The following is a 144,179-nucleotide window of genomic DNA, read 5'->3' as shown; positions in this document are numbered from 1 at the left end:
AAGCAAGCTGCCTCTCTCTCACGTGGGGCTTCTCTCTGTTCTTTGGCCGCCACCGGCCTGAGCTCTGGCGACGGCCCCGAGCTGAGCCTCCTTTCTTCGGCTGCTGTTCCAGGGGTAGGCAGGATGAGGTGTACGCCACAGTGGTATTCTGAGAGGGGCCTCAAAATTCTGCCGCCTGAAGCAGCTGCCTCACCCTGCCTCATTATAGAACCGCCCCTGCTCATCTTTGTCCACATGCTTATTCATACCTTCAAGGAATTCTAATAAATTAGTAAAGCATGATCTCCCTTTGCTAAATCTCTGCTGGCTCTTCCCCATTAATCCATGTTTATCCATTTGCTTAGTAATTTTATTCTTTGCAATAGTTTCTCCCATTTTTTTGAAAATTGGGATTACATTGGCTACCCTCCAATCCACAGGTGTAGAGGCAGAATGGAATAAGTCACAGATTACCAGTATCAGGTCTGCAATTTTATTTGAGTTCCTCTAGGCTAGAATACCATTAGGTCCAGTGATTTGTTTAGTTTGTCAACGTGTTCTTGCACCTCTTCAAGATTCAGACTGCTTCAATTCCCCTGAATCATCGCCAATAAAGAATGGTTCTGTGCTGATATACCCCCAGGATTCTCCATTTCTTACTTCTGGGAGTGAGCAACAGGGAATGGACCTGTGCAATATGACCTGCTGCACTTGCAAGTGATCTAGGTTAGCCATTGTTGGAAACAGAAAGCTGGGCTTGATGGACCATTGGTCTATTCCAGCATGGCATTTTTTATATTCTTAGCTCCATTCAGCAGAACAAAACGTGTTGTGCTGGTGAATATGGTGCTTGTATAAATGTTGCTCATGTGTGCTAAGTTGGTGTACATGATGCTAAAGTATGTTAGTATGTTATGTGTTTTACATGGTATTAATGTAAATGGTGTTAATATGGATTATTGGTATATGATATTGATGTAAATAGTGCTTGTTAATGATGTTGAGTTTGTGAATATGGTCCTTGTATAAATGCTATCATGTGCACTGAGTTGGTGTACCTGATGCTCAAGTATGTTATGTGCTTTATATGATGCATGTGAAAATGGTGTTGCTGTGTGTTATGCTGATGTACATACAGTGGTGGTTATGATGCAGACAGAGGTTTGGCTCCTCTTCAGTCCATTCAGCAGAATGAAGAACAAGGCAGGTGCCAGATAAAGGCAGTGATAGAAAGAACCTCAGTGTTAGTGTCAGGAAGCCCGGCCCATGTGCAGAGCTGCTGTGATGAGATTTCTTTCCGAGGCTCCCTCTGTGCTTCATCCACTTCCTGAGAAAGAGAAAGATGGCCAGTAGCCAGCAGACGACCCTTTTCAGATCAGGGGAAATGAATGTTTCTTTTTTCAGGCAGCTGTAGGGAGCCCCTGGCAGGAAAAGGAAGAGCTGGGCTGGAAAAAGAGCTACTGCTTATCTCCAAACACAAACAAACAAAGGCAGAAACTCCTGAAGCAGACATGATGCACCCCCTTTGCACAGAGTTAAGTCTGAGAGTCTCTGTTGTGAATGGGGGTGTCAGTTATCTCCTGCACGTGGTGAGTGACCCCCCCCCCCCTACACATCCTGCCTCTGTTCAGCTCCCTGTCATGGACTTACTAAGCTCACTCAAATGCACAATAGGTAACTTCATTAGCAGAGAAGTCAATTCAACACTCATTACTTTTCAATGGGAGTATTCTTACTGAGCACCATGATTCAAATTTGCAGATGTATCAAGTTTTACACATAGATGGTCTTGTTCTAAAGGCTTATGAACCAATGCATACACTGTTATTAGAAGAGGGAAAGCCAATAAGAGAGAGAGAGCGAGAGAGAGAGAAAGAACAGGCATCCACCCTAATCTTGAATGTGATATCTTTAAGGCAGTTACCCTCTTCCTCATATCATTAACCTCCATAGACTTAATCATATACATTAATATCAGTCAATTTAAACAATGAAATTATTTTTCTGTCCAATCTCATGCCCCTCACACCCTCTCCCCATCACCCCCCATCAACATGCACATAAAATTACAATTGCAATTGAAGTTTGAAGTTGTGAGAGGGGCAGAAGAGACTTCTGTGGGTGATGAGACGTGGCTGTGGGAAGTTAATGGGACATATGTTTTATTCTAAGGAATAAATGGATTCTTTAGAAGCTTAACAAATCACTTCAGTGATTTACAAAGGATATCTAGAAAAAAAAATCACATATGTCCACACCAAAGCAAGAGCCAGAAAATATATGCTAGTGAGCAATCTCACAAAACACAAGAGTTTTGGTAACAGAATATCTCACCTTGGTCACACATGCAAAACACAGAAAGTCCCTTATCAAATACAGAATAAGTGACCACAGACTAGAAACACAAAGATAGACAAAAACTGAACTGGAAATCCCAAAACACCGGACTTTTAGGTCAATGTAAAAAGGTGTGCTCAGCTGTGCTCATGTTAACGGATAGTTGTGTCATCAGTCGTCTGTGGCTTGCCACGGGAATGAGCAGCCTAACATCTGGAGAAGCAAATTCAGGCACTTGACCGAAAATGGTCTTCCACCTATTCCAACCACCTTCCCTTTGGGTTGAGCCCTCAGGTGCTGGTAGCAGTGAGGCATGAGAAACAGGGATAGTCCCAGTGTAGCAAGGAGGAGCAGGAGTTCCAGTGCTCCTGGGAGCCAGGCTTAAAGGAGGCACAGCAGCTTCTGTTGTTCTCCAATCCCCATGTCCGATCCACAGCCAATGATTTGCCACCAAAGCTCACCATCTGACAGTCTGCCAAGTGCCGATTGGCTGCTTTGGAAAACCAGCACAGATCACAGTGAGCTGAGCAAGCTGCTTGCATGTGTAAGCCAGACCCAGAGCAGTGCAGACCATTTCCCTAAGTCTGACCCGTGCTGTGCTGGGCTTGCTTCTCGCACTGTTTTGTGTGGTAGGTAAGATCATGATCGCATCAGTTGCGGGACAAGAAGCAAAGTATTAGGCATTAAAATGGGGGGACGGGGGGGGACACGACACCATGATCGCAAGGCTGTCTACTCCTTCCTGGTTGCCAGTGCCTGAATGATGTCACCAGCCGAAGAGGAAGAAGCAGCCCTTGCTGCAATGCCGCAATCCTCTGACTGTTTGAAGCATGGAGGGTGAGTGAGAGCTGAGAGGGGGTTGTGGCAACACCAGGATACGATGGCCACCTGTGGTAAGGGAGGGGATTATGGGGTAGTATGAGTAATAACTTAGTGAGTAGGAATGGGAGGGGGAATAAGACAAGGTCTGGGAGGGGAGAGGGGGCTGGGGGGCAAGACTGCTAGAGATTGAGGGACGAGAGAAAGGTCTGGGGAGCAATACTGGGGAGTAGGGGTCTGGGAGGGGAAAAGGGAGCAAGGCTGCTGAGGAGTGGGATATCTGGGAAGAGAGAAGGGGCTGGGGAGCAAGACTGCTGGGGATGGGTGTATGTGAGCCAGAGAGCCTGTGTGTGTGTGTGTGTGTGTGTGTGTGTGAGGGAGATAGAGGCTGTGTGTGAAATAGGGTGCGATCGGCAGACAAAGGCCTTCTGTCAATACCAACTATCAAATCAGCTAGATTGTCCCATGTAAGGGATCGTATTATTTCAATTGCAGGAACAAAACTATGGAATACCTAATACCTACAGCATTGAGATTAACAACTGAAAAAAAGCAATTTAAAGCTGATTTAAAAACTTGGCTGTTTAAATGCGCATTTGCAGAATATGAATCAGCTAACCAGCATGACCAGAAATAAGCAAACCATTCTGATGAGCTATTCCTTATATTTTAGTTTAATTGTATCTTAGTGTTTTATGATTATGCTATTTATGTAACCATGATTTTATCTTTCTTAACAGCTAATTTATTCTTTTACCTTATATAGTTTTAGCTGTTACTATTTATGATTATTGTATTTCTAATCTTTTTTATTATGTGTAAACCGATGTGAAGGCTTGTCTGATGTGTCGGTATATAAAAACCAATAAACTAAACTAAACTATGGAATATCTCCAGTATTTAGCAGCAGTTTGTGAACAGCTGTAGGTCATTACCCTGCCTTCTAATTTTATTTATTTATATGTTTTTTGTTTTTGATACATCTTGATTTTATCATTTTGGTTTTTTTTATGTTGGCTGATATTATATATGTCAATATAGTTATCTGCCGAGATTGGCTCTCCTCCACTTCCTCGGGACCTTTGAATCTAGGTTTCACAGTTGTCTGTGTTCCTCTTCCGGTCAAGGTCCTCCGTGGTCTTCTCATCTTTAGATGGCTTCGTCAGATGTTCCTGGTCTTCGGCAATGGAAGAGGAGGCAGAGGCTGGCGTCCATATACTACTTGGAAGGGTGAAGACCCAGTAGATGCAGACTGATGAGAGTTTAAGGCGAACTCGGCCCAGGGTAACAGGTCGGACCAGTCATTCTGCCGTGAGTTCACATATGCCCGAAGAAACTGCTTCAGGATTCGGTTCGTCATCTCAGTCTGCCCATTGGCCTATGGGTGATAGGCCAACGTGAGGTCCAAGGCAATATCAAATTTTTGGCATACCGATCTCCAAAACTTGGCCGTAAATTGGACTCCTCAATCAGAGCGTATATGGCTGTCGCGGGTGTTAAATGCGGTTTTCCATTCATCACCCTGGCGTATTCTGACCAAATTGTAGGCTCCCCTGAGGTCCAATTTGGTAAATATCTTAGCTCCTGGAGCCTGTCAAACAGTTCAGAGATTAATGGCAAGGGGTAATGATCCTTCTGGGTAATCTCATTGAGGCTGCGATAATCTATGCACGGCCGGAGAGAGCCATCTTTTTTTTTTACGAAAAAGAATCCTGCCCCCGCAGGAGATTTGGACAGCCGAATAAAACCTTTTGCTAGGTTTTCTTGTATATAGTCAGACATGGCTTTTGTCTCTGTTAGTGAAAGCGGGTAAACCCTTCCTCTGGGAGGCTCAGTGTCGGGCAGTGTTACGATCCCTCCCATGGCCAGAGCCGTGGGAGGCCTCTCACCTCTCACCTCTCTCTTCCTGCTTCTCTTGCGGCCTCCGTGTTCAGCGCAGCATGGAGCCATCCTCACCAGGACCCTCTTGCAGCAGGGAGTGCCGTCAATGTCTCCCTTCTCTTCTGCGGCCGGTGGGCTGCTCCGGAATTCTTCCTCGTGGCTGGGCCACCCTCTGTATTCCTTCAGCAGCAGGGGAGCCGCCTCCCATGTCGGGGCCTGTCCTGCGGCCCGTTTCTCCTTCTGCTCGGCGTCAGCAGCAGCATGTGAGCACTGAGAGGAGAGCACTGAGAGGAGAGGATCACCTTGCTGGTGGCTGAAAGGAATCAGTAAGTTTTTTGCTTGGGACATTGTCTTTTTTAAAAGTATTGGGGCAAAGTTAAATATTTGGGAATATTATTTAGTGTGTTTGTGCTTTTAATAGTCAGTAAGGCAGTGAATAAACAAGTTAGACTGTTTGTATTTTTAAATAGTCAGTCAATAAGGCAGCTAGTAAGCAGTAGGTAGTGTGTTTATTTTTAAAAGTCTGTAAGGCAGCTAGTAAGCAGAACTGAGTGTTTATATTAAAAAAAAAAAAAAAAACCCAACCCAAAAGTAGCCAGAAGCTAGAAATAAGCTAGGAGCAGTGTATACCTAAGTAAAAAGGTTGAAAATTTCAGCCCAGTTACTCACCTTGGAAAGGTGTTGAGGTAGTGTGATTTGGTTTGAATAGGTACCAACATTTGTTAATCAAGAGAGCAGTGAGTCACTGTGGCTGACTAACTGAAGTTATAGTGTTTGTATTTCCCAATCCTCCCACCCCTTCCCAACCCACCCCTAGCTCATCCTTTAATTTATAGGCAGGTACCACTTTCACTAAAAAAAAACAAAAAAACCCCAAAAAACCCAATAACAAAAACTTTATTGAGAGTTTGATCAGACCCTGGTAGGCCACTACCAGACATATAGTGAATTCACTAATACATTTAAAGGATGTTAGACACATTCCTACTCCCATAGCAACCTAAAACTTAACTAGGAACTGATCAAAATTGAGATGAAGGCAGCAGTCCAGCAGCAGGAGGGGGGCTTCCCAGTTTTTTGCATCGAGTGTCACATGTATGATTTTTTATCCACCTGTGAGAAGTTGTACATATGCAGGCAATGCAAAGAGCTCCTGGCTCTCAGAGAATGAGTCCGTTCTCTGGAGGCTAGAGTGGCAGACCTGGAGGAGATGAGGCAGACAGAGAGGTATATAGATGAGACCTTCAGGGACATAGTAGCCAAGTCCCAACTTCAGACTGGCAGCCCTGGTGCTGCCTTGGAGGAAGAAGGTCTCATGATTGGAGAGCATCAACCAGGTGCAGCAGGAAAGGATCCTGTAGCAAGGACCTGCTCTCCTTTCACACTGAGGATATCTCCCTAAGGCCTACTGCCCAGAAGGGAAGGATTAGGTCGGCCGTCATAGTTGGTGATTCGATTATTAGGAATGTAGATAGCTGGGTGGCTGGTGGGCGTGAGGATCGCCTGGTAACATCCTACCTGGTGCGAAGGTGGCGGACCTCACGTGTCACCTAGATAGGATTTTAGACAGTGCTGGGGAGGAGCCGGCTGTCTTGGTACATGTGGGCACCTACGACATAGGAAAATGTGGGAGGGAGGTTCTGGAAGCCAAATTTAGGCTCTTAGGTAGAAAGTTTAAATCCAGAACCTCCAGGGTAGCATTCTCTGAAATGCTCCCTGTTCCACGCGCAGGTCCTCAGAGGCAGGCAGAGCTCCGGAGTCTCAATGCGTGGATGAGACGATGGTGCAAGGAAGAGGGATTCAGTTTTGTTAGGAACTGAGGAACCTTTTGGGGAAGGGGGAGTCTCTTCCGAAGGGATGGGCTCCACCTTAACCAGGGTGGAACCAGACTGCTGGCACTAACCTTTAAAAAGGAGATAGAGCAGCTTTTAAACTAGAACAAAGGGGAAAGCCGACAGTCGCTCAGCAGCGCATGGTTCAGAGAGAGGTATCTTCAAAGGATACTAATGATGCATTAGAATTAGGGCATCCCGACAGTGAGGTTCCAATATTTAGAAAAATAGTCCAAGTGCCTGTAACTAAAAACTCACCTGAGCTAAAAAATTCTAACTTATGCCTATCAATTAAAAAGCAGAATGAAAATACAAACAAAAAACAAACTTTAAAATGTTTGTATGCTAATGCCAGAAGTCTAAGAAGTAAGATGGGAGAATTAGAATGTATAGCAGTGAATGATGACATAGACTTAATTGGCATCTCAGAGACATGGTGGAAAGAGGATAACCAATGGGACAGTGCTATACCGGGGTACAAATTATATCGCAATGACAGAGAGGAGCACCCGAGAGGAGGTGTGGCGCTTTATGTCCGGGATGGCATAGAGTCCAACAGGATAAACATCCTGCATGAGACTAAATACAAAATTGAACCTTTATGGGTAAAAATCCCTTGTGTGTCGGGGAAGGCTATATTGATAGGGGTATACTACCATCCACCTGGTCAAGATGGTGAGACGGACAGTGAAATGCTAAGAGAAATTAGGGAAGCTAACCAAATTGGTAGTGCAGTAATAATGGGAGACTTCAATTACCCCAATATTGACTGGGTAAATGTATCATCGGGACACGCTAGAGAGATAACGTTCCTGGATGGAATAAATGATAGCTTTATGGGGCAATTGGTTCAGGAACCGACGAGAGAGGGAGCAATTTTAGATCGAATTCTCAGTGGAGCACAGGACTTGGTGAGAGAGGTAACGGTGGTGGGGCCGCTTGGCAATAATGATCATAATATGATCAAATTTGATTTAATGACTGGAAGAGAAACTGTGCAAATCCAAGGCTCTCGTGCTAAACTTTCAAAAGGGAAACTTTGATAAAATGAGAAAAATTGTTAGAAAAAAACTGAAAGGAGCAGCTACAAAAGTAAAAAATGTCCAAGAGGCATGGTCATTGTTAAAAAAATACCATTCTAGAAGCACAGTCTAGATGTATTCCACACATTAAGAAAGGTGGAAAGAAGGCAAAACGATTACCGGCATGGTTAAAAGGGGAGGTGAAAGAAGCTATTTTAGCCAAAAGATCTTCATTCAAAAATTGGAAGAAGGATCCAACAGAAGAAAATAGGATAAAGTATAAACGTTGGCAAGTTAAATGTAAGACATTGATAAGACAGGCTAAGAGAGAATTTGAAAAGAAGTTGGCTGTAGAGGCAAAAACTCACAGTAAAAACTTTTTAAAATATATCCGAAGCAGGAAGCCTGTGAGGGAGTCAGTTGGACCGTTAGATGATCGAGGGGTTAAAGGGGCACTTAGATAAGATAAGGCCATCGCAGAAAGATTAAATGATTTCTTTGCTTCGGTGTTTACTGAAGAGGATGTTGGGGAGGTACCCGTAATGGAGAAGGTTTTCATGGGTAATGATTCAGATGGACTGAATCAAATCACGGTGAACCTAGAAGATGTGGTAGGCCTGATTGACAAACTGAAGAGAAGTAAATCCCCTGGACCGGATGGTATACACCCCAGAGTTCTGAAGGAACCTAAAAAATGAAATTTCAGACCTATTAGTAAAAATTTGTAACCTATCATTAAAATCATCCATTGTACCTGAAGACTGGAGGATAGCAAATGTAACCCCAATATTTAAAAAGGGCTCCAGGGGCGATCCGGGAAACTACAGACCGGTTAGCTTGACTTCAGTGCCAGGAAAAATAGTGGAAAGTATTCTGAACATCAAAATCACAGAACATATAGAAAGACATGGTTTAATGGAACAAAGTCAGCATGGCTTTACCCAGGGCAAGTCTTGCCTCACAAATCTGCTTCACTTTTTTGAAGGAGTTAATAAACATGTGGATAAAGGTGAACCGGTAGATGTAGTATACTTGGATTTTCAGAAGGCGTTTGACAAAGTTCCTCATGAGAGGCTTCTAGGAAAAGTAAAAAGTCATGGGATAGGTGGCGATGTCCTTTCGTGGATTGCAAACTGGCTAAAAGACAGGAAACAAAGAGTAGGATTAAATGGACAATTTTCTCAGTGGAAGGGAGTGGACAGTGGAGTGCCTCAGGGATCTGTATTGGGACCCTTACTTTTCAATACATTTATAAATGATCTGGAAAGAAATATAGCGAGTGAGATAATCACATTTGCAGATGACACAAAATTGTTCAGAGTAGTTACATCACAAGCAGATTGTGATAAATTGCAGGATGACCTGATGAGACTGGAAAATTGGGTATCCAAATGGCAGATGAAATTTAATGTGGATAAGTGCAAGGTGATGCATATAGGGAAAAATAACCCATTATGTTAGGTTCCATATTAGGTGCTGCAACCCAAGAAAGAGATCTAGGCTTCATAGTGGATAACACATTGATATCATCGGTTCAGTGTGCTGCGACAGTCAAAAAAGCAAACAGAATGTTGGGAATTATTAGAAAGGAAATGGTGAATAAAACGGAAAATGTCATAATGCCTCTGTATCGATCCATGGTGAGACTGCACCTTGAATACTGTGTACAATTCTGGTCGCCGCATCTCAAAAAAGATATAATTGCGATGGAGAAGGTACAGAGAAGGGCTACCAAAATGATAAGGGGAATGGAACAGCTCCCCTATGAGGAAACACTAAAGAGGTTAGGACTTTTCAGCTTGGAGAAGAGACGGCTGAGGGGGGATATGATAGATGTGAGAGGTCTAGAATGGGTAGATGTGAATCGGTTATTTAGTCTTTCAGATAATAGAAAGACTAGGGGGCACACCATGAAGTTAGCATGTGGCACATTTAAAACTAATCGGAGAAAGTTCTTTTTTACTCAACGCACAATTAAACTCTGGAATTTGTTGCCAGAGGATGTGGTTAGTGCAGTTAGTACAGCGGTGTTTAAAAAAGGATTGGATAAGTTCTTGGAGGAGAAGTCCATTACCTGCTATTAAGTTCACTTAGAGAATAGCCACTGCCATTAGCAATGGTAACATGGAATAGACTTAGTTTTTAGGTGCTCGCCAGGTTCTTGTGGCCTGGATTGGCCACTGTTGGAAACAGGATGCTGGGCTTGATGGACCCTTGGTCTGACCCAGTATGGCATTTTCTTATGTTCTTATGACCATTGTTAATGGTCCCAGGGAGCTCAGATGAGAGAGAGAGCAGATCAGTGATCTCTTGTGAAGATTTGATGACCTTCAGAGTGAGAAAACTCACCCCAAGATGAGATTTGTGCAAGGTTCTCTCCACCTAACTTGATGGACTCTTTACCTGGGTAACATCAAGCTAGGTGGAGAGAACCTTGCACAAATCTTATCTTGGGGTGAGTTTCCTCTCTTCGTAGGTCATCAAATCTTCACAAGAGACCACTGTTCTGTTCGTACATCTCATGTTGAATGTCAAAGTGGCCCCTAACCCCCTTCACTAATACCTAAACCTCACCTCGAGTAACTAGGTGGGCCTCCCATAGGGATACATATACCTATCTATGGAGATGACATTATGGCTAGGTGCTATCTCTCTCTCTCTCTCTCTCTCTCTCTCCCTCCCTCCCTCCCTCAGCTGCACACTACTGAAAAAGGTGTAGTTAAGTCTGTGCAATAGCATTTTGCAGATTGGCAAACCCAGCCCACTCCTGCCCCTAACTCCTCCTCTTTTTTGGATTTGCATCGCACCATACGATATGGTGCTATCGCATGCATTAACGGGGCTTAACGCATGCGAAAATGCCTTACCACATTTTGATAAATGACCCCCTTGGATTGGGCTTCTGGCTTTTGATCTCGGACCAGCTCCTGGATTTATCTCAGATTTACCTTCTGACTTTGATCTTGGCTTGGACCTTGATGCTGCTTGACCTCTGCCTGCCCCTGACCACAGTCTGCTCTCACTCCTGACTGAACTCTGCCTACCCAGACCACTGCCTAAATCACAACATCGCTTGAATGCTGCCTGCCCTCACCTCTGCCTGAACTTGACTCCTCTTGCTCTTCCGATGCTGGCCCACTGCATTCTTTATTCAATGGATCATCACCTGCCCAGAGGCCCATGCCTAAGTCCAGCCGGCCCCAGCACCCAAAGGCTCAACCTAAGGGGAACGTGGGCTGGTATTGGTGAAGCTCCAGTTGGGCCTCTTCTCTAGTCAGCTTCACTTGCCGATGGTGAGGACCTGCAGGGCTCCTCCCTGCAGGTTGCACTAACTCCCCCTTGGCCCAAAGGTCCCACTTCCACAACATATTGAACTGCAATAGTTTTAAGGCCCAACAATAAATAGAAACATAATAGATGAAGACAGAAAATGACCAATTGGCTCATCCAGTCTGCCCAGTTATCCTGTCCATAAAGAGTGTGTCCACTTGTAAGATATAATTCTTATCTAGGACCCTTTATGTTATCTTCCTAATTTGTTCTCTACTATTTTAGGCAGATGAGCATACACAATTCCCCACTTAGTTCACTCCAGGACCCCTCTTTTCCCATCTCTATCTACTGAATAATCTGCCAGACAGATAAGGAGATAGGATAAATTCTGCCAGGGCCAAAATAGTCGCATTCTTTTCACTTTTGAGATGAATAGACAGAAACATATATATATATAAATGATCTGGAAAGGAATATGATGAGTGAGGTTATCAAATTTGCGGATGATACAAAATTATTCAGAGTAGTTAAATCACAAGCGGATTGTGATACATTACAGGAGGACCTTGCAAGACTGGAAGATTGGGCATCCAAATGGCAGATTAAATTTAATGTGGACAAGTGCAAGGTGTTGCATATAGGGAAAAATAACCCTTGCTGTAGTTACATGATGTTAGGTTCTATATTAGGAGCTACCACCCAGGAAAAAGATCTAGGCATCATAGTGGATAATACTTTAAAATTGTCGGCTCAGTGTGCTGCAGCAGTCAAAAAAGCAAACAGAATGTTAGGAATTATTAGGAAGGGAATGGTTAATAAAACGGAAAATGTCATAATGCCTCTATATCGCTCCATGGTGAGACCGCACCTGGAATACTGTGCACAATTCTGGTCGCCGCATCTAAAAAAAGATATAGTTGCTATGGAGAAGGTACAAAGAAGGGCAACCAAAATGATAAAGGGGATGGAACAGCTCCCCTATGAGGAAAGGCTGAAGAGGTTAGGGCTGTTCAGCTTGGAGAAGAGACGGCTGAGGGGGGATATGATAAAGGTCTTTAAGATCATGAGAGGTCTTGAACGAGTAGATGTGACTCAGTTATTTTCACTTTTGAATAATAGAAGGACTAGGGGGCATTCCATGAAGTTAGCAGGTAGCACATTTAAGACTAATCGGAGAAAATTATTTTTCACTCAACATACAATAAAGCTCTGGAATTTGTTGCCAGAGGATGTGGTTAGTGCAATTAGTGTAGCTGGGTTCAAAAAAGGTTTGGATAAGTTCTTGGAGGAGAAGTCCATTAACAGCTATTAATCAAGTTTACTTAGGGAATAGCCATTGCTATTAATTGCATCAGTAGCATGGGATCTTCTTAGTGTTTGGGTAATTGCCAGGTTCTTGTGGCCTGGTTTGGCCTCTGTTGGAAACAGGATGCTGGGCTTGATGGACCCTTGGTCTGACCCAGCATGGCAATTTCTTATGTTCTTATGTAACATAGTGGTAAGACATGGAGGTGATTGGGCAAGGGTGGAAAATGTTCTGCAAATGTAGGTATGATAAACAGTTTACATAGTTTCCTCACTGGGGTTAAATAATGACAAATTTTCGGTTTGTTTTTTTTAATTGTGTATTTAAATGTTTGATTGGCATATAGCTTGACCAACTGGATTTGTTTCCTGTCATGTGTGCGTTACCATAATAATAGCAGCTGTTTTGTTCTGAGTTTTTCAAGAATTTTCAAGGTGGTGGGCATCCTACATTGAAGGACTTTCTAAGCTCCCTTGGCTACATTAAAGATGCCCCAGAAGCAGATATGTCGGACTTTTGAAACTTTAGCATCAAGTATTTTTGTGTGACGTTTTGGACACTTTCATCTCTTGTGAACTTTTTTCATCTGGATTGACTGTGAGACTCTTTTGCATGGACTGAATCATATGCCTTTAAGGTAAGTTGACACAAGACTTCCAGTTATGCTTTGTGGGTGCAGCTCCCGCAGGCCTTAGTTAATTTCACTAATTTCCTTTTTTTACTTTAGCAATTCTAAAGATACTGGGAAAAGATCCTTCCAGCCATGTGGGCTGTGCAATTGGCAAAGCCCAAATGGATAAGGAGTAGAAAACTACCAGAGAAACTTACACCCTTGGATAAGCATGCCTCAAGGGATGAGGAACTAGGAGAGGGTTTGCTCTCTCTAGATGCCAAGGAGACTATTTGTGCAGTCAGCCTGAATACCAAACTCCAAACAGTAGTTGAAAGGTAGCTCAGCTTTTTGCAATGGTGCATGAACAAGAAGATAGAACTGAGGAGGTGGAGACATGGGTAAGTGAATTGGAAGACTCCTTGACAGTGACCCACCAAAAAGCAGAGTTGATAGCGAGTAAATTAAAGCTTTTAAGTGACCGACACAAGGACCTTGAAATAATTTCAGAATTGTCGGTATTTCAGAGAAAGAAGAGAATGGTGACTTGGTTGGCTTTTTAGCCATGTGGTCACCTGAAATCCTGGGCCTCCTGTGCGGAAATGGCTGCTTAAAAAATAGACAGGGCGCAGAGGGTGCTGGTGCCTGTCCCGGATTAAAAGGGCAAGCCCAGAGCAATGATTCTCCGGCTGCAGAACTTCAGGGACAGAGCTAAGGTTTTGGATGCTGACTGGAAGATGGGTGTTCTTTTGTTCCGTGAGAGCTGCATGCGTATTTTCTCTGACTTCTCTCCGGAACTGCAGAAAAATCCGCAGGCATTCTTCAAGGTGAAGCGCGAGCTTAAGAAATGCAACTTGCCTTATGCTTTGCTTTACCCTGTGAAGCTGCAGGTAATGGCTAATGGTAAGCCTACATTTTTTTACTACTGTAACGCTGCCATGGAATTATCTTTTATTTAATATTTATTAGCATTTATCATATAACATGAACAAAGGGCCAGGCAAAATCGAATTAAGTGAAGAAAATAAATAGTAAGTACCAATATACCATATAATTCAAGTCTTAATGGGGAGCAATATATATATTAAAAAAAAAAGAAAATATATAAGTAAGAGACATCACCATGAAAAAAAATAATATTCAGTCCCATTACTCCCATTAAGCCCAGTTAAGAAACAGATGTTTTATCTAAAAGAAGAGATTCCAAATGCATTGGATCAAGGAAAACAAACTTGTTCCCCTGAAACATAACAATGCATTTGCAGGGAAAATGTAAATAAAAGGAAGCATCCAAATCAAGAGTACACTGCTTTAATTGTAAAAAAGATCTTCTTCTCAGCTCCTTTCTTTGGAAGCATTGGCTCTCCCCCTTTCAGGCTGATACAATACTTGTGCTCAGCCAAGCGCACTGTTTAGCACGTGTTTGGCTGCGTGTTTTTGATGCGCGTATATTACCCCTTATACTGTAAGGGGTAATAGCGCATTGAAAACGCACGGCCAACCCCCCGAAAACTAATAGTGCTCATCACATGCAAATGCATCTTAATGAGCCTATTAGTTAGTCACCCAGGATACTGAAAGTAAAATGTGCAGGCAAGTAACCCAGAAAAGTGTACAGAAAAGCAGAAAAAGTACTGCTTTTCTGTACCCCTTCCGACTTAATATCCTAGTATTATTAAGTCGGAGGAACCAAAACAAAAAAAATCTGCCCGCCGATCAGTGGTTAGCAAAACCGACGCTCAATTTTACCGGTGTCCATTTTCCTAACCTGTGTCTGTCAGCACCCGCTCTCCTGCATTTCTTACTGTATCGGCCTGTTTATACCTTGTGCTGGTGGGATTTTGCCATCCACAAAATTTTGGCACTCTAGGTGACTGCCTAATTTGCCTAATGGAAGAGTCAGCCCTGCTCCACTCTTAAATCCCTTCCTGAGCTATTCCACAAAGTTCTATCCACTCCACTCTCGTGTTTAACATCTTTCTGTCACCACTTGCTATTCTGATTCAGAATTATGTCCTTAACTGGCTATAATCAAAAAAAGAAAATAGCCGATTAAGTGTAGTAAGAATTTAAAAAAAAAAAAAAAAAAGATCTTAGGCATAGTAGCCCTTTAGTCTCTCACAAGAGGTCCAATGCTCCGCTATGCTGGGCCGTTACTGCGAAACCACCCTTCCCCCCCAAAAAACCTTCCTTTCAAATTGAAAATGTACATTCCTGCACCGGCCCAGTCTCACCCCTTGCCCCATTCCCCGCTTCCACATACAATCGACCAATCCCAAAATGTGTCATTTCCATACACCCCCTCGGACACAAACTTACAACCTCCCACCCTCTCAGTACCTTAATTTCCTTTATATTTCAGACCGGATTATGGGTTTCGCGCTATTGGCCCAGCACTGAACCTCTAGAGCCACTATGCCTAAGATCTTTTTTTTTGTCTTATTACACTTAACCGGCTATTTTCTTTTTTCGATTATAGCTGGTTAAGAGTAAAGTTGTTCCCGGATAACTTTAGACCTGCTCTCGGGGCTGGCACATCTAGAGTTATACCAAAAAGCTTATCCAGATAACTCTTAATATTGGAGTTATCCAGATAAGTTATTTGCCTAACTCTCCACGCCCCGGAATGCCCCCAACATTTCCCTTTCATATTCAGCTAAATCTTAGCTAGGTAACAGCTAACTGTTAGCCGGATAAGCAAGGGAAATATTCAAACCAGGCCATCCAGACGGATAACTTGTGAGCTTTAAATATTGACCCCAATATGCTTAAATATCTACCACTGCTTTCTACTTTTATGCAGAAATTTATTTTTTTTTCAGTTTGGGTTTCTGGGTATAATTTTTGCTGTATGGCGCCCTCCTGTGGAAAGTATCTTGCTGCTACTTATATATTTTTTTGGTGATAGCATTTATTTTCAGAGTATTTGGTCTTTTTTATTGTTCAGTGCTTTTGAATGGGGAGGAGTTAGGAGGTGGGGTGGGGGTGAATATATCTTCATTCACTTTAAGGTTTATTTTTGTGGGGGTTTTCAGGGAGTGTTACTGGGTTAGAGTTGGGTACTTTGATTTTTTATTTCTTATTTCTAACTTAGCAAAACACTAGAACAGTGACTGCACTCAAAATTAATATATCACCAAGATGAATGCAGAAAATGTTTGCATAGTCTGTTATAGTTGTTCAAATACATCTTTTTATTCATATGGCAACTCCACTGTTTTTCATTGTTAATTTCAAAGCGGTCCCCCGAAACGGACCCGTGTTTCACCAAGGCTGCCTCTGGAGGGACAAATAGTTTGTATCAACAAGTCTAAAGGCAAAACATAAAAGGACTATGTTAATCAATGGAACATACGCCGACAGCAAATTTTATAGATCAGACATTAAAACATACCTTTATGAAGCTTACAAATGTGTGGCAGGGAGCGCGTACATCAATACAACAAATGTATTTTTAAGCACTGTCAAAAAAGGCGCCAAACCACGTGGAGCAATCAGCTTGCACAGGGAGAAACAATCAATCAACAGCAGAGCAATGTAACCAATCAGAGTCAAGTGAAATACATCCACTCGAGTTCCTTATTCAGTCCTTGAGGAGTGACAGTGTTTAAAATGTATATCCATTTTTGCTCTCTATGAATCAGATATTCAGAGATGTTGCCCCCTCAACTAGGAAAAGCAACGACCTCTAAGACAAAATAAAATAAATCTGATACAGTATGTGAACACTGAAGCCAATGGTCAACAAGAGGTGCATTTTCACGCGTGTGCTTGATGTTGGACCTGTGTTCAATAATTCTAGTTTTTATCCGCCTGATAGTTTTCCCCACATACAGTTTTTGGCAAGGGCATCGAATGATATAAATAACCCCTTCAGAATTACAATCCGAGCTACACCGTACCTGGTACTTTTTCCCAGAACGAGGGTGTACAAAATGTGAAATGGTGCTTGTATGTGGGCAGATGGAACATTGCCCACAGGGTTTATGTACTCCAATAGCCTGATAACAAGTTCGTCTCAAACTTGAATCCGAGTGTGTCAACAAGTCTCGTAAATTCCTACCTCTCCGATGTGTAAACCATAAAGATCCCTGAAAAAGTTGTTGAAGGGATAGTGAATGCCAATGTTTATGTATGATCTGAGTGATGGGATTACTTAACGGAGGAAAGGGTAAAATACAGTTCAATGTCTTATCTGTACTACATACTGATGGCAAAGATAACAAATTTCTACTAACATATAGAGCCCATTTAAAGGCTTGTCTTAGCACTTTACTGGGGTACCCTCTTGATTTAAACCAGGACATCATCTCCTTAGCTTTGATGATAAAGTCAGTCTTAGATGAACAGAGCCAGCATAACCACAAGAACTGACCTGTAGGTATATTCCTTTTCAAAGCCCTAGGGTGACAACTGTCAAACCTGAGTAAGGTATTGTTTTGTAACAAGGAAATAAGAAATAATAATTATTGGGTGGTAACTTTATATGAATGGTGTAATTTCAAAACACTTATTTCCTGTTTTGATGTTCAATATAAATTGAATATGTAATAATTGAAATTATGAAAAAAAAAAAATAAAATACATCTGTTGTATTGATGTACGCGCTCCCTGCCACACATTTGTAAGCTTCATAAAGGTATGTTTTAATGTCTGATCTATAAAATTTGCTGTCGGCGTATGTTCCATTGGTTAACATAGTCCTTTTATGTTTTGCCTTTAGACTTGTTGATATAAACTGTCCCTCCCGAGGCAGCCTCGGCGAAACACGGGTCCGTGTTGGGGGACTCCTTTGAAAGTAACAATGAAAAACAGTGGAGTTGCCATATGAATAAAAAGATTTATTTGAACAACTATAATGGACTATGCAAACATTTTCTGCATTCATCTTGGTGATCTATTTCTAACTTAGGCCAGGATTTATTTATTTATTTATTTAACAGCTTTTCTATACCAAAATTAGTAGGCACATCATATCGGTTTACATCAACAAAAGATGGAAATTACATAGAACAGGGACGGGGCAGGGGATATTACAATTATAAGGCAAGGCTGAAGGGAAAGAAACAGAAGAATAACTGTGTGGTTACAGATTAAATAGGAATTTGAGTAACATTATGTAACTAATGAACCTATTAACATATTAACATATAATACATAATGACATATTATACATAAACAATCTCACCAAGCGAGTGGGAAGCAACGTGTAAGGGTTGGAGCTTAGGGTGGTGGGTTAGTAGCAGAGTGGTGTTATAAATGGGTCTAGTCTGGGTATGCGAGGTGGATGAGCCATGTTTTTAGCTTTTTTTCTGAATTTGTAGAGGCATGGCTCAAGGCGGAGTTTAGTGGGTAGCTCATTCCAACGCGCTGGGCCAGCAATAAATAGGGCGCGTTCTCTAGTAGATATGAGACAGGCATTCTTAAGAGATGGGATGTGCAGTGTGCCTTTAAGGTTTACTATGGTTGGGCGGGAGGATTGTGTGGTTTGGAAGGGCTCATTGAGCCAGATGAAGTTGTTTTTGTAGATGGATTTATGAATTATAGTGAGGGTTTTGAATAGTATGCGAGAAGGAATGGGGAGCCAATGGAGGTCTTTTAGGAGGGGGGTTATGTGGTCAAATTTGCGAGCATTCATGATGTGGTTCTAGTAGTGGCATTTTGAAGCATTTGGAGGGGCTTGATTGTGGTGAGAGGAAGGCCCAGATACAGGGAGTTGCAATAGTCCAGTTTGGATGAGAGGGTGGCTTGGATGACTGTTCTGAGATCATGGGTGTGGAATAAAGGTTTTAGTTTTTTTATAACATTGAGCTTATAGAAGCCTTGTTTTAGGACAGAGTTGATGTGTTTTTTTAGGTTCAGTTGTTGATCTATAAGAACGCCAAGGTTTCGTACTGGTTGCTGCACCGTAAAGGGTTTAGAGACTGGGTCATTGGCTGTATTTAGCTTGCGTGTTTGGTGATTGTGGATAAGAAGCAGTTCAGTCTTAGTTGTGTTAAGGGCGAGGTGGAGGTTGGTGAGTAGGGAATTGATGGAGTTAAGGCATTTCTCCCAAAATTTTAGCGTTATGGGGATGGATTCTTGTATAGGTATTATGATTTGCACATCATCTGCGTAGATGTAGAATTTTAGGCCTAGGTCAGGATTCATCATTCCGTGCAGAATGATGAACCCTGCGCTTCAGGGGGGCGGGGAGGGTGAAGCAGAGGGCGGTCAGGCAATAGCCTGCAGCCGGCCGCACCATGGCAGTGCGGTTTTGCCGATTGCAATGCGGCCGGCTGCAGGCTATCACAGGCATAGCGCCACCATAAAAGGTGGTGCTATTCCCCGTGCTACTGCCACCTCCAATTACCATAATTCCCTCCCTAATTCTACCCCAACTCCTTCCCTTCCCCTAATGCCCTAATGCAGCAGAGTTTTTTCTTTCTCAGGACTGGCAGATTATATGTTGGGTATGGCTGGGGGATAGGACATGGGGGCTCTTGGGTGATGGAGGGGATATTGAATATTATTTATTCTCATGTTTTTTTTACTCTTTTGAATTTTTTCCTTACAATTTATTTATTTTATTTTATTGTAAAGTTTTTATAAACTGCAAATTGGGCAGATGGCTGACTGTCTAAGCAGTGTTTGAGTCTGGAGTCTCTTGGACCCTGTAGGAGGATCTAGTTTGGGTCTGGTTCTTCACAGCAGTTGGGGTTTTATGAAAAATAAAACACAGCTCTTATATATGCTGTACTTGGTTATGTTGTATACTATACTGCTCATATGTTATAGTTTTCACTTTCTGGATCATGTCATCTTTTTTAATTTTGTTTTTCTTCTGTCCCCTGTGATGCTATGTACTTGTAATTGTGATCCGACTGCATTTGCTGATGATGCATGATCTCAAGATTATTTCTTTAATGTGTGGAGGATCTCTTCTCCTGTAAAGAGGGCACAAAGTTTACAATTTGTGAAAGATCAGAAGGGCCCCATTATTTTTCTGCAAGAGATGCATCTATCTCAAGCTGAGCAAACTTTTGCTGCACCATTTAACTCTCTGAGTAGAGGAACCTGTATTATAATCCACAAATCTCTACCTATAAAAATAGAAAAATCTAAACTTAACCCAGATGGTTATTTTGTTATTCTTGTCAGGTATTCTCACATAAGTTTACTTCAGCAAATATTTACAGCCCTAATATTGGACACGTTGACTTCTTTGCCAATCTTCTTCAGATTCTGGAGGATTTCTCCAGGGGCCTGTAGGATAGTTAGAGGCTACAGGTGAGTAGGTTTAACTGAGAATCTTAAAATACAAATTCAATAGTTTTAAGGGAGCAGTTGCTTACATGTTTGCGAGGTAATCAATCAGTTTTATTGTAGCAGCATAAGTATACAAGATTTAATATGGTAAATGTAGTTTTACATTTCTAAGATTTACAGAGCAAAGCAGTTATAAAACAAAAATGAGAATAACCCATGCATTAATTGCCTGGCTTTTTTTTGTTGTTACTTGTTTGCTCCCTAGCTTGCCCCTCACCTGTCCCATTTTTTTATTTTACATTTTGTAAATAGTTAAAAAAATGTTAAATTGGTTTTTAAGTTTCAATAATATTTTTGTATTTTTCAAAGACTTTGCCTGTGTGTACCTGTGTGCTGATAGTTTCCCTGAGGTCAATAATGAGCAGCCAACATTTAAATGGATAACTTAGAGTTAGATGAATAACTTGTGAGTTATCCCCCTACAATCTAGCCGGTCCGGGGACGCTGGAGGACTTCGGCAGAAGGACGCCGCTGCAACCAATCTTCCCGTGGGCGAAGAGGGAGGCACCAAAGAGGTAAGAAGGGCGGAGAGAGGGTGTCGGGAACCAATGGACACAACACCCAATCCCCAAATTCCCCCATACCCCAATCCCCCCCCAACATTCCATTCTCTAACCATAGAGCACTACAGTTTCTTCCACATGGAGCACTCCCTCCCTCCAGAAAAGACAGAAAAAGAAAAGAGAGAGCCCAAAATGGAAACATAGGAAAAATAATAGACAGGAAAGATAAAGAACAGACTGTAAGATGATGTCACCCCGTCAAAGTCCCAGCACAACGTAACAGAGCCATAGTGAAAAGTTCCTGATGAACCGGCTGCCAAAGAGCAGGGAAAAGGTCTCCCAGCATCCACCTTCCAAGGGGGGTTGTCCTTCTCATAATGCGCAACGGTGCAGCCAAAACAGGGCCATGATGATACTAGGTCATTTGTAAAGAGTATAACAGGTTGGAGGCAGTCTCGTCACCTGAGTGTAAGAGACCCACATGCATTGCCCACATCCTCGCCAAACAAATAAACCACCACCGAGTCTGTGGGCCGTCCCATCGTGGTAAGTTGCATAACGACAGGAGCTAGCTCACGGCAGAGATCATGTCCTCTGGTGACATCGAGAAATATGGCAAACGTGTGCTCTCATAAGAAAAGACCACAAAAATCAACTCTCACCAAATCCCTTAGAAAAAAAGAAAAGAAATAGGGACCATCTTCTGAGAGTCCCAAAGACAGGAACCGGGGCTCCGATCCCCCCGTATACTTGCTAAACGAAACATCCTAGGCGCGTTCGGCTCAGTCCTCAGCTGGTAAGTCGAGGGTGTTCATGAATTGCTGCGCTGCTTCAGCCTCCTCAAACAGCCGAGACTCATTTTGCCAAGTTACACGAAGCCGAGCGGGGAACTGTAACATGAAAGGCACCTAATGCTGTATCAATTTAGTGCAAATGGGGGCAAATGCCTTACATTGAGCAACCACCAGTGCTGAGTAGTCTTGAAATATTAAAATGGAATTCCCCTCATAATCCAGCATGCGTTTCTTCTTATAAGCAAGCAGGACTTCCATCTTATGCACTGAGTTTAAAAACTTTGCAATGACCGGTCGCGGCCTAAGAGAGTTAGGAAGCTTCTGCCCTAATCTATGCGCTCGCTCAATTCTTAATGAGCCATGCTTCTGTGTACGATCTAAGACTTGTTCAAGCCAGGTATCCAATACTTCTCATAGTTCATTGTCTTTAGTTGTTTCTGGGAGGCCAATGAACCGCACATTGCCCCGCTGAGACCTATTCTCTAGGTCGTCTATCTTTCTGGCCTGCTTTTCATTTTCCACCTTTAACTCGATAACCTGCTCTTCAAGGTGAGTAAACCTGGTCTTCCACCATCGAAATCCGTGTTTGTGCTTCGTAGAGTAGGTGAGAAGCTGGCTCATATCTTCAAATTTCTGATACAACTTGTCAAACTTCTCATCCAGTGCCGAAACTGTTGTGAACGGGGTGTTTAGTGTGCCCTTGGACCTCAGCCCGACCCCAGACGAATCCAGGGCCGAACCGAGGGTGGACGGTGTGTCCCAGCATGGCTAAACACGGGCTTACCCTCTGCCGGGCCTGCAAGCTCCCAGAGCCAACAACAGATGATTTATTTTTATTTATTTATTTGAGGTTCTTTATATACCGCCATTCGTTTAGTAACATCATGTCGGTTCACATTCAACAATGTTGTTGAATGTGATGTTGGTAGGGGAACGGTCCTCCGACTGTTCCGAGCCCTTTCGGACCTGCCTGAGGATGAGGGCAGGCAGAGGCCTTGACATGTAGACAGGACTATAATTGATGCGACGGCATCTCGGACGGGACTGGGTTGATGCGGCGGCATCACAAGCATGACAAGGAACTTGATCCAAACAAGACAAGACATAAGGCAGGAGGACATTGGCACTGTCTCTCAGGGCGCCCTACTCAGCCCATCCGCGGGACTGAGTCGCAGACCACTCTGTCCCACTGCGCACCCTACACAGCCCTTGGAGGCTGGTCACGGACCACGGGGAAAGCGGGACAAGCGCAAGGAAGACCCAGGCAAGGAGGAACTCCAATGACGAAGCCGGTGTCATCCGAAGCTCCACCCATGGCTGGTGGGAACAGAGGTTCAGGAGCACAGGGACGAATCCCACCTGCAGGCCACTCCATTCTCGGGCACGACATCATCCGAGAACCACAGCTCTACAGGAACAGAGGCTCAGGAGCACCAGACGAAGATACAGGGAAGAACATCCTGGACAGGCAGACACATCAGGACGTGGAAGATCATGACGGAACATCAGGACATGGTCAGGGACCTCAGGCAAGACATCAAGTCGTGGCACAAAGGCAGATGAGACGAGGAGCTCCACGAAGAATAGAAGACCTTACAATAGAGATGTGAATCGTGTGATCGATCGTCTTAACGATCGATTTCGGCTGGGAGGGGGAGGGAATCGGATCGTCGCAGTTTGGGTTTTTTAAATATCGTGTAAATCGTGTAAATCGAAAACCGGCACACTAAAACATCCCTAAAACCCACCCCGACCCTTTAAAATAAATCCCCCACCCTCCCGAACCCCCCCAAAATGCCTTAAATTACCTGGGGTCCAGTGGGGGGGGAGGGCGGGAAAACCGGCACACTAAAACAACCCTAAAACCCACCCCGACCCTTTAAAATAAATCCCCCACCCTCCCGAACCCCCCCAAAATGCCTTAAATTACCTGGGGTCCAGAGGAAGGGTCCCGGTGTGATCTTTTACTCTCGGACCTCCGTGCGTTGTAGAAATGGCGCCGGCGCTACCTTTGACCTGTCAGGTCAAAGGTAGCGCCGGCGCCATTTTGTTTTTTTGTCCCCCGACGTCAGGAGCGTAGGAGATCGCTCCCGGACCCCCGCTGGACCCCCAGGGACTTTTGGCCAGCTTGGGGGGGCCTCCTGACCCCCACAAGACTTGCCAAAAGTCCAGCGGGGGTCCGGGAACGACTTCCTGCACGCGAATCGTTTTTCCGTACGGAAAAACAATTTGCGGTAGGAGATCGCTCCCGGACCCCCGCTGGACCCCCAGGGACTTTTGGCCAGCTTGGGGGGGCCTCCTGACTCCCACAAGACTTGCCAAAAGTCCAGCGGGGGTCCGGAACGACCTCCTGCAGTCGAATCGTGTTGCCGTACGGCAACACGCAAAATGGCGCCAGCCGTACGGCAACACGATTCTACTGCAGGAGGTTGTTCCGGACCCCCGCTGGACTTTTGGCAAGTCTTGTGGGAGTCAGGAGGCCCCCCCAAGCTGGCCAAAAGTCCCTGGGGGTCCAGCGGGGGTCTGGGAGCGATCTCCTACCGCGAATCGTTTTTCCGTACGGAAAAGATTCGCGTGCAGAAAGTCATTCCGGACCCCCGCTGGACTTTTGGCAAGTCTTGTGGGGGTCAGGAGGCCCCCCCAAGCTGGCCAAAAGTCCCTGGGGGTCCAGCGGGGGTCCGGGAGCGATCTCCTACACTCCTGATGTCGGGGGACAAAAAAACAAAATGGCGCCGGCGCTATTTCTACAACGCACAGAGGTCCGAGAGTAAAAGATCACACCGGGACCCTTCCTCTGGACCCCAGGTAATTTAAGGCATTTTGGGGGGGTTCGGGAGGGTGGGGGATTTATTTTAAAGGGTCGGGGTGGGTTTTAGGGTTGTTTTAGTGTGCCGGTTTTCCCGCCCTCCCCCTTCCCCTCCCCCTTCCCCCGATTTACGATTTTTTGACGATAAATCGGGGGAATTGTTATTGTATCGCGGCTCTAACGATTTTTGACGATTTAAAATATATCGGACGATATTTTAAATCGTCAAAAAACGATTCACATCCCTACCTTACAAGGCTCTGGTAGGCAGGAGCCTCCAGAGGGATGTCACTCTGATGCAAGGCAAAGACTGACTGAAGTTGAAGTCCTTTTATAGGGCTGCAGACTGGCGACTCCCTGGGAGGAGTTTGGCAGGCCCACACCTAGCTGGCCCTATAACTATGGAGAAGTGCTGTGGGCCGGCCCCTAGGGAGAAGGGTGTGGCTCAAACCAGGAAGTCCATGCAAACACAAGCAGCCTCAGGCAGGCCCCAAGGACATCAAGGCCTCCCAGGCCCTGGAGCAAATCCTGGACAGTTCGCAGGCGAGACCCTGGCTTGGAGCGGCCTCCAGGAAGAGGTAAGGAGCCTCCCGTAGCACCGCTATAGGAGGGTTCATAACAGAAACTACGACCTCCACCATCTCTGCGACCTTCCCATCTCATTGTTCAGGGGACGACGGGGAGCCAACCACCGGCGCCATTTTAAGCTCTGTTTGGTGGTATTTGTCCGGGCCTCACTGCTGGGGTTTCGCTGCCATTTACTGCGTTTCGGGAGTGCCTCTTGATCTGGGACTTCCAAAGCAATTCCGTCAAGTTTCTCAGTCCGATGATGTCTCGGTATTGGCGAGGAAAAAGTAAGATAACACAGTAAAAAAGGAGATCTGGAGGGAGGGAGGACGGAGCTCAGCAGGTACACGTCCTACTCCTCCACCATGCTACTGGAAGTCGGCTTTTTTTTTTTAAGAATTAAAACAACTTTAAACGATTACCACACCGACGGCAAAGGCTCCTCCAGATCCTTGCTGGTGGGGGAGGGAACAGGACCACCTGCTGTCACTTCCGGTGCCCCAGCACATGGGCAATTTGGGGTCCCCAACCCCTGCTCCGTTAAAATCTGCTACCAGGGGGGATGGTCTCACCAGAATCTGGTCTGGGAGGACACTTGCTTGACAGCCAAAAGTCTTCTTTTTCCTTCTTTGTATATATATATTTATATATATTTTAATTTTTTTTTAAGATCGGTTCACAACTGCAGGTTTTGCACCACCTCCAACTGCTGGAGACAAATACTGAACAGATACAAGTTGCACATCACCTAAAGAGGAGGTACTCTCAAAGTTTTTTCTCTGTCTCCATCTGCTGGAAGGGAGGCAAAACCCAGGAGTCTGGACTGATCTGGGCACGTGCAGGGAAGCACAATATGCTTGGTGACACACACACACTTTCTCTGTACCTCCCTCTCTCTCTCTCTCTCACACACACACACTTCCTGTGTCTCTCACATACACACACGCTTCCTCCATCTTTCTCACATACACATGCTTCCTCTCTCACATGCTAACACATACACTTGCTTCCTCTGTGTCAGTCTCTCACACGCTAACACATACATATACGCTTCCTCTGTCTCTCTCACGCTAACGCACACACACATGCAGACAAAAACTGAACTGGAAACTACAAGCCAGATTTTGTATGCAGTGCAACAATGGAAAAGCAGAAAATCATTATTCCTCAAAAAATAGAATCAAGAAATATAAATCAATCAGAATAGTAAAACTATACTAAAAATATACATTGCAAAACAGCTGATGAATCTAATATTAAATAATTAGAAGGTCCTGTACAAACTTTTAAAAATTTCCTAAACATCAATAAAATATTTCAAAACAGCAGACATCAAATAACAGCCAGTAATTAAAACTAATAAGAATTTTAAAAATCCCCTGCTCTCCATACCCATCACCCTGAGATTGTCATGGCCTGGGGGTACACACACACACACAGAGACACAAACAAAATATGCTCAAGTGTATTTGTGAGGCAGACCCAAGTTTCCTCCATCTCTCTCTCACCCCTCCACTTCTTCTGTATTTCTCACACAGGATTCCTGTTTCTCACCCCCACCCAGGCACCTTCTCACACATATCACCCATAGGCACTCTCATATATATACATAGGCACACACACTCACACTTACATACATTCACCCTCTCATATACACACCCAGGCACCCTCTTATACTCTCATACACACACCCCCTCTCATATACTGTCACTTGCTCTCATAGGACCAGTCTCTCACCCTCTCACACACATTTTGGAGCTCTTCTTTGGCTGCTGGCTGCACAGCAGGGCCTCGTCTTCATCTGCTGCTGGCCTCTTATTTCGCAGGACCTCCCTTTTACTGGCGGGGAGTGGGAACCCCACCAGCACGTCACTTCTCTGCACTGCTGCAGACAGGACCGGTAGAACCACTAGGGCGCCGAGATTTAGGGTGCTCTGCCGCCGCTCGCGGCCACTTCAGGCAGCAGAATTTTGAAAGGGCAAAAAATGCCCCTTCAAAATTTTGCCCAGCCTTCCCCCGTCGTGCCACCCTCCCAACGCCCCCCTGGTGGTCCAGCGGAGGGCCCGGGAGTGATCTGCTGCAGCAGACGACGACCCGAGAGCAGCAGATCACTCCTAGGCTCTCCACTGGACCAGGTGTTTTGTGAGGGGTTTTTTTTGGGGGGGGGGGGGGTTGGGGGAGTGGCGGCATGTGGTCCCTGCCCCTGGAGTCGGGGCTACGACCGGGGGTGGGGTTGGAGCTGGGGTTGCACAAAGCTGTAGGTGCCTAGGGCGCCCAATCCCCTTGCACCAGCCCTGCAAGACCTTTCTGCTGGCTGCAATGGCACCCCAACTCCCTGTTGTTACTTGGGGTGGACTGCCCCCTCCCCTCCCCCTTAGTACTCCACTGGTTTTTCCCTTTGGAAAGAACAGTGTACTTCCTGTTATTAACCATTGGGGTGTTAATTCTGGCTGTCTGTTCAACGGATTAGGTTTTCGTGGTGAGCAAAAAGTTGGGAATTCCTTCAGGGTCAGATTCTTCTAATATGGTACTATTTTTAACCAGAATTTCTGTTTTTTTGTTACTTCAGGTAATTCTATAGTTTTGATATTTGCTTCTTCTATGTTCTGCTTCTTTGTTGTGTCCTATGAGATAACAATCTCCACAGAACTCCTGTTTCAGCTTTGGTGGGTTTGGTTTTTTTTATTTATTTGTTGAGTTTCATATATCGTCATTCGGTAGAGCCATCATAACGGTTCTGTAAAATCTTAATGTTTTTACCCAGTTTCTATAAAATTGCTTTAAGTTCTATCTGAATGTTTTATTTTGATGGCTTTCTTTTTCGTTTTCTTCATTTCTCCCCAGTTTTTAGGCTTCTGCTGCTATTTGTTTTTGAACAGTCGTCTTCCCTTAGAACCCTCAACGGTTTTCCCTTCTGCCCGGCTTTAAGATGGCGCCCCGCACGCTGCTTCTAGCTCAGAAAGGGATTTCACAGTCACACCTGTACTTGTCTCTGGCCCCACCCCAGTGCTCCAGGACTGCTCCTTAGTGTGGTGAAACCAAACAACAACCCGCAACATTACAGCAGGGCATTTCCGGTTTCATAATTCTATTTCGTTAGGAGGTGACGCCCGGAAGTGGTAGGGCTGAGGCAGAAGGAAAAAGAGGTAAACACACTTATTTTTCTTAGCTGAAAAAAAAAAAAGAGAAATGTCAGACTGGGGACACTAGCAATGGACGAAGTTGAGAAAGGAAGAGAGACCTCCACTTCCGGGAGGGATAACAGCTTTCACTTCCGGGTGGGTCTTTGCTTTGGTGGAGAAAGCTGTGTTGTCTCCGCAGTACAAGCACAGCTACTCGTTGTCGTAAGGTTTCTTTGTTCCGAGCATGTTCCTTAAATTTTTACTCCTTGGGGAATTCTGCGCTGCTGCGGAACGCAGAATCCCCCCCCCCCCCCGCGCAGAATTGCCAAATTCTGCGCAGAAAATAGTAGAGAGGCCCGGCGCGCCGTTCGCGGCGAAAAGGGAAGGCCCCCGTGTGTCGTGGGTCGCGCTCCGTTTGCGGGGAAGATGAAGGCCCCCGTGTGCCGCTCGCGGCACACGGGGGCCTTCCCTTTTCGCCGCGAATGGAGCGCGTCCCGCGGCATGTCGGGGAGGGGAGTGTGAGAGCGAATGTGTGTGAGAGAGAGGGCGGGTGACAGAAAGCATGGTTGGTAAGAGGGGGGTTGGGGAGGGTGTGAGAGAGCATGGGAGGTAAGGGGGTGGGTGGGGGGATGCTTGAATGTGGGTTTAAGAGAGAGGGAGCCTATATGAGGGGAGGGGGTGGGGGAGGGTAAGACACAGCTTGGTTGGTAAGAGGGGGAGTGGGGGGGATGCTTTGAGTGTGGGTTTCAGAGAGGGAGCCTATATGAGGGGAGGGGGAGGGTGAGAGACAGCTTGGTTGGTAAGAGGGGGAGTGGGGGGGGGGATGCTTGAGTGTGGGTTTCAGAGAGGGAGCCTATATGAGGGGAGGGGGTGGGGGAGGGCGAGAGACAGCTTGTTGGTAAGAGGGGGAGTGGGGGGGGGATGCTCGAGTGTGGGTTTCAGAGAGGGAGCCTATATGAGGGGAGGGGGTAGGGGAGGGTGAGAGACAGCTTGGTTGGTAAGAGGGGGAGTGGGGGGGGATGCTTGAGTGTGGGTTTCAGAGAGGGAGCCTATATGAGGGGAGGGGGTGGGGGAGGGCGAGAGACAGCTTGGTTGGTAAGAGGGGGAGTGGGGGGGGATGCTTGAGTGTGGGTTTCAGAGAGGGAGCCTATATGAGGGGAGGGGGTGGGGGAGGGCGAGAGACAGCTTGGTTGGTAAGAGGGGGAGTGGGGGGGGGATGCTCGAGTGTGGGTTTCAGAGAGGGAGCCTATATGAGGGGAGGGGGTAGGGGAGGGCGAGAGACAGCTTGGTTGGTAAGAGGGGGAGTGGGGGGGGGATGCTTGAGTGTGGGTTTCAGAGAGGGAGCCTATATGAGGGGAGGGTGACAGAGCCAGGAGTGTGTGAGAGAGAATTTGGGAGGTAAGAGAGGGGGATGCTCCAGTGTGGGTTTCAGAGAGGGAGCCTATATGAGGGGAGGGGGTGGGGGAGGGCGAGAGACAGCTTGGTTGGTAAGAGGGGGAGTGGGGGGGGGATGCTCGAGTGTGGGTTTCAGAGAGGGAGCCTATATGAGGGGAGGGGGTAGGGGAGGGTGAGAGACAGCTTGGTTGGTAAGAGGGGGAGGGGGGGGGGGATGCGCGAGTGTGGGTTTCAGAGAGGGAGCCTATATGAGGGGAGGGGGTAGGGGAGGGTGAGAGACAGCTTGGTTGGTAAGAGGGGGAGTGGGGGGGGGATGCTTGAGTGTGGGTTTCAGAGAGGGAGCCTATATGAGGGGAGGGTGACAGAGCCAGGAGTGTGTGAGAGAGAATTTGGGAGGTAAGAGAGGGGGATGCTCCAGTGTGGGTTTCAGAGAGGGAGCCTATATGAGGGGAGGGGGTGGGGGAGGGCGAGAGACAGCTTGGTTGGTAAGAGGGGGAGTGGGGGGGGGATGCTCGAGTGTGGGTTTCAGAGAGGGAGCCTATATGAGGGGAGGGGGTAGGGGAGGGTGAGAGACAGCTTGGTTGGTAAGAGGGGGAGTGGGGGGGGGATGCTTGAGTGTGGGTTTCAGAGAGGGAGCCTAAATGAGGGGAGGGTGACAGAGCCAGGAGTGTGTGAGAGAGAATTTGGGAGGTAAGAGAGGGGGATGCTCCAGTGTGGGTTTCAGGGAGAGGGAGCCTATATGAGGAGATTGTGAAGGAGTGTGTATGTGTGAGAGAGATTGGGAGCGCGTGTGTATGAAAAAGGGATTGTGTGTTTGTGAGGGTGCTAGCCTGTGTGAAGGGATTGTGAGCAGAGCCTGTGTGAAGGGCTGTGTGACAGAGAGACATAGGTAGCCTGTGTGAGGATGCATGTGTGAAAGAGAAAGGGAGCTTGTGTGGGTGTGTATACAAGAGAGACCGTGTATGAGAGAGTGAGGGAGACTGTATGAGGGTGTGTGTATGTGGAAGGGACACTCGTACAGTGAATTTCTAGGGAAATTCTGCTTGAAATATTTAAAATTCTGTAACTTGAAGTAATAACTTTTTTCTGTAATAATTTAAAATGTAATTACTTAAAGACTTTTATTCTTCTCGAATCCAATTAAATTATATTAAATGGCTCCTCACCTCAATGTTAATAACTCAAACAAAGTACTCTAATCACTTGAGGTACACTGCAAAAAATAGCAGAATGTAACATCATTTATACCCTTATCCACAAATTTATTAAAGATAACACCGACGGAGAGTGGTATCAGACACTTATATGGTGTATCCAATCTCATGGGCTCTTGCCCTCTACAGGGCTGCAACCCCTCTCTTGTTTCAAACACCAGTTGTTCTCACCTCATTTACCAACTCTCCGAAGGTGAAATTTTCATTTTATCTTTTTTATAAGTGCAAAAAATGCCTCTCTTACTTCACCAGTGCCCTTATTTATTAAAAACTATAATCTAATCTCCCATTTATCCCTTAAAAAATCATGTTTAGCGTAATTTAGCTCATTGAGCTATACTATGTTTTTACTTATCTTTATGCTACATAAATGGACACATCGCACAGTTCCCTTGTGGGAACTGTGCGATGTGTCCATTGGCCCATCCCAACACAGACATTCCTCTTAGCAAATTGCAAAAATTTAAACCATTTAAATCAACATCTTGTATTTCAAAAAACGTGGTATACGCGATCTGGTGTCCATGTGGACTCATATATGTAGGGAAAACTACAAGATTGTTGAAAACGCGTTTAATTGAACATAAGAGTGCCTTAAAACGTGGTCGGATGGAGGCACCATTGGTGCAACATTGCGTGGACAAATCGCACAGTTTTGACAGTTTGAGTAGTACGGTCCTGGAAAGCGTTGAGCAAAATGAGCGAGGAGGAGATTTAAATCTCTGTTTACTCCAGCGTGAACAACGCTGGATCTTTAAATTGAATACTATTGCCCCCATGGGTCTAAACAAGGAAGTCGATTGGTCAGTTTACTTATAGTTTGATAGGTGTACAATCATCTAGGAATTGAATATAAAACAGCTGACTTCCGGTAGAGGGTGAATGAAGGCGTTTAGGCGCCATTTTTGAACAAGGAGAAAGCTGAAAGAGCTGAAAGAGCTTGAACATGCTGAATTGTAAGTACTGTTGCACAAGCAGTGAAAAGACTTTTAGGAAACTAAGTGGTTATTATAACTATGTTTTCTTTGTAGAAAAGTTTAAGAACGATCAATAGCCCCTGAAGCAGGCGCTGGGCGCGCCGAAACATTGCCAATGAGGGCGGATCATAGCATAAAGATAAGTAAAAACATAGTATAGCTCAATGAGCTAAATTACGCTAAACATGATTTTTTAAGGGATAAATGGGAGATTAGATTATAGTTTTTAATAAATAAGGGCACTGGTGAAGTAAGAGAGGCATTTTTTGCACTTATAAAAAAGATAAAATGAAAATTTCACCTTCGGAGAGTTGGTAAATGAGGTGAGAACAACTGGTGTTTGAAACAAGAGAGGGGTTGCAGCCCTGTAGAGGGCAAGAGCCCATGAGATTGGATACACCATATAAGTGTCTGATACCACTCTCCGTCGGTGTTATCTTTAATAAATTTGTGGATAAGGGTATAAATGATGTTACATTCTGCTATTTTTTGCAGTGTACCTCAAGTGATTAGAGTACTTTGTTTGAGTTATTACTTAAAGACTGTCATGTAAATTATGTTATTTTGACCAATATAAAGTTTTCAGAATTTTCAGTTTTTGTGCGCAGAATTTTAAATTTTTTTGCACAGAATTCCCCCAGGAGTAAAATTTGTACAAGTTTAAATAAATAAGAGGAAAGAATATTCAGCAAGACCACCTTTAGCATGATCAGTAGCTTCATACAAGTTTTATTGGACTCCAATTGGATTTACCTTTTGGCATCAGCTATCCCATCGATATAGGCACGTGTTTTGGACTTCAAATTCTGAATGTGTCCAAAAACTGGGACTTTCCGCTCTTTCCCACTGTATTGCTCTCTGACTTCCAGGGAGAACCTGGCCCTCTGCCTATAGGCACTATCGGTGGGTTGTTTTTTTTTTCCTAGAAAGAAGAGTACATGTACTCAGTGCAGAGCTGTTCTTGGCACGGGAAGGGTAGACTGGGGCAATTACACTGCTTTGGGGAAAGGTCCAGACCTCTGTGGTAGCCCCATCGCTGCAGAGCTCAATCATAGTTTAATCCAACCTTTTCCTGTCATCTCTCTTGCTTGCAGGAGGCACAAGAGAGTAATGTAGGCAGCCAGGACCACCTCTTCCTTCCGCCAGCGCCCTTTACAATATAACCACACAAACACTACAGGACAACATTTGGAATCAACAAGGCCGCAGCTTTATTTAACAGTCATGCCCGAGCCAAAATGTGCATCATTCCCTCCCCCCCACCCCATTGCTTTGATAGTGACCATCCGCCTTGCCCCAGCAAGATATTTGCTAGGTCACCTGCCTAGCCATTCCATTCGTGAACTCATTCGACCCCCGCCTTCACCTAGCAAGGAGCCGAGCCTTTGGTCACTGCCCAGCAAGGCGTCCTGCAGGGATAGCTGCACCCAGCTGTGCCCCTATTCAACTGGAACTTGGCACCTGCCAAGCCATATCATCAATCGGCACGAAGCTGCCCCCCCCCCCCCCCCCCCAAATTAGGCACGGGCCACCTGCCACAAGGCGCAGGATTTGGAAGAAACCTTGCGACCCCCCCCCCCCCCCCCCCAAAGATGCGGCCCTCTGATTCCTTTTATAACAGGTCTTCTAAGGTCTCCTGAAATGAGTTGACAAATAGGTCCATGCCTATGAAAGACATGAACGTCGTCCTGTTTGAACAGGCCCAACTCCATATCCCAAGACCATTGATATCGTATATGGCGACCCCCAACTCAACTGAGCCAAGAGCCAATCTGTTGATTGGCCTTCGCTCTGCTCCTGTGCCATATTAGCTTACCCATCTCAGCAGGCCTTGCTAACATATCGGACCAACAGATTATTATGCCAGGGGCTAAAGCAGAAATTGATATTAAATCCTTGCGGACCATACTAATACATTTTCCCCCTGACCCCCTTCCCCCAGTCATTGCCCCCCAAATGAACAATTAATATCTTGGGTTGACCAAAATGTTTCCAAAGCCCAGCGGAAGCATGGGATGAGGTCATTCCACATCATCCCCCCACGCCCTAACTCACACCCCCATCCCAGTTCCTGGAAAGTCCAGATTAGTGATGCAGCTCCATCACTGCTCTCTACATTAATGGTGGGGGTGGAAGGGAAATAGAACCAAAGAGCTAAGAGAAACAGATAAGTATGAGAAAAAAAATGTGTGAAGCTTGCTGGGCAGACTGGATGGGCTGTTTGGTCTTCTGCCATCATTTCTATGTTTCTATGATTGCATGCATGCTGGAAGACTTGAGAAATGAAGGAATGCCCCAAAATCCAAACTTCTGTTATCAATTGTGCAGTTTCTGAAAAGAGAGCAGAATTAATATCGTTCCTGGTCACCACCACTCCCCGGGCGTATGTAACCTTTGAATGCCTCTGATCTCCATCGACCAATTGATCGGATCATTCCCCCAAATAAACCAGATATGGCAGCAGTTATAGCCGCCCCTAACCGGAAAGAGTGAGTTCTGAAGTTCTTAGCGTCCAACCCCAAAACTTTTAAACTGACTCTTAAAACCACTGCAAATTGAAATTTGGTCAGTGGATGCAAATCCTGATTGACCAGAAAATGGTACCCTCCCTCTGGCCAAATAGGCCTTAGAATTCTGCACGGGACACGTAACCAGACCTCCAACTGCCCGAGCGTCACCGAATTACCATGCCCTACTTGGACAGCCTTAGATTTAGGTATGTGCAGTATCACATAGGATCCAAAGTGACATGTTTCTGCATCAGTCCTGAATCTTCCGTCCCTTTGGTGGCTCTGGCCACCAGTTCACTGATTCAGAAAGCCCTGAAAAAGGCTAGTACAAACGCGACTCGGAAAAGCGCACGCTCATACGGGGAAGTACAGGCGCTAGGCAATATCTGCCACAATTGCAGCAACAGATCATGTGTAATAGGCAAACAGCAATCATGGCTAGGCTCCACACTTCTCGACCATCCCATGATAACCAGCCGAATCACGAACCTCCCCTTTGGGTAACCGTACCCATTAGCTCGCATGAAGAATGAAAAACCCATTAATTGTCCGGTCATTGCAGTTTTGGGCAGCCCCTCCGCCCTGGCCCTTTATATGAATTGCAACAGCTGTGCATCCGCCACTGAACCCCAACTCCAGCCTATGGACAATAAGAACAACACCACCTTACAGGCATCATTCACATAACTGGTCCATGTGGAAAGGGCTAATGATGCCCGCAGAAATCTCCATGTTTCCGGAAACCAAAGCTCCAAAGGAAAGACGGGATGACCGCTCCCACCGTGTCTGCCTCCAGCGCCAGTTGGTGGAACAAATCCCATTTAGCGCGAGAAAGGGAGTCTGCCAAATTATTAGCTTCACCAGGTACGTGTCGTGCCCATATGGTTATATTGTAGGACATGCATTGTAAAATTAATTCATGCAACAAATCAGATATAAGTATACACTTGGGTGCACACTTATTAATAACTTCTACCACCCCTAAATTGTCACACCAGAATATCACCTTTTTATTGGCAAGCCGCTGACCCCATAAGCAAACATCTGCCACTATCGGGAGTAACTCTAGAAAGGTGATATTTTTAGTGACACACAGTTCGATTCATCCCGCAGGCCAAGAGGCGGTGCATCAAGATCCTCGGAAATACGCCCCAAAACCAACCAACACCGCTGCGTCCATGAACAATTCAAGGTCATGGCTAGACTGACCATTCTGCTGCCAAAAGGCATGCCCATTAAAGTCTTTTAAACATCGGTCCCACATTACCAAATCCTCTTTCATGCCTTTTGTGATCCGAATATGGTGAAAACTCTGTGTGATGCCCCACATCGTGAATGAAAACCTTTTGATAAAAGCTCACCCCATAGGGATGAACCTACAAGCAAAATTCAAACTTCCCACAAATCCCTGCAGCTCTTTAAGTGTCATTTTAGCCCGCCCTAACAAGCCCTTCAACTGCCTCAAATCATTAACCTTGTCCTGAGGCAAACGAGATACCATCATGTTCGAATCTAATTCTATTCCCAAGAAAACTAGGTTCGTAACCGGTCCCACGGTCTTATTCTCAGCAAGTGGAATGCCAAAATCCCCAGCTACTGCACGGAAGCATTGCAGTAATTCTACACATTCCTGGGTGCCCTGTCTCCCTACTAGAAGGAAGTCATCTAAGTAATGCACGATTGCATGGGATCGAGAACATTGTTTGACAACCCAGTGAACAAAGGAATTAAATGCTTCAAAGTATGCACATGCAATTGCACAACCCATAGGCATACACTTATCAAAATAATAAGCCCCGTCAAAGCGAAATCCAATCAACCAAAAAGAGTCCAGATGAACAGGCAACAATCTAAATGCGGACTCTATGTCCACCTTAGCCTTTATTTCTTCCCTCCCACTCTCATGAACCAATCTAATGGCCGATTCGAATGAAGCATATTTTACCGTGCAGAGCTCTTTCGGGATAAAATCGTTGACAGATTTGCCCTCGGGGTAAGACAAGTTGAGAATTAACCTGAATTTCCCTACTTCTGTTTTTGGGATGACCGCTAAAGGAACATAGAACATGCCATACTGGGTCAGACCAAGGGTCCATCAAGCCAGGCATCCTGTTTCCAACAGTGGCCAATCCAGGCCATAAGAACCTGGCAAGTACCCAAAAACTAAGTCTACTCCATGTTACCGTTGCTAGTAATAGCGGTGGTTATTATCTAAGTCAACTTAATTAATAACAGGTAATGGACTTCTCCTCCAAGAACTTATCCAATCCTTTTTTAAACACAGCTATACTAACTGCACTAACCACATCTTCTGGCAACAAATTCCAGAGTTTAATTGTGCGTTGAGAAACTAATCGGAGAAAAAAGAACTTTCTCCGATTAGTTTTAAATGTGCCACATGCTAACTTCATGGAGTGCCCCCTAGTCTTTCTATTATCCGAAAGAGTAAAAAACCGATTCACATCTACCCATTCTAGACCTCTCATGATTTTAAACACCTCTATCATATCCCCCCTCAGCCATCTCTTCTCCAAGCTGAAAAGTCCTAACCTCTTTAGTCTTTCCTCATAGGGGAGCTGTTCCATTCCCTTTATCATTTTGGTTGCCCTTCTCTGTACCTTCTCCATCGCAATTATATCTTTTTTGAGATGCGGCGACCAGAGTTGTACACAGTATTCAAGGTGCGGTCTCGCCATGGAGCGATACAGAGGCATTATGACATTTTCGGTTTTATTCACCATTCCCTTTCTAATAATTCCCAACATTCTGTTTGCTGTTTATTTTTCCCTATATGCATCACCTTGCACTTGTCCACATTAAATTTCATCTGCCATTTTGATGCCCAATTTTCCAGCCTCACAAGGTCTTCCTGCAATTTATCACAATCTGCTTGTGATTTAACTACTCTGAACAATTTTGTATCATCTGCAAATTTGATTACCTCACTTGCCATATTTCTTTCCAGATCATTTATAAATATATTGACAAGTAAGGGTCCCAATACAGATCCCTGAGGCACTCCACTGCCCACACCCTTCCACTGAGAAAATTGTCCATTTAATCCTACTCTCTGTTTCCTGTCTTTTAGCCAGTTTGTATTCCACGAAAGGACATTGCCACCTATCCCATGACTTTTTATTTTTCCTAGAAGCCTCTCATGAGGAACTTTGTCAAATGCCTTCTGAAAATCCAAGTACACTACATCCACAGGTTCACCTTTATCCACATGTTTATTAACTCCTTCAAAAAAGTGAAGCAGATTTGTGAGGCAAGATTTGCCTTGGGTAAAGCCATGCTGACTTTGTTCCATTAAACCATGTCTTTCTATATGTTCTGTGATTTTGATGTTTAGAATACTTTCCACTATTTTTCATGGCACTGAAGTCAGGCTAACCGGTCTGTAGTTTCCCGGATCGCCCCTGGAGCCCTTTTTAAATATGGGGGTTACATTAGCTATCCTCCAGTCTTCAGGTTCAATGGATGATTTTAATGACAGGTCTGAAATTTCATTTTTTAGTTCCTTCAGAACTCTGGGGTGTATACCGTCCGGTCCAGTTGATTTACTACTCTTAAGTTTGTCAATCAGGTCTACCATATAGTCTAGGTTCACCGTGATTTGGTTCAGTCCCATGAAAACCTTCTCCATTACGGGTACCTTCCCAACATCCTCTTCAGTAAACACCGAAGAAAAGAAATCATTTAATCTTTCCGCGATGGCCTTATCTTCTCTAAGTGCCCCTTTAAACCCTCGATCATCTAATGGTCCAACTGATTTCCTCACAGGCTTTTTGCTTCGGATATATTTAAAAAAGTATTTACTGTGAGGTTTTGCCTCTACGGCCAACTTCTTTTCAAATTCTCTCTTAGCCTGTCTTATCAATGTCTTACATTTAACTTGCCAACGTTTATACATTATCCTATCCTACCACCAGACAATCACTAGTTGTCCTTCACGCTTACCCGTTATGGTGATTATACTCACGAATGGACTCTGACTCTCCCAGGTTAAAGCACCATTAAGCTTTAACCCGTACGCCCTATGGCATCACTTCATATTTATTTCCTGCCTTATCTTCTTTCCAGCTTGTTGCAAGCTTCCAAGTTCTCTTCCCTGTTGATTGTAACTTTGACTCATTCCTACCTACTGTTTATCTTTCGTTTACTTGAATAGTTACCCCAGTTTTTATTCTTGTTAATTGTAAACCGATCCGATATGGTTATTTACTATGAAGGTCGGTATATAAAACTGTTAAATAAATAAATAAATCTTCTTCTGTTGGATCCTTCTTCCAATTTTTGAATGAAGATCTTTTGGCTAAAATAGCTTCTTTCACCTCCCCTTTTAACCATGCCGGTAATCGTTTTGCCTTCTTTCCACCTTTCTTAATGTGTGGAATACATCTGGACTGTGCTTCTAGGATGGTATTTTTTTAACAATGACCACGCCTCTTGCACACTTTTGACTTTTGTAGCTGCTCCTTACAGTTTTTTTCTAACTATTTTTCTCATTTTATCAAAGTTTCCCTTTTGAAAGTTTAGCACAAGAGCCGTGGATTTTGTTACTGTCCCCCTTCCAGTCATTAAATCAAATTTGATCATATTATGATCACTATTGCCAAGCGGCCCCACCACCGTTACCTCTCTCACCAAATCCTGTTCTTCACTGAGAATTAGATCTAAAATTGCTCCCTCTCTCGTCGGTTCCTGAACCAATTGCTCCATAAAGCTATCATTTATTCCATCCAGGAACTTTATCTCTCTAGTGTGTCCCGATAATACATTTACCCAGTCAATATTGGGATAATTGAAGTCTCCCATTATTACCGCACTACCAATTTGGTTAGTTTCCCTAATTTCTCTTAGCATTTCACTGTTGAAAGGAGGTTCGACATAAAGGCCCGCTGTTCTTCCTAAGGATATCTCTCCAATCATTTTCTGTTTAACAATGTGTGGCAAACAAACTGAAGGTCAATTCCAAACTCCCCCCCTCCCCCCCCAAGGGAACTGGTATCTGTGAAAGGAATATAAAGCCCCCATTGAAAACCCTATACAACAACAACCTGACCTCACAATCTGGGTATTGCTGAAGCCACCTCCATAGTGCCCCAACCTTAACTGGCATTGGGGCTCGCCTGGCTAACTCATTTACTCGGACCTTTGGCAGCAGGGCCACCAGGAGGTCCGTCACGCTTACTGCACTTGGTGACTGGGTGAGAGGCGCCCCAATGGGAGCAGACATGCTTGAATTTGCAGTCTGGAAACAAACACTCCGAATGGTTGAATTGCCAACATACATCGAGGATGTTTGTCGCTGCCCTCCCCACACCTTCTGGTGCGGGACTGACTCAAAATGGCCAGTTGCCTGAGGTCGGGAATTCCCCCCCCCCCCCCCCCCCCCCCCCCCAAGGACACAGGACCCTTGCCTTTCATTTCCGTCAACCAGAGACCTACATCACGTGTACCCCAAGAAACCAACTTATTCTCCTCCATGGAATCTCTGAAGCGCTCATTATAATTGAGCCAGGACCATCCCTCATAACTTTTACTGGCTACCAGAATGGCATCTGCATATGCCAGCAATGAGCCATATTGTGAAGGATCGTGATGTCTTACCACACTGGCCAGTCTGAGGAATGATCGAGCAATTATGAATATTATGGGACACTATCTTCTGGGTCCCATGAAGGCGTTTGCTATGCCTCTTTTTTCGTTTTTCACGCCTATCACCCCGCCTACCCTCCATCAGCTTAAATATGTCTATATATTTACGACGTTTGAACCTTTTCTGCAGCGTTCTTGGTACATCTTCCCAAAGATCCGTGAAAGTGACTAATGCTGGAGCACCTCTGTCACTGCGCTGACCCTTATTTAAGGTGTGCACTGAAGCGCTGGACGAGCTAGAACTCAAGTCCGATGACTCGGATGATGATGAGGAACTAGCAGAGCTAGTACTACTGGCCTTCTTCTTATGTCTAGACTTTGACCACTTCTTTCCCGACCTGCTCACTTTTGCCCTAACTCCACCACCCTCACCGGTACTAGTCTGATCCCCTGTAGGTGCTAATCTGATCTTGCCTCTAGACTTATCCCCCTCAGAAGCTTCTTCTGCCTGTACACATGGGAACTGCTCTCCTTGCCCCTCTGACACGGTATTTCCGCCCGTCTGCCTCTACTTTCAGGCCATCCCCCAGTGCCGGTGCACCAACAGGTAACTCATCCTGATGTCCGGTGACAGCCCTTTGATTCATGCCAGGTAAAGAGACTTCCGCAACTGAAGCTGAAGAATTATGCCATGATTCTTGACCCGATGAACCTGGACCATCGCCTGACTCCTGTGCCGCTCTCTGAAACGGCAAACCAGAGACAGCAGCCACCAAACCTGCGCTACCTGCAACATTGCCAGACCCCTGCTCTGTCCTGGACCACCTTCCCGCCTCTCCAAACCTGAGTGGGTATGCGCTAGGCGAGTAAGGCCCAGCCTGGAAATACCCCGGACTATGATACCTGTCCCATTTTCCTTAATTACCCCCTGCTGTGCCCCCGAACTCCAACCCAAAAGGCCATCTGGGGGGAGACACCCCCCCCCCCCGCTAGGTGGGTATTGGTACGGATTAAGTCCTTCCCACCAAGGCCTCCCCTGTGCTGCCTGTCTTATCCTTCCGTCTGTATAGCTGGAAGGACCCCCCCATGTGTCCCACTCCTCTGTTGCCTCGTGCATCAGCACGATGCTGGCCTGCATTCCACCACTCTGGACCCCAAAATATTGGGAGTAAAGGAGCATTCATTGCATCTGGGATATTCCTTAAAGTCTGCCTGCTGTTATCTACAACCGAGGGTGTCACTGAGTGCATTCGCAGCTGCTTCTTGTGGTGTAATCGGCGGAACAATCATTCTACCATCACTAACTTGTGCTGCAACCTGCGGTTCTACGTTACTCTGAACTCCCTTTTTAGAGAGATTGCTATTCTGCACCACAGCATTCTGCCCTTTTTCTGTACCGCTTTTTGCGCCTTCCCCTGATCCTCTCTTTGACCCTCCCCTCTCTATTTCCTTACCCTTAAGGGCAGGAGCCTTCCTTGCCCGCGCTTTTGATTGCTTTGCCCCTGTCACCTGAGCTGCCGCAACAACACTTACCCGGGGTGCTTGACTGACGGGCTGCGACCCGGATGGACCCGTCCCCGGAAGACTAGGCATCTGTCCCGATTCTTCCATCACCACTGCTGCCTCCTCGGACTCCATCCCGTCGTTCTCTCGACTAGAACTGCTCTAACTGCTTTGCCAGTCTCCTTAGGAATGCTCGCGCTGGACCTCTCTACACTGCCTGATCCAAAGGTCACGCTGCTGAATTCTCAAGCGCCCGGTCAGAATCTTCCATCCGTCACCTAAACTTTGCCTGTTCTTCACTTTATTATTATTTTTTTTTGAAACAGACTGCTTAACTAGAGAGCACCCCTCACACAGTCCCGTTCCAGGCTCTCTTTCTCCGGCCCGCACCTGACTAGGCCCCCACAATCCGGTCCCCCTCTCCCCACCTATATGTCACTAAATCCGCAAAATAAGTCATAAAACGTTAATTAACTCCGGCACCATGCTACCTGCCTGCCCGCCACGTGTAACCTCCGACCCCACTCACACTGTATCCGAAATTTCTCCGCTCTGCTTAAAAACCCGACGGATAATCAGAGTCAACAGCAAACAGAACAAAAATGGTAGACTGAGGAGGGAGGAGAAGGGGAAGCGTCCCACTCAAAACTGACTCCTCCCTGCCCTGCGACGTACCCACACATGACCCAATGGGACCTGCGATCAGGCCAATTCAGAAAAGGGAGCGCGGTTCCCACGGGAACCCTGGCTATGGGCACGCGCAGCCAAACGCTTCGCCCATAGGCCCCCCCCTCATCATGCCACAGCAATCACTGTAGGGAGGGCCTGGCAACACATTACACTGGGCAGGCGTGCACAGAGCACGCCTGCCCTGCCACAACACTCTTAACCTGCTGGTGTTTCCTGCTTCTGTCAACTTGGCATGAGAAAAGCACCAGTTGGGGAGAGGCACCACTGATGGTTTTCCTTTTCTCTCTCACTCCCTACCCTTGCCCCCCCCCCACTCAACACACACACTGATGCCATCTGCTCTCTACCTCCCTTGCTGTTTTCTCTGGATGTGGTGCATCTCCCATCCTCCACATCTGCTCTGGTGCATCTCTCTCTCTTTGCTCTTCATTTATTTATTTATTTATTTATTTGTTCAGTTTTATATACCGTCATTCGGTTCAGCCATCATAACGGTTTACAAAAATCAAACAGAGAATAAACCATTAAAAACATTGATGCATAAATTAATAGTGGAAAAGAAGAAGGGATTGGGGAGAGGTTGGTGGTGAAAAAGGGAGCATAAGGAAAAGAAGGGAAAAGGATAGTGGTAACAGTGTTGTATTTAAACATATTCAGGATGGTCTTCTAATGTTAATTATAAGTTCATATTGCTATTATGATGGTCATTGCCAGACGATATTTCATTATCTCTTTTGCATGAGTATGGTTGGTAGTCTTGGTTAAAATTAGATTGTTGAAATAAATTATAATCATTAACGTAGACTTTATGAAAAAGAAAAGTCTTTAGATCTTTTTTGAAAGTTTTGTTATTCGTTTGAGTTCTTAAATAAGGTGGTAAGGAATTCCATTTTTTAGGACAGGCATGACTTCCCTCCTCAATATTTACCCATCATTCAACCTTCACCTCCCCCCTCTGCAGGCAGCTGAGTCCAGAGTCCCAGGAGCACATTGTCTGCCATTGTGTATGCTCCAGCCCATTGCCTGTCCTAAGGCAAAAGAGAACACATTCAGGTTGGGGGAGATGGTGGAGTTGCAGGAATAGAGAGTAGAACCTGGAGTGCCTATGTTATGACATGCTTGCCAGTGTTGCCACCAAGCCAGAAGCATAATTTGACCAGTGGCAATACAGGTAAGCATAGGTGCCAGCTCTGTGGATGCAGTGGGTGCTTGAGCACCCCTAGTACTGACAAACTTCTTCACTGTGTCCAAGGAGTGTTAATTTATTTTTTAGTTAAACACCCCAAATCATTTAGAAAATTTGGCTCCTATGTGGATAAGCACCAGAAACTGGGAATTGGCCTTGTCATTGTCTTCCCTCTATTATATAATTTTATCTTACTGTTATCACTACTTATTGGTATGCATGTAAAAATTGTCATACGAATAAAATATTCTGAATCAGTGTCCCAATCTCATTTAGAAGAAAGCAGCCCTCTTCTAGTCCTTTCCCTTCCAGGCAGCATGTAGGGAACACAGTGCAGAGGAAATCAGCTGTTCTCCCTAGTCCTGCACCTACTGTCATTTTTCAGGGGCCAATGCAAAGGGAAAAATGGTGCTAGTATTAGCAGAAAAAAAAGCCCTGGATAGGATATGCGTCGGTTGAAATTGCAATTATTTTATTTTTATAAAATTTCTGTTTAAATAATCAATAGAGAGAAAATCTATAAAAATAGACATAATACAAATTATATACTCAAGAAACAATTCTAGTCCTAGTCCCCATAAAAGAGAGGATGGGGGAGGGGTGAAAAGAAAAAAATAGTCTAGAGGAAAGAATATAAACAAACAATAATAACCTTAATAGTCATCTTCATGTCATCATAGCACAATTCAGTGTGTATGTGTGTGCGAGTGCGATGGAGAAGATACAGAGAAGGGCTATCAAAATGATAAGGGGAATGGAACAGCTCCCCTATGAGGAAAGACTAAAGAGGTTAGGACTTTTCAGCTTGAAGAAGAGACGACTGAGGGGGGATATGATAGAGGTGTTTAAAATCATGAGAGGTCTAGAACGGGTAGATGTGAATCAGTTATTTACACTTTCGAATAATAGAAGGACTAGGGGGCACTCCATGAAGTTAGCATGTGGCACATTTAAAACTAATCGGAGAAAGTTCTTCTTTACTCAACGCACAATTAAACTCTGGAATTTGTTGCCAGAGGATGTGGTTAGTGCAGTTAGTTTAGCGGTGTTTAAAAAAGGATTGGATAAGTTCTTGGAGAAGTCCATTACCTGCTATTAAGTTCACTTAGAGAACAGCCACTGCCATTAGCAATGTTAACATGGAATAGACTTAGTTTTTGGGTACTTGCCAGGTTCTTATGGCCTGGATTGGCCACTGTTGGAAACAGGATGCTGGGTTGGTCTGACCCAGTATGGCATGTTCTTATGAGAGCATGTGTAGGGGAGAGATAGCATGTGTGTTTATGGGGAGGGGGAGTGAGAAAGAGCATTGTGTGAGAGAGAGGAGAAAGTTTGTCCATGTATATGTATATATATATGTATGTATATATATGTGTGTGTGTGTGTACACACACTCACTCACTCACTCCCACACACTCACTCATTCACCCTGACTGGAAATCACAAGTGCCCGGGTATGCAGAGCGAGATGTTTTTTAAAAAGCCTTATTAGTTTTACATATTGGATGTTTGATGTGTATTGGTGTTTGGGAAATTTTTTAAAATTATGTAAATGAGTTTAAATTATTGGATATTATTCAGTTGTTTTGAAATATGCACTTTTTTCAAGGATTTAATTAACAAACTTCTCACCAGCAGCATTTCAAGTAAACACATGACAGAAATCTTGTGCATTAAAATATCAGTTTATGGTCCCAAACATTGAACAGGAAATTTACTATTAATGATTATTTCTTGATTTTATTGTTTATGTTTTCTGAGAAATGGTGATAATTCGGTATTTCCATTATTGCATTACATTGTGGTTTCCAGTTCAGTTTTTGTCTGCACGTTTCTGTTTATATGTTATGTTCTCTTTATTCTCTATTTGGTGAGGGTCTACCTATGTTATGCATTTATGACTGAGGTGAGGTATTTTGCTAGTGTGTAGTTTCTGTGTAGAGATATATAGCAGCCTGTCTTTTTCTGATTTTCTAATAGGAGGTGTAATATTTGCTTTGCCTTTTCATGAGTAAGGTTGTTACTGTTTAAGTGCTGGCAGTTAGTGCTCTATTACTTTATTTGTATTTGTTCCTCATGTTTCTCGGTTTTTTTTTTCTCATGTTACATTATTTTATATTTCATGTAGCAAGAATTAAGGGTCAGTCCTTGTAGAGGATAAGGATCCCATCCTTACAGACCTGAAGGTCACACTTTTGAAATCAGGGGCACACTTATGTTTTAAATTACAAAAAAAAAAAAGTTGAGTCTTCCAGCTCATAGTGTTGTGCAGAGGGTGAGGGCGCACTTTTTCACTTGGCCATAGGCACCAAATTGCCTGGCTGCAGCTCTATTCTCATCCCTCACATCAGGCATCAGATTGCCTTGAGCCGCCCATGGCTGGGTGGGTCAGGTCTTGGCAGCACCCTGCATTTTGCAGAGTAGGGTGTTATGTATATTGATAAACAAGTCACTCTCTTTGGAATTACTGTATGACAAGGTGGATGGGGAGGGGAGGTACATTATCTTACAATACCGCATAACATCTCGCATAACATAATACCGCATAACATCCCGCAGACCGTAGGCTCGAACAATGCCCCATCACATTCAAAAAAAGACTCAAAACCTGGCTTTTCACACAAGCCTACACCTGAACTGATCTTTTATATCACTTTTCCTGCCTGGTTAATGATCTCTTTATCCCACATTGCTTAATAATCCTTGAATTAATCTGAATTTCCCTCCTGCCAATCTTCAACCACTTGTTACATGATTAACCTAATTTATAGGAATTCTGCTAGTTAAAAATGTATATATTGTATATTGTATAAGTTACTATCTATTCAATTCAATGTTGTCCAAGTTCCATAGTTTCCCTGTTCTCTGTAAGACATTCGTGTTAAGTCATTTCTAAGTTCTATGTAAACCGAAGTGATTGGTAACATTGTTACCAGAACGTCGGTATATAAAAATGTTAAATAAATAAATAAATAAATCTCTGGAGTTTGTTCTGGTTAATGTCTATGGTCCAAATACTAATTCCACTCTCTTTTTTTTCTGACTTGGCCATTAAATTAGGAGGCTACTCGAATCTCCCCCTGCTAGCAGAGGGTAATTGGAATACCTGCTAGAAACCTAGTAAAGACTGTTCTGTGCCAGTCATGCACCGTAAAACCCTGGGGACTGTTGGCCCTAGTTTCAATGTTCAACTTGATTGATGTGTGGAGGAATATGTTTTCTTCCTCTCGTGTTACATGCTTTTCTCCACATCATAACTCTTACAGACGTATAGATTATTTTCTCTGTTCTGAGTCGTTCCTGAGTCAAATTTCCCCTTGTGATATATTCTCGAGTTTTTTTTATCCTACCACCATTCGGTATCAGTTACTTTGGGTATCACAGATGATCAAGGGCCGGCTATTCCATGGTGGCTGAACCTTTAGTTTCCAGACTTTGATTTGCATTACAATCCAGATGACTATGACCCCTCTCTGAGGTGGTGCACGCTTAAAGCGGTGCTGCAGGAGAAGGTCATTAGCTATGCAAGCCACCTTAGGAGGATATCCACTGCTGAGCAGAGTCAGCTGGAGAGGGAAATCAGAGACATGGAAGTTGTACATAAAAGCACGTTCGGCCAAGATATTCCTGACTTTGTCCCAAACTATAGATAAACTCAGGGCCCTCCAGGTTGGGAAGATAGAGTTGGCCCTGAGATATACTAAACAAAGACAGTATGAACATGGGAATTAGACAAGGGTATTGCTGGCTAGAGCAGTGTGCAGGCAAACATCTTGTGCCCTAATACACAAAATTAGAACCCTTATGGGGAACATGATGTCTGATAGTAAGGGGATGGAAGAACAGATACGGGAGTACTTTGCTTCCTTATACAGCAGCTCCTTGGAATGTGATCAGGAAGACATTGATTTCTTTCTGGCTGGGCTAAATATACTCTCTCTGCCTCTTGAGACAATTGAGGGCCTGAGGGTACCAGCTGGTAAATTCCAGGACCTGATGAGTACGATATTGATTTAAAAGGCCCTCTGTTCCTAACCAAGTTGAAGGAGCTATTCAATAACCTTTGTGAACACCCGAACTCGATAAATGATTACTAGAGAAAAGGTGATGAATCAGAGACTGGGTCCTGTAGACCCATATCTTTATTAAATTCAGATGTAAAAATAATGGCAAGGTGTTGCAACTATATTTGGAAGGTTTTATGCCTTTGATCATTCATTCAGACCAGACTGGCTTCATCAAATGAGGATAGTTTATAATACTCGGCAACTCTTATTTTACAGATTACCAAGAAACACAAGATCCCTGGCACTGTTCTAGCTTTGGATGCCAACAAGGCCTTTGTTAGAATACAGTGGCCATACCTTTTTAAAGTGCTACATAGATTCGGTTTCCCAGAGGAATTTAACAGATGGATTCTCGCCCTTTACACCTTCCCCAACGTGCATATATTTGTCAATAGCAGTCTCCCTGCCCCCTTTAATGTCTCTAGCGGGATGTGTCTGTACTATCCTCTTTCTCCTTTCTCGTTTGATATGGCCATAGAGCGGGGGAGGGGGGAATAAGAGGAATTACCATAGATAGAGTGATGCATAAAATTTCTCTCTGACAACATTCCAATTTTCTTGATTCAGTTGGACAGCTCATGTATTAGGCTGATGCAGTTGCTGGAGGAATATAGAGCACTATCAGGTGAACTATATGAAATCTGAGACTTTTCTTTTGGGCGGGCGCGGGCAGCTACCTTCAAGTCTACATCATTTTCAACCTGTTGAGGATGGGTTTACTTATTTGGGTATTAAGTTCACGACTAACTTGAATCATCTCTTTAAGTTTAATTATGGTCAGGTGTTGGCCTTTACCAAGAAGGACCTGAGGGATTGGATGTATATTTCCTGGTCTGGTCGTATTAAGCTCATTAAAATGTGTATACTATCTAGGTTATTATATCTGTTTCAACATGTTCTTTGTCGGATTCCTAACCAGGTCTTTGCTTCTGTAAATGGGCAAACAGGGAGCTTTATTTGGCAGAATAGAGTTGCCCGTATCAACTTGGTAACCCTGTGTAGGCCCAAATCACAAGGCAGCATGAGCTGCCAGATATACAGTGCTGGTGAGGCTGGCATGCATCGGGAGTGGTTTGATCCTGATTCTTCTTGTGGGTAGCTTCAACTGGAACATGCACAGACTGAGAGAATAGAACTTCCTTTCTTCTTTCTTAATTTTTAATTTATAAATTTATACATTACATTTTCAAGAAAAATAACTTTAATTTGCAAACAGAGTACATATTGGGAAAATTCAAGGAAAAAAATTCAATTAGGGTAAACAAAGCCTCTGCATATCAAGTCCCCAACTTGAGGATCCAGTCACCATCACAAGAATAATAACACATAATATTAATGATCGAATACAGCTGCAAATTGTTAGCGCTTACTCCGCAGCTATTGGGGAGGAAGTAATTACAGATGATTCTTTATCTTTCAAGAAATTATTTAGTTGAGAAGGAACATAGAAAACATGTGGAATTTCTGTATTTAATCATGCATTTACATAAGAATTTTAATAGAAAATGGGCACCAAGTTGTACAACTTGGGGCCACATTTGAAGAAACTGTTTCCTCTTCAACTGGGTTGACCTTGCCAAGTCTGGGAAGGCACTAACTTTCAAATCCAGGAATGTCTCTTGACGATGTCGAAAAAATATTCTTAGGATCCACTCCTTGTCAGATTCCAATAAAAAAGAAACTATCAATGTGGAGCGTTTAACTTGTTCTCTTTGGGTTGTTTCCAGAATGTTAGTAATATCCAGGTCTGGAATCATAGGTGTCAAAACTTGAAAACCACTTTGAGATGGAGGATTCTTTTTTAAATTCTGATTCTCAAGCTGCTTCATCTTTTTAGATATTAGTTGGTTCTCTCTTATAATGTTCTGAACTGTATTAGAAACAGCTTTAGTCTCTTCCTTCAAAGATGAACAGGATACCGTATCCATATATTTAATAATATCTGTTACAGGTCTTAATTGTTGAAACATATTCTCATTCAGAGTTTGGATTGCTTCCCAGATTGAATCTAATGAGATAACATTAGGCCTTACCAAATCTTTTCTAAACGCAGTAGGCATCTTTATTTCCTTCCTCTTTAGCTGTGGGGGATCTGTGTTGTTGGCAACTTCCCTGGAATTGGCAGAGACTTCGTGGGGCTCCAGCATAGCCCCCAGAGCACTCCCACTCTCCAGACCCATGTTGTCTTCATCCCCGATTTCATCCAATGGTGATCCATGGGGATGGCTGGGGAAATGGGCCTCTGCCGGGTTTTCCGGGGCCCTCCGATCCTCCAGGGACAAAGTTGTTAGCAGCTCCTGCAGGGCGGCAGGTTCTGCTTCCTCCCGCTCACCCCGCCGCGAGCCAACTCCCGGAGCGATAACCTCCCAGACCTCATGAGGGTCCATCAGTCCAACAGGTAAAAGAGACGTATGAGCGGTCAAGGACTCATGCTCCCGGGCTCATAATTTCCTTGCGGAGTGCGGCATCAGGAAATAGATTAGGGTTTCACTGCCAGCTCAACAGTGTCTTCACAGATCCGCCATCTTGGATCCAAACTTCCTTTGTTCTTGACCCTACCCATGTTATCCAAGGCTGCTAGAAGTTTTCTTCGCAGCTTTCCTATCTTGGCTTATATGTTTCAGATTTGGTGGAGAGTATGTAGGCATGTGGGGCTCTACATCAGAGTTCTCATCTATTACACCCCTGGCTAAAAACCCTAATCTCTCGTATTGCTCCTTTTTCCCTGACATGATGGACTGGCAAGCTGGGGGTTTGAAATTTTTATGGCAAATGTGGAAGGGGGATAAAGTTCTTTTACTGAGTTAATTGATACAAACCATATTGAGTGCAGAACTCCATGTCCTTATGAAATCAGCTTTGGAAAAACTGAAAGATAAAGGATGGGTTACTTGCAGTCCATGTCCTCTGGAGAGATTTCTGAGTACCATTCAGGGGAAACCTATTTCTCATCTTTATAATTATATACAGATTCGGATTGCATCCCAGACAGAATGTAGTCTATAATCCAGAAGTGGAATGCTGATATGAAGTCGACCTTAGATGATATGGCTTGAGATGAAATCTGGTAGGCAGCGCACTCTGTTTGCTGCAAGTGGGTGGATCTGATGATTAAAACTTTGCACCGAGTATATAGACACCCCACCTTCTTTACTGGCTTTTCTATATGTAAAACTGTTTAATAAATAATAAAGACAAAAACATTTAACATACATGACTCTGAAGCATGTCAAACTACAGAAAACACAACAGCTGTGACAAAAGTTTCCATTTTGTATTATTCCCCTCCCTAAGAGCTCAAACCCTGATACCCACCTCCCACCCACTACCCCTAATATATAAGGTGAAAAAGAAATAGCTGAGGTAGAGAAACAAGTTATATAATAAATGCACCAGTATAATTATGGATAATTGATGAGAGCACTTCTGGCTCTGGGAGAAAGACATTGCAATTAGGCTCCCCACACATTAATAAAGGTCTGTTTACATTTAAAAGAGCATGAAGTAGTTTGATTCTCCATTTGCATAAGGGTATGTAGTTTATTTCTCCATAACCAAAAACTAGGGGGATGGGACACCCGCCATTGTAACAGTATAGCTTTTTTTTTTGCAGTAAAGCAGGCTTTCCGTAGGAGGAGGCACTTATCTCATCCTCGGACCTGAAAGGCCAAGACGACATCAAATAGGGCCCCCTCTGGTGTGAGTACCACTGATTGACCTATTAATGAAGAGAGAAACTTAGCAATCTTTCCCCAAAATGCTTGAATGCAAACGCAATGCCAAAAACAGTGGCCCAGAGAACCCCTTTCAGTTTGGCATTTACTACAATGGTCTGAAGGTAAATAGCCTCATCCATGTAACCAAGCAGGGGGTAGATAAGCCCTACATAGAAATTTATATTGCATTTCCCGTAGACTAGCATCCTCTGTCACTTCATGAATTCATTTGATGGTCGATAGAAGAGAGAAGTCAGCCAAAATTGGTATATTTGTCCTCCACTTAATAAGCATAGTATCACATGGGGTTCTGGCTGCAATGTTAAGGAGTGATTTACGGATCCAGGAGATGCCCATCCGCCTTGGTATCTCCAGCTGGATAAACTCCTCCAGACGGTCTATAAAAGCATCCTGTAGGTGTGTTCATTGCAATGATCAGGCGTAATGATGCAATTGGAGAGAGGCAAAGATAGAATTGGCAGAAAGGTCAAATTGCGAGGATAGGTCCGGGTAAGAGCGCAAAACTCCCTCAGGATCCACTATCTGAGAAAGTGATCACACCTTTCTGCTGCCATTGAGAAAAGTATATGGACTGTGAGCCAGGGAGGAAATCCAAATTTCCCCGAATGGGCAATAATGCTGATTCATAAGGGTAGTGACCTAATTTGGAACAAAGGAATATCTAAGCTTTGCATAGCGAGATCAGGAGGAAATTACTACGAAGCGACGAAGGGAGATGAGCCAACCTCGCATGTAGAGCATATACAGGGTGTATAGGATGTATCATTGCCCTTTCAAAATCTAGTGGGGTAAAATGCTGTGTATTAAATAAAGTCCTTCACATGGCACAGTAAACAAGCCATAATATATTCTTCTATGTCCAGAACCCCCAATCCACCATTGCGCCAGGATCCGACCAGATGCACCATAGCTATGGGTGCCCATCGGCCCCGCCAGATGAAATGTGAAAGCATAGCATAGATTAACCTTATGTCTCGCCTCTGAAGCAAAACAGGAATGATCTGAAAAACATAAAGCCATTTAGGCCACAAAATCATCTTAAACAGATTTATTCAGCCAGTCACCAATACAGGCAGATCCTTCCATTCCAAAAGCTGATTCTTAAGAGCTTTTAGTAGTGGCAGGATATTTAAATCATAAATTTTAGTCATAGAAAAGGATAACTGAATGCCCAAATAATGAAAGGCTTCCCTTGTCTGTTGAAAGGGGAACTTTGTCTGCCATTCACCTAAATGACTAACATGGGAAGCTAAGGCCTCAGATTTATTCAGGTTTAACTTAAAGCCGGAAAAGGATCCAATCCCTTCAAACAGGTCCATGAGAGCAGATAGTGATACTACTGGGTCAGTTAGATGAACTAAGAGATCATTTGCAAATGCAGCGACCTTAAAAGGAATGGTCCCCACCACTACACCAGAAATAGACATATTCTGCTGAATAGCTACTGACAAAGGTTCTAGCGAAAGAATAAACAACAGCGGTGATAAAGGACATCCTGCCTTGTGCCACACTGTAAGGCGAAATCTGCTGTAAGAGAACTGTTGATTAACAATTGGGCACACGGTGCCGCATATAAAAGATGAACCACCCTTAACCAGTCACCCCAATATCCCAAATTGCTCCAAAACAAAAAAGAGATAATCCCATGCCACATGATCAAATGCCTTTTCAGCGTCAAAACTGACCAACGCGGATGGAATATTACGAGTTATACTCCACACAGTAGAAACCAGTGCCCGACGAACATTAATAACAGGATGTCATCTTCTCACAAATCCCACCTGATGGATCCCTATCATTGAAGTTGCTAAGCGGTCAGCATAGATCTTCGCCAGCAGTTTGGCATCAAAATTCAGGAGAGAGATAGGTCGATAGGACCCAGGGTCCAATGGATCTTTATCTTTTTTAGGAATCAGCGTGATCAAAGCTTTGTTTGCATGTGGTGGGAAAGCCTGCTGGTCTAGCAAATGTTCATAATGCAAAAGCAGGGGTGAGGTTATTCTATCCTGCAATATTTTGTAATATTTCCCAGTAAAGCCATCGGGACCTCGTGCCTTATGAGACGGCACCCCCATGATCCTGTATCGGATTTCTTCTAGCCGAAAAGGTTGCAGATCCATAAATTGAGGAAGGGCTAGCCCCTGAAAAAATGCAACACGAGCACGGTCATCACCTGGTTGCTGAGCGTAAAGTTGTTGAAAGTAAGAAAGAAAGTTCTCACTCAGTTCCTTATGGATGTTTACTATTTTTTGTGAGGTATTTTGAATGACAGCTATATATTTAGCCTCCAATTTACGCTTCACCAGATTGGCCAAGAATTTTCCCATTTTACCCCCATATTGAAAAAGTTGAAATTTATAATAAAACGTAGATTTAACCATGTGTTGATATAGGAAGGTTTTCAAGGCTGTCAGAGAGGTAAGATAATTTGTCCTAGCCCCGACAGAGGAATCACGGGCCAGATGTTGACGGTCTTTATGTACTTGACGTTCCAGCCACAGTATTCTGGCATCCATTGCTTTCCATCTGTGGATGAAATATGCTGTGATCTCTTCGTGGAGCACTGCTTTGCTCGTATCCCAAAACAGTGTGGGAGTAGTGATGTGATTTATTATGGTCTATATATTCATCCCAGCGCTTATAACACTCACCAAATAATATTTTTTATGAAACTGTTACAGTAAATTAACGGCACCTGTTTAAGAGTTTAGAATTCCAGATACTGGATTTAACACACAGTTTTTGTGCCCTATTGTGATGGCACCCGCTTAACGACGGCATAGAAAAGTATTTAATAAATAAATAAATCAATTCTTGGAAATGAATATCTTTAGCCAAAAATGAGGGAAAACGCCAGGGCCGTCGGCCTTGTGAACCGGTACCCCACAGAAAGTCCACCCAAATCAAAGCATGGTCTGATATGGCTAATGGGCCAATTTCTGCGGCTAGCACTTGAGAAAACATAGTATGTGAAAAAAAGAGATGATCTAAGTGCAACTGTGTGGCATGTGCCCGTGAGACAAGGGTGTAATCATGTTTGAGGGGATGAAGAATCATCCAAACATCTAGAAGACCCAATTGTTTACATAACAGGAGACCCCTATGGGACTAAAACGCTTCGTTCAGGTAAGGGTGAGACCGGTCCATTTGAGGATCCCACACAGTATTAGAATCCCCACCCAAAACCAGGGAAATATAGGAAGGGTCATGCAATAACTGATAGAGAGAGAAAGAACTGTTTATCAAATTGATTTGGAGCATATACATTACATTACAGATAGTGAGCAGTTTCCCTTGCAGTATCCCTTTAATCATTAAGTAATGCCCTGTGGGATTGGTAATAGTATATTGTAGAGTATGGAGGCAAAGAAGACACTTGAGGCACCTTTCATCGCAGGCAGCAAAAGGACTGGAGCACACTTTGGCGCTCTCCTTTATTGTACATTCATACAAAGGCAGATGATGTGTCATTACATGATTGGCTACTTTCCCCATAGCAACAGACGAGTCCCTACACTATTGGCTTTGGCTCAGGGGGTGTGCACGGATCATCTCATTGGCTGCTGAAATCTATACCTCCTGACTTTGTCCTGCCTCTGACTAGGGAACACCCAGCCCCTCTTTCAGGCTAACAGGATTAATTATAAACTAGAGAAATACATGACAGTCAGGTATCCTTTCCCAGGCAGAGACTTAAGCACAAGTGATGCTTTTATTCAGGCAAAGGTCAGGGAGAAGGGAAGTTAAGTGTTTTAAACCCTGATGAAATGGCTTGCTGGCAAGCGCATATTTCCCACAGTATATATAGTGGGTTAAGGATTGTGAATAAATACTCAGGTAAAGTCCATGTACCCAGCCGGTTTCCCAGTTTGGTACATGGACTTTACCTGTGCACACACCAAAATTTGGACTGGAGGGCTTGCAGTACACCTCATAAGATAAGTGTGTATCTATTTAGCTCCGGACAAGGGAACATTTACAAAATATCTCTCCGTGACCAATGATTAAAAAGGCCCCTGCCGCTGAAAGCTTTTTGAGCCTGTAGCCTCCAGGGCATGTTGTATGAGGTCACTTTGAGTATTTATTCACAATCCTTAACCTACTATATATACATACGGGATCTTTATTTCAGTGTATTATCAGTGGTTTCCTGATTATTGTGGATTCTTTATTTGTTGGATTGGTAATAGTGGCAGGGTGCTGAAAAGATAGTGACTTATGAAATAATATGGCTATCCCAGCTTTGGAGTGCCTGAAGATGCCCAATAAACCTGACTCGCCCACCACCTGTGAAGCTTACCGTGCTTTAGATCATCAAGATGGGTCTCCTGTAACAATGCAATATCAGCATGCTGTCTATTTAACATGCTCAGAATTTTTTACCTTTTGATGGGGGAGCCTAGCTCACAGACATTCCAGGAAACTATCCGAAATCCTTGCTTGGCAGGCATTAGTCAGTGATCGTATAAATAATAAGCAGATCTTATACTTTCTGTCAAGGGCACAGCCCCCCAGCCTAGGGTGCAGCCCCCAAATTGCAAGAAACAATACTAGTAGCAATATCAAGATATAATGAATACTTTCAACTGTACCACAACTCACACATACTTCAGCCACACATTGCCTTCCCACCCCCCACTTCCCTTCTTCCCAGCCCAAGACTACATGAGTCCCTGAAAGGGAAGAACTCGTATACAGGAGATCATTCATTGATGCTATAGTCCCCACCACCATGCCCCCACCCCTTTTAAAAATATACTGCAGATCAAGCAGCGAATTATGCAACATAAATCAACTATATAGGACCAGGAAAATCTAAGCAAGAAAATGTAACTGTGTAAGACAGGGAAATCCAACTATATATCCAGAATATCAGGAGTCCATATCCATGAAGGGTTCTTTTGCAGAACTTCTGCACTTGGTTCCTTCACCTCCGTGCTTAATAACAAATAATGTCTTTTGGCCGCAGGTTGATAGCCAATGCAATATGTTGACAAGATCCAGGTTTACAACTGGGTATGTAGTCAATCACCGGATAATGACTGTAGAAATCGCTGGGCATCATTTGGCGTATGGTAGAAGTTAGTGACACAGCATGGGTGACCTGTAACTTAGCCAGGTAAAGTAAGGTGAAGCGAACTTTCTTCTGATACAGGGAGCTGCAGATGGGTGAAAAGACTAGTTTGACTGAATAATCCTGAAAAATAAAATTTTTTTGATCTCCCATTTGCGGCTGTAGACCACGTCATAGAGCCTGTAGAATCGCTGACTTTTGGGCGAAATCCAGAAAACGCACGATCACCACTCGTGGCCTGGTTTGAGTCTCCACTCATGGTCCCACATGATGGACCCTCTCTATTCGAATCGGGCCTGACGCCTCAGTGCGGGGAAATTGTTCAGTCCGCCACTATTCCAAAAATTCACGCAACTCCACCTCTGCCAGTGACTCTGGGAAGCCTATGAACTGCAGGTTATTACGCCTGGAGCGGTTCTCCAGGTCCTCAACTTTATTTTCAAGCTTCTCCAGTCTCTCTGCTGTCTCCCTGTCTACGCGGTCTCTGCCATGACTGCTGTCTTCCAGGGTTGACATGCGCTACTCAACCTCCACGATTCTGGACGCTGCTGCCTCAAATGAGGTGGAGATGGCATCAATTTTAGCAGTTAATTTGCCAAACTTGCCATCCATTTTAATATTGATAGCTTTTTCAACTACCCCGTTACCGCTGCAATTAGGGCCTCAGTGGAGGTCGCCTCGACTCTGGCGTCCACTCCTTTGGCCATCTTGGGAGGATTGGGTCAGAGTTTCTGTCCTTTTTTACAAGAAGGGTCGACATTCCCCACTGGGTCATACCAAAAGGAGGTAAGTGTCTCTTGAGGAATCTATGGTGCTGTGCGCCCTGCGAAAATGCTGTAAAAGACGGTGGGACATAGGCGGATGGCGACTAGGCCTGGAGGGAGCGAGTCAGAGACAGGTCTCACTCCTTCCCAGCATCACGTGATCTCTACTGGCTTTTCTAGATCTGATTCTCCTCTCTCTTGGCGTGGGTGTGGTCAAGTGGGTACATATTTTCATGTGTAGTGGTCTTGTCCTCTGGTTCTTTCTTTTTGGGGGGTATATGGAGAGGGGGCTTTGGCTGATGTGCAATAACTTTTCCTTGTCACTCTACTGAGTTTTTAGGATATTGGAAGGATGCAAACCTCTCAGTCTCAACAGAGGATAAAATTCTTATTACTCAATGTCTTCTTGCTGCTAGACACACAATAGCTCTGCTATGGAAAAATGCACCAAGGATCACTTAGTCTTACTGATATTGTGCTATTTGAGAAAATCACGTATGCATTACGAGAGAAGTTGGATAAATGTGTGCATTTGGAGGAAATTATGGGTATTTAAAGCCTGTTAATTCTGTTACTGCATACCCTAGGGTTTGGATGAGGGAGTTTACACACTCATAATTGTGCTAGGAAACTTGGTGACATGGGGGAATATATTATCTTTCTCTTTTTCTCATACTGCCTTTGTGGTCAGATGTACAACACCATGCTATTAATTTGATGTGTAAATTGCAAATGTGTGTTTATTATGTTAAAGAAAAAGTTTCAAAAATAGAATTTTTTAAGCAGGTTTATGGGGTTTAATCTGTCCTATTGTTCTGTTTTATGATGAATTTTGTATTTGTAGTTATGTTTGTTTATTTGTTATCCACACTGATCAACAAGTGTTGGGATGTTGCAGAATATACAGTAAATGCAACCTAAAATAAATTGTTGCATCAGTGAATTAAGATATTACAGTAATATCAATTGTTACTTCAGCCTGGTGTTTATTTGTGCAATGTCTTATCTTTCTGAGCACTTTAGGTTCTTCATATGCACCAATATGATATTCTCGCTGTGAGTTCTTCTAAACCTGTTTAACATGACAATGTCCTTGATGTACTATGGTTGCTCCAGTGTGATCCTCCCCAGCTGCTAGGAGAGGGGCACTTTATGCCACTTCTGCCTTCTCTGCTGGCTGCACTCTGAAGTTTGCCTGAATGAATGGCAAAAAGATTAATATGAAATATTAGAAGTCCTAGCAAGCACCTAGCAAGCATCCTTCTTTTCTTTCTCTCTGCCCCCCTCTTTCCTTGCTCTCCTCCCTTCTCTTCCCCATCTTATCTCCTAGCCTGATTAAAATTAACCTCATAGTTTTCTTTCTTTTGTACATATGTATATAATTGCAATTCTTGTATATAATTTTATTGCAAAACTTCCCATATTATTGTTCCCCCCCTCTCGTTAATGCCTTGTTATCATGTTTTTTACTGTTCAATGTAAAGCGCCATGCCGTGCGTTTGTTTTTGCGTTACAATGTGAACCGATATGATATCCTGGATGAATGTCGGTATATAAAAATTTTAAATAAAATAAAAATAAATATATAGCTGGGTTTGTCTGGCAGGCTGCAGTGGTAGAATGGACTAGCAGGCTGCAAGTTCTGTGAAATGACTTGCCCAAGGCTACAAGGAATGTAAGCAGAATTTGAACCTGGCTTCCCTGGTTCTCTATCCACTAGGCTACTCCTCCACTCAGGCTGTAATGTCAGAATCAAACTAGAAGCTGGGTTTGTCTGGCAAGCTGCTAGTTCTGTAATTAGTAGAAATTGTAGTGGAAACACAGGTGCTCACATAGCCAGGTCTGTCTGGTAGGCTATGTAGAAGACCTAAGGAGCCAGATGTTTGGCCAGTGGCCACACTATTTGTCCTGGTTGTTTTGGAATGTTGCAGAGCTTTTGTGCTCAGGCATGGAAGGGGTAGAAAATTTGATTGCTCTACCACTCAGGATGATGGAATACAAAGGGGGAGAAATCTTACAGGCAGTCACAGTCTGTGACTGCAGCTGGGATGTAACCTTAGCAGTGTGAACAGAATGATCTTGAAGGACCTGCTAGCACTGCATGTTAGAACATCAATGTGATGCCAGTGGAGAAGACAGATGTTCAGATATGAAGTACTGCTCTCTTCCTTTCACTTCAGGGTGGAGGGGTAGAAGAGAGAGAGTGGAGCATTAGAAAAAGGGTCATGGCAGAGGTTGGGGATGAAAGAGAATCATGCTGGGGGTGTGTGGTGAAAAAAGATCATGCAGGGGTGGGGGTGAGAGAGGACCATGCAAAATTTGGTTTTGTGTGTGCTGTAATGATCAAACTCAAAAGTATGCCGTGAATAAAAAAAAAAGGTTGAGAAGCACTGCTCTGTATCCATGTTTCTCAGATGTGGCCACCAGCATGATTTTTTTTGTAGCTATGCAGCCACGGTTCAGCACTGACCAGAGATGACAGTTCCCTGGCCATTCACATTCTGCTTGCATGGTCAGGAAGATGGAATCCCCCTCCCGTGAGAAGCCAGCTCCTGCAGGTGGAAGGAGGAGCACACTGATAATCCGGGTCCTGCAGTGCCAGAAAAGCTGAAAGCAAGGTAGTAGGAGAGCAAAAGGAGAGGAAAAGAAGAGGAAAGGATTAAGGGGCAGGGCAGAGAAGGGGAAAGGGATCAAAGAGGTAAGAGCATGAGGAGAAGGGACAGAGAAGGGAGGCAAGGGGGGAGAACGTGAGGAGTGGGGCAGAAAGGGAGTGAAAGGGAATTGGAAACGAATGTGAAGGGGATGAAAAAAGAGGCAAAGAAAGAAAGGAGTAGGGGAGTGAGAGAAGGACAGAAGGGCCAGGAGTGTGAAGAGAGGAAGGAGGAGAGAGAAGGGGCAGGGGAGCTTGGGAAAGAGAAGGCAAGTGATAGAGGAGGAAAGAGACGTGGCAGGGGAGCAAGGGAAGAGATGGAATAGCAGGGAGAGGGAGGAGAAGAAAGACAGAGCAAAGAAAGAGAATGTTTTAGGAATAACTGAATATGGAAACCAGCAGGAGTTGATGGTTGCAGTCTGATTCTACCAAGTAATGTGTTGAAAGAATCCCTGCCCTATAATATCAGACACTTTTCCCTGCAGTCACATGGGGGAATTGCAGCTTTATGCATTTGATTGAATTTGTTGTCTAAAGTGCCTGGGCTTCATTGATTTGGAAGAAGTTCTCTTCCTGTTAGGCATGAAATGCCTTGATGATGTGGCACCAGGCTTCTGGATTGGGGCAGGTTGAAACAAGAGAAGGCTATTCCAGGAATCCAGTGCAGCAAGGGAGAACATGCATATGAACTGGTGCATCATACACCTTCTCTGACCATTTTCAACTCCCACCAAAAAAACCCACCTTTTAAAATGTTTAACTCCCTGATCATGTCCTTATTGATTTTAACCATTTTTTCTTTTAACAAATTGAAGCCTCTTTTTTTGTCCTATATTTGTGGCTTGTCAAAACTGTAAGCTCCATCAAGCAAAGACTTTCACTTATGTACAGTGAAGCATGTGCCTTGTAACACTATGGAGGTGATAGGTAGTAGTAGTACTAAGGGCCAAATGAAGAAAGATGGTAACGCTAAGATAACATCTCATAAGCAGATAGGCTGTATCTTAGGTCAGTCAGCTCATGACATAATGCTCTCAGTCTTCACATATTAAAGCTCATTAGGGGATTAGTTAAACAGCAACACAAAACCAATATGACTGAGTTCTGCCATAAACAGTGTTGCTGATTGGTGCTTTGATCTTTCTTTCAGTGCTGTAATGTTTTCTGTACTTACTTTAGGACACGATGAGCCATATATCAGAAAGCTGGGGAATCCATTTCGATCAATCGGAACTGCTGTGCAGAGACGGCTGTGGCTACTATGGCAACCCAGCATGGCAAGGATACTGCTCCAAGTGCTGGCGCGAGCGGAACCGTAAACAGCAGCAGCACAGGGTCCTACACGACTGGCATCAGAAGGCAGGGTAAAGTGTGTTCTGAAGCTGGCACACCCAGCAAAGGCTTTCCAGCATCAACATGTATACACTATCTCTAGTCCCCCAACCGTCTCTGCCCACACACATCTCCATTCCAATACTTAATGGTTATGACACCAATAGTTACCAACATTAAAGAGTCAACTTAAACTAACAAGATGGAATTACCCGCCTTACTACCAACCATGGGTGTTATCACCTTAAAAAAAAAAAAGAAAGTCTCTAACAAAATTTTATTTTGTATGTGATCTGACGGTAGATAGAAAACTCATCCAAAGGTCAGCCAGAATTATAGAGAGCAAAATGCTTATTTTGAAAGGTATATTTTCCATTTTTGAATAGGCCAGTTTGAAATCTTTCTTTAATCTGCACACAGAATACACGCTGTACCACTAATTACAGAGACAACACACACTATATAAAGCAACAGATTATTCAGCAGATCAACATACTTGACTTTGTAGTTTTATTGTTTTATCCTTGGGTCTTTTAACTAGGTCTCCTTCCTTTTTTGTTCAAATGTTTTTTTTAATTATGCTTTCTATACTATGAAACAAAATGGGCCAGGTTTTTAAACTTATGCGCGGGCGTAGATTTGTTTGTGCAACCCGGCGCGAACAAATCTACGCCCGATTTTATAACATGCACGCGCTGCCCAAGGGGGGGAGCCCCGATGGCTTTCCCCGTTCCCTCCAAAGCCGCTCCGAAATCGGAGCGGCTTTGGAGGGACATTTTTCTCCGGCCTCCCCCCAACCTTCCCCTATCTAACCGACCCCCCACCCCTAACTAAATTCCTCCCCTATCTTTGTTGAAAATGTTACGCCTGCCCTGGCTCACTGTGCCGGAGGATTTGGCCCCGCCCCCGAACCGCCGCCCCGCCCCCAGACCCCCCATTTTTGAAAGCCCCGGGACATACGCGCGTCCCGGGGCTTGCGCGCGCCACCGAGTCTATGCAAGATAGGCTCGGTGTGCGCAGGGGCAGCTTTTCGGGGGTTACGCGCATAACCCTTTGAAAATTTGCCCCAATGTGTGCACCTTTTATTAAGGCAACTCTCCCAATTTTAAAATTCCTCTGCACTCAGGCAGGCTAATCCCCACAAATGGGTTATGCACCTCTACCAGCAAAAGGAGTAAAATCTGATGTCACAGATATATAGCCCTGCCCAGAAATCAGCCCGCCAGTATTCTCCGTATCCAGCAGATGGTGGACATGCATTTCCCTATCCAGGATTGCTTGTAGTAAAAAAAAAAAAAAAGGAAGATTAAGAAGGAAAGGAGAAGTTTAGCGCACTGCTTGTACTCCTGAGGTGATACTAATGAGTCCCTCCCTCAGTTGAGCGCCTTTAGTCCGGCAGCCTTTTTCAGGCGTAGACTTAAAAAAAACCCAAAAAAACAGCGAAGTGGTTGAAGGATGAGGGAGGCTCAGCGGTGAAAGTTTTCACATTCTCCCTCCCAGTAGCTGGAGACCCAGTCGTACTTTCAGCCAGGACTGGCCGAGCTAGGTTAAAAAATAAATAAATAAATGAAGAGGCACAGAAGGCAGAGAGTAGGGAGGTTTTATTTCCCTTATTCCTTTCTTACCTGGTCTTCCTCCCCTGCTGTGAGTGGTCGGCATCTTTTCCTTCCTCTCTCATACTTCTCTGGGGAGTTTAGTGGGTGTTAAAATAAAGTTTACTGATTAATACTCATAATACTCATTAATACTCATAAGTCCATTATCCAGAAGTGGGAATTTACATCTGACTGATAGTACAGGTATAATTTTGAGTAGGTAGGTGTCCTTTTACCAGACTCTGGGTAGAGCCCATGGTGATTTTAAACGCGCTAAACTCTCCCAGCAACTGTGCAGAGATCCTAAATGAGGTGTCCCCAACTTTACTGCAAAAATCCTACCTGTAGACATCATCTTCTCAGACACTCAGCCCATCCTGGTCCTTTGATGGTAGAGATCCGGATGAGGTCTCCTGCTCTTATTCTTCCTATTCCTTCATCCTTATTCTCTGATATTTCTTGGGAACGTATCTTGGGGAAAATTAATGGGATTAGGCAAGTTCTCCGCTCTGAAATCCCTTTTCTTAAGTCCAAAAAATACTTTAAAGCTTAAACTGGATATCCCTTCTGCCCTCATTGTCTCTCGCAGAAGGATCAATCACTGGTGCTTGCCCACCTAGGATTTAGAGCAGGCTCACAGGTCTTTATTCCCCAGGTGAGAGCCCTTTTGCCCCTAAAGGGTATCAGGCTTAAAAGACTATCACTCTGTAAATTATAAGAAGGACCCTCAGTCACTGGGAGGTGTCACTTCTAAAATAAACTCCTTGGGTGGAATAAATACATCTTAACTCCTTGACTGCTTCCTCAAAATGAACCCCACTGTGTATTAACATGGCTGGGCTAAATAGTCTTCAGGCAGCCAATCCAGATTCTCCAGGTGGGAGAGACTGAGAGGTATGGATTGCTCCTTACATATAGAAACATAGAAATGACAGCAGAAGAAGACCAAATGGCCCATCCAGTCTGCCCAGCAAGCTTTCACAGTTATTTTTCTCATACTTATCTGTTACTCTGACCGCTGAGGTCAGGGCCCTTATTGGTAACTTTTTGGTTCTAATTTCCTTCCACCCCTGCTTTTGATGTAGAGAGCAGTGCTGGAGCTGCATAAAAGTGAAGTATCAAGCCTAATTGATTTGGGGTAGTAACCGCTGCAACAAGCAAGCTACTCCCACGCTTATTTCTTTACCCAGACTATGCAATTCAGTCCTCCTTGTTGTCTGAATGTAAATCCTCTTATCTTCATTCCCCCCTGCCATTGAAGCAGTGAGCTGCGCTATATATGTATTCAAAGTGAAGTATCAGGCTTAATTGTTTTGGGGTAGTAACCACCGCAACAAGCAAGCTACTCCCACACTTATTTGTGAATGCAACACATTCACATTTCCTCTTGCCGTTGAAGCATAGAGCAATGTTGAAGTCACATTAACCGTGTGTATGTTTATTGAATAAGGGTATTAATCACCAGGTAGTAGCCATCATTCCCGCAAGCCACCCCATGCCTCTTCACTTCATTCACATCCTCAAGACTTTATGGATACACAGTGTTTATCACATGCCCCTTTGAAATCCTTCACAGTTTTAGACTTCACCACTTTCTCCGGAAGTGCATTCCAGGCATCCACCACCCTCTCCATGAAGAAATACTTCCTGACATTGGTTCTGAGTCTTCTTCCCTGGAGTTTTAAATAGTGACCCCTGGTTCTGCTGATTTTTTTGCAACGGAAAAGGTTTGTCGTTATCTTTGGATCATTAAAACCTTTCAGGTATCTGAAGGTCTCTATCATATCACCCCTGCTCCTCCTTTCCTCCAGGGTGTACATATTTAGATTCTTCAATCTCTCCTCATAAGGCATTCGATGAAGACCATACACCTTTTTGGTCGCCCTTCTCTGGACCGCCTCCATCCTGTCTCTGTCCCTTTGGAGATACGGTCTCTAGAACTGAACACAGTAACCCAGGTGAGGCCTCACCAAGGCCCTGTACAAGGGGATCATCACTTCCCTTTTCTTACTCGATATTCCTCTCTTTATGCAGCCCAGCATTCTTCTGGCTTTAGCTATCACCTTGTCACATTGTTTCGCTGACTTCAGATCGTTAGACACTATCACCCCAAGGTCTCTCTCCTGCTCCGTGCACATCAGCCCTTCACCCCCCATTGAATACATTTCTTTCGGATTTCCACACCCCATGTGCATGACTCTGCACTTCTTGGCATTGAATCTCAGCTGCCATATCTTCGACCAGTCTTCAGGCTTCCTTAAATCCCGTCTCATTCTCTCCACTCCTTCCGGCGTGTCCACTCTGTTGCAGATCTTAGTATCATCCGCAAATAGACAAACCTTACCTTCTATCCCGTTCGCAATGTCGCTCAAGAAGATATTGAACAGGACCGGTCCCAACACCAACCCTTGCGGACTCCGCTCAACACCGCTCTCTTTTCCGAGTAAGTTCCATTTGTCATCACACATTATCTTCTGTCCTTCAACCAGTTTGCTATCCAGGCCACCACCTTGGCACTCACTCCCAAGCTTCTCGTTTTATTCACTAGCCTCCTGTGTGGGACCGTATCAAAAGCTTTGCTAAAATCCAAGTAGAAGACATCGAGCGCTCTTTCTCGATCCAATTCCTTAATTACCCATTCAAAAAAGTCTATCAGATTCGTCTGACAGGACCTTCCCTTGGTGAAACCATGCTGCCTCTGGCCAGCAATTCTGCTGCTTGTAGATTGTTCAATATTCTTTCCTTCAGCAGCGACTCCAATACTTTTCCCACCACCGAGGTGAGGCTAACCGGCCTGTAGTTTCCATCCTCCTCTCTGCTCCCACTCTTGTGAAGCGGGACCACCGTCGCTCTTCTCCAATCACTCGGCACCACTCCCGTTTCCAGGGATCGATTGAACAGGTCACTCAGTGGACCCGCCAGCACATCTCTGAGCTCTTTCAGTATTCTGGGATGAACCTCATCAGGCCCCATGGCTTTGTCCGCTTTCAATTTTCCTAGCTCTTCCCATACATTCTCTTCCATAAACGGAGTTTCATCCATTCCACTCCCCTCCAGTTTCTTGTTAACTAGCGTCTGTCCTTCTCCGGGTTTTTCTTTAGTGAACACCGAACTGAAGTATTCGTTTAATATTTCTGCCATTTCTTCATCTGTCTCCACCCATTGATTCTTTTCATCTTTCAATTTCACTATACCATTTTGGACTTTTCTCCTTTCACTGATGTATCTGAAAAATGTCTTGTCACCTCGCTTTACCTCTTTGGCAATCCTTTCTTCCGCTTGACTTTTCGCTTTCGTGATTGCTTTCTTCGTCTCCCTCAATTTTACCAGATATTCTTCCTTGTGATCCTCCCTTTGGGATCTTTTATATTTCTTAAACGCTGTTCTTTTAACTTTTATTTTATCAGCCACCTCCTTTGTGAACCAGATAGGTTTCATTCTTTTCTTGCTTTTCTTTACTTTTCTAACATATATATTAGTCGCTTCAGTAGTTGCTCCTTTTAGTTTGGCCCACTGTTGTTCCACATCTCTCGTTTTCTCCCATCCTTCTAGTTCTTCCTCCAGGTACTTCCCCCATTTCAACAAAGTCCATGTTTTTGAAACACAAAACCCTGGTCTTTGTGCGACTTCTCCGTATCGTATTAGTGATATGAAACCATACCGTTTGATCACTGGTGCTGAGGTGAGCACCCACCCGGACATTAGAGACATTATCTCCATTAGTGAGCACTAAATCGAGTATAGCTCCCTCCCTCGTAGGCTCCATTACCATTTGTTTGAACAGAGCCACTTGCAGGGCATCCGCTATCTCTCTACTACTGTTAGATTCCGTGGAAGGGATTCTCCAGTTTACATTCGGTAGATTAAAATCTCCAACAATCGCCACTTCTCCCTTCTTACTCATCTTTTGGATGTCTTCAATCAGATCTCTATCTAGTACTTCTATTTGATTTGGAGGCCTGTAAACCACGCCAATAAAAATGGATGTCCCATCATCTTTTTTTAGGACGGCCCATACAGCTTCTTCTTTGCCCCATCTTCTCTGCAGCTCGGATGCTTGGATATTGTTTTTGACATAAAGAGCCACTCCTCCCCCTTTTCTGTCCTCTCTGTCCTTTCTTAATAAAAGTGTGTTCTAATGACAGGGACAGCAACACACAAACGGGCCGATACAGTAAAAATCGCGGGAGAGCGGGCAAGCGCCCGCTCTTCTGGCGCGCGCACAGGACACTCTCCTGTGCGCGCGATACAGTAAAGTAATTTATTTAAATTAGGGTCCGCGGCAAAAAGAGGCGCTAGGGACACTAGCGCATCCTTAGCGCCTCTTTTTGGACAGGAGCGGCGGCTGTCAGCGGGTTTGACAGCCGACGCTCAATTTTGCCGGCTTCGGTTCTCGAGCCCGCTGACAGCCACGGGTTCGGAAACCGGACGCCGGCAAAATTGAGCATCCGGTTTTCAAGCCGCAGGCCCATTTCAAAATTTTTTTAAATTTTTAACTTTTTTTTAACTTTGGGGGCCTCCGACTTAATATCGCCATGATATTAAGTCAGAGGGTGCACAGAAAAGCAGTTTTTACTGCTTTTCCGTGCACTTCCTCGACGCCGGCAGAAATTAACGCCTACCTTTGGGTAGGCGCTAATTTCTTAAAGTAAAATGTGCGACTTGGCTGCACATTTTACTTACTTATTGCGCGGGAATACCTAATAGGGCCATCAACATGCATTTGCATGTTGTGGGCGCAATTAGGTTTGGGGGGGGCTTGACACGCATTTTCGATGCGCTATTACCCCTTACTGAATAAGGGGTAAAGCTAGCGCGTCGAAAATGCGCGTCCAATTGCGGGTTAACATTGCGCTCCACCGGAGCGCACTGTACTGTATCGGCCTGTTAGTGGGTTCTAATGACAGGGACAGCAATATCTGGTGGCCAGACCAGGAGGGTCTGCCACATTTGCAATAAACATGGTTAAAATCAACAAGGCTATGATCGGGAAGATCTAGGGTTTAAGATTTGAAAGCAACCTCAAAAAGGTTGGTTTTTAGGTAGGATTTGAAATTTGGCCTGAGAGGAGCAGGACACACCAGAAAAACTGTTCCAGGCATACAGGGAAGCAAGGTGTCCTGGTAAGTTTTCTAAGTGTAACATAACGGCTGTGTTAGTCTCTGCAAACATAACTATATACTAGTATTATCCATCTGCACAATGTCAAAGTTTTGCTTTAAAAGGACAGATAGAGTATGAGCAAACTTTAACATCTCAGTTCCCACATGCATCACGGATCATATGTTCCCATCTGTTTTTCTTTCTTTGAGGACCAGCCAGATTAATGCTGATGGATCCACTGGCTATATCTTTTCAAAGTTTGAAGAGAAGAAAAGCAGTGAGAAGTGGCGGAGAGCAAATACTGTGAAGAAATTCTTCACCAGCACTAAATCTCTGCTGAAAACAGGTAAATCCATATAAGAGTGAGGAGTCCCTGCTGATAACACAGAACAGTGACTAAAACTTTTGGAAAATAGAGTTGCTTTGCTAACAGAAGGAGAAAAGCAAATCCATGTTCATAGCACAGATGCAGTTACTCGGCACAGAAAAAGAAGTAGAGATGCTGCTCTAAAAGAGAACAAGGCAAAGGAGACATTATATCTGTCCTGTTAATTTCCTTTCCTTCTGTTACACCAATCAAGTACATATGGGTTGTATCCCCTCATCCAGCAGTTGGAGGCAGAGTTTTTCTTGTTTTGTTTTTTATTGATATCACAAGTATATACTGTATGTCAAGAATAGAACAACCATAGCCAGTATACTACTGGCAAAGCAAACATAAAAACAATACCAGCCAAAACACAATAAAAATCTCAAATATAACTTAACTGCTAAGAAAATATTTAAAATACCAAACTTCATATTCAAAACAAAGTAAGCTTGTGAGAAAAAAATTAGAAGCACTTTTACACAAAACAATGCTTTCTTAGAAAAAGAAAAAAGCCATTTATTTCCTTTTTATACAACGAAATTAAACTTTTGCTGTTTCACCTCTTATCATTAATCCTCTCTCTATTTTTCCTTTTTTTATTTTTTTTTTCAAGGGTGGGCTTCTTGACTGGTCTAACAGAAGTAAAGGAACAGGTAAGACATCATTTCTCCTTCCTCTTCCTTCTGTTCACCAGTCCAGAACATATGGGAATCACCAAAGCCCATCTATAAAAGGTAGGTGGATGACAACCCTGCTTTTAAGACGGTAGACGAGAGCCGTAGCCAGCCTGGTCTTGGCCATAGGCGCCATCACGCTCTGACAATGTGGCTGATAAGCCTCCCTTTCTCCATGAATTCTGGGGATCGTCCTCCGGTCCTCTAGTTGGTGGAGCTCCTCAAAGCACACACAGCTGAGCTCTGTGTGCCTGCATGGGTATACTACGTGGTCTCCCAATCTGCCTCAGTCTTTTGTTTTTCCGCAATGCATGGTGCATGCGGAGTCTCCTCTTTCCTCTACTTTGTTTGATCACAGGAGAACATTGGACAAGTCCTGAGCTGCTCCGACGGCATAGACCTCTGTTGCAGTCAGGGCCATGGACCTGAGTTCTCTCTTCGTACAGAAGGAGGCCCCTGAGGCCCTCAGCTTCCCTGCTCCAACTATCCAGCTACTCCAGCTTCCAGCCTCCTCAATGGAGGAGTGAAGAAAGGGTTAATGAGACCGAGATCTGGCGGGAGCCAGCCCTTCTGGGCTGTGGAGCGGATACTCTTGACGGAGCAGTCCTCCGGGGCCCCTACCGGGATTACCGGAGAGCAGGGTCTGACACTCCTCCTCGGAGGAATGGCAGCTGCTCCGGCTTCCAGTCCAAAGCCTCCTCAGGGGAGGAGTGAAGAAAGGGGTAATGAGACCGAGATCTAGGAAGCCCTTCTGGGCTGCGGAGTGCCTCAATGGAGCAGTCCTCCTCTGGGCCCCTAACAGGATTACCTGAGAGTAGGGTTTGACACTCCTCCTCAGAGGAACGCTGGCACGGGCCGACGCCAGTGCGTCAACATCTTGCCGATGCATCGAGGGTCGCTGACGCTGGGGTGTAGGGGCTTTCCGAGGCAGGTACATTGATGCCTTTCCAATGCTCCCAACGCTGGTGCGTTCAGGCCTCCCAACACCAGTGCGCCGATGCTTCTCCAGCCAAGCGATGCTTTTGGATACTGGTGTGCTAGCCGACTCTCGCTGGTAGGTTGCTAACTCGCTGGCGTTCACGTTCCCTTGAGGTTCCCAGAAAAGACTGCTTTCGAGGAGTGTGCCAGCGCCAGGCACGGGGCCAACTCAAGGAGCTTGGAGGCCCTTTACAGACTGGATGGAAACTAGACTTCCTCTAACTCCATGGTGAGAGTGGGTAGCGAATGTACCCCCCTCCCTACCTCTTGGTCAAATAGTCCAGAGTGGAGGCCAGTTGGTACCAGGCTGGTGTGGACAGCCATAGCCAGCCATCTTGTCAGGCTCGTAGTGCAGGGGGCGGTATCCGGCCGCAGCTTCTTATGACCATGCAAGTCCTGCGGGTCTTTAGCAGGTTATCTTTGGATCACTCGGAGGAGCAAACTTAACTAGTTCTCCACCTAAAAAAAACAAACCCCTTCTCATTTCGATTTAAGGCAGGTGCTAAGAAGTTACCAGACCCTGAAGGGGAAGTCCTGGTGTTACTCAAAGTGCGGGGAACGCTTGTGGAAGCGACCGCATTATCCTCTCAGGCGGTGTTGCATAAAGTGATGACTAGGGCGAGACAACATCCCCTGCCAGATGTAGTAACATTGCACGAAACAGATTTGAAGTTTGGATGTGGAAATTGCCCTTCTATGGTGCGGCTAACTTCCCCATGATTTGGCAGGGCGGGAATCAGCTGTAGAGAAGGCTACATTCTATATTCAGCTGGGAATGCTGATACGTATTCAGACAGCTTAGGAAGTGGGTCTTCCAAGCTGCAGCATCAAATGCCAAGATACAGCAACACCTGCCCTATATCTTAGCTCGAGGCCTTTAGTCTTAAAGACCACTACTGCCACATGCCTGGCATGACTGTGAGCAAGTGCCGAGGGGATACGCACAAGAAACTGCCGATTACCTGGTCACCTGGACAATCTCTTCAGAGACAAGTCACGGGAATCCAAAGCTCGGTTAATAGAAGCAGGATATAGCAATACAATCCCTTACCTTCCAGGGGACCAGCCATTGGAGGATACATGCAGCCATGCATAGAGGGAACCCACACTTTTCTCTCGCCCGCAATCACCAAAGTATAAGAACATAAGAACATGCCATACTGGGTCAGACCAAGGGTCCATCAAGCCCAGCATCCTGTTTCCAACAGAGGCCAATCCAGGCCATAAGAACCTGGCAAGTACCCAACAACTAAGTCTATTCCACGTTGCTGTTGCTAGTAATAGCAGTGGCCATTCCCTAAGTCAACTTAATTAATAGCAGGTAATGGACTTCTCGTCCAAGAACTTATCCAATCCTTTTTTAAACACAGCTACACTAACTGCACTAACCACCTCTTCTGGCAACAAATTCCAGAGTTTAATTGTGCGTTGAATGAAAAAGAACTTTATTTATTTATTTTTATTTTAAATCTTTTCTATACCGTCGTTAAGATGGGTACCGTCATAACGGTTTACAGTAAGGCACATAAAAGTAGAGATACTAAAATCTGTCAGTTTACACAGGTTCGGTAACATAGTTTGTAATCAATATTAATTGTTAAATGTGATAAATCATGTCCAGGTCTCTATATATCAGTTTTGAGTACAACACTAGCTTTATAATTGTTACTTATCCTTTAGTGATGAACTATCAATTAAAAACCTCACACTTAGTGATTACTGCAGTGTGTTTGGGTGTTCAATTGTTCGTACCTTGCACTTCCCTGGGTTCTATTCTCCCTTCTCTTTTTGAAAAGCTTGTTTAAAGAGCCAGGTTTTTAAATTTTTTCTAAAGGTTTTGCTGTCTCTTTGTAATCTTAACTCCAAGAGCATGGAGTTCCATAGTATGGGTCCTGCCAAGGATAGCGCCCTTTCTCTTATTTGTGTTAGTCTTGCTGTTTTGACTGATGGAATAGTCAGGAGTGCTTTGTTGGCTGATCTTAGGTTTCTGTTAGGGACTTGTACGTGAAGGGCTGTGTTCAGCCAGTCTGCTTTTTCGATATGTATTAATTTATGTATGGTGCATAGTATTTTGTACTGTATTCTTTGTTCAATGGGAAGCCAGTGTAATTCAGCCAGTGTTTCGGTGATGTGGTCTCTTTTTTACTTTTGCCGGTCAAAATTCTTGCAGCTGTGTTTTGCAAAATTTGTAGTGGTCTTAGTGAGGTGTATGGTAGACCCAGTAGAAGGGCATTACAATAATCAGTGCTTGCAAATATCAACGCTTGTAGTACTGATCGAAAGTTGGCGGTTGTTAGAAGTGGTTTAAGTCTTCTGAGAACCATGAGTTTGGCGTATCCCTCCTTTACTTTTAAAGATAAGTTTTAAATGTGCCACATGCTAACTTCATGGAGTGCCCCCTAGTCTTTCTATTATCCGAAAGAGTAAATAACCAATTCATATTTACCCGTTCTAGACCTCTCATGATTTTAAACACCTCTATCATATCCCCCCCTCAGCCGTCTCATCTCCAAACTGAAAAGTCCTAACCTCTCATAGGGGAGCTGTTCCATCCCCTTTATCATTTTGGTCGCCCTTCTCTGTACCTTCTCCATCGCAACTATATCTTTTTTGAGATGTGGTGACCAGAATTGTACACAGTATTCAAGGTGCAATCTCACCATGGAGCGATACAGAGGCATTATGATATTTTCCATTTTATTCACCATTCCCTTTCTAATAACTCCCAACATTCTGTTTGCTTTTTTGACTGCTGCAGCACAATGAACCGATGATTTCAATGTGTTATCCACTATTTATTTTATTTATTTATTTATTTATTTGAGTTTTTTCTATACCGGCATTCACGGAATTCGTATCATGTCAGTTTACATAAAACGAGGGGTGATCAATACATTAAAAAATGTGCATAAATATAACAAGAGAGTATACATTTACAAATTATAACAAGTTATAACAAGTGCGCAGAAAAATCAGTTACAATAAAACAAGGATGGTTCTAACTGGGAGAAGAAGAAGAGGATGATAGTAGTTTAACAAGAAGTAGAATGTGCAGTGTTTGGTAAGTCTATATCAGTTTAATGGGTGATAATCCGTCTTTCTGTATTTGGTGGAAGTGCATCAGTCAGAGTCTGGAAAGGCTTTCTTGATGCCTAGATCTCTTTCCACTAGATCTCTTTCCACTATGATGCCTAGATCTCTTTCTTGGGTGGTAGCTCCTAATATGGAACCTAACATTGTGTAACTATAGCATGGGTTATTTTTCCGTATATGCATCACCTTGCACTTTTCCACTTTTAAATTTCATCTGCTATTCCAATGTCCAATTTTCCAGTCTCACAAGGTCTTCCTGCAATTTATCACAATCTGCTTGTGTTTTAACTACTCTGAATAATTTTGTATCATCTCCAAATTTCATTACCTCACTTGTCGTATTTCTTTCCAGATCATTTATAAATATATTGAAAAGTACAGGTCCCAATACAGATCCCTGAGGCATTCCACTGCCCACTCCTTTCCACTGAGAAAATTGGAGAAATTACTTACCTGATAATTTCGTTTTCCTTAGTGCAGACAGATGGACTCAGGACCAATGGGTATAGTGTACTCCTGATAGCAGTTGGAGACGGATCAGATTTCAATCTGACATCAGCCCTAGTACATATACCCCTGCAGGGATATATGTATATGCAGCTCTTCAGTATTCTCCTCGAAAAGCATTGTGGATATATGTATGACTGAATAATTTGAATAACTTGATTAACTTTATAACTTGGTTAACTTTATTAATTTGGATTGGCTATAGCTGGAGACCGCCAGTGCCCTCAACCGAGAAACGTCGACACCCGGTAGGATGGGTGTCCTAGATGAAGGAAAGCATGGCTTACCCTTGAATTACTCACTCCCGGGGATATCCTCCCGAGAATTCCATGAGTAACGGCAGCCGTGGGTGGGATGCTGAGTCCATCTGTCTACACTAAAGAAAACAAAATTATCAAGTAAGTAATTTCTCCATTTCCTAGCGGGTAGCAGATGGACTCAGGACCAATGGGATGTATAAAAGCTGCTCCCGAACCGGGTGGGAGGCTGCCCGTGACCCACTTAGTACTGCCCTTGCAAATGCTGTGTTCTCCCGAGCCTGAACTTCCAGGTGGTAAAACCTGGAGAAGGTGTGGATGGAGGACCATGTTGCCGCCCTGCAGATCTCGGCGGGTGACAGCATCTTGGTTTCCACCCAGGACACTGCCTGGGCTCTAGTAGAATGGGCCTTGACTTGTAAAGGCGGTGGCTTGCCTGCTTCCACATAGGCCACCTTGATGACTTCTTTGATCCAGCGGGCTATGGTTGCTCACGAGGCCGCTTCCCCCTGCTTCTTCCCGCTGTGAAGGACGAATAGATGGTCCGTCTTTCGTACGGATTCCGACCTTTCCAGGTATCGGACTAGGAGTCTGCTGACGTTGAGATGGCATAGACTTCGAGCCTCTTCCGAATTCTTATGTTCATCTGGCGATGGTAGCGAGATGGTTTGGTTGAGATGGAAGTGAGACACCACTTTGGGGAGGATTGACAGAACTGTGCGTAACTGGATGGTTCCTGGGGTGAGTCTGAGTAACGGCTCTCGGCAGGACAGTGCTTGTAGCTCGGATATACGATGGGCTGAACAGACTGCCAGCAGGAAGGCTGTCTTCAATGTTAACAGTCAGAGAGACAGGCCGCAGAGAGGTCTGAAGGAGGTTCCTGCTAGAAAATCTAGGACCAGGTTAAGGTTCCAAAGAGGCACCGGCCACTTTAGGGGTGGTCGGATGTGCTTGACTCCTTTCAGGAAGCGGGAGACATCCGGGTGAGAGGCCATGCTGCCGCTCTCGCTCTTAGTTCCGTAGCATGACAAGGCAGCTACCTGTACCTTGATGGAGTTGAGGGACAATCCCTTCTGTAGTCATTCCAAAATCGCAGGAATTTTAACTGAGCGTGGTATGATGTCGTGGTCCTCGCACCAGGATTCGAATACTCTCCAAATCCTTATGTATGTTAGGGATGTGGAGAACTTGTGTGCTCGGAGTAGGGTGCCAATTACTGCCCCCGAGTATCCTCTCCTCCTTAGGAGAGTCCTCTCAATAGCCAGACCGTAAGAGAAAATCGAGCTGGATCCTCGTGGAGGGATCGGTCCCTGTTGAAGCAGGTCTCTGTGTGGAGGCAGCGGCAGGGGGTTCCCCGCAAGCAGTCTTTGCGATTTCTGCGTTCCACGGTCTTCTTGGCCAGTCCGGGGCCACTAGAAGTACTGGCCCCCTGTGGTGTTCTATCTTGTGGATGATCGCGCCCAAAAGGGGCCACGGCGGGAAGGCGTATAACAGAGTCTCCTGTGGCCAGGTCTGTACCAGGGCATCGATTCTCTGGGACTGGAGTTCCCGAATGCGGATGAAGAAACTGGGTACCTGGGCATTGGACAGGTTTGCCAGGAGGTCCATGGTTGGTGTTCCCCAACGGTTTACTATCAGTTGGAATGCTGTGGTTGACAGTTTCCATTCTCTTGGATCTAGACTTTCTCTGCTGAGGTAGTCCGCTGCGACATTGTCTTTCCCGGCAATGTGGATGGCCGAGATCTCTTGAAGATTCATTTCCACCCATGACATTAGGGGGTCTATTTCCAGAGACATCTATTGGCTTCTGGTTCCTCCCTGATGATTGATATAGGCCATTGTTGTGGCGTTGTCCGACATTACTCTGACCGCTTTGCCTCGGAGTCTGTGACCAAACCTTAGGCAGGCTAGTCTGACTGCCCGGGCTTCTAGGCGATTGATATTCCATCCCGACTCTTCTTTGTTCCATTGCCCTTGGGCGGTTAGCTCCTGGCAGTGTGCTCCCCATCCTCGTATGCTGGCATCCGTGGTGAGTAGGATCCAGGTTGGGGAGGATAGTCTCGTTCCCTGGCTCAGATGGGCTTCTTGTAGCCACCATCGTAGTTGGGCCCGAACTCTGTCCGGGAGCTGAAGTCGTACGGTGTAGTTCTGGGACAGTGGATTCCATTGTGATAGTAGTGAGCATTGTAATGGTCTCATGTGAGCCCGTGCCCATGGGACTACCTCCAGTGTAGATGCCATGAGGCTGACAACTTGTAGGTAATCCCATGCTGTGGGGCGAAGTTCGCTCAACAGGGTTCGTAACTGGGTCATCAGTTTTGATCTCTTTGTCGGTGTCAGGATGACCTTGTCTTGTTTGGTGTCGAACCGAACTTCCAAGTATTCTAGAGATTGGGAAGGCTGCAGGCAGCTCTTGTTTATGTTGGCCACCCACCCGAGGCTCTCCAGTAGAGTTTTGACTCTGTTGGTTGCCTGGTGGCTTTCGCTTTGATCAGCCAATCGTCTAGATAAGGGTGCACACGGATTCCTTGCTTCCTCAGTGTTGCTGCCACCACCACTTTGATCTTGGTGAACGTTCGGGGTGCAGTGGCTAACCTGAAAGGTAGTGCCCGGAACTTGTAGTGACGGTCCAGGATCGAGAAGCGTAGAAAACACTGATGCTCTTGATGGATCGGAATGTGTAGGTAGGCTTCCGACAGATCCAGGGAGGTAAGGAACTCTCCCGGTTGTATCGCCCTTATTACAGAACATAGGGTTTCCATGCGGAAGCGAGGAATTTTCAGGTGATGGTTGACCTCCTTCAGGTCCAGGATAGGTCTGAATGTTCCTTCTTTCTTGGGAATGATAAAATAGATGGAATAATGGCCAGTATTTATTTGTTGTGGAGGCACTGGTGTTATAGCCTCTAAAGCTAATAATCTGGTCAGTGTAGCTTCCACTGCCATTCTCTTGGAAGGTTCGTAGCAGGGAGATTCCACAAACTTGTCCAGAGGGAGGTGGTGGAAATCCTGGTAATATCCCTCTCGAATGATGGATAGGACCCACTTGTCTGAAGTTATCTTGACCCATCTTTGGTAGAATAGGGCCAGTCTGCTCCCTAAGGCTTCTTCCTTTGGATGGGTCAGCTGATCTTCATTATGGGGTGCGGTTGTGGCCTGGGCCCAAGCTGGCACCCCTTTTATTATGCTTGTTCCAAAATGATTGGCTCTGGCCTGCGGGACAGGCCGCTTCATATGAGCTTCTATATGGGTTGAAGCGCTGTGATCCTCTGCCCCTGGAGGTCCGGGGGAAGGGTCACTGGTTTCTCTTATTCCTGTCCTCCGGTAGCCGTGGCAATGGGGACTCGCCCCACTTGTTGGCTAGTTTCTCTAGTTCGCTTCCGAACAGGAGTGTTCCCTTGAAAGGCATCCTTGTGAGTCTTGTTTTGGAGGATGCATCGGCTGACCAGTTTCGGAGCCAGATTTGTCTTCTGGCTGCCACGGCGGATGAGACTCCTCTAGCTGCTGTGCGTACCAGATCCGAAGCTGCATTCATGAGGAAGGATACAGCTGGTTCCAGGGCTTCCCCAGGAGTGCTGTTCCTGGTCTGTGCTAAGCAGGCGTGTGTCACCACGGCACAGCAGGCTGCTATCTGTAAAGACATAGCGGAGACGTCAAAGGACTGTTTGAGGATAGATTCCAGATGTCTGTCTTGAGCATCCTTGAATGCTGCTCCTCCCTCCACTGGGATAGTAGTGCGTTTCGAAACCACGCAGACCATGGCATCCACTTTCGGACATGCCAGGGGATCTTTGGTGGCACGGTCCAGAGGGTACATGGCTGCCAGAGCCCGGCTCCCTTTGAACGTGGATTCTGGGGCAACACATTCCAGGTCAATTAGTTGCTGGACGGCTTGTAATAGTGGGAAATGGCGGGAGGTCTGACGGAGTCCCTCCAAAAGTGGGTTCGTCTTAGGTTCCCCCGAGGCACTTGTGCCCGGGATGGCAAGTTCTTCTTTTAAGCTGTGTGTGACCAGGTCTGGAAGCTTGTCCTTGGTGAAGAAGCATCTCATGGTTCGATGGGGTTCTGTCCCCGGAGGGAGTTCCCCTTCCTCCAGGGGTTCTGACCCCTCATCTGAGATGTCTGTGTCCCCGAAGATGGGGCTTCTGGACGGTGGGATCACTTCCCTGGGCATAGAGGGTCCTGGCATGTTGAGGTCCTCTGGTGAGGCCTGTGACCGCATTGTAGGAGGCCCCGGTTGCATGTAGACGAAGGCATGCAGACCTTTGAAGAATTCCACCCAGGAGATAGAAGCTGGGTCTAGACTAGGGGGTGCCCTGTCCCTGGTGAGCCCCGTTTGAGGGGGGGTCCCGCTGTGTGGTGCTAGGTCCGGCGTACCGCTCGAGAGGCTGGGGTCCAGTACCGGCTGGGGGTCATGAGTTGGGTCCCCTAGGGCCTCTTCACACTGTATACACATGGCCGAAGCCTCCTCATGCTGTGCAGCTCTAATGTGGCATGCTGGGCAAAGGCCCTGAGCTTTGAGCTTATTTTCAGGTGGTGCCATGGCTTGTGCGCGTACAATACAGTTGTGTGCGCCGGTGTTCGTCAAAGTTGCACGCGTAGGTTTGGTGCACGCGTACAGAGCGATGTACGTGCAGTTGTGTGCACGGGTCGAAATTATGCGCCCGGCACAGTGAACGCGTGGCTATGCACTTCGCTTGTGCGCCCGGTACTTGTGCGCGCAAGTTATTTGTGCGCACGGATCGAGACGGCGGACAGGGCGGCGAAAGGGGCCAAAATGGTGACGGCGACCACGCGGACAATATGGCGACCACCTCGGAGGGTCTCCACATGGGAGGATCCTCGTATCTGACCGGGGTCTAGCCCTGCTAGGGCAGATCAACCCGGTGGCACTGGTCCCGGCTGGCGACCTGAGACCGGAGACTTTTAAATGGATTTTTAACTTACCTTGTCTCGGCGCTTCCCGGTTTTGGTCCGGCCGGTCTCCGGCTGCGGGGGGAGAGGGAAAATATCTTCACCGCCTCACTCGAGGTTGCACCCGCTGCCTCTCAGTCTCACCCGATGTTGGGGGCTAGGTCCCCGCCGAGGGTTGGCCGCCGGACCGAGGCTTACCTCAGAGGGATCGCGGAAATCACCTCGGGATTCTCGACTGGGGGAGGGACCCAACGGGTGTCACCGCAGGAGAGCGAGGCTCGTTTGTAGAGGTAAGATTTCTTCTTAATTTGGATTTCTTTGGTAAATTTTACTCTAACGCTGTGCTAGCGTGCATAGAGTCCCTAACTGCTATGGAGACGGAAAATACTGAAGAGCTGCACTTCCTGCAGGGGTATATTTACTAGGGCTGACGTCAAATTGAAATCTGATCCGTCTCCAACTGCTATCAGGAGTACACTATACCCATTCCCATGGTCCTGAGTCCATCTGCTACACGCTAGGAAATGTAATAAGAACATGCCATACTGGGTCAGACCAAGGGTCCATCAAGCCCAGCATCCTGTTTCCAACAGTGGCCAATCCAGGCCATAAGAACCTGGCAAGTACCCAAAAACTAAGTCTAATTAATGTTGCCATTGCTAGTAATAGCAGTGGCTATTTTCTAAGTCAACTTAATTAATAGCAGGAAATAGACTTCTCCTCCAAGAACTTATCCAATCCTTTTCTAAACACAGCTATACTAACTGCACTAACCACATTCTCTGGCAACAAATTCCAGAATTTAATTGTATGTTGAGTGAAAAAAGAACTTTCTCCGATTAGTTTTAAATGTGCCACATGCTAACTTCATGGAGTGCCCCCTAGTCTTTCTATTATACGAAAGAGTAAAAAACTGATTTACGGGGAGTTCCAAGATGACCGCCGCGTGAAGGCTGGTGAAACGCTCTCTCCCCGTCTTCTTCAAAAAATATTCTTTCTGAAATGCGCATTCTAAAAGAAAGGCCAAGCTCAGGGAAGTAGTGGCCTCTTCATCGCCGATCTCTGAGGCAGGCCAAACGAGGATAGAGACTTTTTTCGCCGCCGATGCAGCAGGAAAATTGCCGGTGGAGGTGGCCGCTGCAAACGCCAACACAGGGCGGATGTCGGCCTTGCTGGCCGAGGAGATCACATTAAGTCCCGGCGCTCCAATAACCCCCCCCTCTCCAGTCCCGTCAGAAGCTGTGTTAGCTGGGGTAAGTCCTCTAGAGCTACATATATTCAATGGAAATATTGCCTTTGATAATTCTAATACGAGTGGCTTACCCAGAACCAGCAAAGACGAGGAGGATAGAGCTATCCGGGGGTTGTGAGTGGGAATACCCCAGGAGGGGGAGAACTGGCTCAGAAACTGCTATTGGAGAAATACACACCTATTGAGACGCCGAAGGTAATAACAATGTGGCATGCCATGAAGGGGTTGGAAAGAGCTGTTATTAATTTGACCAATATTACACTGGAATCTAATAACAGGATTGAGAAAATTACGATGGAACAAGCCAACAAATTGCATGGGATGGAACAACGTATGGACAAATTGGAAAATGTTCAAACTGAGATTTTAAGAATGGAAAATATAAATGTGAAGAAGCTTGAGAACATTGAAAATCAGACAAAATATTTAAATCTTCGTGTATTGAACTTTCCATTTATAAAAGAGATTTCTGCTTACGAAATGTTAAAGGATTATATAATAAATATACTGAAAATTCCTTTAGAAGGGCTTCCGGTGATATCAAGAGTGTACTATCTACCGAATAAGGGAGAAAAGGCAGAAGAAGTGGATCAGGAAGAAGAGAACCCACTGAACTTAACTCAGATTTTGGAATTATCATTGGAATCTGAAGTAAAAAAAAGAATGACGCTGTTTCTTTCATGCACTTTTTCAGCAGATAGAGATCTGATCTTAAAGAGATTCATGAGAAATAGGGAGGAAGTTTATTATGGGATAAAAATCTGGATTTATCCAGATATATCTCATATTACCCAAGAGAGACGTAAGAAATTTCTATCTTTAAGGCCTGAAGTAGTGGCTAGGGGTTCCAGTTTTAGCCTGAGGTATCCCAGTAACTGTGTTGTTAAACATTTGAATGCGAAGTATATTTTCTTTGAGCCTGTTCAATTGCAGAAGTTTCTTGAGCCTAGTAACCCCCAGAACCTAGAGTAGTCGTAGCATTGTATAGTAAATTCTGCTGCAATCATGTGACAGACTAAATGTTATTGAGAAAGTATGTTTGATTTCTTGTAAACCGCCATGTTAACTCCCCCAGGATTGCTTGGAATAGTAGATGAGAACTTGAGCGATATAACTGAGTAAGAAATGAAAAGTTTATGATATTGAACTTAAATTGTGAATATGAATCTACGCATTGTATAATGTTTACTTTATGTGAATATTGAAAACTTAATAAAGATTAAATTTAAAAAAAACAAAACTGATTTACATCTACCTGTTCTAGACCTCTCATGATTTTAAACGCCTCTATTATATCCCCCCTCAGCCATCTCTTCTCCAAGCTGAAAAGTCCTAACCTCTTTAGTCTTTCCTCATAGGGGAGCTGTTCCATTCCCTTTATCATTTTGGTCGCCCTTCTCTGCACCTTCTCCATCGCAATTATATCTTTTTTGAGATGCGGCGACCAGAATTGTACACAATATTCAAGGTGCGATCTCACCATGGAGCAATACAGAGGCATTGACATTTTCCGTTTTATTCACCATCCCTTTCTAATAATTCCCAACATTCTGTTTGCTTTTTTGACTGCCGCAGCACACTGAACGACGATTTCAATGTGTTATCCACTATGACGCCTAGATCTCTTTCTTGGGTAGTAGCACCTAATATGGAACCTAACATTGTGTAACTATAGCATGGGTTATTTTTCCCTATATGCATCACCTTGCACTTGTCCACATTAAATTTCATCTGCCATTTTGATGCCCAATTTTCCAACCTCACAAGGTCTTCCTGCAATTTATCACAATCTGCTTGTGATTTAACTACTCTGAACAATTTTGTATCATCTGCAAATTTGATTACCTCACTTGTCGTATTTCTTTCCAGATTATTTATAAATATATTGAAAAGTAAGGGTCCCAAAACAGATCCCTGAGGCACTCCACTGCCCACACCCTTCCACTGAGAAAATTGTTCATTTAATTCTACTCTGTTTCCTGTCTTTTAGCCAGTTTGTAATCCGCGAAAGCACTGCATCAACAAACGCAGAGTCGCAGTCAGCAGCACATCCCTTGCCAACTGCATGGAGCTGCGGATTGAACTTCCCCCCCATCTAATGATACCTAAGCTGTTATCTCCAGTAAGGGGGAGGAGAACAATGAATTACAAAGTCCAGGAAGATCTTGTCCTGTGCCGGAGTTCAGATGTTGCAGCGAACGTTCAGAATGACTTCCTCAAATCCTTCAGATTCCATGTTCGGCCAACGACTGGTAGGAACCAGTGGGCAGAGCGGAAACGTATATTCACTTTTTAGCCACAGATCCACTTGCAAGGCTGCACGGTGGGCCAAGGAGCATCATGCCCAATGCATAGTGCACCCTTCTGGACTCTGGTCGTCCCGGGACAGCCTTATCAAAGAGTTATTAAGGGTGGTGGCCGGTCTCAAGGAATGGAAAATATTGAAACCCTTCTCTGCATCTGCGAGATGCGGGTTATTCGGGTCCATTTATTGGACAGTATGGCCTATACACCACTTCTGATGACAAGGACTGATCGACATCAAGAATGGTAACTCCAGACCACGTGAAGTACACGTGGCTGCAATGGACTGCCGGCAATAGGGCTGGAATATAACGGGGAGGCGATTATTCATATCCCCATGTCGTGCTAAAGTAATATCAATAAGAACAGGAAGTTGGAGTTGCAATGGGGATTGTACCCTCTGACAGCGGTGAAAATATCTCCTAATAGATAATTCAAAGGGGCATCATGAAAACAGGTTTCCTGAGCACAATCTCAAGAAGTCGTGGATAAGTGCTCTTCACAAGCAAGAAAAGAAACTCCAGTCTACAGACGACCTGTCAGGAAGTAGTATGCATTACAATATATGTAAGTGGAATTCCGGGATGACCCCAGCAACTAAGGTGCCCCATCTCACCCACCTGTCAATCGAATCCAACCATTGCAGAGCAGGTTCATTTTCAGACTCATCAGTTCCCTTCCCCGCCACATAGTAGGAGTTAGAAGGGACAGTGTTAATGTACCTGACCTTACCGCAACTATTCCAAGAGGTATCCTCCAAGAGATTCTCCTCTGGAAAGGATTATCAGGCAAGTAAGCCACACATTTAAAACGCGGTGGAGAATGCGTTGACCCTCTTTCCTGGCCTGGAACGTCTATTTGGATGCCTTTACTCGTTCCGTCAGGCGGGACTAGCAACAGCATCTACCAGAATACATTCAACGCTACTGCAGCTTACCATGTCCCTGTGAGGACTCTGGGATGTCATGTCACCAGTTATTCTCCATATTCATGGAGGGCATCCCCTGACTGCGCCCATCAGTTCAAAATTACTGGCACTGAGGGACCTCAGCTTAGTTCTGGAACAGCGGGAGGCTACCGCTCTTTGAGAATGGACAGTAGCCATAGAGCATACCTTTCCTGGAAAGTATGCTTCCTGATTGCCTTAACATCAGCAAGGAGCTGCAAGTGCTGGTCCGTTATTCACTATGTTTGAAACTTTGCCAGGATGAAGTAACATGAAGAACCTACCTTTCTTTCCTTCCCAAGATGGTATCACCATTCCACCTTAACCACAGTCACTCTGCCGACCTAGTCAAAGCCACAGAAATCCAAAGAGGAAAGACTGCTTCACATATTGAATTGTAAGAAAAAACAAAAACCAGATCGATGCCTTGGAAAGTAAATTTATTCAATATAACAATGCCCACTCGACTCCGGCCGAGTTTCGCCCTTTCGGCTGCATCTGGGGCTCTAAAAAATAACAATAAATATATACTTTAACCCTGATATAAAACAACCCAATGTAAAAAATGAAATAAATGAATAAAATCTGTTTGTTTAAATTAAATTATACACATATACAGAAAAAAAATAATAAACAGAGGAGACAACAGGTCACGTTTTTTGTTAAGAGCAGAGAAAACCATATAAAATATGTAGTTTGGAGATAAAGCCAAATTCAGAAATGTAAGGGCAATTAATACCTTAAAATTGCATAATTTACAGAGTGTGTTCTCAGACACACATGGGTGATATTGGAGATATCAACTAAAAAAAGAAGAAAAACACATAAGTTATGAAATTGGTCCTAAACAATTTAATAGAGCAACGTTGTCAGATATAATTATTTATAGTTTGATTATGGAAATGACTTTAGTTTCTTGTCTTGGCAAATGTACCTATGAAATAGATAGATTACACCGTAGATTTATATGATTATACAGTCATGCAGAACAGTTGAACAGTGATAAGTGATCTTATACCTATGTAAGGTCAGGCATATGTCCTTTGCAGCATATATCTAAGCTTAATGTGTAATTAATAATTTGTGACTCTCTTATCAAATTCGTTTAAACAGCCCTATTTATGCAGTGTGGTGTGTTTGAGACATTGAGTCGTGGGCCCCTGGTCGCTGCAAGAGATGGCTAGCTCTAGCAGTAATGGAGACAGCAGATATTAAGTCTTTATTATATAGCAGGAGTGTTGATAACCCAAGGAGCGGGCTGTGATCCTAGCCAGAGGAGAGGGAACTCTGATGGCGTAGTCCAGTCTGTCCTCCGCAGCGTAGATTTAGTCTCACCAGGTCCCGAGAGGGAGAGGGGTCCGGTAGTGGTCTGCAGAGCAGGGAAGGCTGAGAACCTGGGCACAGATGATATGCCAGTGAGGGTAGATCCGGTAGTGGTCCACAATGTGGGGTAGGCCGAGAATCTACTTCAGAAGGGTGAGACAAGGCAGAGACAGATTCAAGAGTTGAAGTACACACTCAGGCTGGAAGCTGTAGAAGAGAAAGCCCTGCGGACGGAGTGAGGTAAGACCCCCGAGGAGTGGGTACCTTAAGTGTCCTTGCTGGAAGTTGATAACCCCGAAGGGTAGGCAGGAGCAAGGCAAGGCCCCCGAGGAACGGGTACCTAAGTCGTTCCAGAGCGAAAGACACAGAGCAGAGGTGTCTGGTCACAGGCAGAGATCGGCAGGGAGATTCCTTGCTAACTCGTAGCTGGAATGGAGAACAGAGATTAAATACCCGGAGGTAGTGATGTCATGTGGTGGGGACGCCCCCGAGGTTCCCGCCATGACGTATTCAAAAGGAGGGCCAGTGCGCGCGCCCTAGGTGACCTCGGAGGGAAAATGGCGAATGCAATCACCCATGCCGGACCGGGGACGTCAGCATGGAGAGGCAAAGGCAGCCATCTTGCCCAATGGAAAGGAAAAAGAGATGTGAGACAGAGAGGGTGCAGCTGTCTGCGATCGATGGGTGCAACACTACCCCCCTTCTTAGGGCCCCTCCCAGGGGGTTTGGGTTTTTGAGGATGAGACTGATGGAAGCATCGGATCATCTCTTTTGTCAAGGATGTTGACAACGGGCTCCCAAGAGTTCTCCTCTGGTCCGTATCCCTTCCAGGAGATAAGGTACTCCCAACCTTTACCTCTTTTGCGGACATCCAGGATGTCATCAACTGTATACACGATATCATCCTCTGCATCAAGCGGCGCAGGTTCTGGAGTTTTGTTGGAGAATTCGGAAAGGGTGAGCGGTTTCAGTAGTGCCACATGAAAGGCATTGTGAATTTTCATGGATGGAGGTAGCTTTAAACTGTAAGTCAAACCTCCAAGGTGTCGGAGAATGGAGAAGGGGCCGACGTATCGTGGTGCAAAGCGTGCAGAAGGTAATTTGAGGCGAAGGATCTTCGTGCTGAGCCATACCTTGTCCCCTGGTTGGAACTGAGGTGCCTTCCTGTGATGAGCGTCGTAAGTCTTCTTGGCCCTTTGGCTCGCCTTGAGAAGCAGGTCCTTGGTTTGTTTCCACAGTTGTTATAGTTCAATTGCAGTGGCTTGTGCAGCCAGAGATGTCACAGACAGTGGCAGAGGAAATGGAGGTAATGGTTGATGACCATACACCACTTGAAATGGGGTTGACCCCATAGAGGAGGCAGGATGCAAGTTTAGGGCAAACTCAGCCCAGGGAAGTAACTCAGCCCAGTCGCTTTGTCTAGAGTTCACATATGAGCATAGGAATTGTTTGAGCATCCTATTCTTCGCTCCATTTGTCCATTGGATTGCAGGTGATAAGACAAGGTTAGGTCCAATGAGATGTCGAACTTTCGACACAGTGCTCTCCAAAAGTTCGCAGTAAATTGAACACCTCTGTCCGACAAGATGTGTTTGGGCATCCCATGGAGGCGGAAGATGTTTTTACCCTAATTTTTATGTTATTGATAACACTATATATATTGTATTTTTATTCTCATTCTGATGAAACTCCGTTTTTATTATTTTATTGAGTTTATTTTATTTAATTTTGGTTATAATTTTGTTTTATAATCTATACTATTGTAAACCGCTTTGATCAGTATTAATACTGGTAAAATGGTATATAAATACGCTAAATAAATAAATGTGCTTCACAAATAATTTGGCTAGTTCTGCAGCGGAAGATAGTCCTGGCAGTGCCACAAAATGTGCCATTTTCGAGAAGCGATCAATGGTCACCCATATTGTGGTGTTCCTGCCGGAAGGAGGCAATTCTACCACGAAGTCAGTTGCAATATGTGTCCATGGTTATTCCGGTACTGGCAGAGGGTGAAGGAGGCCCCAGGGATGTCCGGCAGAAGGCTTCTGTGTTGTGCAGGTAGCACAGGAGGCCACATATGCTTGGACATCCGTTTTCATGTTAGGCCACCAATAAAAATGTTGGAGCATGGCTAGTTTGCGGCCCTGCCCGGGATGGCCGGCCAGACGGGAGTCATGTGCCCATCTTAATAGCTTCTTCCTCATCCCTTGTGGCACCACCGTTTTCCCAGCAGGGACCGCGTGAGTGGTTGCCAACACTACTCTCTCTGGACTGATGATGTGGCGAGGTTCATTGGGTACATCCTCAGGAGAAAAGGAGCGCGAAAGGGCATCTGCTGATATGTTTTTTTCTGCCGGTCGGTATTTGAGGAGAAAGTCAAATCGGTTGAAAAATAATGACCACCTAGCCTGCCGGTGATTAAGGCGTTGGGCATGGCGTAGATAGGTTGGGCATGGCGTAGATAGGTTTTTATGATCGGTATTCACCATTATTTGGTGTTGTGTGCTTTCCAACCATGGACGCCACTCCTCGAAGGCCAGCTTAATAGCAAACAATTCTTTATCTCCAATTCCATAATTCTTCTCGGCTGGAGAGAAGCGGCGTGAGAAGAACGAGCAGGAATGGAGGACATTGGTATCGCTGTATTGGCTCAGTACTGCTCCCATGCCGACGCCGGAAGTGTCGACCTTGACAATGAATGGGCAAAGAGGATCGGGGTGGCGAAGACAAGGTTTCTTTTGGAAGGCCTCTTTGTGAGTTTGAAAGACTGCTATAGCCTCAGCAGACCATTGAGATGGATTAGCTCCTTTTCTGGTCATGGCCATGAGTGGTGCTGTTAAGGTGGAGTAATGTTTGATGAACGTGAGGTAGTAGTTTGTGAAGCTGAGGAATCGGCGTAAGGCTTTTAATCCCGTAGGCTGAGGCCACTCTTGGATGCTTTTCATCTTTTGGGGATCCATCTGAAAGCCATCTTTGGAGACAATGTACCCTAAAAAGGGCACCAATGCTTGATGAAAAGCGCACTTCTCGAGCTTCGCATAGAGATGGTTGTCTCGTAGTCTTCGAAGTACCTTTATCACATCAGTCTGATGCGTCTGAAGATCTTGAGACAAGATCAGGATGTCATCTAAATATACCACCACGCACTGGTACAGTAAGTCTCGCAAATTTCATTCATCATATTCTGAAACACCTCTGGTGCGTTGCACAAGCCGAAGGGCTTTACCAAGTACTCAAAGTGTCAGTCACATGTGTTAAAGGCTGTTTTCCACTCATCCCCGTGACTGATCCAGACCAGGTTGTAGGCCCCTTTTAAATCTAGTAAAGATTTTGGCCCCCTGGAGTCTGTCAAACAACTCTGTTATCAGCGGTAGCGGGTAGCGATCCTTGATGGTAATTTCATTGAGACCTCTGTAATCAATACAAGGACGAAGGGAACCATCCTTCTTTCCAACAAAAAAAAACCCCCGTGCCTGCCGGGGACTTAGAGGGCCTGATGAAGCTCTTTTGCAGGTTTTCCTGGATATAGGCTGACATGGCCTCAGTCTCAGATAACGAGAGGGGGGTAAACCCTTCCCTTGGGAGGCTCTGAGTTAGGCTTGAGATTTATTGCACAATCAAAGGTTCTGTGAGGAAGTAAAATGTCCGCTGCTTGTTTGGAGAAGATGTCCTGAAAAGAAGCGTATTGCGGCGGTAGGCCAGGTAGCGATGGAGTAGTTAACATACATGGTAAAGGTGTAACTCTTGAGAGACATTGGTCGTGGCAGCCAGAACCCCACTGCGAAAGCTCCATAGTAGTCCAGTTGAACTGCACCTGCAAAGCTTGGCATGCTTGATATAAACATTTAAAAAATTTGAGTGAATAGGCTCCCCCGGAAGCGCAGGGGCCATCCTAAATAGTGCTCTGCTGACAAATTTCCTCCGGCAGCAGCTTCATAGGTCCTTGATTGATAGCTGGAACTTCCCTTTACTGACGACAGCATGGACTGTGATGGCTTCCACGTCCCTGTCGACCATCAAAATTGCAGGTTCCGATAACTTGAGGTACACTAAGGGCCATCTTGGGAGATTTAGAGATGTATCCTGACTTACCCAAATGCTTTTTAGAGGATGGAGCCGCCCAAGAAGCCTCGAGCAGATCACTGCTACTGCAGTGAGCAGAGCACAATCTGCCATCAGAGAGGGAGGTCCATTTGCTTCTGCAGGAGCAGCAACGGTGACTTTTGTCAGATATCAATGCTGAGCCTGCCACACTGTCAACCTAGGTAAAACAATTAACCAACACCAGCTCTAGCCCTTAACCAGAAGACAGTTATCTGGAAGAGCGATTTTATTTCTTTGTGTCACGAGCTTTATCAATCCCTCTAGCTCAAAAGTAAGGAGCTGGTATGGCAGTGCAGGCATGCCTCGCTTCAGGAATAATCAGATCTGCAGGGGCTTGGCCCAAAATACAGGCAAAAAGTTAGTTAGCTCACAGTATTATAAAGACTATTCTTTAGGATACATTTTTCCTTGGCTTAAGAACATAAGAATATGCCATACTGGGTCAGACCAAGGATCCATCAAGCCCAGCATCTTGTTTCCAACAGTGGCCAATCCAGGCCATAAGAACCTGGCAAGTGCCCCAAAACTAAGTCTATTCTATGTTACCATTGCTAATGGCAGTGGCTATTCTCTAGGTGAACTTAATAGCAGGTAATGGACTTCTCCAAGAACTTATCCAATCCTTTTTTAAACACAGCTATACTAACTGCACTAACCACATCCTCTGGCAACAAATTCCAGAGTTTAATTGTGCGTTGAGTAAAAAAGAACTTTCTCCGATTAGTTTTAAATGTGCCACATGATAACTTCATGGAGTGCCCCCTAGTCTTTCTATTATCCGAAAGAGTAAATAACCGATTTACATCTACCCGTTCTAGACCTCTCATGATTTTAAACACCTCTATCATGTCCCCCCTCAGCCGTCTCTTCTCCAAGCTGAAAAGTCCTAACCTCTTTAGTCTTTCCTTATAGGGGAGCTGTTCCATTCCCCTTATCATTTTGGTCGCCCTTCTCTGTACCTTCTCCATCGCAACTATATCTTTTTTGAGATGCGGCGACCAGAATTGTACACAGTATTCAAGTTGTGGTCTCACCATGGAGCGATGTGTCCAGCTCACAGTAGCTGGAGCCAGAGAACACTGGCTATGGATGTTCTAATCATGACATATATTCTTGTGATGTCATAAAAAACCTGCTGTATGAGGAAGCTGTGGGAGCAGAAGGAAGAGGAAGTTGTTATCCCAACAGGGAAAGAGAAGAGAGAGAGCCTTTCTTAACACAGAAAAAAAGGTAGGTGTTATTCCAGTACAGAAAGAAGAAAGTGTATTTGAATGCTCGGTACCCTTAATTTTCTGTGAGGGTAAGTCCTGACGCGCTTTAAGATCTGCCTTTCTTTCTGTGTTTTTCTGTGTGGGCACTAAGCAAGCCCTGCCACTTTCTCATGGTCTGTGCTTTTTGGGTGTGTGTTGGTTAAGCCCTCTTTTCTCCCTTTTTCACTGTCTTATGTTAGGCATTAGAAAAGTTAGTACATAAAGTTTATTAACAATAGGGTCTATATTCAAAAGATTTACCTGGCTAAAACTGAGCTGTTTAAAATTCCTCTACACCTGCCTCCACTTTACCCAGCTAAATTTGTGCAAGTAAAATCACCACTCACACAAATTTAACCGGGTAAGAAAGGGGCCAGATTGATGCACTCCCGGGGCAGGGCTTTTATATTTAACTTGGTAACTCGATCTTCAGCAGTACCCAGCTAACTTGGTGCAGTCATTTCTGTCTGCACAAATTGCTAAATCTCTATGACAAAATTTACCCAGTTCTTGTTAGCCACTTGGTGGGCTTTTAATATTGATCCTACATGTAATTAGTTTTATCATTAATGTTATGCAGAAACTGCAGGTTGTCATATTTATAAGTTCAGAAGAGAAAGATTATGGGAGAGATTTATTTTACATTCTGTTCATTTTGTTATCAGACATTGTGCCAGTTTGCCCTTTGGACCCGCAGACCACTCCTCTGTCTAGGTCAGGTGATTTTACAGACTTTCTGAAATTTCTTCGGAAACCAGCAACACACTTCATCCAAAAGCATTGCATCAGTTTCATCGAGACCATGCAGAGCAAAAAGGTGCTTTCCAAACTTAAGACTTCCTGTTTCTGTGTCACATCATGATGCTATCATTTCTCCTGGGAATAAGAGGTGGCTGAAGCAAAGCTGCTTTTCTTCTGAGAGGAGCAGTGGTTTTCTCTCTTCTGTATCAAGCAGGCCAATGTAGTATGGTGCGCTGGCTGCAACGCATGGCTCAACGTGCAGTTGGATGCGCATTTTGAACACGCGGCCATAACCCCTGATTCAAAACGTGCACCCAACCGCCTACGTAGATAATAGCGCTCATCACATAAATTCATGTTGATGAGCGCTATTATGTATTCCCCTTAATGAAAAAAAAAAGTGTGCCCAATCCGCACATTTGTACAACTCAGAAATTAGCACCAGCACAGAGCTGGCATTAATTTCTGAGCGGCCAAAAAAAGTGTAAAGAAAAGCAATAAATACTGTTTTTTTTCTGTATTTCCAGGGCTGTTTCCAATTGGTGCTTTCCACTGACATTTGTCAGTGAAAAGGACCAATCCCCTTTCAGGACAGCCTTCTGAAAGGTGGTTGGCCCTTTCACTGACATGTGACAGTGAACAGACCATTTGGCAATAAATGAAGGAGTGAAAAAATTAATATTAAGTGCCCTACTCCTTCATTTATTGACGATTGGTCCCTTCACTGTCACATGTCAGTGAAAAGGACCAATCGGAGGCCAGGCCTTGGGGGGAGGGAGCTAGGGCAGGTCAGACATGGACTCCCAGCCATGTCTCCTAGGCACCCGAGGCGCTAGGGATGCACATTTTTCCCTAGCGTGTTCTTTTTAGCGCAGCAGGTCATTTGAAAATAACATCGGGTCCCTGGGAGAGGTGCTTGGGCGCGTTAAGAAAGCGGGCACTCAGCGTTGAGCTCCTGCTTTCTATGTGCCGATACTGTATCGACCTGTTAGATCGGAGTGCAGTCTACATTGGATTGTACTAAGTTCCATGTCAGTAAGTTTTACATATTATAGCAGAGCATGCTGGAGAGGAGTTTGAGTTTATCCCAATTCTTTCTATGTCCTTATTGATTATAAAGTCCCTACTGCTTACATCCATTCTGTACTAGAGCATGCTGGGAGGAGGGAGCACATATCCTTGCATTTTGTACATGCTGTAATAGGAGAAGGGATTGTTTTGTTCTTTCTCGGGTGCCATTGGCAGAATAGGAAGCAGAGTGGTGTGGTCTCTGTTCCAAGATGCATACTGTTTAACCCTTTTGAAACTGTCTTGCAGGACATGCCTGTACAAGAGCAGTCTGACCTGGTTCAGGATTTCTACCAAAGCATGACATCACACTTCCAGAGTGAGTTTAGTTTGCCAGCTAGAAAGGCTCAGATCAGTACAAATGTACTTTTGTTAGATATTAATTGGAAATACATTTTTGTGTCATCTTCTGACTCTGGAGTCCTGCACTTCATCACATTGGGATGGACTAATTTTGCTTTGCTAACCTCTCCTCATGTGGTAGTTGGTTAGATTAGTAACACTCAGGGTCAGTTCTATAATGAGGGAGGGTGAAACGGCCGCCTCAGGCAGCAAAATTTTGGAGTGGCAAAAAAATGCCTCCAAAATGTCACCTCACCTTGCCACCAAATTTACCAGTATGCCCGCGAGATTCCCAACTCCCGCAGGCCAGAAAAAAGAGCCTTGCAATAGCACAAGAAAATGGTGTGTCCATGATTATAAAAAAAAAAGCAAAAAGTCCCTAATCGCCAACCCGCCGGCAGCAAAGGATGGAAGAGGCCCAGCGAACTGGCGGCAGCCGAAGATTGGAGAAGGCCAGGTTGGCCGCCAGTGGAGCCAAACCCACCAGTGGCGAAAAAAGAAGGAACACCAATGGACTGCCAGCAGCAAAAAAATTGAAGAGGCCCAGCAGGCCGCTGGCAGCCAAAGTTTTAGAGAAGGCCCGGCTGGCAGAGCCAAACCTGCCAATGGCAAAAAAGGAAGGAATGCCAGCAGGCTGCCGGTGGAGCCCAACCTGCCAGCAGCTGGCAAATGTGGGAACTCTCCAGATTTGACCCAGAGCCTCCAGAATTGCAAAGGACTCCAGGTTCGAGTGCTGTTGCTACTTCAAGCTCCTGCGTGGGCCTGTATTAGGAAGTCAGCTGGATCCAAGTGGGTGGAAAAAAGGCGGCGCTTCAGGTTTATGCCAGAAGGAGCAAAGGGAGCATCTGGCTCACGAAGGATCAGAGCAACACATTGGTGGGCCCTCACCTGAAGAAGGAGCAGGGGGTGTGTCAAGACGAGCAGAGCTGGAAGCGGCCATGTGGCAGGAAGATAGAGCAGTCTCATAGGCCGTACAAGAAAGGTGTGAAAGTTATTGTGTGTGAATAGGTATATGTATGTGGATTTAAGTGGGTTTGTGTATGGAAGAGAGAAGTATGAGTGGGCATGTGCGTGAAAGCATGTATGTTTGTGTGTGAGAATGAGCACATATGTGTATGTGAGAGTGTGCTCCATCCTCCCCAGGCCCCTTGCCTCCCCCCCTCCAATCCACAACAATCTCAGAGTGACTACAAATCAAAAGTTCCCAGGTATGCCAGTAGGCTGCCAGCGGAGTCCAACCTGCTGCCTGCGAAAAATAGAGGCGGTCCAGCGGCTACCTGCCACAGAAGACAATGAGGCCACCAGCTGCCTGCTGAGCTCATCATGCCCACAGCCAAAAAATAAAATGTGTGTGTTTTTGTGTGAGAGCGTGTGCATGTGGGTGAGAGCATGTGTGTGTGAAAGAACATGTGAGCATGTTTTTGTGAAAAAGCATTACTTGACAGCATGTGTGTGAGAGCATACATATGACAGCATATGAAAGAGAATGTGTGAGCATATATATTTGTGAAAGAGCATATGAAAGCATGCATGTGTATGCAAGAGCACATAAGAGCTTCTATATGTGGGAGCGCACGTGTGTGTGTGAAAGCATCTGCGAGTAAAGCATGAGAGCATCTGTGTATGTGTGAAAGAGCAAGTGTGAGAACATCTGTGTGTGTGTGTAAGAGAGAGAGAATGAACATGTGTATATAAGAGGAGGAAAATTCCCCTCCTCCCCGCCTACACTAATCCACAGCAGTTTCAGAAATCAAATGTTCCCAAGCATGGAAAGTGGGGATTTTTAAAAAATTTCTTAATTTTAATTATTGGGTGTTATTTGATATATTTGCTATTTTTAAATATTTTATGGATGTTTGGGAAATTTTGTATAATTTTTGTATGAGTTTTTTTTTAATATAATTTAATGTTTATTGAATGAAACACACAAAATACAACAATAACGTGTCGTCAATTCTGCAACAACCAGTTTTGAAAACACAATTGCATGGACATGCGATCTAACAATAAACTGTCTATGCACAACAACTATATGGTATGTTTACTTATTATCTCCCTCCCTTAATCCCTATCCCTGCCCCCTCCCTCTACTACAGCTCACTTCAGTGGAGGCCGAGTAAAGTTATACAATTCTATGAAAACAATTATTACAAGAGAATCCAATATGGCTGGTTGGATAAATGAAGGAAAGAAAAGGATATAAGATTTGGAATATCCTCACCCTAAACCCCTTCATCCTTAATTAAGTAAAGCGACGTGAGAGAAGTATTAAGTAGACCCCTTAGACTTCCACTGTAGGTAGGGGTGCCAAACTTTCTCAAACTTGGCCACCCTGTCATTTCATATAGCAGTTAATTTTTCCATGTAGAACACCCTATCTAATCTCGAATGCACATTACTTAGCGTGGGAGCAGAGGGTTTACGCCACCCTAACACAGTTTTACACCTAACTGCTGTAACCACATGCTGAACCCAGCATTGGTAACTTTCTGCACCAATGCCAGTGGGTAAGCATAATAGACATACTTTGGGATCTTTGGAAACCTGAGAGCCACCCAACAAATTTATGAAATCAGACACCTCATCTCATAAAGTCCCTATAGCCGGGCACTCCCACCACATATGTAAAAAGGTGCTCCAGAGGACAGGCGGGGGCAAGATGGTGGCGTGAACCGGGTTGTGGTTTGACGCTCTCCTCTGTTTTGGTGATTACCTCGAGATGCCTTCAAAGAGAAGGAGGAAAGTACGGGTCTACGCCCTCGACACAGCTTTCCCGTCGGGTCAGCGTCTAATAACATCTTAAACGCCCGGGATGGGCACCGTTAGAGGGGGAGCATAGCCCCGCTGTGGTTTCTGGCAAGGGAGCACCAGAACTACCTGGGGAAGTTACTCAGTCCCCCGAATCTTCATACGCTGCTGGCTCCGGAGAACGTCGACCTCTCACTCCTGACCCTGGCGCAGATTGACAACGCAGTTGCTGTGACAGCGGGACGTGGGAGTCAGAGTGGAGGAATATCGCTGCTGCCTCCGATTCCTCCTGGCTTATTTAGAGGTCTCTGGTTTCCTGGATATTGCTTCCTTTACAACTAATTCAACTCCAACGGAGAGGACTGGAGCTTTGATTAGACTGGCGAAATCTACAGCAGAGTTGGAACTCCCTATTCCAGGACTGGGGGGTGAATCGTTTCAGCTTTAGCTTCCAACTAAACCAGCAGTGGTGACATTAGAAGTGCTTTGGAACCTGGTGGCTGGATTTGGTTGCTCTCTAAAGGAACAACACTTTAAACTGGAAAACTTGTCAAATATGGTGGAATCTTAAGTAGATGGTCAAAGTGACATTGTTAAAACTCAATTAGAGTCTATGGAGTCTTCTATCACTGAAATTCAAGCACGTGATATGAAAATGATTAAAGATCTTACCTATACTTCACATAGGCTAAATATTGTGGAGAATTATATAAGGCACCTGAACTTACGCTTCCTAAACTTTACTAAAGTGGTGGAGGAGGATTCATATATTACATTAAAAAAAATATTTTCTGGATATCTTAAAATTTGAAGATGGCAAAACTCCATGTATTAATAAGATGTATTTCCTTCCGGTGTCTGCTAAAGAGACACTTTTTTTCTAAACCGTCCTGAGGTATTAGAAAACTTAACTCAATTCCTGGAAGATTCTAAGGATGAAATATTAGATCGTGCTACTCTCTTAGTTTCATTTATTTCTGAAAGGGAACTGAGTGAAGTAATGAGAAGATATTTCAAGAATATTACTGTTAATTTCTATGGTCAAGAAATCCATATTTATCCGGATTTTGCTAGAGCTACACAGGAAAGGAGACAGGATTTTCTTGCATTAAAATCACAGATAGTTGCTTTGGGTTTCTCTTTCATTTTAAGATATCCTTGTTAAGTGTATTACTCACTCCCCTACTGAATGCTTTGTGTTTTTCCTTCCGGAACAACTTAAATCCCTTATTAATTCTAGGAGCATATGCTTGTTGACTCCTGGTAATCCCTAGGTCTGAAGATTCATAAGAGAAGGGTTGCCGTAGCCACGTTAGGCCGATTTCTTTTTAGTTTAAGTATATCTCCTTTAATATATGCGCCCCTTGCTCCAATGTATTTCCTATACAGAAAATGTATTATCTAGATTGGATTTTTGTGAATGTTATATTTTCTTGATATTTGATATGTCATTTTCATTTATTTATAGTAAGGTTTATCCTACTTGTATATGCTGAAAATCTATAAAAATAAAAGTGAAAAGGTGCCCCTGTCACCACAGCCCTTCCAACATCTATCATCTGAACTGGCAAATATCTTGCTCAAGTGAACAGGGGTAAGATACCAACAGTAGAGCACTTTATACCCATTCTCCTTAAGCAAAGATGAAACCGAGTTCCAACTGACAGCCAAAAAACATTGGTCTCACTCTCTGTCCTCCAGCCTACCTCCGAGATTGCGCTCTCATGCCAGTTGAAAGGCCATTTTTTGTTGGGGATCTCGATTTAATAGTGCATAGATCTTAGAGATAGGTTTATTAACTTTATCAACCTGGGCATAATAATCCTCAAAGACCTACCCTTCTTAAGGTCCCGTCCTAACTTTGAGGATGTGAAAAAATGGATAATCTGATTATAAGCAAAAAGATCTGATCCTGTGATCGGTTATAATTGTTGCAGGGCTGAGAACAGCAACAAATTTTTACCATCTCATGTTTATTCCCATTTAAACAAACCCTTTCCCCTCCAACATTCCATTTCTTTTGGTGCGTTCCCTGGCAGGAAGGCCCTGACAAAGAGAAAAGAGGTTAGATGAAAGCCTGTTTCTTTCCTACCAAAACTGGCTTCCACCGGCCCCAGACCTTATAAATTAACTTGGAGGAAGGAGAGAGGCCCGAGAGATTAACCCCCCTTATGCCAAGCCTTAATATGTTACTGTGGATCTCCAGCACCATGGGACGCTATCCGCACCCATGGCTTCAATGCTTTGTCCATATGCCAATGTAAAAATGCACTCAATTGAGAGGCAGCAAAATACCATTCCAGGTGTGGCATCTGTAGCCCCCCCCCCCCTCTTAGTTTATCAAAAAATAGGATGGATTTAGCAATTCTAGGGGGCCTGCTCCTCCAAATAAAGTGGAACAACTTACACTGCTATTGTTTCAACAGGAAGGCAGGTATCGGAACTGGTAAGGTTGAAAAAAATAACAAAAATGTGGAAGCACGTTCATTTTAAGGATAGCTATCCTCCCTAGCCAAGAAAAGTCCATCCTGTCCCATCTATCCAAATCACTTTGAATATTAGCTAATAGTGGAGTGTAATTGAGATTGAATAAACCCTTAATGTCTGGACCAATTTTGACCCCTAAGTATTTTACCCACCCCTTAGCCACCTGAAAGGGTAGATGTGAGACAACTCAGGCAAAGAGGTCCCTGGGCGTTGAAATGTTTAGGACCTCTGGCTTGTCTTCATTTACCAAACACTTTCAGGGCCTGTAATAGGATTGGGAGGGAGGATTCCGGATCTGCCACCGTAAAATAAAAGATCATCTGCAAACAAATTAAGCTTGTTATTATGGGACTGTAAGGCCCACCCCTGGATCAGAGGATTCCGTCTCACCTTCTCTGTAAAGGTTTCTAAAGACAAGGCAAATAGCAATGGTGAGAGAGGACAGCCTTGTCTAGTGCGTCTCTTTAACTGCAAAAGGCTGAGAATAGGCCCCATTGATTTTTAAGCAAGCCCTGGGATTTACTTATAGGCATTGAAGCCACTCTATAAAGTCAGGACCTAAATTCATTTTCTCTGAGACTTTGAAGAGAAAGGGCTTTTTCAGGATCAATAGCTAATAGTACCATAGGAGTATTGCGATGCTTTGCTTGCCAAATCAATTCCAGCACCCTCCACACATTATCTGAAGCCAGATGCCCTGACACGAAGCCAGACTGGTCTTCATGAATAAGAGATAGAGCAATCATCCCTAACCATGTAGCCAAAACTTTGGTGAGAATTTTGAGATCCACATTAATTAGAGAAATTGGTCTATAAGACCCGCAATGTGTGGGGTCCCTTCCGCTCTTGGCTAGAAGAGTTATTCCAGCCAAATTAGACTACAACAAGATCGAGCCCCCATTCCTGAGAGCATTAAATGTGTAGCAAAGGCGGGATTGCCACACGATGAAATTTTTTTATAAAACTTGGCTGTAAAGCCATCTAGCCCCAGTGATTTCTCCAGCTTTAGGCCCTGAATAGTATGGAATACTTCAGCATGGTAATTTCTTTATTCAAAAACTCCCAGGCTCTATCTGGAAGTACAGGAAGTTCCACTCCCTTAAGATAGGATACAATATCCTGTTCCCCAACTGAATTACAGAAGCATAAAGTTCTTCGAAAAAGCCATACTTATATCCCCCAACTCAAAAAGAAAGGACCCAGATTGGGCTTTTTTTCTGCGCAGCATGCCCCTTTAACCTCCGGGTGAGTAATCACCCTGCCTTATTGCTAAGCTCGAAATGTCTCTGAGCATGTGTAGTTGGAATGCCATCTTAGCTAGATCTAAAGCCTGAAGTTCCCTCCTTAGAGCTTCTAGTTCCCTCCTTAGAGCTTCTAGAACTTCTGCGAGTCCAGTGTACGCTTATGACGTAACGCTAATTTGGCAATACGCTGCATAAGGTATAGCCTGTGAGCGGCCCTTTTATTCCTTAGATATGTGGCTCTCAATATAAGCTTGCTCCTAACCAAGGCTTTAAAAAAATCCCACACCTTACTAGGGGTGACATGCCCAGTCTGATTAAGGTCCAGATAAGCTTTTATATCATCATAAAGAGAGTCATTAAAAGATGTATCATCCAGCAAGCTGTCGTTCAAAACCAAAGCGTTGCCCAGTACCTCTGCACCTTGATCCCAACACAACACAAATCGGAGAGTGATTAGACCAGGTGGAACCCAGTTCAGCTTCAGATACCAACCCCACTAAGGATTTATCAATCAGGAAAAAATCTATGCATAAGATTGATGTGCATGTGAAAAATAAGTGAAATTGCGTGCAGTAGGGTTACGCAAGCGCCATATATCAACTAAGCCCCGATCTGCAATTACGTTTTTAAGTGCCTGCCCATGACTCTGGGATCCCCCAACTTCTGATCAAGAGTTGTCTAAATATGGGTACCTAGTTATATTGAAGCCCTCCTCACTATCCCTTCAGTTAGAACAGCAAGACTGACACAAGTTAGAGAGCGGGCACTATCATTAGTGGGACCGATACTATGGAACACCATGCCTCTTGAAATTAGACTGCAAAAAAATTTCAAACTTTAAAAAAAAAAGTTTAAAAAACCTGGCTTTTCAAACAAGCGTTTTACAAAGAGAATGGAGAAATGAAAAAATAAAGCAGGCAGTAGAACATCAACGCACAGCACATAATTTTGTTATGTTTACTATTTCTGGCACTCTGTTAGAAGTATTACCCAATGCAATTTCTTACATTGCTATACGTGCCTATATGTAAACCGTTGTGATGGTATATAACTTAACGACGGTATAAAAAAAAGATTTTAAATAAATAAACATTTAAAACTAATTGGAGAAAATTATTTTTCACTCAACGTATAAAAACATAAGAATATGCCATACTGTGTCCATCAAGCCCAGCATCCTATCTCCAACAGTGGCCAATCTAGGCCATAAGAACCTGGCAAGTTCCCAAAAACTAAGTCTATCCCATGTTACTGTCGCTAGTAATAGCAGTGGCTATTTTCTAAAGTCAATTTAATTAATAGCAGGTAATGGACTTCTCCTCCAAGAACTTATCCAATCCTTTTTTAAACCCAGCTACACTAACTGCACTAAGCACATCCCCTGGCAACAAATTTCGGAGTTTAATTGTGTGTCTGAAATTGATTCTATAGAAACATAGAAACATAAAAACAGAAATGACGGCAGAAGAAGACCAAACGGCCCATCCAGTCTGCCCAGCAAGCCTCACACATTTTTTCTCTCATACTTATCTGTTTCTCTTAGCTCTTGGTTCTATTTCCCTTCCACCCCCACCATTAATATAGCGAGCAGTGATGGAGCTGCATCCAAGTGAAATGTCTAGCTTGATTAGTTAGGGGTAGTAACCGCCGCAATAAGCAAGCTACACCCATGCTTATTTGTTTTACCCAGACTATGTTATACAGCCCTTATTGGTTGTTTTTCTTTTCCCCTGCCGTTGAAGCAGAGAGCTATGCTGGAAATGCGTGATGTATCAGTCTTTCTCCCATGCCGTTGAAGCAGAGAGCAATGCTGGATATGCATTGAAAGTGAAGTATCAGGCACATTTGTTTTGGGGTAGTAACCGCCGTAACAAGCCAGCTACTCCCCGCTTTGTGAGTGCGAACCCTTTTTTCTTCTCCCCTGCCGTTGAAGCAGAGAGCTCTGCTGGATGTGTGAAGTATCAGTTTTTCTTCAGCCCTGCCGTTGAAGCAGAGAACTATGCTGGATATGCATTGAAAGTGAAGTATAGGCTTATTGGTTTGGGGTAGTAACCGCCGTAACAAGCCAGCTACTCCCCTCTTTGTGATTCTCCTTTTCCTCTTTTCCCCCTGCCGTTAAAGCAGAGAGCAATAATGAGCTGTATCAACAGTATGAAGGCTTGTTAGTTAAGGGTAGTAACCGTCACACCAGCAAGTTACTCCCATGTGCTCTTTTCCTTATTTCTATCCTCTAGCCTTTAGGGATTCACAGTGTTTATCCCATACCCCTTTGAAATCTATCATAGTTTTTGTCTTCACCACCTCCTCTGGAAGGGCATTTCAGGTATCCACCACCCTCTCCGTGAAGAAATATTTCCTGACATTGGTTCTGAGTCATCTTCCCTGGAGTTTCATTTCATGACCCCTAGTTTTACTGATTTCTTTCCAACGGAGAAGGTTTGTCGAATGTGTATCATTAAAACCTTTCAGGTTTCTGAAGGTTTGTATTCTATCTCCCCTGCACCTCCTCTCCTCTAAAGCATACATATTTAGGTCCTTCAACCTCTCCTCATAAGTCATTTGATAGAGAACCCCCCATTTTTGTCACCCTTCTCTGGACTGCCTCCATCCTGTCTCTGTCCCTTTTGAGATACGGTCTCCAGAATTGAACAAACTACTCCAGGTGAGGCCTTACCAAGGACCTGTACAAGGGGATTATCACCTCCTTTTTCTTACTAGTTATTCCTCTCTCTGCAGCCCAGCATTCTTCTGGCTTTAGCTATCGCCTTGTCACATTGCTTCGCCAACTTCAGTTCGCTAGAACCCCATGGTCCCTCTCTTGCTTCGTGCACAGCAGCCCCTCTCCCCCCATCACATATAGCTCTTTTGGATTACCACACACCAGATGCATGACTCTGCACTTCTTGACATTGAATCCCAGCTGCAATATCTTTGACCATTGTTCAAGCTTCTTTAAATCATTTCTCATTCTCTTCACTCCTTCTAGCATGTCCACTGTGTTGTGAATCTTAGTATCATCCACTCCGCAATGTCGCTCACAAAGATGTTGAACAGGACCGGTCCCAACACTGATTCTTATGGCACTTCGCTTAACACCGTTCTCTCTTCAGAATAGGTTCCATTTACCATCACATGCTGTCTTCTATCCATCAACCAATTTGTAATTCACACCACCACCTTGGTGCTCACTGCCAAGCTTCTCATTTTATTCTTAAGCCTCCTATGCGGGCCCATATCGAAAGTTTTGCTGAATTCCAAATAGATCACATTGAGCACCCTTCCTCGATCCAATTCTTTATTCTCCCAATCAAAAAAATCAATCAGATTTGTCAGACAGGATCTTCCCCTAGGTGAATCCATGCTGCCTGGGATCCAGCAATCCTCCTGACTGTAGATAAGTCATTATCCTTTCCTTCAGCAGAGTTTTCATTATTTTTCCCACAACTGAGGTTATTTATAATTTATAATTATAAATTAATCCTGTTATATATATATATTATTTGTAGCTCTGTGTGCTCTCTTTCGGCCTTCTCTCTCTCTTCTGTCCCACCCCAGCCCCTGTTTTTTGTACTTTCTACCTTTGGTTCGGATGTGAACCAGTATGATGTTCCCACTAATACCAGCATAAAAAAGTTTTAAAATAAATAAATAAATAAACTGAGGTGAGGCTAACCAGCCTGTAGTTTCCAACCTCCTCTTTTCTCTCACTCTTGTGAAGCAGAACCACCACCGCTCTTCTCCAATCACTTGTGGCACCACTCTTGTTTCCAGGGATCTATTGAACAGGTCTTCAGCGGACCTGCCAGCACATCTCTGAGCTCCCTCAGTATCCTGGGATGAATCTCATCATTCCCCATGGCTTTTTCCACTTTCAGTTTTCCTAGCTCTTCCCATACATTCTCTTCTGTAAATGGAGTTTCGTCTACTTCACCCCCTCCAATGTCATGTTAATTAGCAACATTCTCTCTCCAGGGTCTTTTTTAGTGAACACAGAACTGAAGCAATTGTAATATTTCCACCTTTTCTTTGTCTCTCTCCACAAATTGATCCTTGTAACCTTTCAATTTCACTATACCACTTTGGAGCTTTCTCCTTTCTCTAATGTCTGAAAAATGTTTTGTCCCCTCTTTACCTCTTTGGCAATCCTTTCTTCTCCCTGACTTTTTGCTTTCTTGATTTCTTTCTTTAAGAACATAAGAACATAAGAAATTGCCATGGTGGGTCAGACCAAGGGTCCATCAAGCCCAGCATCCTGTTTCCAACAGAGGCCAAAACCAGGCCACAAGAACCTGGCAATTACCGAAACACTAAGAAGAACCCATGCTACTGATGCAATTAATAGCAGTGGCTATTCCCTAAGTATAATTGATTAATAGCCATTAATGGACTTCTCCAAGAACTTATCCAAACCTTTTTTGAACCCAGCTGCACTAACTGCACTAACCACCTCCTCTGGCAACAAATTCCAGAGCTTTATTGTGCGTTGAGTGAAAAAGAATTTTCTCCGATTAGTCTTAAATGTGCTACTTGCTAACTTCATGGAATGCCCCCTAATCCTTCTATTATTCGAAAGTGTAAATAACAGAGTCACATCTACTCATTCAAGACCTCTCATGATCTTATAGACCTCTATCATATCCCCCCTCAGCCGTCTCTTCTCCAAGCTGAACAGCCCTAACCTCTTCAGTCTTTCCTCATAGGGGAGCTGTTCCATCCCCTTTATCATTTTGGTTGCCCTTCTCTGTACCTTCTCCATCGCAACTATATCTTTTTTGAGATGCAGCGACCAGAATTGTACACAGTATTCAAGGTGCGGTCTCACTATGGAGCAATACAGAGGCATTATGACATTTTCCATTCTTTGTCTCCCTCAGTTTCACCATATATTCTTCCTTGTATTCCTCTTTTTGGGATCCTTTATATTTCTTGAACGCTTTTCTTTTTGCTTTTATTTTATCAGCCACCTCCTTTGAGAACGAGATCAGTTTCTTATTTCACTTGCTTTTGCTTACTTTTCTAACATAAGATTAGTTGCCTTTGTAATTTTTCCTTTTAATATGGCCCACTGTTGTTACACCTCTCTCATTTTCTCCCAATCTTCAAGTTCTGCCTCCAGGTACTTCCCCATTTCCACAAAGTCTGTATTTTTGAAGTTCAAAACTTGGGTCTTAGTGTGACTTCTATGGGATCCTATTTACGAAATCAAACCATACTGTTTGATTATCACTGGTGCTGAGGTGGGCACCCACTCGGACATTAGAGACATTATCCTCGTTAGTGAGCACTAAGTAAAGTATAACTCCCTCCCTTGTGGGTTCCATTACCATTTGTTTGAACAGAGCCCCTTTCAGGGCATCCATTATCCCTCTACTATTAGATTCCGCAGAAGGGATACTCCAGTCTACGTTCAGCAGATTAAAATTTCCAACAATCAACATTTCTCCCTTCTTTCCCACCTTTTGGATGTCTTCAATCATATCTCTGTCTAGTTCTTCTGTTTGAGTTGGAGGCCTGTAAACCACTCCAGTAAAAATGGATACACTAAGGACAGCCCATAATGCTTCTTCTCTACCCCATCTTCCTTGCTTGGATATTGTTTTTCACATAAAGAGCTACTCCTCCCCATTTTCTGTGCTCTCTGTTCTTCCTTAACAAGTTATAGCCCGGTATGGCCATATCCCAATCATGAGAATCCGTGAACCATGCCTCCGTGACAGCAACAATGTGCAAGTCTGCCTCCACCATTAGGGCTTTCAGGTCTGGGATTTTATTGCCCAGACTACAAGCATTTGTGCTCTTCGCTTTCCAGCTTTTGTCATTCAGGTTATTGCTTTTCTTGGACTTGTTTTGTGCCTTATTCAGCTGAATTTTTTTATCCTCTTCACCCATTTTCTTTGTATGTGTATTTGGGATGTGTCGTTCCAATGTCCTTCTGCTACCTCCGTCTAGTTTAAATGTCTTATGGCATAGGATTTGAATTTATCTCTTAGGATCCTTTCTCCTGCCACAGACAGATTTAAGCTATCTTTGACATAGAGCCTTTTACTATTCCATAAATGGCCCCAGCCTCCAATATATCCAAAACTTTGTTCTTTACACCAAGTTTGGAGCCATGCATTGAAATTATCTATATGGCTTAGCCTGTCTTTCCCCTTTCCATGAAAAGGTAACACTTCTGAAAAGGCAATAGTTTTCACCATGTGAATAATCTTCTTTGCCATACACTGGAAATCTCTCTGTACCACTTGGATGCTGTTTCTAACAAGGCCGTTGGTTCCCAGATTGAAGATAATATCAACTTCAGAGTCTTTGTTTTCTTCTTTGATCGCATTGACTATTTGAATAGCATTTCTACCGGCAGATGATCTTGGAAAGCTTTTAACTACAGTTTTTCCTGTAGTTAAGCAACATGAATTAGCCATGCTGTCTGGAACATCCTCTGAGCAGCCAAGTGGCAGAGCTTCTCTCAGGTGATAGAGTTTTTTCAGGAAGTGCACCTGCGTGTGAGTTCCCACGCAGCCCCGATCTGCCAGTCCGTTTTTTTCCGTGCCTCTGGTAGCATATGGAGCTTTTCTCTCCTGACAAAACAAAAATCAGAAAATCCAGTGAAAATCATGCTGCGGCCGCCTGGCTTTAAATCTTGCCAGTGTGGCAAGATAATGTTCGCAATTGATGGCCATCAAAAATGTTATCTCTGCCTCGGTCTGGACCACAATCAGGCCGCTTGTAGGGACTGTGGATACATGTCACCTTGGGCCCAAAGTCAGCGGGCCTTAAAAATCGCCAGTTTTTAAAAGAAGCAGCATCGGGCTCTTATGCCCACAGCACCAGGTCTGCCCAATCTTCTCCTGGACCCAGCTGTGCCAGCTAGACCTTGAAGCACCGGAGAGCTTCCTCCGTTGGGCCTTCGGATCCCCCCGGCCCGTCACCAAAGCATGCTTCCCTTGCCCCCATGCATGGAGCTTCAGGAGATGTGTCGCTACCACCCACGCGGCCATTGGCGCCACCGAGCACTGATCCCCCAATGCACCCCCGCTATGCACCACGCACCAACACAGCTGCGTCGAAGTGTCGGCCGCATGACCAAGGGGCGAAGCACTCCAAGCATAAGAAGCAGTCAACGCACTGATGCAATCACTCCTAAGACCCCGGCGCTCCACTCCAGCGGGGATAAGCACACCAGAGACGAGTCGCCTCTTAGTGGTTGATTCCGACCTCAAGCCTGCATCCACAGATGACTCCACTGGGTCTTCAGGGTCTTCTAGAGTTTACTCCAGCTTGTCATCAGCCTCCAGACATAGGCACCATGCGGCACGTCTCCAAGAGCCTCTAACCAAACAAGACAAACATCCGTCTAAGGAAATTCCTACGGGGCATCGTCCATGGGGGCCAGACTCAGACATACTCCTGGGGTGGTACCACCATGTGTCACACCGAAAGACCCCCCTGCCTGTCCCCCAAGAAACCCTGGCATCTCAAGCCAAGTCGCAGATCTCCATGATCTTATCACAGTTTCTCATGACAGTGGAGCAACAGGGCAAGCACCCCGACACAATACCTCTCAAGGCTCCTCCCTCTCCACAGGATAGCCATAGCCCAAGGCCTCGTTCCACTAGCCCACGCTCCCTGGGCTCCCCACCCAGGTAAGGCTACCCTCAGCCTCCATCTACTTCCCCTGGATCCTCAACCGGCTACCCATCAGACCCCCTGGAGGATCAGCCAGAGCCAGTATCCCCTCCAGAGGACCTCTCATATTTAAAATTTGTGAGGCACAGGTTGAATATTGAGACCTAGAAGATACCAGACTCCCGGGCAGAAGTCCTCGGCATCTTGGAATCTTGGGATCTTCAAAGCACCATCAGAGCCCGCCACTTTGCCTTCTCATTCAGTCCTGGATGCTGTGATGACTAGGGCATGGAAATCTCCATTTATTGGCCTGCCCACATCCCGCAAAACAGACCTAAAGTTCCACATGAGGCAATCGTCCTTCTATAACATGGAGCAACAACCGCATGCTTCAATTGTGATTGAATCCACCATGCAAAGGGCAAAGAAGTCACGGCTGCATTCCAACACCCCTCTGGGAAAGGATTCCAAATATCTGAACAACTTTGGCAAATGGGGCTTCCAGTCAGGCATTGCTCAATGCGAAGAAACAGCAACATCAATTTTATATCACTCAATATCTATACGAGTGCTTGCAATCCTTGAAGCCACTGCTATAAGAGGCTTCACTGCCGGACGATCGCCCACCAGACCAGTTTCAAGACCTAGAGGAAGACTTATGGCACCTACTCTGCACCATATATGAGGTCTTCGACACGTCTGCCAGAACCACAGCACATGCCATTGCGGCTTGTCGCTTGGTGTGGCTCTGAGCGAACACAATCCAGGAGGACATACACAAAAAGCTAGCACAACTAGTACAAACAACCTTTTTGGGGACAAGCTGCGTGAGAAAGTGGCGCAACTCAAGGAACCAGAAAGTGGCTGTGACGTTGCTGACAACGCCTTCATACTCTGCATCCACCAGGCATTACTACCAGAGGTACAGGAAGACTTACTTCCAAAGACTATCCTACCGGCCTTATCAGTAGCCGATGAATCGCCAATGGCAGCGCCCTCCACGGCAATCCCCTAAGACAACAGTGCCCCTCAGGATTTTTAGGGAAACCGGGACCATCTCTACTGCTACCAATGGGAGGCAGGCTTATCCACTTCCTTGCATTGTGGGATGCGATCACCTCCGACTGTTGGGTGCTGAAGATAATCAAAGAGGGCTACTCTCTCAATTTTACATCAGTCCCGTCTCTCTCACACACAGTGCGGCAAAAGCAGGTCAACTCCCAACGCATCCAGCCCCTGCAGAAGGAAATCAACAAACTGCTCCATCAGAGATCCATCTGCAAGGTGCCTGCTTCTCAGCTTCATCAAGGGTTCTACTCCCTCATTCCCAAGAAATTGGAAGGCTTACAACCCATCCCGGACCTGCTGTCTCTCCACAAGTTCCTGACCAGGGAGAAGTTCAAGATGATGGCATTCAAGTCCATCCTACCCTTTCTCTGCTCCAACGACTGTAGTGTTCACTCAACCACAAGGATGCTTACTCCAATATCCATATGCACCCTGCATCCTGACAGTACCTATGTTTCACGGCCATTGGCTGCCACTTCCAATACAAAGTGCTCCCCTTTGGCCTTTCTTCGGCCCCCAGGGTCTTCAGAAGTGCCTAGCAGTAGCAGTGGCCCACCTCCAGAAACAGGGAATCCAACTGTTTCCTTACCCAGACGATTGGATGTTAGTAGCCCCCAATCCCACGTCCTGCACAGCCACTTACTGGCAACTATCTGCTGTCTGGACAGCCTGGGATTACTCAACACAAAGCTGGAAAGAGCTTTCCTTCCGGAGTCCAGGTCCCTTGCCCTTCGGTCACTGGCCACTCACCTCCACTAGACAGATACTGACAATCCTTGGCCACATGGATGCTTCCATCTGTGTAGTTCCCTGCACCCGCCTACACATGTGCCACCTCCAATGGGGCTTGAAATCCCATTGGAACCAATTCCGCCACTCCCTTTCCATACAAATCCTTCTCACACCAAGTATGAAGTGGGATTTAGACTGGTGGCTGGAACAGTCGGTGCTCGTGGCAGGTGCGCTTTTCCACCCCCTGACTCATCACATCGTTCTAACCACCAATGCATCGACCAAGGGATGGGGTGCCCACCTAGCCCAACTTCAGACACAAGGGCTGTGGTTCTCCTGGGAACAGTCCCAGCAGATCAATCTCCTGGAGCTTTGGGCCATTCAAAACACTCTTCATACCTTCGAACCCTCCCTCCGGGGAAAGACAGTGATGGTCCACACAGACAACCAGGTCGCAATATTCTACATCAACAAAGAAGGAGGGTCTGGTTCCTGGAGGCTGTGCAAGGAGGCGGTTCACATCCTGGAATGGGCAGAAAGCCACTCCATAATGTTGCAAGCCACTTACCTACCGGGCATACAGAATTCAACAGCAGACAGACTGAGCAGGATTTTCCATCCTCACGAGTGGGAACTTCGTCAGGATGGCAGAAAGACTCTTTCGAACCTGGAGGTCTTCCTCGCTTCAAACCTTTTGCTTCGGAACGAAACCGAAAGCTGCAGACCTTCTGCTCTGTGTACCCCAGCACCCAGTGCCTGGCGCAAGATGCATTTCTCATCTCCTGGATGGGAGGTCTTCTTTACGCTTACCCTCCCATACCTCTCATAGCTCAAACGGTCCAGAAATGCATCGCAGACAAGGCCAATCTCATCCTCATAGCACCAGCATGGTCAAGGCAACCGTGGTACATGTATCTAGTTCGACTATCTGTGGACAAACTGATACCACTGGGCCACAGCTCAGACCTGCTCACCCTCCCTACATCTCACCACATGGAGATTGAAAGGGTGGTACTCCACCACCTGAACCTATCCCCACATCTTCAGGACATCCTGGTCTCCTTCAGGAAGCTCTCAACAAAACAAAACTTTCAGAGGAAATGGGTCCAATACTCCTCCTGGTGTACGGGGAATAGTATGGACCCCTTCATCTGTTTTTCGGAACGACTGCTGGAATACCTTCACCTCTACCAGAAGGGACTGGCAACAGTGTCTGTCAGAGTCCATATCAGTGCCATCACGGCCTACTATCACCTTCATAACGAGGCACCAATTTCCTGCCACCCACAAATCTCCAGATTCATGAAGGGTGTTCTCTGACTGCGACCACCTGTCCGAACGCCTCCGGTCCCATGGGACCTTAATGTGGTTTTGGAACAATTAATGTTGCCACCCTTTGAGCCACTGGATAGTTGTCATCTGAGGTTCCTCTCCTGGAAGGTGCTCTTCCTTGTTGCCCTCATCTCAGCGAGATGTGTCAGTGAATTACAGGCACTGGTGCATTACTCGCTGTACCTAGAATTCTACCATGACAAAGTGACGCTAGGTCCTCATCCAACGTTCCTTCCCAAGGTGATCTCAGCTTTCCACCTAAACCAGACTATAGCTCTACCAACCTTCTATCCAAAGCCGCACAAGAATGATGGTGAATGGAGGCTTCACACGTTGGACAGAGCCTCCCAGCTTTTCGTCTCCTTCAACCCGAATGCCCCAGGACTTCTGGTTTCCAAGAGAACCCTTTCGTCCTGGATCTCAAACTGCATACAGTTCTGCTATCAAAAGAGATTGGAGGCTTTAGCCACTTCCCCTAAGGCTCACCAGGTCAGTGCCATGGCAGCTTTCATTGCCCACCTCCATGAGGTGCCCATTCTGGACATTTGCAGGGCTGCCACCTGGTTATTGCTGCATACCTTCACCTCCCTTTACTGCCTGGACAGGTAAATGGCGGCCGACTTAGACATGAGTAGAACCATCCTCAGATTGAGCACTTCTTAAGGAAACTGTCCGCCTTGCTCATGCCTGTCTAGAGCGCATAACCTCTTCTCACGGGCAAGACCTGCACTCAACACGATAAGCTGGGAACTTCCAGACAGCATGGCTAATTCATGTTGCTTATCTACAGGAAAAGACCAAGTTTGCTTCCCGTAAATGGTGTTTTCCATAGATAGCAGGATGAATTAGCCATGCTGTCTGGGGTGGACAGGTGGCGGAGCTTCTCTCAGATGACAGTTTTTTTCAGGAAGTGCGCCTGCATGTGAGTTCCTGTGCAGCCCTAGTCTGCCTCGGTACGTTTCAAAGCGAAGTGGAAGCAGAAGGAACTGTCTGGGGAGGCAGGTGGGTCAGCATGGCTAATTCATCCTGCTATCTACGGAAAACACCATTTACAGTAAGCAAACTTGCTCGCTTCCCTTGAAGAGATTTCCCATGTTAGTGCCTCTGATAATTGAGTCATCCAGCACAATGAGCTTTTTCTTATGGTTATTGATTTTCTTATGGAATTTCTGCATGCATTGGGTTTCTTCTTTCTTTTCAGATATCACTTCAGTCTCCATTTCTAAAGCTTCTTCATTATTTAATACAGAGAAGGTATTTTGTACTTGTCACTTGAGGGAGGGTGTGACTGCATCACGGTTCTTGCTCTACTAGATCCCACTGTAATCCATTTGTTCTTGGGTTCCTGTGCACTTTGTGTAGGTAGAGAGAACATGTGGGCTGTATACTTGTGAAGAATGGGTGTTTTTGGGTCTCAGGTCTTATCCTACCTGAGCCCACTGTATAACACTTTTTTCTGGGTTTTTGAGTTTTCTGTGGTAATGGGGAAATGATTCCTGAGTGCTGTAAAGTGAGTGCTGATACTTGGTGGTTGCTGATACTTTCTTTATTGCAGCTAATTCAGCTTTAAGGTAAGCCAACTCTTTTTTTCATGGAAGAGAGTTCTGAACAAATGGGGCAAGCCCTAAGTTTCCAGATGATTTGCGTCAAGATAAAAGCTCCATAATTGTTACATTGGATAGTCCTCCTTTTGTTCAAATGATTTAATAGGGAATACCTAAGGAATTGTCTAATTACCAAATTTTCTTGTTTCCAATTATGTATCCAGGCTGTCTATATTAGAAGAACAAACCCTGGAGTGGGTAGGATGGGAGGGAATTAAAAGGTTGGCGCCCTCCCTGGCTGTGCTTAAGTATCTGCTATTGAATTGGAGCTGCCCCTCCCTCAGACAAACTGACTCCTGTTAGGTGAGGTTTTTTTTTCCTGAAATGAAAATCAATTTCAGTACACTCCTTTTGCACTGCTAAAAGTCAATATTAATATTCCACACTACAGTGCTGTAGTCTTACACATATCACAATACAGTTATAAAAAGATTTTTAAACTAAAAATCACGATTTCAAGGAATTATCAAATACTTAGCTGAAGGTCTTGAGATCGTGTAGAGGCAGCCTGCAAAAATTAACACCCGGAGCAGGCATTAATTCTTAAGGAGCCCAAAAAATTACAGAAAAGTAGAAAATACTGCTCTTCTGTTCCTTTTTTTGGTTCCTTTGATTTAATATTGTTGTGATATTAAGTCAGGGGACCTGAAATAAGAGAATTTAAAAAGAAATAAAAAAAAAAAAAAAGGGTGCCAGCAGTCAGGTTAAGAAAAGGGATGCTCAATTAACGAGCGTCATTTTCCTAACCTGTGACTATGACCTGTCCACCACCTCTTCTGGGTGCTTGCTGCAGAGGAGGTGCTAGAGGTGCATAGTTTCCCCCTTGAGCCTCCTTTTTACTGTGGTACCCGATTTAAATATAAAATCGGGTGCCTAGGAGAGGTGGATCGGTGCGTGTTAAGGGAGCAGGCGCTCAATCATGAGGGGCGAATGCTGGTGAAAAAGTGGGAGGGAGGGCTTAGGGTTTCTGGGAGTGTGGCAGGGTTGCCAACTTCCTAGAAATATTATTACTTACAGTCTTATCTGCCACTCCTCTGGAGGCCATGCTGACCCAGCATGGCAATTTCTTATGTTCTTATGCTCTGACCCCTGCTTTTCCCCTTCCACAGCATTTGAAATAACTGAAAGGGTGCCATGCCTTTTGGGAGGGGGTGGGGGGGAGAAGGAAGTGCTATGTCATCCCTTGCCTCAGGCAGTAGATTGCCTTGAGGTGCCCCTGGAAACACTGCTCTCCAGCTTCCAGTGGATGAGTTCCTTCCCCTAATCAGGATTTGACACAATCTTTTTCAGGGGCCAATGTATAAAGTGTTCTTGGCAGAGTGCACAGGTTTACCTGCATTTGTAGACATACTTTTTGTGCACAAACTTTATTGCTAGTGCAGGAAGGCGCTTTGCACATAAACAATGTGGGGTACATTTTTAAAAAAAGCACGAGTGCGTACTTTTGTTCACGCACCAGGCGCGTGAACAAAAGTACGCCGGATTTCAATAGATACGCACATAGCCGCGCGTATCTTTTAAAATCTGGGGTCGGGGGGTGCACATTTGTGCACCTTGCGAGCGCCGAGCCCTGCGCGCGCTGCCCGTTCCCTCCGAGGCCGCTCCACTAAGTATTATTGGGCATTGCCTAGGAACCCAGAGCTGGTACGCCTGCTTCCAGGGTGGCATGGCCTTGCTGGGCTGGGTAAACCATCAGACCCACCAGGAACTCCTGTTGAATACTAGATGTAATCTTGGAGGTCTTTCTGCAGAAAAATCACATATTGCTATTCTGAGAACAAACTTTTATAGAACCGGGACATTCTCCCTGCATCTCACCTGAGTTTCTCTCTAACAGTCTTACTTGAAGAGGCAGCTAGGAACCAGGCCTTGGAGGGAACTTTCCTTCTGCCTCCCCCCACCCCCCAGCCCTATCTAAACCCCCCCTACCTTTATCGCAGAAGTTACGCCTGCTCGAGGCAGGCATAACTCGCGCGCACCATCATCCTACCCGGGGGCTGGTCCGGAGGCCTTGGCCCCGCCCCCCGTAACACCCCGAATGTTGTGCCGCCCCCCCGACACACTCCCCTAGCAAAGCCCCGAGACTTACGCGCATCCCGGGGCTTGCGCGCGCCGCCGAGCCTATACAAAATAGGCTCTGCGCGCGCAGGGGTTTTTTTTAAGGGATACATGCGTAACTTATGCGCGTAACCCTTTTAAAATCCGCCCCTGTATGCACAAACATGTGCATACAAGTTAGCGCCTTTGCATGGAACTCCTCTGCTAATGAAGACATTAGTTGTTATCTCCCAACAGAAAGAGGTGCACTGATTTAATTCATATTTTCTTAGCACTGGAAATTTTACTCCTTGTCAGATGGAAGCTGAATTTCTCGTGCCAGGACTTGTAGTCGGGATTTCTGTGCAGAAAATATGTTCCCTGTACGTACCTGGATCAGTTCAGACTGTGGGTTATGCCTCCCTTCCAGCAGATGGAGACAGAGAAAAACCTGGAGAGGGGTGCTCCAGGTTAAGAGCACCCCTCTTAACCTGGAGCACCACCTGCTTCTCTTTATTTATTTTATTTTTATTTTATTTAGTGTTTTTCTATACCGGTATTCGCGATATGGATTGCATCATGCTGGTTTACATTTAACATGGGGTGAAAAAATGAAGATATAATAAAAACTTTAACAGGTGCGGAGCAACATTGAAATTACAATAACACAGGGATGTTCTAAACTGGGAGTAGAAGAAAAAGGTGATAGAAATTTAAACAGATAGAGCAGTAAGTTACACTGATCTAGTAATGTCTAACTGTGATTGCTGGAGAATTATGGTTTAGTTAGGGTCCGGAAAGGCTTGCTTAAACAACCACGTTTTGAACCTTTTTCTGAAAGTTAGAAGACAAGGTTCCTGTCGCAATTCTGGTGGGATGGATTTCCATAGCGGTGGTCCTGCTGTGGAGAAGGCCCGGTCTCTCAGGGTTATATGTTGGGAGGTTTTGGAGTGTGGTACATGTAGAGATTCTCTGTAAGCCTCTCTGATGGGTCTGGAGGAGGAATGTTTTCTGAGTGGTATTTGAAGGTTGAGGGGAGCAAGGCAGTGGATAGCTTTGTAGATGGTGGTGATGGACTTATATATGATTCTGTAGTGAATTGGCAACCAATGTAAGTCTTTGAGGATGGGAGATATGTGGTCTCTTCTCCTCGTGTTTTGGACCATCTGAAGAGGTTTGGTGTGAGATGAGGGGAGACCTAATAAGATAGAGTTACAGTTGTCTATCTTAGAGAAGATTATTACTCGTAGAACTGTTCTGTAATCATGAAAGTGAAAGAGTGGTTTTATTCTTTTTAGCCATATGAACACAAAAGGTATCGCCAAATCACCATATATATTGAATTCCAACCGTTTGCCACAACACTGTATTTCTGATATTTTAACAACTTTCAACAAACGGAAAAATTTTTTTTGAGAAAGAACAGGACTGCATCAGCAAGCCAATGTCGACGTGCTCAGGGAAACCTCACTGAGCCGTCCGGTCTTTTCAATCATTTGCAGCCTGTCTCTTGAAAATACACCCTCCGGTGTTGATGGAAATTATCTGTTGGTGTATGTAACTTGTAATATTCGTATCCAATTTTCAAATAATTATATCCAACAGGATGGTAGCCTCAATCATCGTTCTCTAGCAAAATCGGGCACTGTTATCCTTACAGTGTGACAAAGTATTCCGTTTGGCAATATGAATACATAGAAATATTGTTCAAGATGTATAAATCAACGACTCGACAGCGGCCGTGTTCCGCAGCCTTACGGCGGCTGCTTCTTCAGGAGTCTAATGTTTTAAAGTAGAAATCTAAGACGAAAAAACAAAAACCAGATGCTAAATGATAGAAAAAATGTTCAACAGAATAAAATTCTAAATGTACTTAGCTTGCAACGGTATAAACACCTCATCATATCAGGACACAAAGTCTCGAAGAGTTTCTGTACAACGACGCCGGGCTAGAGACCACATTCCTCCGGTGTTGAAAATTAAATAGCCCGCGCTTTTGCGGGCGTAATGACGTCAAAGGACGTTTCTCATTGCTATGGAAACAGGACGCTTATCAAAAATCTAAACGATGTGAAGGCAAATAAACATCAGAGCGGATTACTTTGTGTTTATAAATCACAGGGATATTGAAGTAAACAGTGATTCTGTCATAAAAAAACATTATATTCCAAGTTATTATTAAGACCCCACGGGTGGGCTGTATCTAAATGGTGTATCCATCTTTGTTCCACTTGGAGTAAATGTTTATCAAAGTCTCCACCCCGCCATGATGGGGTTAGCTGTTCAAGCACACAGACTCTCAAATCGTCGAAGGTATGTGAAAATTCTAGGCAATGATTAACTAGAGGAGCAGTAGCTCTACACATATTGATGCAAGAACGGTGCTCAATCAACCATGTCTTCAATGATCTTTTTGTCTTGCCAACATAGCATAATTTGCAGGGACATTGTATAATGTATATGACCCCTGATGATAAACAATCTGTGTTGTGGTACAAGAAAACATTTTTATTTAATCTAGAAAAATGTAAAACTGAAGTCAAAATCATCACGTGGCAAACAGTACAAGATCCACATTGTGTGTGAGATCCTGAATGATAAGTCATATCACATATTGAAGAGTCCGAATGTACCAACTGATCCTTAAGATTTGCACCACGTGTATATGTGAATCTAGGGATGTGCTGGAATTCTGAATGAAGTTGCAGTATGTTCCAATTATGAGAGATAATATGTTTCATTTTCGAATATAATGAATATAACTTGGAATATAATGTTTTTTTATGACAGAATCACTGTTTACTTCAATATCCCTGTGATTTATAACACAAAGTAATCCGCTCTGATGTTTATTTGCCTTCACATCGTTTAGATTTTTGATAAGCGTCCTATTTCCATAGCAATGAGAAACGTCCTTTGACGTCATTACGCCTGCAAAAGCGCGGGCTATTTAATTTTCAACACCGGAGGAATGTGGTCTCTAGCCTGGTGTCGTTGTACAGAAACTCTTCGAGACTTTATGTCCTGATATGATGAGGTGTTTATACCGTTGCAAGCTAAGTACATTTAGAATTTTATTCTGTTGAACATTTTTTCTATCATTTAGCATCTGGTTTTTGTTTTTTCATCTCAGATTTCTACTTTAAAACATTAGACTCCTGAAGAAGCAGCCGCCGTAAGGCTGCGAAACACGGCCGCTGTCGAGTCGTTGATTTATACATCTTGAGCAATATTTCTATGTATTCATATTGCCAAACGGAATACTTTGTCACACTGTAAGGATAACAGTGCCCGATTTTGCTAGAGAACGATGATTGAGGCTACCACCCTGTTGGATATAATTATTTGAAAATTGGATACGAATATTACAAGTTACATACACCAACAGATAATTTCCATCAACACCGGAGGGTGTATTTTCAAGAGACAGGCTGCAAATGATTGAAAAGACCGGACGGCTCAGTGAGGTTTCCCTGAGCACATCGACATTGGCTTGCTGATGCAATCCTGTTCTTTCTCAAAAAAAATTTTTCCGTTTGTTGAAAGTTGTTAAAATATCAGAAATACAGTGTTGTGGCAAACGGTTGGAATTCAATATATATGGTGATTTGGCGATACCTTTTGTGTTCATATGGTTAAGTTGGTGACAGGTTCGCAAGAATTGCTCTTTGCGTTTTTGTATTTATTCTTTTTAGGACATGTAGTTTATGAAAACAATCTTTAGTTGTTTGGTTAATAAATGATTTTAGGTTTAGCCGATTGCCTATAATAACTCCTAAGTCTCTTGCTTGTGAAATTTGCAGGTTGGCTGGTGGGTTCATAGTGATATTACTGTTTTCCGGGGAAATGAGAAGGAATTCGCTTTTTGAAGAATTTAGTATTAAGTTTAGGCTGGTGAGGAGGCAGTTGATTTCTTGAAAACAGTGTTCCCAAAATTCTAGTGTTTTTGTGATGGATTCTTTAAGGGGATCACGATCTGGACGTCGTCGGCATATAAGAAGTGTTTTAGGTTCAATTTGGTTAACAACTGGCAAAGTGGAAGAAGGTAAATATTGAAGAGTGTGGGTGAAAGGGAGGAGCCCTGAGGAACTCCTAGTGAGGAAGGGTAACGGTGAGATTCTTTGTTGTGGATTTTGACCTTGAAGCCTCTGTTCCCTAGGAATGTTTTGAACCAGGCCAGAGCAGTTCCTGTAATGCCGATGTTCGTCAGCTGATTTAGTAGTAAGGAGTGGTTAACGGTATCAAATGCTGCCAAGAGGTCCAGTAGGATCAGTAAGAAGGCCTGACCTTTATCGAGGCCCATGATGAGGTAGTCTGTCAGGGAGATGAGTAGGGATTCAGTACTTAATGCTTTTCGGAATCCATATTGAGTAGGGAACAGAATTTTGTGATCTTCGATGTAGTCCGCTAGTTGTGTTTTAACTAGTATTTCCATGACCTTGGCAATGAATGGGAGGTTGGAGATTGGGCAGAAGCTGTTGGGATCTTTGGGATCCAAGTTTGGTTTCTTAAGGAGTGGTTTGATGGATGCCAGTTTAAGGTCATCTGGATAGAAACCCTGGGATAATGAACAGTTAATGATGTCCGCCAAAGTTTTGGCGATGCTGTCAGGAATTAGAAGTAGCAGTTTGGTCGGGATTTGGTCAAATGGATGTGAGGAAGGTTTCATTTTCTTTAAAACTGTTCGGATCTCTGAAGATGTGATGGGTTCGAAGGAGTGGAGAGATATGTCTTTGTTAGGGTGGAGATATGTGCTGGAAGGCGAACAAGCATTAGGAGTCAGCTGTGTTAGGAGGTTAGTGACTTTATTACTGAAGAAGAGGGCCAGCTCATCTGCTTTTGCTTGAGCTTGGTTAAGAGAATATGTCAGGAGCATTGATTTGAGTTAGGTATGCAAAAAGGGCTTTAGAGTAGAAAATGAGATCATGGATCTTATGTGCATAGAAGTCCCTTTTTGTTTTTAATGTAGAGCACTTGTATAAGTTGAGGGCAAGTTTGTAAGCAGAGAGGGTGGAGGGGGATGGTGCTTTGCGCCTTTTGTTTTCTTTCTGTCGTAGACTGTGTTTGAGATTTCTAAGTTCATTAGTAAACCATGGTTGTCTTTTTTTCTCTGTCTCCAGCAGATGGAGGTGGCAATCCCTGCAGGCTTGACCTTTCTTTGTAGTTAAGTGAATCTCTTCATAAAAAAAAAAAAAGGTTTAGGAAGCAAACAAGCAGGTTACAATAATCCTCCCGGGGGGGTAGGCAGGTCCTAGTTGGCCTACCCCTCTGGTAGTAGGATTCAGGAGCTGGGGTTGGTGACCCTGCGGGGTCCTACAGGTAAGGCACCTGGGGTGGACATACTGGTGGTCCGGTCCCTGTCCCCCCTCCTTGTGCCCCCGGTCCATTAAAAAAAAACCCAAAAAAACGAGCAAAAGAGTGCGGAAGCAGCTTGTCAGCCTTCTTTCTAGTTTTATGCTATCTGGCTGTTTTTTTTACTTTTTAGCTTACCGGTGGGGTTGTTTCGCGGCAGGCCGTTTTAATTTTTGCTGCTGGCTTCTTTTTTCCCACGGCTCTCTTTGGCGCCTCTCTAGGCTTCCCACATGCCGCATCCTACTCGCTGTGTTGCCTGCGGGGAGTCGGCTTCACGCCTCTCCTGCGCAGGTCTTTGTTCCTGCTGCCTCTCTCCAGTGGTGAAGGCAGCTCGGATCGGGGACCGGAGTTTACTAACAAGACCTGCGCGGCGCCTAAACAACCTGCTCCTCTTGAGCCTCTGGCTGCTCCATTCCAGTTTAGCGTGGGAACGGCAGCCATTTTAGATTCCTTAGCAGCGCGGGCCTTCAGTGCAGAAGATCCTTCTGAGCAGGACCAGGACTTTTTAGATCCACAGCCCGATCCCCTGGTGGGGGAAGGGAGTGGAGTTAATTCATTTTCACTGGATTTTGTGCTTTTGATGCACAAAGCTTTTCTGGCCACTCAAGCACAACAAGCTGAACCTTCTCTTTTGGGGTGCCCTGTGGGGCCCCCCAGAAGCTGCCTAAGCGCCAGGACCCCCATACCTCCCTTCGTGTTGTGAAGCTTCAGAGCTCCTCCTTTGTGGACAGTTCTACTCCTCCAGACGTGGCGGCCACTGGATCTTCGGACCCTTCTATGGTCCCGGCTCCTCCTTCGGGGACTGAACCTGAGGAAGAACTGGGAAAGCCGTCCCACCTTGAAGGCGACCCTAAAGTAGTTCATCTTTTTCACAGGGAGGAATTGGATCTTTTAATCCCATGGGTCCTATCAGAACTCGGGTTAGACCTTCCGTAAAATGTACTCCCCCAGGATTCCATGGACCCGGTTCTAGCGGGCTTACGAGATCCATCTAAAACTTTTCCTTTTATCCCATGGTTCAGGAATTGTTGACTAGAGAGTGGGATGTGCCTGAAGCTGGACTGTGTGTGGGTCGGGCTATGGACAAACTTTATCCTTTGCTCGAGGAGACCCTGGAACTGTTGAAGTTTCCCAAAGTGGACGCTTTGGTGTCGGCAGTCACTAAGCGGACCACTGTTCCCATGGCTGGAGCAGCAGCCCTTAAGGACCTTCAAGACAGAAAGCTTGAAGTTCTTCTCAAGCGGATCTTTGAAGTACCAGTATTAGGTATACGAGCGGCTGTATGTAGTAGCTTCATGCTTCGAGCTAGCCTCCGCTGGGTCCAACATTTGTAACTTCCAGAGACCTTCTTCCAGAGAATTCGGCAGAAGCAGAACACCTAGAGGCAGTGATTGCTTATGGGGCTGATGCCCTGTATGATCTCCTGAGAACTTCCTCCCGGACTATGGCATCTGCGGTGTCCGCAAGGCGACTCTTATGGCTACGCAACTGGGCGGCAGATGTCTCTTCCAAGGCTCAGTTAAGTTCTATACCTGTCAAAGGTAATCTTCTCTTCAGCGAAGACTTGGAGCAGATGATCAGGTCTCTGGGTGAGAATAAGCTGCACAAACTCCCGGAGGATCGACCCAAGCCCTCCAGAAGCTTCCCGCCGGCTCGGTTGCACTTTCGAGGCCAACGAAGATTTTGTCAGAGCAGAGCGCAGACTGGGGTTCAGCAGCAACCAGCGGAGAGGCTGCAGACGAGGTCCTCTTCCTTTAGAGGGCATCAGCCCTCCCGAGAGGGAGTCTCTTCAGCCACGCTCGGATCCAAGTCCTCTCAATGAAATGCGGCTGGCCCATCCCTCGGTCCCTCGTGTAGGGGGATGGTTGTCCCAGTTTTACGAGGAATGGACTAGGATAACCACCGATCAGTGGGTTTTAAATATCATAAAGCACGGCTACGCTTTGGAATTTGCTCGGCCTCTTCGACATCTCTTCATGGTCTCCCCTTGTGGTTCTTGCACCAAGGCGCAGATCATGCGACAGACTCTTGAACGGCTTATTGCCCTGCGAGCTATAGTTCCCGTCTCCCAAGCCGAGTGGAAAAGAGGAAGATACTCCAACTATTTCATGGTTCCCAAGAAGGAAGAATCCTTCTGGCCGATTCTCGACCTCAGGAGAGTGAACAGAGAGCTCAAAGTCCCGCATTTCCGAATGGAGACTCTACGCTCGGTCCTTGCGGAGGTACGCAGTGGCGAATTTCTGGCTTCCCTGGATCTCACGGAAGCATACTTGCACATAGCCATCCGCAAAGCTCACCAGAAGTATCTTCGCTTCAAGATTCTCGGAAGGCATTTTCAGTTTGCTGCCCTGCCTTTTGGACTCGCTACAGTACCCCACACGTTTACCAAGATAATGGTAGTCGTAGCTGGGGCACTTCGAAGAGAGGGTATTCTGGTGCACCCGTACCTGGACGACTAGCTCATTCGAGCGAAGTCCAGGGAACTCTGCGAAGAAGCAGTCTCCAAAGTCCTGAGTCTTCTCGAATCTCTCGGATGAGTCGTCAATCAAGCCAAAGGCAAACTTCTTCCTTTTCAAACCATGGATTTTTTGGGAGCTCGGTTCGATACCAGTCGGGGAAAGGTGTTCCTCCCGCCGGAGCGGATCGACAAGTTGTTGCTGTTGGTCCATCAACTTTTGTCACTCCTTCTCCCCATGGCTTGGGACTATTTGCAGGTTCTTGGGTCCATGGCATCCACCTTGGAGTTGGTTCCCTGGACTTTTGCGCATATGAGACCATTGCAACGAGCGTTACTGTCCCGCTGGGATCCGAAGTGGGAGGAGTTTCAGACCCCCTTACCTCTCACCGATTCTGCCAGGTACAGTCTTGGCTGGTAGCTTGTCCTGGAACACCTGAGCTGAGGGGTGGACCTCGAAGTACCACAATGGATAGTTGTGACCACAGATGCCAGTCTCTCAGGTTGGGGAGCAGTCTGTCAGTCCCAGTCGGTCCAGGGCCTATGGTTGGCGGAGGAAGCGAGTTGGTCCATCAATCGCTTGGAGACCAGGGCTGTTCGATTGGCGCTGAGGCAATTTCATCCTCTCCTACACAACTGAGCAGTCAGAGTCCCATCTGAAAATGCGACAACAGTGGCCTACATCAACCGTCAAGACAGCACCAAAAGTCAAGCAGTGGCGGCAGAAACTGAGCTACTCATGGACTGGGCGGAGAAGCATCTTGCTCTTCTACCAGCATCTCACATAGCTGGAACCAACAAAGTACAAGCAGATTACCTGTTGGCAAAGGATAGATTCAGGAGAATGGGAGTTCTCCGACCAAGCGACAGACCTCATCTCGCTCAGGTGCGGTCTTCCTCACTTAGACCTGATGGCTATGCTTCAAAATACCAAGGCTCCTTGCTTCTTCAGTTGCAGAAGAAAGCATGGGGTGGAAGGGGTCGATGCACTGGTGCTCCCCTAGCCGACTTTGGTGCTTCTTTACATCTTCCCTCCTTGGCCTCTAGTTGGCAAGATTCTTCGCCGGATAGAGGTGCACTCAGGGAGGGTGATTCTGGTGGCACTGGAGTGGCCCAGGCATCTGTGGTTCACCGACCTCGTCAATCTCGCATTGGACGGTCCCCTGAGGCTCGGCCATCTACAACATTTACTTCGTCAAGGGCCTATATTTTTCGACCAGGCAGATCGCTTTTGTCTAGCAGCCTGGCTTTTGAAAGGCGGCGATTGAGGAAGAAAGGATATTCGGAGGACGTGATTACTACTCTGCTGCAAGCTAGGAAAACCTCTATTTCCCTCTTCTTTGTCAGGGTTTGGAAAGTTTTTGAGTCCTGGTGTCGTGAGCACGCTGTTCTTCCCTGTCTTTCTTGGTGGCGCATATTTTGGCATTTTTGCAGAAGGGCTTAGCCAAAGGTTTGTCTTTCAATTCCCTCCGGGTTCAAGTAGCTGCCTTGGGTTCTCTTGTTGGTTGAGTTCATGGCAAGTCTCTCGCTTCGCATCCACATGTGGTTCGTTTTCTTAGGGGGGCAAAGCATCTAAACCCTCCAGTCTGACCAGTGTGTCCTTTGTGGAATCTTAATTTGGTACTGAGAGTTTTGTGTGACCCGCCTTTTGAACCTCTCAAGAAGGCCACGTTAAAGGAACTCACCTTAAAAACAATATTTTTGGTGGCTATCTGCTCGGCCCATCTGATATCTGAGATCCAAGCCCTGTCTTGTAGAGAGCCCTTCTTAAGGATTTCTGACTCTAGAGTTTTTCTCAGAATGGTACCTTCCTTCTTACCAAAGGTGGTCTCGTCCTTCCATGTAAATCAGTCTGTAGCGCTTCTGGCCTTTTCTGATATATCTCTTGATGCTCCTCATGCCAAAGAGTTGAGGCGATCGGATGTTAGAAGGACACTGTTGCGCTATTTGGAGGTCACTAACTCCTTTTGGATGTCCGATCATTTGTTCATCTTGTGGAGTGGTACTAAGAAAGGATAGAAGGTATCTAAAGCGATGGTAGCTAGATGGTTGAAGGAAGCTATTTCGTCTGCTTACATTTGTTGCGGTCATCCCGTTGCTGAAGGTTTGAAAGCCCACTCGATTCATTCTCAGGCGGCTTCGTGGGCTGAATGTCAGTTGGTTTTGCCACAAGAAATTTGTAGAGCAGCAACCTGGAAGACGATACATACCTTTGCTTGACATTACCATTTGGACATCCAGGCTCTGAATGCCAGCGACTTTGGAAGTGGGGTCATTCGAGTGGGACTCTCGGGGTCCCACCCTAAATAAGGATGTTTTGGTACATCCCACAGTCTGGACTGATCCAGGTACGTACGGGGAAAGGAAAATTGGTTCTTACCTGATAATTTTCGTTCCTGTAGTACTACGGATCAATCCAAACGCCCGCCCTTCGAGGGAGGGTATTTCTTCCCTGAGAGTCCACTGAGAATCCACTATGACAGTACTTAATTATGCAGAAGGCTATGGAAGAAGGCTACAGGTTTCTTCTTCTTCACTGTTTGACAACAATTTGTTTATTAGTTGGAGTTCCACGTTCTCTATTTTTGACCTTGCTTAATCCATGTTTAATCCTGGTTTGATCTTATTTTTAATTCTGCTTGTATATTGTTTATACTGAAGAGATGCAGGTGGCACTCCAGGTTAAGAGGGGTGCTCTTCAAGTTTGTCTCCAGGTTCTTGTGGCCTGGTTTGGCCTCTGTTGGAAACAGGATGCTGGGCTTGATGGACCCTTGGTCTGACCCAGCATGGCAATTTCTTATGTTCTTATGTTCTTATGTTCTTATCTGCTGGAAGGGAGGCATAACTCACAGTCTGGACTGATCCGTGGTACTACAGGAACAAAAATTATCAGGTAAGAACCAATTTTCCTATCTGTGCTCATAAAAAATGTTTTCTATGCTGAAAACATTTGTGTGCACGTAAATCATATTTTATGCCACCAAACAGGTAAATTTTAAACCCCTGGCACGCGTGAAAACATGGAGATTTGCGCATGGTGGGGCTGTGCTTGCGCCAAGCACATTTTCATAGTGGCCCAGCCACATGCGTATCTCCCTGTATGTGTGGAAGTGCCAGGTCTTTGAAAAGGGGTGGGCTGGGGGCAGGGTCTGGGCAGGGGGCTGGCCGGGACAGTGCCATTAAGCACTGTCCCGGTGAAGCACATGCCGGCAGCTGGCCAGCACGCACAACTTACTTCAGCTGCTGAGCAGAAGTAAGTTATAAAACAAAAAAATTTGATTAGATAGGTGGGGATTAGAGGTCGAGGCGGAGAGGGGAAAAGGGAGGAAGGATAGGTAGGGAGTTGGGGAACTGGGGAAAGGCCTACTCGTGTCGCCACACGTTTTTAAAATGAAATCTCCCCCCTTTGCATGTACAAGTCGCCATCGGCCCGCACATGTGCGTGCTGATATAAAATCGGTGCACGCATGTGCATGCGGTATTGTATTTTATAACGTGTGCAGCAACGCGCGCACATAATAAAATCGGCGTTTCCATTTGCACGCTGGAAACCGCACACATATGGACGCCTGCGCATGTGTTTAAAAATTTATCCCAAAATGAATGCAAATCAAGTTTTGTGCACAAAAAAGATTTGCTTGTCCACAAAACATGATTTGTGCTTAATTTTTTTAAATTTGTGCATATTGTAGAGACTCTCCCAAGCCTAGTCTGAGTGCGCATTTTAACTTGGGTTTTGCCAACATTGTGCAAGTCATTGTACTTATCTCCAAATACATTAGCATACCATTAGCGAACTGCATCGGAAGTTAAATGGGGTTTTTTTTGGCTACATTAAGAAACTCTGCTGAATTTTAGTGCACATTTAGCACTACCCTTAGTTACCTTGTGCTCTTTTTCCATCAGCATTTAATTTAACCTCTAGTTTTACCCTATATTTTGTTCAGCAACTATCCCCTTGCAATTTTAATCTGCTAGCCTGGAATTTAAAACTGATCACTTCTAATGAATCTCCAACTCTGTGATGCTTCTTACCTTGGCTAGAAGCTACAGTGACAACCCATGAGCATTTAGGTTATCGGTTTCTGTTAGGTTTAGTGCCATTTTCTTAAATAAGTTCCCTGTGTATGTAAAAAAAAAGTTACAGTGCCTGGTGACCTATCAGAGCAACCAGTTCTTGGGTGTTAAGAGCCCACGGACCTGGTGAGGCTGTGCTGCACTGTGACTTGATACAGAATCAAACGGAGAGTGAGGTGTTGAGCATCTCTTGGTTAGCTTCTGCAGCATGTGTGAATAACATCATCAGGACCTCTCTTTAGTGATTTGAGATGTGTTCACTTTTAATCATCCCTTTGGTAAAAGCTGTATTGTGGTATTTATTATATCTTATATCCATGGTAGCAGGTAGCTAATATGCCTAACCAGCTTTCTGTTGTTTAGAATATCCCCCAGAAGAGAGTGATCGCATGATGGACAATATTGAGAAAATGGTTATGACACAACTGTATAAGTCTGTCTTCTGTCCAGATAGCTCTCAAGATGAGCAGAAGGATCTAGCGATACAGAGACGCATACGGTAAGAAAGAGATGGGGGAGGCTGCACTCCGTAGTGAATTGGTTTCTGCTCTACAGTTAATGTTGTCTTTTGAATTACTCTAGAATTAAAACATTATCCTCAATGCTCCAGATTTGGAAAACCCTATAGTAGAATGCCTAGGGAAATTTTTTTGGCCTCTTAGCACCCTCTACAGACCAGCAGACATGGTGGATGCATAACACTGAGGTCTGTGGTAATTAATAGACTTGTTTGTATTCAGTTCCTTGCATTGGGTAACTCCTGAGATGCTGCGAGCTCCAGTTAACGAAGGGAAGATGGAGGTCAAAGATAATATCTTTTCTGCAGTTACAGGTTGGTGAATTTTATTCAGCATTGTGCAAATTAAATAATTCCCTTCAACCATCCCATATATCTTTTGTTCTTCCAGTTTGTGAATTGCTGAAAAGGAGTTGTTTTATCTCTCTGCATCCTGTACTTCCAAGGGTCTGGGTATTGTTCAGATTCTCAAACAATTTCTAGAAAGAGTACTCTCAGTACTCCCCTGGTCTGACCCAAGCAATCTCCAATGCCCAGATTCTTCCCATGTTCTCCCTCATACTTTCTAGTCTACAACCAGTCCCTGTCTTGCAGCCTGCCTTGCCCTGACTCCATTTTGGTGCCACTGTGCTTTCTAGGGCTACACAGCTTTGCATAGTAGGCATGTCAGATGGAGTGTATATAGCATGCATATTATATATAGAGAGACATATGCTTACTGTAAAACTCTTTAGGCCAGTTACTAACCACTATGTCTTGTTTTCTAGCAATGATTGAGATGGATTCCAAGCGAGCCCCACAGGATAAGCTCTCTTGTGTCACCAGAGGCAGCAGCTTCTTATTCAAGGCTATTCAGGGCTCCACCCAAGAGCTAGCCACTGCCGATGACTACCTGTCCTGCTTAATTTATGCTGTCCTGAAGGCCAACCCCCCACGCCTCCAGTCCAATCTGCAATACATCACCCGCTTCTGTTATCCTAAGCGGCTAATGATAGGAGAGGCTGGCTACTGTTTCACCAATCTGGTGAGGAACACATTTGTCCGGCTGTATTCTAGGCTTCCTTCTGTCAAAGTCCTTCTGGTTTAGGTATAGAGATTAACACTCTGCTTTATATCCATCCCATTTCTTAGGGAATATGAATTATGGCACAATTATGGGGAAAGTCGTTGAAAAAAATTTGTGAAAGTTGCATTTAGAGATCTAAGTTTGAAAAGTGTGGGGAACATATGTATATATTATAGTCTACAGCACTTCTAACAGTCTATATTCAGTTACAATAATGGATCTTGATGATGTACTAAATCAAATTAAGATCTCTAAAGGAAAATAAATCGGAACCTTGCAACAGAAATCTTTAAGACAGTTCCCTATGAAGAAATGGATTCTCTCTGTTCCCAGGAAAAGGTGAAAGTACATTATTTTGAACAGGCTATCCAGACTGCTAAAAATAGCATCTGATTTTGCAGTTTTAAATTTTTATTTTCTGCCAAAGCCAGATTTTTAGCCAGTTAGGGTCTTTCAGTAATTTCTGTTGGTTTTTGTGTTTCCCTGTATGTTTTATCTGAATGCTGTCCACTATAGATTAGCAGACTGGTAATTTATACTACTTGCCCAGCTAATGCATTGCCATAGCCTTTGCTTTTTTTCTGTCTTTGCAGTTGTCTCTCTTTTGTCACTGTTATGTTTACTTGTGCTTCTTTGTCTTATGACTCTGAAAAGCAGGAAAAAGTGTTTATCTTCTTATTAAAAAAAAAAAAAAAGTAAAGTCCTGGCATGCATAGGCAAAAATATGGAAACACTGATTCTCCCAGGACAAGCAGGATGTAGTCCTCACATGTGGATAACATCAGCAGACAGAGCCCTATCACAGAAAACTTTTCTGCCAAAGTTTCTAGAACTTTTGACTGGCACACTGAGCATGCCCAGCATGCCATAATCCGTGTAGCCACAGGGATCTCCCTTGTCTCTTTTTTTCCGCGCTGCAGTTTGCCTCGTGGTTAGGAGCTCTGTGAGAATTTTCTCACTACTTTTCCTCACAGAAAAACTTGAAGTTTTCTTCACAAAAATGTTACCTCATAGGGGTCTCCCATCGTGACATCGTTTTCTCGTCACTCGGTGAATAATTTCCACCGTCTTCGGTCGGTTCCTGCTACCTTGTCTTTAGTTCCCACAGGCCACCGACTGTTTTCGCACCCCTTTTTTCCACCATGGCGACGGGCATTAGAAAATACCTGGAATGTCCACGTACGATGTCGATTACTGACCTGCATGATGTTTGTGCCTTGTACCTCGGTTCATCACATGATGTACGTCGATGCCCCAGCTGCGCTCAAATGACCCCGAAGGGCAGGCATGCCCGCCTGGACAAAATAGAGTCTCTGTTCAAGATAAAGCTAGCTCCATTGATGTGCACCCAGTCATCACCGGGAGGAACATCGTCAAAATCCATCGATAAACCTCGCCAGGAGCAGCAAGGCAGCAGTGACCGTCCATCACCGACAACATCCAGAGCATCAGCATCATCTTCCTTAGTGCCGGAGGAATACCAGACCAAGCACCGAGGGAAACACCGGCACAGACGCGATTCTACACCCGGTGCCGACACCGCATCGGCTTCAATGGCTATCGAGCCAATTACGAAGAGAGCACGGGGAGAGGAGCATCAAACCTCCTCTGCACCCGAGACCCCGAGGTGATCCCCACCGATATCTGTGCCAGGTACTGAGACCCACAGATTCCTGTGGAGGTGCCAGTATCGCCTAGCCTGCCTCCCCCTGCAGCTGCGTTACCTATACCAGCTTCCAGGGAGGAGCTGGACATACTTGTCCAACAGACGGTGCTTGATGCTCTCCGGAACCTTCATCCACCATTGATGCCAGCCCCCATACTGACACTGGAGCCATCGATCTTTACACCGTTGCTCGACCACCTGGATACACTCATCGGTGCCCTTCCGACCCAGCCAGGGTCATCGGTACCAAGACGACCTACTGAGTCTCCAAGACCCCTGATACCGATTCCAGGGTTCTCGGAAGATGAAGGCATGGACTCTAGTCCTGTTCCAGCTCCACTTCCACCGATGCCGGAACCGGTTCCTGGTCCGTCGGGGCTCTCGGGATCGAGGCGCCTGTGGTTCTCTTCGATGCCATCGATGCCGCCTAAGACTCCATCGGTGCCGCCACATCCTCCATCGAGACCTCCATCGATGCCTGCACATCCTGGAGTATCAAAACTTTTCCTTCCCTCAGGATCTCAGCCAGAGACCCCGTATGATCCATGGGAGGATGTTGACACCGACACTTCTACAGAGGACATACACTCAGAGCCATCTCCTCCAGAAGAAAGGAAACTGTCTCCTCCAGAAGACCTCTCCTTTGCTAATTTTATAAAGGAAATGTCAGAGACCATTCCTTTTGACCTAATCACCGAGGAGGACACACGTCATAAGACATTGGAAGTCCTTCAATTTGTAGATGCCTCCAAAGAAATTATGGCCATTCCAGTCCACGAAGTGCTCTTTGACTGCAACATCGCCTATGGGAGCACCCTTGCACTGTCCAACCAGTTAATAGAAAGACAGATGCAACTTATCTAGTCCAGCATACTCCAGGGTTTCAGAAGCCACAGCTACCCCACCAATCAGTGGTAGTAGAATCTGCGCAGAAGAAGGCCAAAAGACTGTGCCCCCATTCTTCAGCTCCCCTTGGAAAGGACCAGAAATTCTTGGATGGTTTGGGTAGAAAGGTTTTTCAGGGTTCTATGCTAGTGTCAAGCATAGCTGCCTATCAATTATAAATGACACAATACCAGAGGAACCTGTGGAAGCAGGTCCAAGGGATAGCGGTTTCTCTGCCTTAACAACAAGAAAACCTCATTGCCATTCTCCAGAAAGGTCTCGAGGCAGGAAAACATGAGGTCAGAGCTTGCTTATCATCAACAGGAATCAGTGCCAGAAGGTAGGCCTGGCTTAAGGCATCTGACTTGCGAACAGAAGTCCAGGACAAGCTCGCTGATCTCCCGTGTACCGGAGATAATCTCTTCAGTGACAAGATTCAGTGACACACGCAGTGGCTCAACTCAAAAGATCATCATGAGACCCTGCGTCAACTTTCCACAGTGACGGCTGAAACTCTTCTGCTCGTAAAACCACGAGAAGGGGACCCTAGAAGACCCTTTTATCGCTCATGCAACTACTACCCACCTACATCTCGCATGAGACCAGCCAAACCACCTCAGAGAGGACATCCACGGCAGGCCAAGACATCCAGATCTCAGCCAGCCCCGCAAATGGGCCCAGCCTCTGGATTTTGAAATCTGTCCAGAGAACAGCAGCCACTCTACCAATCCAAGACCAGAATTGCCTGTAGGAGGTTGGCTACACCACTTTATCATCAACTGGCGCTGCATTACAACTGACCAATGGGTAATATCCATCTTAACCCAGGGATACCATCTAAATTTCCTCATGGTACCCCCGGATTCACCATCCAATCCACTGTGGATCCAAAGAGATCACACAACTCTTCTAGAGTCAGAACTGTCCACCCTACTGAGTGTCAGGGCTGTGGAAACCATTTCCCTGGCACAGCAGGGCAGAGGGTTCTACTCCCGCTATTTTCTAATTCCAAAGAAATCAGACGGCCTCCGACCCATCCTAGACCTCCGCATTCTCAACAAATTTCTACAAAAAAGAAAAATTCAGGATGGTGTCCCTAGGCACCATGCTTCCCCTTCTACAACAAAGGGACTGGCTCTGTTCTCTGGATCTTCAAGACGCTTATGCACACATTTCCATATCCCCACATCACCGCAAATATCTGCGCTTTATAGTGGGATATCAACATTTTCAGTACCGGGTTCTACCTTTTGGACTGGCCTCGTCACCCCGTGTATTTACAAAGTGCCTAGCAGTGGCTGTGGCCCATCTACACGTGTTTCCTTACCTGGACGACTGGCTAATCAAGCGCCAATCCAAGCAAGGAGCTCTCTATCAATCTGCTAACTCGTTGGGGTTTCTCATCAATTACCAGAAATCCCACTTGAATCCATCTCACCTCCTTACCTTCATCAGAGCCGATTTGGACACCACAGTTGCAGAGGCCTTCCTTCCCAACGACCGTGCAGACACACTCTCCAAACTAGTGACATCTCTGCGCACAAGGAAAACAGCCTCAGCCCATCAATTCCTCACATTGCTGGGCCACATGTCTTCCATGGTCTACGTCACTCTTATGGCCAGGCTGGCCATGAGAATAACTCAATGGACTTTGAAATCTGAGTGGCTACAAGCCACTCAACCTCTTTCCTCCCAGATCCAAGTAACCGACCAGCTACGTCTCTCACTTCTCTGGTGGACAAACAATTCCAACTTGCTGACAGGTCTACTTTTCCAGCAACCACTTCCTCAAGTGACTTTAACCACAGACGCATCCAACTTGGGTTGGGGAGCTCATGTGAGCAACCTTCAAACTCAAGGGACTTGGACACAACACGAAGCAAAGTTTCAAATCAACTTCCTAGAGCTTCGAGCCATACGCTATGCTCTATTTGCGTTCAAGGACTGCCTTTCACGCAAGACTGTTCTCATACAGACAACACAGTTGCAATGTGGTACTTGAACAAACATGGAGGCACAGGCTCTTATCTCCTCTGCCAAGAAGCTGCACAGATCTGGGCCTGGGCCTTTGCACACTCCATGCATCTCCAGGTCACTTATCTGGCAGGCATACAGAATGTAGTAGCAGATCGGCTCAGGCGACAGTTCCATCCTCACGAGTGGTCTCTGGATCCTGTGGTAACGAGCAAAATCTTCCAACACTGAGGTCAACCAACAATAGACCTCTTTGCATCCAAACTGAATCACAAAGTGGACAGATTCTACTCCCTGCACAGGCAGCAAAACACGTTAGCCATGGAAGCCTTCGCTCGCCCTTGGAACACAGGTCTCCTATACGCGTTACCCCTAATACCGCCGATAGCCAAAACTCTCGTGAAACTACAACAGGACACAGGGTCAGTGATACTCATAGCCCCGTATTGGCCTCGACAAGTATGGTTTCCCATGCTTCTCGACCTCTCCATCCAAGAACCAATTCGCCTGGGCACAGCGCCCAATCTCATAACTCAGAACCTCGGCATGTTATGCCACCCGAACCTTCAGACCCTGTCCCTCACAGCATGGATGTTGAAAACCTGATCCTACAACCGCTCAATCTTTCAACTAAGGTTTCTCAAGTGCTTGTAGCTTCACGAAAGCCTTCCACACGAAAATCCTAACTTTCTAAGTGGAAAAGATTTACCACGTGGTGCACGCAAACAAGTATCGACCCTTTTCCTGCCCCACTCCATCTCTATTAGACTATCTCTGGCACCTTCCAGACTCTGGTCTCCAAACTTCCTCAGTATGTGTACACCTCAGTGCCATCTCAGCGTACCACAACGGAGTAGGGAATGCCCCGGTAACAGCGCAACCCCTTGTAAGTTGATTTATGAGGGGCTTTTTCAACTTAAACCCCTGCTATGGTCACCAGTTACCGAATGGGACCTAAATGTAGTACTTACAAGGCTCATGTGTTCCCCATTTGAGCTTCTACACTCCTGTGATGATAAATTCCTTACATGGAAAGTTCTTTTCCTAATAGCCATTACATCCACTCGAAGGGTTAGTGAGTTGCAAGCACTTGTCACATACTCACCCTATACCAGGTTCCTCCATGACTAAGTGGTCCTCTGTACTCACCCTAAATTCCTTCCCAAGGTGGTAATGGACTTTCACCTGAATCAATCTATAGTCTTACCAACTTTTTTCCCAAGGCCTCACTCTCACCAGGGCGAAAGAGTTTTACACACCTTGGACTGTAAACGTGCACTTGCTTTTTACCTAGACCACACAGCAGTCCATAGGAAATCCACCCAACTCTTTGTTTCTTTCGATAAAAACAAACCAGGAGTTGCAGTGGGCAAGCAAACTCTCTCCAAGTGGCTAGCAGACTGTATCGAATTCTGCTATGACAAAGCAGTCCTTCCTCTCCAGGGACGAGTGAAGGCGCACTCAGTAAGAGCCATGGCAACCTCAGTAGCACACTATCGTTCAGTACCGATTGCTGAGATCTGTAAAGCTGCAACATGGAGCTGTCTTCACACATTTGCAGCACATTACTGCCTGGACAAGGAAGGACGTCAAGACTCTGCCTTTGGCCAATCCGTCTTGAAGAATTTATTTCCATTATAATCCCAACTCCTTCCACATCCATCTACTGTGATTTTCAGGTTGCCTCATTTTTCCCAACAGTACACCAGTTGTTGTGTCTGTTGTACAAGTTGTATGCTGTTGGTCCAAACAAATATGAGTCAGCTTGTAGCTTGCTAATCATCCACATGTGAGGACTACCATCCTGCTTGTCCTGGGAGAAAGCAGAGTTGCTTACCTCTAACAGGTGTACTCCCAGGACAGCAGGATGTAGTCCTCACGAAACCCACCCACCACCCCACGGATTTGGGTCCGAATTCGTTTTATTATTTTATTTTTTCGCTCGCACTTTTGCTACAATCGAGACTAAAGGGAGACCCCTGTGGCTACAGGGATTAAGGCATGCTGGGCATGCTCAGTGTGCCAGTCAAAAGTTCTAGAAACTGTGGCAGAAAAGTTTTCCGTGATAGGGCTCAGTCTGCTGATGTTATCCACATGTGAGGACTACATCTGCTGTCCTGGGAGAACACCTGTTACAGGTAAGCAACTCTGCTTTTTCCTTGGTCCATTGGTATGAGGTAATGATAGATTGTAACTGTAGGTCAGTAACAGAATGCATTCTGTATTCTTCCTTTCAGTGCTGTGCTGTTGCTTTCATTGAAAAGCTGGATGCTCCAGCACTTAACCTAACACGAGAGGAATTTGACCAGTACATGCAAGGTCAAAGGTTACAAGTTCGAAGGGTTCCACTTTGTCTCCTGAAGTCTGATTGGCCAGGACTGCAGCAAATGCAACAGAATCAGAGGCTCTTGGTTGAACTCCGGTCTCGACAGGACAAAATTATCCGAGGGGTTCAAACTCTGCAACAAGAGGTGAAAGACTGGCCTCAGACTATTGGGAAGGAGGTGCAGGAGATAATGAACAGATTCCCACTGCACATCCCAAGGCCAAAACTGCCACTTCCAGCACCAGGCATGGTGTGTTCTTCAGAAAATTAGACCAGTGATATAGAACCTCAGATATCAAAGCAGACAAGAGGAGTTGGAACCTTGTCCTTTTAGGCCTTAAATGCAGTTGCCATTCAGCTTTCCTTCAGAGAGGGTGTGAAAAAGGTTCATATGGGATGAAACTATGGGTAGAAGCACAAGCTTGCGCGGGAAGTTATCTTTCACCAGAATTTGCTAAAGTTCAAAGTGACTAACATTTGCCAGATATGGAGGAAAACATATTAGTTGTAAAAATATTATCAGATTCTGCACGAGATGGGCTAAATATGTACAAGTATTTTACAAAATTCTTCCCCATTTTCTTCCTGTGATGGTCAAGTTGAACAAGTGGAAATCCCATGCTAGTTGAGGGTTGGATTGGAAATCTGCTGTGGCCAAATCAGTAAGTACAAGCAGCAGTTGCTTCTAGAAGACAATTATCTCAGGTGCACCGGTGCTGTGATAAACCCAGATTCCCAGAGACAAGATGTGTGCTTTTTAAATTTCCAAGCCTGTGGCAAATGTACAATAACAATTTTCAAATGTGATTACAAAATCAAATGGTCATACAGTCCTTCTCTCCTACTTTGGCATAAAGCCACGATTTTGAATACATTTTTGTGAGAAATTCTGGTTTTATTATTTCATATTGCCCAGGAAAGTGCAATAATAATTTATTAACTTCTTTCTATCTGAGCCAATGGGCATCTTGCCTAACGTCTGTATATAAAGTTTACATTAGGTGGGTAAAGTTAGTCCCCTCACACTTAATGTTCTCTGTTATACTCTCTCATTGTCTCTGTATGATAGCAGTGTGCTACTTTCCTCTCGGCATCTCTAGCATGATAGAGTAAGCAGAAGCAAATTATTTTCAAACTAGATAAATACTGTATATTTTTCTTGCCATTGTTGATACTTATCAAACATGGGTACTTTGATTAGGCAATTGTCTGTAATTAATAAAAAGCCTTAATGCAAAATCCAACTCATTTGATCAGCCTGTGAGAATGTTGTGTAGATAGGACTTTTGGTCATCTGTGTCATTCCCTGTTTTGTTAGCTATCCAAACCAGTTTAGTAGACTTTCTATGGGCTTAAGTCTATGCCAGATAAAGCAAATGTTCTCACAGGACAGCAGGATGTTAGTCCTCACATATGGGTGACATCATAGGATGGAGCCCAATCACGGAACACTTTTTTGTCAAAGTTTCTAGAACTTTGACTGGCACCTACTGGGCTTGCCCAGCATGGCACTAAAACTGCAGCCAGCAGGGGTCCTCCTTTAGTCTTGTTTAAAGCTACAGGAAGTGCCGAAAAATAAAATAAGAAAACAAACCCAACACAGCGGGGTGGCAGGCGGGTTTCATGAGGACTCATCCTGCTGTCCTGTGAGAACACCTGTTACAGGTAAGCAACATTTGCTTTCTCACAGGACAAGCAGGATGGTAGTCCTCACATATGGGTGAGTACCGAGCTGAGGCTGTCCAAGAAATGCACCATATGTACCCAAGATGTGCAATAGGCACAAGGATTGGGAAGGAATTTGGTAGAGAGCATCCTGAACCCTAACGGGCAGGCGGAAGGGTGCTGGTACGTCAAGTTGTAAAAAGGTTGCGCAAGACAGATTGGCCGAAGATGGAATCTTGTCTTCTGGCCTTGTCTAAGCAATAATGGGCTGTAAAGGTATGGAGAGAACTCCAGGTGGCAGCCCTGCAAATGTCAGGAAGTGGCACCGAGCGTAGGTGTGCTACTGAAGTTGCCATGGCCCTCACAGAGTGTGCTTTAACACAGTCTTGAAGTGGAATGCCTGCTTGCTGATAGCAAAAGGAAATGCAGTCCGCTAACCAGGAGGAGAGAATCTGCTTACCCACAGGCTGCCCCAATTTGGTGGAATGGAAAAAGACAAACAATTGAGTGCTTTTCCTGTGGGCAGCTGTACGGTCTAGAATGCTAGAGCACGTTTACAATCAAGGGTATGCAGAGCCTGTTCTCTTGGATTGGAGTGAGACCTGGGAAAGAAGGTAGGTAGTATAATGGATTGATTAATGTGAAACTCTGATACTATCTTAGGTAAGAACTTAGGGTGAGTGCGGAGTACTGCCCGGTCCTGCAGAAGCTTAGTGTAAGGCGGATTGGTAACTAGGGCCTGTAACTCACTAACTCTGCGAGCAGATGTTATTGCTAAAAGAAAAATCACTTTCCATGTGAGAAAGCGAAGATCACAGGATTGGAGAGGCTCAAATGGTGGTTTCATGAGCCTTCCCAAAACCAGACTGAGGTCCCAAGAAGGGGCCGGAGGGCGCAGTGGAGGCTTGAGCTGAAGCAAGCCCCTTCAGAAAATGTGTTACGAGGGGTTGTACTGAAAGAGGAACATCCCCGACACCTCTGTGGAAGGCGGCTACTGCACTGACATGCATTCTGATGGAGGAAGTTTTTAGATCCGATTCTGACAAGTGCCAGAGATAGTCTAGAAACTTCAGGGTGGAACAGGTAAAGGGATCAAGGGATTGAGAAGAACACCATGATGTAAACCTGTTCCATTTGTAAAGATAAGATTTTCTCGTGGAAGGCTTCTGTGAAGCAATCAGGATACGGGAAATTGGCTCCGAAAGGTTAAGTGGCTGAAGAATTAACCTTTCAACATCCAGGCCATTAGAGACAAGGCCTGAAGATTGGAGTGGTGAGGCACCCGTTGTTCTGAGTGATCAGAAGTGGGTCCTTTCCCAAGGGGGAATGTGCCTGCGAATGGAGAGGTTCTGAAGAATTGGAAACCATACCTGGTGAGGCCAGTGAGGTGCTATCAGGATCATGTGTCCCTTGTCCTGACATAACTTCACGAGAGTCTTCGAGAGAAGTGGAAGTGGAGGGAATGCAGATAGGAGACCAGTTGCCCATGAGAGGGAGAACGCATCTCTTGGCTGAGAGTGTTGGCTGCGAGTGAGAGAGCAAAAGTTCTCTACTTTGCGGTTCTGAGGTGACGCAAAGAGGTCTATGTGGGGGTAACCCCAAAGTTGGAATATTGAGTCCACTACAGTGTGGTCGAGGGACCACTCGTGTGGTTGAAAGGCGCGACTCAGCTTGTCTGCCAACACATTGTCCACTCCCGGCAAGTAGGTGGCCCTGAGGTACATCAAATGGGAGAGGGCCTCCGCCCATATCTGCGCAGCCTCCTGATACAGTAGGTAGGAGCCCGTCCCTCCCTGTTTATTGATGTACCACATGGCCACCTGGTTGTCCATCTGAATGAGGATGACCTGGTTGGAAAGGTGATCCTGAAATACCCTGATTGCTCGAAGCTCCAGGAAATTGATTTGGTGTTTGGCTTCCTCTGGAGACCGTTCCTTGTGTCTGCAAATCGGCGACATGGGCTCCCCAGCAGAGGTTGGAAGCAGCGGTGGTGAGAATTATTTGAGGGTCTGGAGCCTGGAAGGGCAGGCCTCGGAGGAGATTGATCTGATTTTTGCCACCAGGCTAGAGACTGACGAAGTGAGTCGGTGATGTGGACAGTGGTCGATAGAGGTTGGATGGACTGAGTCCATTGTGACCTTAGAATCCACTGCATGACTCTCATGTCCAAGCGGTCCATTGGGGTAACCTGTACTGAGGACGCCAAGTGTCCTAGCAGGATGAGGAAGTGGCGTGGTGCTGAGACTGTAGCTGGTGTGCGAGAGAGATGAGATTGAGAGCTTGCTGTCGAGGCAGAAATGCTTTTGCCTGCAAGGTGTTCAAGTCTGCCTCTATGAATGATAAAGTTTGAGATAGGACTAAGCAGGATTTTGAGTAGTTGATGAGAAATCCTAGCGAAGTCAGAGTGTGTAAAGTAAGACGTAGGGACAACAGAGCAGCTTGCTGAGTGGGAGCCCTAATCAACCAATCATCTAGATAGGGGTACACGTGAACACCTTGAGTCCTGAGGAAGGCTGCTACCACTATGAGGCACCTGGTGAAGACTCATGGTGCAGATGTCAGGCCGAATGGTAGCATTCGGTACTGATAGTGCTTGGGGCCTACTAGAAATTTCAGGAACCTGCGATGAGATGGAGTTATCGCAATGTGTGTATACGCGTCTTGGAGATCGAGAGAGCAGAGCCAGTCTCCTTTTTGCAGAAGAGGAAGGAGGGAACCCAAGGTTACCATCTTGAACTTTTCTCGGTGGAGGTACTTGTTGAGGGCACGTAGGTCCAGAATTGGATGAACGCCGCTTGATTTTTTGGGGATTAGAAAGTACTGGGAATAGAATCATAGGCCTTGTTAGGAGAAGGGCACTGGCTCTATTGCTCCGGACCGGAGAAGGAGGGTGATCTCCTGCTCCAGGAAAAGTGAGTGGTCAGATGTTCTCCACTTCGGTAGATATGGGGAGTCCGGTGGAATGGAGAGAAAGTTCAGGTGATAACCTTGAGAGATTTATGGCAAGGACCCACTGGTCTGAGGTGATTGTATGCCACCTGTTGTTGAAATGGCACAATCGGCCTCCCACTGGTATGTGAGGCAGTGGAAACTGGCTGCTGCTCTCTATGCAGGAGTCAAAAGCCGGAAGCAGTGCCCAGCGGAGGAGCTACCTGCGGCCCCGCGGTTGACGAGACTGGGCCTTTTGGAAAGGTCTCGTAGAACGAGTCCTAGACTGTGGTGGATAGGACTTCTTTGGATGGAAGAATGACTTTTTAGTATCCTTCCTGAAAGGCTTTTTGGAAGTATACTCAGAGGGCATCAGAGAGAGCTGGCGCAGGGTCTCATGATGGCCCTTGAGTTAAGCCACCGTCCACTGAATCTGTTTGCCAAACAGATTGTCGCCTATGCAGGGCAGATCAGATAATCTGTCTTGTACTTCAGGGTGCAAGTCCGACGACTTAAGCCAGGCCCATCTTCTTGCCGAAATAGCAGTTGCAGATACCCTGGAAGCAGTGTCAAAGATATAAGAGGATCTGATTTCATGCTGCCCTGCCTCGAAGCCCTTGTGTACCAGGGCTTGAAGTTGTTCTTGGAATTGCTGAGGCAGGGACTCTTCAAAGTCCTGTATCTGCTTGAATAAGACCCTGTTGTACTGGGTCATATACAGCTGGTAAGAGGCGATCTGGGAAATAAGCATTGATCCCTGGAAGACACACCGGCCAATGGCATCCAGGAATTTCTGTTCCTTACCTGGAGGAAAGGAAGAGTGGGGTTTTGATCTTTTTGCCCTCTTTTGGGCCGATCCTACAACCACAGATTGGTGATCCAGCTGAGGTTTCTGGAATCCTGGGGCTGACTGGACCAAATAAGTGGTATCAGCTTTCCTGTTGACTGGAGCAACAGAACCAGGGTGTTCCCAATTCTTTTTGAGGAGATCCAAAAGAACCTGGTGAATAGGGATGGAGGTTATTTCCTTGGGAGCATCCAGGAATTGTAACAGCTCCATCATTTGATGCCTATCATCTTGCTCAGTCTGTAATTGGAAGGGAATGAATTCAGACATTTCCTTCACAAAATTTATGAAGGACAAGTCCTCTGGAGGAGAATGTTTCCTATTTTCAGTAGGAGAAGGTGGCGATGGTAAATCATGGGTGTCTTGAGATGAATCGTCAGTTCAGGTGTCATAGGGATCAGCACCTGTCCCTGTAGGAACCTGAGAAGGACGGAACGATGGTATTCCTGAAGGTCCTGGTCTAGGTTCTGAAGGCATCGAGGGAAGTACTGGAGGCACCGATGAAGGCATCGAGGGCATCGATGGATGGATCGGTGGCGCCGATGGGCACATCGATGGTTGAGGCATTGGCAGGACTCCTGATGGAGGAATGCGGAACAGTGTTTCCCCTCCCGATGACAGGGTAAGCGGGGAAGGCACCGGAGCCATCGGTGACCCAGGATCCATCGGTGAAAAAGCAGCTATGAGCGCTTCCATCTTCGAGTGCAGCGGTGCCAATGCTGCCAGAATGGGATTGATGGTCGGTTCCGTGACCGACACCGATATCTGCGCCGGGGGACCTTGACGTCTGTGCATCGCCTTATCGATGGCCTCCTGAACCATCTGGTCCAGTTCTTCACGGAGACCTGGAGCAAGCAGCCCCAGCTCTGGAAGGGAAGAAGGAGGCAGAGGCATAGCCGGAGGGACCACCGTTAAAGACGGAGTCGCGGCTCCCGATACCCATCCGGGTGAGGGTTGCCTCAGTGACCCGGTCGCAGAAAGGGTCGGTGCCTTTTCTGGACGGGGTTTCTTCGATGGCGGCTTGGACGATGGAGAGGTTGATGATTTTCCTTCATCGATGGTCCGAGACTTCCGGTGTCGATGCCGATGTTTTTCTCTACGATCCCCTCTGTCCTGAGGGGGAGTAGAGGTAGTCAAAGGCCGAGAAGTCGTCGACGCCAGACAGTCACCGGCCAGTGGCTGATACTGGTGTGAAGTGAAGGGTGCCGATGTCGATGCAATAGATGGCGACTGAGTTTGAGAACGGAAGAGAAGTTCCATTTTCTCAATTCTGGCCTTGCAACCTTTTGGTGTCATTAAGGCACATTTGGTGCAAGTCAGGACATCATGCTCGCACCTGAGACACATTACACAGACTTTATGCAGGTCTGTTATGGACATGGTGCAAGTACAGTCCGGGCACCGACGGAACCCTGACGCCATGGCCTTTGAAAAATTTAGCCACGGTATGGTCGAAGGCCAGTAGGCTGCGAGGGCCAAACTCAACGGGAACCGACCGAAAATGGGTAAAAAACTTACCGGAGTACTGCGGAGTCAAAAATTCGAAGGAGGGACCCCTGTGGGGAATGAAATTTTTTATTAATTCCGTGAGGAAAATTCCTGTCAGGAATCTCTGTGGAGCTCCTTAACCCGTGTGGCTACTGCTGCGTGGAAAAAAGACTGAAGGGGGGAACCCCTGCTGGCTGCAGGTTTAGTGCCATGCTGGGCATGCCCAGTAGGTGCCAGTCAAAGTTCTAGAAACTTTGACAAAAGTGTTCCGTGATTGGGCTCCATCCTAGGATGTCACCCATATGTGAGGACTAACATCCTGCTGTCCTGTGAGAAAATTACACAAAGTAAACATACAAAATTTATTTAAATTCACCCACAACCTATGTAGACAATAAAAACTAAGCTAGCACACTCACACATTCATACCAACACATTAAAAAATATGTTCATTGAGATATCACATACAAAATGTAGTCTCTTGCCACGAATATATTGCACATATGTATTTTCAATGTAAATCTTATCTATTGCCATAAATTTCTTAAACTAAGATGTATAATTCTTGATGTCCGACAAAAGTAGATCACAAGATCTCTTCGTTTCACTCCTCACATGAGGGGCTTCCTCAGGGACCAATGTCATTCACATATATTACATATGCAGACGCGCTTGAGTTATCCAAATGTTTTACTTCATTGAGTTCTTATAAACGCCATCCCTCACAATGTTTTCGATACCTCTGGGGCCATCAATCCAAACACTTCCTTTTTTCACAGCGTGTCACGCGGTGTTCCCGCTAATTATTACAAACTGATACTAACTTCAATCCTTTTCAAGGATCTTATAGGACACACCAACCCGTGCTCTCAAGGAACATATCGTTCAGACCGGAAGTGACGTACCACGTCGTCACTCACTTGATTCATCAGTGAGTGACGACGTGGTACGTCACTTCCGGTCTGAACGATATGTTCCTTGAGAGCACGGGTTGGTGTGTCCTATAAGATCCTTGAAAAGGATTGAAGTTAGTATCAGTTTGTAATAATTAGCGGGAACACCGCGTGACACGCTGTGAAAAAAGGAAGTGTTTGGATTGATGGCCCCAGAGGTATCGAAAACATTGTGAGGGATGGCGTTTATAAGAACTCAATGAAGTAAAACATTTGGATAACTCAAGCGCGTCTGCATATGTAATATATGTGAATGACATTGGTCCCTGAGGAAGCCCCTCATGTGAGGAGTGAAACGAAGAGATCTTGTGATCTACTTTTGTCGGACATCAAGAATTATACATCTTAGTTTAAGAAATTTATGGCAATAGATAAGATTTACATTGTTGATTGTTTGTAAAGAAAATACATATGTGCAATATATTCGTGGCAAGAGACTACATTTTGTATGTGATATCTCAATGAACATATTTTTTAATGTGTTGGTATGAATGTGTGAGTGTGCTAGCTTAGTTTTTATTGTCTACATAGGTTGTGGGTGAATTTAAATAAATTTTGTATGTTTACTATATATAATTTGGCTCTCTAAATTTGTGTAATTTTATGACAAGATTATAGAGAGTTGTATTTAATATACCCTTTGTGTAATTACGTCCTGTGAGAAAAGGCAGCTAATTTGCAATCCAAAACATGGGGAGCTCTTTATGGGCATGTGGCCTAGGGAAAAATGCTGATAGGATGAATGACTGATTTAAGGTGGCAAGCCAGCATTACCTTAGGCAGGAAATTGGGATGCATTTGGAGCACCACCTTATTATGATGAAATTTAGTTGAAAGTGGATCAGTCACTAGGGCAGCTTGAAATATCTAACCTCTAAACAGTGACCTTCATGTTCGGGTACTTCAGCTCAAAAGAGTGCAGCTCAAAATGAGCTTTCATTAGCTGAGTTAGAATCATGTGGCTATCCCATAACACAGTGGGAGGCTAGATGGGAAATTTCAATTGAAACAAGCTCTACCTGAATCGACAATGAAAGGCTGCACAGAAATAGGTGATAAGTACCAATTGCACTAATGTGTACTGTAACAGAATTGGTTGAAGCCAGACTTAGAGATGCAGAAGGTATTCAAACAGTTTTGCGGGGGACAGAAGATGACTCCTCTTCTTTGTGGCGGATGGTGCAATTGCTCCTCATCTTCCTTGCCTGTGGAACAGCTAAAAATAACCCTTTTTTCCCCAAATGCAATCTGCCATGCAGCTAAAAAAGCTTGGAATTTTTTTGTAAGTTGTCCTGACTGGTGGAAGTGCCACAAAAGAGAAGCCACTCCCATAGGCTCCAAGCAGGGAGGAGCAACTTTGAAATTCTTTTTCACTGATGGTCTGTGGACGGGGTGACCTGCTGCTATGGATTGGTAGTTGAGAAACAATGAATTAAACTAGGGTTTATGAACAATGAATATGGCATGAGTTAAACTTGCCTAGAATGGAGACAAAGCATGCAAATCGAGCTCATGCATAGTCATTGTAGATATCTTGAAAACCTAACTGCTAGGTGTGTCATGAAGAATAGGATAAGAACCATTGGAGTAGATGACCACATTATGGTACAGCACTTGGGCCTTCTTGAATCCTAAAGCTGCCTAACTTCAATACTTTGCATCTGCCCTCTTTCGCTCCGGGAGCATGCTGTGTGCAGTTTCCTGCATCTTATATGAATCCAGGAAGACAGAGTAAATATGCACAGATACCAGTTTTTTTTCAGGGCAGAAAGATAGGTCGAGAGACCAAATAAAGGCACCTTTCTTTATCCTTCTTGCAGACCAATGCAGGAATTGTCTCTGCTATCAACAAAGTTTGGAGCACCAGGATTCCTTGGAATCAGCATCCTCTCTAACCTGAGGAGCTAAAAAGTGATGCAAAGGCACTACCATGCCTGATCTTGAATTAGTTCTTCCAAGGATTGAGTCAAAGGAACATAAATGTCATACTGGGTCAGACCAAACGGCCAGCAAGCCCAGCATCCTGTCTCTGACAAGTGGCCAATTCAGGTCACAGGTACCCAGCAGGATCGCAAAGCTGGGTCCAATCCCTCTTGCTCACAATTAGGATCATGCAGTGGCTTTCCCAAAGCTATATGGCTAATAGCGGTTTATGGACTTTTGAACTTGTCTAAACCCTTTTCAAATGCAGTGATGCTAACTGCTTTCACTGCATTCTCTGGCAACAAATTCTAGTTTAATTGTGAACTGAGTGAAAAAGATAAACTTTCTTCATTTTGTTTTAAAAGTACTACCTGTTAGCTTCATTGAGTATCTCCTAGTCGCAGTACTCTTTGAAAGGGTCAATTTTTGTTCTGTATTTATCTGTTCCACCCCACTTATGATTTTATAGACTTGTATCTCATCATTCTCAGCTGTCTCTTTTCCTGCCTGAAGAGATCTAACCTGTTTGGCTTTTCCGCACAGAGGAGCCATTCCCTCCCCTTTATCAGTGTGGTCACCCTTTTCTTATTCCACTATATCTCTTTTTGAGATGGGGGTGATGAAAACTGCACACAATACTCAAGGTGCACTCATACAAAGGCATCTAGCAATTTATTGTCCATTCCTTTTCTTATAATACCCAACACTGTATTTGCTTTTTGACTGACATGGCTGCACCCTGAGCTGAGGATTACAAATTATTGTCCATGCTTATTCCAAGATACTTTTCTTGGCTGATGACACCAGAGTTGTATAGTTTGGATTCTTCTTCCTTAAATGCATTGGAGTTGTCAATATTAAATTTCATCTGCCATTTACTCAGTCCCTCAGTCTTGCAAAGTCCTCTTGCAATTACTCACAATCAGCTTGTGATTTAACTGCATTGAATAAATTTTATCTGAAAATTTGATAACCTCCCTTGTCCAGATCATTTAGAAATATATTTTAAAAACCCCCCACCAGGCTTAGTACCAATCCTTGAGGCACTCTTATTATAAAGCTCTGGAATTTGTTGCCAGAGGATGTGGTTAGTGCAGTTAGTGTAGCTGGGCTCAAAAAAGGTTTGGATAAGTTTTTGGAGGAAAAGTCCATTACCTGCTATTAATCAAGTTTACTTAGAATAGCAACTGCTCTTAATTGCATCAGTAGCATGGGATCTACTTAGTGTTTGGGTAATTGCCAGGTTCTCGTGGCCTGGTTTGACCTCTGTTGGAAACAGGATGCTGGGCTTGATGGACCCTTGGTCTGACCCAGCATGGCAATTTCTTATGTTCTTATTAACTAGGGATGTGCAAGCAAAAACATTTGTATATTCAGGTTTTTAAAATTTTTTTTTTCTAGTTTTCAGGCCTGCTATTGGACGCGTGTTTTCCCTTATTCAGTAAGGGGAGGAAAACGCGCGTCCAACCCGCGGCACCTATTAGAGCCCTCAACATGCAA

At 45.0% G+C, this 144,179-nt stretch overlaps 1 protein-coding gene across 6 annotated transcripts; it reads left to right on the top strand.

The window, feature by feature from the left end:
- Positions 1-27,540: 27,540 nt before the first annotated feature.
- Positions 27,541-134,119, top strand: LOC115100770 (rab5 GDP/GTP exchange factor-like). Of its 6 annotated transcripts, none has more exons than XM_029619624.1 (9): positions 27,541-27,564; positions 60,707-60,891; positions 67,767-67,903; positions 90,194-90,345; positions 91,587-91,656; positions 124,805-124,940; positions 125,182-125,273; positions 125,726-125,982; positions 132,787-134,119. In XM_029619624.1, the coding sequence occupies exons 1-9, from the start codon at positions 27,562-27,564 to the stop codon at positions 133,144-133,146; spliced, it is 1,392 nt and encodes a 463-aa protein (XP_029475484.1). In that variant the 5' UTR covers positions 27,541-27,561; the 3' UTR covers positions 133,147-134,119. The 6 variants fall into 6 exon arrangements, with proteins under 6 accessions (XP_029475484.1, XP_029475485.1, XP_029475483.1 ...); XM_029619625.1 differs by lacking the exon at positions 27,541-27,564 and adding an exon at positions 28,012-28,183; XM_029619623.1 differs by lacking the exon at positions 27,541-27,564 and adding an exon at positions 28,230-28,315 and having other exon boundaries at positions 67,773-67,903.
- The last annotated feature ends 10,060 nt before the right edge of the window (positions 134,120-144,179 follow it).

This window comes from Rhinatrema bivittatum, chromosome 11 (genome assembly GCF_901001135.1).
Source record: "Rhinatrema bivittatum chromosome 11, aRhiBiv1.1, whole genome shotgun sequence".
Classification (NCBI taxonomy): Eukaryota; Metazoa; Chordata; class Amphibia; order Gymnophiona; family Rhinatrematidae; genus Rhinatrema; species Rhinatrema bivittatum.
Note: the sequence above shows the minus strand (reverse complement) of the source record. Positions and strands in the feature narration are given on the sequence as shown.

Coding starts and splice junctions, on each gene's coding strand:
- LOC115100770 (XM_029619622.1), top strand. CDS start 28,250: ATGGACGAAGTTGAGAAAGGAAGAGAGACCTCCACTTCCGGGAGGGAT. Junction 60,892..67,766: donor GACTGGCATCAGAAGGCAGG/GTAAAGTGTGTT, acceptor TCTTTCTTTGAG/GACCAGCCAGATTAATGCTG. Junction 91,657..124,804: donor CATGACATCACACTTCCAGA/GTGAGTTTAGTT, acceptor TCTGTTGTTTAG/AATATCCCCCAGAAGAGAGT.